Source organism: Corvus hawaiiensis, chromosome 3 (genome assembly GCF_020740725.1).
Source record: "Corvus hawaiiensis isolate bCorHaw1 chromosome 3, bCorHaw1.pri.cur, whole genome shotgun sequence".
Classification (NCBI taxonomy): domain Eukaryota; kingdom Metazoa; phylum Chordata; class Aves; order Passeriformes; family Corvidae; genus Corvus; species Corvus hawaiiensis.
The window spans coordinates 34,539,113-34,683,291 of record NC_063215.1 but is presented as its reverse complement, the minus strand read 5'-3'; the positions used below and the strand labels follow the sequence as shown (position 1 = coordinate 34,683,291).

At 38.4% G+C, this 144,179-nt stretch overlaps 1 protein-coding gene across 3 annotated transcripts; it reads right to left on the bottom strand.

Moving 5' to 3' along the window:
* Positions 1-24,758: 24,758 nt before the first annotated feature.
* Positions 24,759-141,326, bottom strand: BCKDHB (branched chain keto acid dehydrogenase E1 subunit beta). 3 transcript variants are annotated; one of them, XM_048297815.1, is made up of 11 exons: positions 141,219-141,326; positions 138,628-138,705; positions 136,022-136,090; positions 118,221-118,354; positions 117,381-117,536; positions 113,465-113,573; positions 104,132-104,229; positions 100,798-100,908; positions 72,489-72,575; positions 30,115-30,267; positions 24,759-25,095 (listed from the first exon to the last, which is right to left on the bottom strand). In XM_048297815.1, the coding sequence occupies exons 2-10, from the start codon at positions 138,689-138,691 to the stop codon at positions 30,127-30,129; spliced, it is 969 nt and encodes a 322-aa protein (XP_048153772.1). In that variant the 5' UTR covers positions 138,692-138,705; positions 141,219-141,326; the 3' UTR covers positions 24,759-25,095; positions 30,115-30,126. The 3 variants fall into 3 exon arrangements, with proteins under 3 accessions (XP_048153772.1, XP_048153771.1, XP_048153770.1); XM_048297813.1 differs by having other exon boundaries at positions 25,058-26,067; positions 141,219-141,301; XM_048297814.1 differs by lacking the exon at positions 72,489-72,575 and having other exon boundaries at positions 141,219-141,301.
* Positions 141,327-144,179: the final 2,853 nt, after the last annotated feature.

Genomic DNA, 144,179 nt, shown 5'->3' with positions numbered 1-144,179 from the left:
AATCTAAAAATATTTAACTCAAAATTAATTAATTAAAGCACTTAATATGCAAAGACCAAGCACAAATAGGGATTTCATGTATGACAGGTAGGATTAGAAAAATCAGTGTGAAAATTACTAAGATGGCAGATTTTCCTGACGGCAATGACAGCACTAAGATATCAAGGGAGCTGCTATGATTCTGTGCAGCACATACTGAAATCCCAGCAAACTTCCCTAAACCATCAAGCACCCAGGCTCTGCTGCTGTCGAGCTTCCTGTTAATGCAGAAGTTATAGATCTCTCTTGCTGCCTGTAGTAACTGTAACTTTATCTTTTAAACACACAGAAAAGAGTCGCAACTCATTTTTTTGGAATCATCTAAGTTACAATGCTTACAATGCCACTACAACCTTTAACATAATTTGTGTAACATCATCAAGAAGTCTGATGGAGAGACGGTGGACAGCTTAGGAAAAGAATATGATAAGAGGGTTCAAATCATGTTCAAAACATATTCTTGATATTTCTTCAACAATTTGAACCTGGAGCTAAAAATCATAAATGTGTCAGTATTATTTTCTGGTGACATCTCCAAATGGAATATAAAGTATCTTTTATTACCATGTAAGTACAACCTTCTAAATTGCCACAACTCAATAATAAATTACATGAATATATATAAATGTCAGGGAAAGTTGTTTCCAGAATAAATAATGTTTTTCAACTCTTCATTTAGCTATGCCATGCTTTCCAATTTTTTTTTAATAAAATTAATTTCTAAACTATATATTTAGACAATACCAGTTACACAGTGCATTTCTATGGAATTAATTATAAAATGTAGATTTTAGTGATTTGAAAAAATACATGCCTTCTTTTAGATAGGCTTTCTTAATTAGGCTCTTGTCCTGCTGGGGAACTTCAACCACCCCATCATCTGTTGGATGTTAGCACAGTGAGCTGTAGGCAATCCAGAAGAATCCTGGAATGCATGGAGGATAACTCCTTGAGCCAGGTAATAGACAGCCCTACCAGAGTGGGTGAGGAAGGTCAAGGCAAGGCTGGAGCTGAACCTGGCAAGGGACAGAACGAATAACAGAAAGGGTTTCTACAGTTAAGCAGTTCTACCTGTTAACCAGAAAAGGAAGGTCAAAGGAAGTGTGTTGCTCGATAAACATGGCTGGAAAACTGGCAGCCACGGATGAGGAGAAGGCTGAGGTACTCAATGCCTTTTTTGCCTCAATGTTCACTGTCAGCCTCTCTTCCCACACCTCTCAAGTTGGTGGAATGCAAGATGGGGACTGAGGGAGCAAAGTCCTTCCCACTGTAGGAGAAGGTCAGGTTTGTGACCACATAAGGAACCCGAACATACATAAGTCTATGGGACCTAATAAGATTCAGCCCAGAGTCCCAAGGGAATAGGCTGATGTAATTGCCAAGCCACTGTTCAATATATTCAAAAATTCATGGCAGGCAGATGAACCCCCTGGTGACTGGAGAAAGGGAAACATTGCACCCATATTTCAAAAGGTAGAAAGGAGAACGTCGGGAACTACCAGCCTGTCAGCCTCACCCCTCTGCCTGGGAAGGTCATGGAACAGATAGATCCTCCTAGAAGCTGTGCTAAGGCACACAAAAGACAAGGATATAATCTGTGACAATCAGCAGAGTTTCACCAAGGGCAAGTCCTGCCTGGCCAAGTCGGTGGCCTTCTACGATGGAGTGACAAGGGAAGAGCTATGGGTTTCATCTATCTAGACTTCTGTAAGGCCTTTGGCACAGTTCCCCACCACATCCTTCTCACTAAGTTGGAGAAAGATGGATTGGATGGGTGGATGGTTTGGTGGATAAGAAATTGATTGGACAGTCACATCCAGAGGGTCATGATCAATGGCTCAATGCCCAGATGGAAATCAGTGGCAGGTGGTGTCCCTTAGGGGTCTGTACTGAGACCAGCGTTATTTAATATCTTCATTAATGATGCAGACAAAGGTATCAAGAGCACCCTCAGCACAATTGTAGATGATACCAAGCTGAGCGGTGTGGTTGAAACACCTGAAGGATGGGATCTCATCCAGAGAAACCTGGACAAGCTTGAGCAGTGGGCCCATGTGAATCTCATGAGGTTCAACAAAGCCAACTGCAAGGTGCTGCACCTGGGTCAGGTCAACCCCCAGTAACAATACAGGCTGGGGAATGAAGGGATTGAGAGCAGCTCTGCTGAGAAGGATTTTGGGTTGCTGGTGGATTAAAGCTGGACACGACTCAACAATGTGCACTTGTGACCCCAGTTCATTAGAGAGCAGGAGTGGATTGACAAGTCCTTCCACATACGAAATAATTTAGTAATGTGTAATATCCCTTAAATCATAAGGGTCACATGAAATATGGTGAGGCCATGCTTATGACCTCAGCACACCTCACAGAACAGGATTTTTCAGCAGCTCCATTTCCACTGTAGGGTAGGTAGGAACTGGCAGTGCACAAGAAATGTGGGTGGCCATGGAGAGGGTAAGGGCTGGGAAATGCTCTTCGTTTTTCAGCAGAGCTAATTGGGCCTCATGACTCACTTAAGGACTATTTTACAGCTTGATGCTCTTCCACATTTCTTAAGTATATTCTATATTAAACATGAACTAAAATAGACAGAGAAGCAACTTACCATAGAAATGTTGAGGGCTGCAAGCTGAAAGTAGAAGAAAAGTATTATGTTCAACCATGCCAAATCCTGCCTACACCTCTGGAGTTTACCTGAGGTCAAGCTAAAATGAGGCTTACAAACTATCACTAAGAAATAAAAAACCCTGCAGAAAAAAAGCCTTCCATATTGGCTTTTTGACATGTCCACATGGACCAGCTTCTCAGGTGTTATTTCAGGGCCTGGGAAGGGGCCAGAGCAGTAGCCTCTTACAAATGGAACTGTGGGAAGTGTTTATCTAAGCACCAGAAGCTCTGGGGAGAGATATGAGAAGGCAGAGATAGGAACCTTGGGTAAGGAGATATCAATGGGTACAGGAATGTTTTGGGCAACCAAGAGCTGGAGAGGGTGGAGGTGCACACAGAACTCTTCACCTGGGCTGGATGCATGGTGAGGGCACTCTGGACTGCCATGTAAGACTGAGATTCAATGAGACTTAATTAACAGTTCCTTGCTGTTGAACAGAACACAGCTGCCCTACGAAGCCAAAGCTTCATTCAACTGTGCATCAAAAGGTGGGATTAATGCTTCTTACAGCTAAAATCAGTGCTCTTGCTTTCCTGTTAGTTTTCCTTGTTTGTTTTCACACAGCTTAGGAAAAACAAAATGGTATCCAGAAATGAGATTGAAGATGGACTGTGAAGAACTAGCTCTTTAAACTTGTTTTATATCTTCTTGTATTTTTACAAATTCATTAAGCATTTCTTCGCCACACTGATCAATGTGTTACAGCAGAGTCCTTATTGGTTAGAAAAATCATTCCCACCAATATGACAATGACACAATAAGCAAGACAACGAGATACATCATACAGTTAGTCTTGAGTCTCACAACTAATTAAAAATAATTAGTGAGGCATTACAGATATTCTGACTTGAAAAAAAATTTTGTTATTCTTGCCATCCAGTTCAGAGGGTCCCAGAAGCTGATGAAGTGAATAAAGTAGAGCCGATTAGCTCTTTCCTCCAGAAATTAGTCCAAAGTGTCCTCAAATGGAATCAAAAAGATCTTGTGCTGTCAAATGCCCTGGGGGGGAAAGAAGCCCGAGGTGCCTGAGAGCAGCTTGTATCTTCTTCAGCCCATTTGTTGCAGCTCCATGTGATTTGCTCTCTGGGTACTCATAAACCTCTCATTTTATGGAGTTTTATTGAAATAAGTCTGCAGCTCCTTTAGGAAACCCATTATTTTGCTGTTTCTGAAGCTCTGTCAGGAATAAAATCTGTCCACTGGTCTCTGTCACTCCAGACTGCATGTCTGTGTTATATCTGACACAATGGCAATAAAATAGTGCAGCAGAGTTGTGGGGTCCAAGTTAAGGCTTTAGAAGGAGTGTGTGTCATTTCAGGAGGAATGAGAGGGGCTCTTGTATTTCCCAGAAGATAACTGAGTTTCATGGGGAAAGAGAGCAACTTGTTCTTGCATTTGAAAGCCCTTAGGTAGGATTAATGACATCTGGTTGATGTCTGTGCAAATAAAGACACACTTCATGTTGCTGCTGCTATCCCAGGAAATGAGGGAAAGGTGAGTTTTTTGCTTATGTCCAGTAAAAACTAAATGGGAATTTAATCTACAGGTACTTCTCTCCGAAGTGATCAAAGAAGTAATTGAATTAAGCAGACAAACTGCAGTGACAAACCCCAGACCCAAAGGCGTCTTGATCAAAAAGCAGGTGCTGATAACGCGTGAGCTGTGATAAAACTGATTAGGCCACTGACTGGAGGAAATTGGTCTTTTTGTTGTTGTTGTTGTTATATTGACCAGATCCTCTAAGTCTATTAATTCCTTAGACTTGTGCTTGGGTAACATTTAGAGCACTGCAGAACCTATTCTTTGAGAAATAATCAGTAAAGCCACAGATGCAACATGCAGAGATAAATGAGGCAGGAATCAAAGCCACACAAGTTGGCTATCTTTCTTCTATCAGAAGTGAGGCAAAAATCATTAACTAGCTCTTAGAGGGAAACTTCAGCAGAAAGCCCAAGGGGGTGGGTAGGAGAAGAGGTGCTGCAGTGTAGTGCTACCTATTTCAGCTAACTGAAAATCCATTTCAGCATGTTTGCTCTGGTTTTCATTCAGAAATGATTTAGCTTTGATCTTTTGCTTTCCTTTCCTGATATATACTAACCACCACCAAAAATGAGTTGTGATCTCACATAGAAGTTTGGCAGAACATGTGGTATCCTGAAGACCATCACCAGGCTGAAGTAATTGCCATCCCACTCCTGCCCGTCTGTGATTCTTGCAGGAGTCTTGCAAACAATATCCAAACTACACAAACATCTTGTCACTTTTTCTTCCTGTTTACATGAAAGTATAAATTTGTACAGATAAACTTAGACCAGCTGATTACTGTGGAACTGACCACCAGAGGGAGGAAACAGCTGGAGGATAATAATTTTAGCTCCAGCTGCTTTTGATGGGAATGGGAAGAGGCTTTAACACGCTCTCCAAAAAGGCAGGAGACAGAAACTAGTGTTTGGGGCTTTTTTAAGAGGCATCAGATTTCTGAGTGGCATGCGCCACAAGTAACTCTGCAAGACCATGGGTGAATGAAGATCCAAGCAGAAGTGATTGGATGCTAAAGGGCAGAGTGAGGGTCTGTAATATACAACAGGAGACTACAGAAATGGGGGAGAACTCCTCGGTGCATGCCAACCACAGGCCCGGTAGTGTATCCCCTACTCCCTTCTTCCCACTAAAATTTCAGAGGAGCAGCTGCAAATAAATGTGTTTTCTTTGCCATCAGAGTGAAGTATTTTCAGAAGTTCCGCAGGGATACAGGAATAAAGGTGTCACTGGCTTTCAGCAGAGTTTCCTCCATGCTTTTGAAATCCCAGCCTGCTTGCCTCACGTACTCACACGACCTTCATGACTGCAGCATCCAAGCACCTCACCATCTTTCAGACATTAATCTTCCCAGCATTCCGCCGAGCAGCCTGGCTGTACCAGCTCTGCTTTACAGCAAGTGATAAATGGCAGTACAGAAATCAAGGGCTGGAGACACAAAAAGACTCAGGCATTCTGATGCCCAGCATGATGAAATGTGTGCTGGGGGACGTTTAGGTTGGACCTTAGGAACAATTTCTTTACATAAAGGGTGATAAGATAATGAAATAGGCTGCCCACGGAGGTGGTGTAGTGACCATCCCTGGAGATGTTTTAGGAAAGACTGGACATGGAACTCAGTGCCATGGTCTAGTGGACAAGGTGGTGTTTGGTCATAGGTTGGACTTGATGATCTCGAGGTCTTTTCTGACCTAATTGGTTCTGTGATTCTGTGAAATGTAACATGGATCCAGCAGCATGTACAGCCTGGTGCTTTTACAATCCATGGGGAGGCTCAGGGATGTATAAGCAACTTCCCTTCCAGTGCCCCACATGGACTGCACTACATGGGCAGCAGGAGGCACATTACTGCACCAGAAGGGCTCAAGGGCATCTGAGGGATGTGAAGACTCATCCTCAATGTCACCTAAACATTTCTATACACATAGTAAGGTCCTCCTGAACCCATCCCAACTCCTTGACACTTTCTTTTGTTAGAAAGCTCCTGCCAGGTGCCATTTCTTAGGTAAGCAGACAGTTTCTAATTTCTGACGTAATTTTCTTCATCACCATTTCTTTTTTCTACTATTAACACTGCCATTTAACCTAAATAGTTATTTTCTCTCACTGTAATTTCAACACATGATTTTTTCATAAAGGTCCTATTTTCTTTGTATCATTAGGCCAAACAAGCCACTCTCAGTCTCCACGTGGAAGATAGACATCCCATTGCCTTGATCACCCTTAGAGCCTTTCATCACATCTGTTTCAGTTTATCTTTTATTAAAACACAGCTGATCAGAGCTGGAACCAGTTTTCTAAACAAAATCGTGCACAAAGCCTTGCAAAGCACTGCTAATGCTTCCCATCTCTGCAGGGAAGATGTTGTCTGTCTCATCTTAAAACTTGAGTAGATCTTTTTAGCTCACATTTTGTCTGCAGCTGTAGCATGCCTGCAGCTGGCTCTGCTGCTCTGACTGCTCGAGAAGCACAAGATTCTGGCCTGCCTCACACCTCCCTGCTTGTTGCATGTTTAGCAGCTCTGGGATCAACACACTTAACTTCATCCCTACTTTGTACTTAACTCTGGGCTTTACCCACTGGGGTCTTTTGTGAAAAGTGCCCATGGACACCATGGGAAGGAAAGGGAAAGCCACCCCCTCTCTTTTGGCTATCTTGCCTATCAGTAGGAGCCCAAAACAGTGAAAAGGCTCCAACCTGACTCCCCCAAGTCTGAGGCTTTCACTTGCAGGTGCTGGTGTCTCTGTATTTCTGGGCAGGTTTCACTGAAGACGACAAGACAGTCAAGACAGTCAGTCCCACTTGCTTTAGTTTTTTTCCTTAGCCAGTGTTATCAGAGCCTTCTGACTAATTAGCAAATAGCAAAGGACAGTCTTGTGCTTCTGAAGTGCATATGGCCTGGCACTCAGATCAATTTCTAGAACATAGGGGCAATTAATCCAAGGAATACAAATGCAATAGGAAACAGTTCCCTGGAGCTCCCCACACCTGCTGCATCCACCTGGCTGGGCAATTAGTCTTTTTTTAATTAACATCATTTTCTATGGCGGCCCATAGAAGGTCCAATTTTAAATACCTGTTACAACCTTCTAGAATATGTACTCAAGCACTTCATGAAGCTTTAAAAACAAAAGTAAGAAAAGGGCTGTATAGCAACAGGTGCTGTTGTGTCCAATGGCAGCTTTCCTGTGCTTCTGGGGTTAAAAGAAAACAAAAAAACCCAGCAGAGCACAAAGTAAAAAGTAATGAACATACCGAGGTACCCTTTGATAGAGGTATCAAGCAAGCATGCTGTAATTGTTCAGCCTAGTACTTCATGTAAGAAACTTCTAACACTGAGAAGTGTCTTTGATCTGAACAAGGGAAAAAGTATCTTTGATATGGAAAAAAATAAGGGTTCTTAGAGAGATACATATCCTGTGCCTCTTGTATAATTATAGAAATGTAACCAAAACAGAGTTCTTTGGTGAGCTACAGGCATCTTTGATGGGATTTGCACAAGGAAGTGACTGGACAGACTCCGGGAAGATGTGGGCCGGAAGCTTACTGCATTTGTGAAGAGATGTATTGTGGTCTCCAAACTGCCATCAGCATTTTGGTAATAAGATGTCTACCTCTATACAGAGGTGATTATGCAGAAAACAAATTTAGAACTTATTTTGAAGTCAGTCCAAGTTTCATGTCATAGCATTTTTTGCCCACATTCCTAGTATTGCTTTGGAATGACAATTGAAAAGGAAACTACCTCATCTGGTGAGCAGCCACACTTTGCTTCAGATGAACTGCTTGAAATGCTCTGGGAAGGAACCATGTGCCTTATATTTCTGGAAATGCAGTAAACAAGAACATTTCATGACTGACTCCATCAAAGTTTCATTTAGGAAAAAAACAGATCTGATCTCTCTCTCTCTAGGTAAAAGAAGTTTTGGCAAGACTTTCTGTTCTGTCCACTGGGTGAAATCCTGAATTTTTCTACTAGAGCTATAGAAACAGAACCCAGATAGATCACCAGTACAACTTTTTCCACTGGTCTTCCCAAGTGGACTCCAGGCTTACCATGGTTGTTGCTGTTATTAGAAATTTCAATCACAGGATGTGATATGCCACTACCTACACAAACAGTAGGAAAAAACTAGCACATCAGGGACCTTCCCCTGCAAGTCAATGAGCATCAAGAGCAATGGAAAACATCAGATCCACCAGTCATGCTGGCGTCCCAATCCACAAGGCTATTAGTGACTGAGAAAAACTTAGTGTCACATACTTGCATTACTGTGCCATGGTGGCCTTCAGTAACACCCTGTAAAAGGTCCTCAGAAGCCTTTCCCCAAACTCTCAGGAATGTGACAGAAAAAGTTTGTCCTCAGCCAGGCTCCAAGCAAACACAGCATATTGTAAAAAACCACAGTCCGTAACTTGCTGCATCCCATTTGGTTACAGATGGAAATGAAGCCATGTGCACACATCTGGCCATGAGTGCATGACAGCTGTCACCTCTCCAGCTGTTGCTCTGGGACATTAAGTTCTGCATGCAGTAGTGAGTGGCTTCATGGGAAAGGAAAGTAGCTGGAGCTGAAAGCAGTGGGATCCAGCAAAAACAACCAGGTTTTGCAATGCTCATCACCACTTCCAGTGTCCCACTGTAAGTGTAGTAAATAGATGAAATGAAAGCAAGGGAACAGCCCAAGGTTCCCACGTACACTTAAATTGATGGCCACCAGATTCACGGAAGCAGTGATGCAAGTGGTATGAATTAAACTCACAAGTGTTACTCATTTTTCTGGGTGCAAAAGCCCCTATTTTTTACTTCAAATATGGAGGGAATCAGCAATACAGTACATGCAAAATAAATTAGTGGTTCATTCCCAGACCCAGCAGGCCATAACTCTGCCTGCCCAGTTCTTGTTTCTATCTGGTTTTGGTCTCCGTGACTCATAAACCCAGCAGATGATTTCTCCAAAACCGCAGACGTTGGTCCTTTCATCTACTTCTCCCCAGCTGATCTTCAGCTCATTTAGGTTCTTTGCTAATGTTTTGTTGATACAATGCTCTTAGTCACCCCTGACTTGTCTTCCCAAATGTTTTCTGGACCCCTGTTGGCCACAGGGCCCTGCCAGCTTTTCACTTCAATATCTTCCTGATCTAATGAGCTTTCCTACCATAGCTTACTGGCTGTGGTCCAGCTCTCAGACATTTCCAGACCCATAACCCTGCATGTTCTCTCAACTCTTATTCCCTGTCAATCTCATGAGAATATGTGAATGACTTTAACTCTTACCACCCATATTTGTTTTTCACCAGGAAGAATGATATGTCACTGCTTTACTGTTTTACCTGTTGAAGGGTTTTTGCCAGCTTCTCTCCTTGATTTTTCCTCTGGCGTTTCCATTGTTGCTATACCAGTACAGGCTCACCAAGGAAACAAATTTCCCCAGCACTACTGGCCTTTACTGTTTCCTGTTGAGCAGCGCCTGTTGTTTTCCTCCAGTGAAAAGCAAACAAGAATTATCCAGGCCTTCCTGCCATGTCAGATGCTGCTTGCCTGCCTGCCGGAGTAGGTGCTGCGAGGTGTCTACTTACCCACACCCCCAGCACTCCTGCCAAAAGCTGGCACCACCCCAGTGCTGCTGTTCCAGCCATGCCTTTCGCCTACAAAAAAAGAGGAAGTGATCGCTATCACCTTTGTCCAATTCCAGATGTTACCTTAAAACAGCTGGCTGGTTTGGGGATGGTGTTTTATGCCATGTTCGCAGTTGACGTAGAGCTGCAGTTTTGCTTCTCCTGTTTCTTCTAACATCTCCCAGGTGCTATGATCTTCCCTGGGCTCTCTGCAAACCACTGCTACTGTGAGGAGACCATTGACAAGGCTTTATGGCTCATGGTTGGCCCAGGCCCTCCAGTGCAATTTTTTGAGTCTCTGTCACCATCTGTGTTTAGGTCATATACAATGTCCCATCTCTGATGCCTTCTCATTTACCCCCATCAGCAGCCACTGTCCCTTCCTATAGAGCCAAGCTTTTCTTGCTGGTTGAAGATCAAACAGCAATTAATCATAGAATGGTTTGGTTTGGAAGGAACCTTGAAGATCACCTAGTTCTAATTTCCCTGCCACAGCCACTGACACCTTCACCTAGAGCAGGTTGCTCAGGGCCCCAGCCAACCTGGTCTTGAACACTTCCAGGGATGAGGCATCTACCACCTACCTGGGCATCCTGTTGTAGTGCTTCACCACCCTCACAATAAAGAATTTCTTCCCAATATCTAATCTAAACTCACCCTTTCTTAGTTTAAAGCCATTCTCTCGTCTTATCGCTACATGCCATTGAAAAAAGTCCCTCTCCAGCTCTCCTGCAGGCCCCCTTTAGGTACAGAAAGACTGCTATAAAGATGCTCCACAGAGCTTTCTCTTCTCCAGGCTATACAATCCCAGATCTCTCAGACTGTTTTCATAGGAGAGGTGCTCCAGTCCTGTGAGCATCTTCATGGCCCTCCTCTGGACTCATTCCAACAAATCCATATCCTTCTTATGTTGAGACCCCAGAGCTGGATGCAGGACTCCAGGTGGGGCCTCACCAGAGAGGAGCAGAGGGGCAGAGTCACCTCCCTCATCCTGATGGCCACATTGCTTTTTATACAGCCCAGGATACAGTTGGCATTTAGAGCTGCAACTGCACATTGGTGTCTCATGTTGAGCTTCAGTGTGCTCAGGTGGCCAAGAAGGCCAATAGCATCCAGCCCTGTATCAGCAATGGCCAGCAGGACCAGGGCACTGATTGTCCTCCTGTACTCAGCAGTGGTGGGGCCACACCTCAAATCCTGTGTTTAGTTTTGGGCCCCTCACTACAAGAACAATATCGAGGTGCTGGAGCGTGTCCAGAGGAGGGCAATGGAGTTGGGGAAGGGTCTGGTACACATCTTGTAAGGAATGGCTGAGGGAGCTGGGGATGTTTAGTCTAGAGAAAAAGAGGCTCGGGGTGACCTTCTCACTCTCTACAACTCCCTGAAAGGAGGTTGTAGCCAGGTGAGGGTCAGTCTCCTCTCCCAAATGACACGCAATAGGACAAGAGGAAATGGCCTCAAGTTGTGCCAGGGGAGATTTAAGTTGGACATTAGGAAAAATTTGTTCACCAAAAAGGTGGCCAGACATGGGAACAAGTTTCCAGGGAAGTGATGGAATCACCATCACTAAAAGTGTTCAAAAAATGTGTGGATGTGGCACCTGGAGACATGGTTTAGAGCTAGCATGTTGGTGTTGGGTTAATGGTTGGACTCAATGATCTTAGAGGTCTTTCCCAACATTAACAATTCTAAGATTCTTGTCAAGCAACACCCCCAAGTCCTTTTTCTCAGAGCTGTTCCAAATCCATTCTCTGCCCAGCCTGTATTTGTGGCCTTACACATGTGCAGGACCTTGCACGTGGTCTTGTTGAACTTCATGAGGCTGACATGGGCCCACCTTTCAGGCCTGTCAAGGTCCCTCTGGATGACATCCCTTCCCTCCAGCAAGTCGACATCACCACAGAGCTTGCTGTTGTTGGCAGACTTGCTGAGGCTACACGCAATCCCAGTGTCCACGCTGCCAGCAGTGATGTGAAACAGTGCTGATCCCAACACTGATTGCTCAGGAACACCATTCATTGTAGGTGTCCACAAATCAAGCAGGTAACCAAGGCATTCCCAGTTATTATTGCAGTCAGCACAGGTGCCTCTGGCCTGGCCAAGCCACGGCCTCTCCACTGCAGAAGATGTCCCTCTGGGACCGACCATGGTGTTGTTTACTCGTACCACACTCCCATATTCACGATTTTTGCCCAAAGGAGGACTGAAGAACAAAACTGGTATGTTTTGTATAGGACAGCTCACCCCAGCAAACATTTGCAAGTAAGGATTATGCCTGGAAAACCAGTTTTACCTTTCATCTATTGGTGTTCTCAGTTTGTATCAAAACACAAAGTGGGATTGTGGGAGAACACAGTGAAAAATAATGCTTCAAAAACTTTCAGCATGAAAAGGTTGCTACATGTTTCTGGCACTGGGGTCTGAATTAGAAAACTTCAAATATGTAAACACACCCAAAACGCTACAGAAGATCAGGCCAATCATATCTGCCACATGACTGACTTTATTATAACTGGAAGCCAGACAGGTACTGAACAAGGATTTTTTTAATACTTTCAGATATTTTGTGAGCTTCAGAAGGGAATTCTTGGCATAAATACTGCTTGAAAAAGGGCTTTTCAGCAAATGTATTAACCTTACAGGATATGCCAAAATGAAAAATCCATCTATCCATGGCTTTCCTGTAACTTTGGGCATGTTCCTACAATAGAAGAAATTTTGGGGGGTTTTATTATGATTATTATTTTGGAAGCTCAGTAGTGCACTCGAGACTTTAATCCTGGTAGCTGAATTGTGCAGTCAAACCACTGACCTGTGTACTACTTGCAAAATAGAAAACTTGTAAAGGGCTTGACAAAGGTTATTTCTCTCTGCAAAGCCACAAAGGTGCCAGGAGGTTTGGGTCCAGGAGCCAGCCTACGGCTTTCCCTTGAGGACATGGAAAACAAGGAACCAGCTCTGATTTCCACCCTGGAACCCTTCCTGCTCCAGGAATGGCAGCCGGGGCAGGAGCAGGCTGAGGCTCCCTTGGGGCTGAGCAATGAGCAAGCTCCCCTGGGTTGAGCATCCTCATCACATCCCATCCCATCCCCACCACTGCTTCCAGAGCTGACAAGCTGCAAACCCCCCTGGCTGGGCTGGTGGCACTGGTTTCCTCTGGTGTGTGAGAGGCGATGCCCAATGTTTCATTTCTCAGCAGGCCCTGCTCAGTTCAGTGGTAATAACATGTTTGCTGCAGGATGTAAAAATAGAAATGTATGGCTGTGGTAATCCCACCCTGAAGGCCTGGCCAGTGTTGCTTAGGGAATGGCTAAACAGGCAATCTAACCCACATCCCACTTTCTTGCATGTTTTTCATCATCTGTAGCTGTACCTGTGCTGCAGACTGAAGGTGGCCAAGTCTGAGAGGTGGGGTTGAGAAAAAAATAAATCAAGAACTTTGTTTGAACGGGTTTTTCTGTAAAAGAAATTGTGTCAATTCAGAAATCTTACATCTTCGTGGAAGTATTTTTAGCTACCATTGCTACAAGCCCTGCCTTAAACCTCTGGAGCTAAAACCAGATCTTTGCAAACAAACTAAAGCATAATCCCTCTTTTTCAAGACATTTACCTAGGTGAATTTCTGGCATGTAGCACACTGGCAGAAAATCAGCACTTTTCACTCAGATGTTTTTTGTTGGGCTTTTTTTTTCACACAAGTAAAAGGAAGAGAACAAAAAAAAGTTTGGAAAAGAAAAAAAAGTAGGGGAAAAAAAAGGGGGGGGGGATTGTTGTGTGTTCAGGTATATACAACAGAAATTAAGAAATTCTCCTTCTTTTAATTAGAGATCTGTTCATCAAGTCCACGTTAGAGAACTGATTTAGTACATTGCTGGCCAGAGCAATGTTCTCCACAAGAAACATCAGAGATGCCTCCTGGTCATTTTTTCCTTTCCAACAGTGCAGGCAAGGAAAACAACAATGGCAAAGATAGGTGAAGCAAAGGAATTAAGCTGAACTTTGGTAATACATGCAGATTCCATCCCAGCAAAAAATATAGTCAGTCTAATGGCATAAACTAGGCTGAGTATATATAATATAGGCATATAGCAGTATAGAATGTTTATTATTATTTGACAATACACAGTAAACTTCAACTAGAAATGCAAGTGATGAGGTAGTTTTTAAGGTGATGATGTTGACAGTGCTGAGGGAGAAGCTCCTGAGCTGTTCCCTGGTGTTCCTGTGCTTTCGCCTGAGAGGACTGCTGGCTGAGGGAGTAGGTCAGGATCTCATCTTGCTCACTGCATGTGTCACAACATTCCAGTGGAATTGCACCCATAACAGCAGGGACTGCAGTTTGGACTGGACAATAGTCTTTTGTTCCCAGGTCTGTGGCAGAGCAGAGCTGCTCCTGCTCCCAGCACCATGGCATGGTGTTGCCTTCCTGCTCAGTGCAAGGCTGTAGTGGGTAGAACCATGACCTGTTAGCCACACAAACAAGAGATGCTGCAGGCACAGGCACATCTGTGTTACTGCCCATGAAAGATATTCCTGATTTGACAGCAATGCTCTGGGCAAGCTGACAGCACTCCGGTCACAGCCTTTCAAATCCCTGAGCACTCCACCTTTGTGGAGGTTTGCATTCCTTCATGGCCTGGAAGCGCTTCCCAGGTGTGGGACAGAGCTGGGGCCCCTGTACTCCTGTGGCATTTTCACTGTCCTGTTTATTTCCATGTGGGCTTGCAACCCAGAAAGCCAACTGTATCCTGAGCTGCATCCAAAGCAGCGTGACCAGCGGTTGAGGGAGGTGATTCTGCCCCTCTGCTCCGCTCTTGTGAGACCCCACCTGGAGCACTGCATCTGGGGTCCCCAGCACAGGAAACGCATGGACCCATTGGAGTGAGTCCAGAGAGGGGCCACAAAGATGATGAAAGGGCTGGAGCACATCTATGAAAACAGGTTGAGAGAGTTGGAGTTGCTCAGCCTGAAGATAAGACTCCAGGGAGACGTTATAGCAGTCCTCTATGACCTAAAGTGGACAACAAGAAAGCTGGAGAGGGACTTTTTACAAGATCATGTAGTGATAGGACAAGGGGAATGACTTTAAACTGAAAGAGGGAAAATTTAGATTAGATAATAGGAAGAAATTCTCTACCCTAAGGGTGATGAGACAATGGAAAAGGTTTCCAGAGAGGTGGTAGATGCCCCAGCCCTGGAAGTGTTCAAGGCTAGGGTGGCTGGGGCCCTAAACAACCTGGCTTAGTGGAAGGTGTCCCTGCCCATGGTAGGAGGGTTGGACTAATGACCTTTAGAGGTCCCTTCCAGCCCAAACTATTCTCTGATTCTATAATTCATGCTTAACCTCCCAGCCCTGTGAGGTCCTGCATCAAACCCCAACAGTTTTCAAGTCTAGGAGAAACAAGACCTGGTCCCATGGTCCATATGTCCACCTCACAGCCATCATCATTGGGCTCTCAGTGGTTTGAAGTTAACAGGACAAAAAGGTTTCCAGGACTGTCTCCTCCTGTTTATATTGCCTGAAACAATGTTTTTCTCCAGACATCCCCAGATCTCAGCAGCCAAAAGGCAGAGCTGCATTTACCCTGGGACTAAGAGGAGCAAAACAAGGCAGAAAACAGAGCAGTCTTGCAGACAGGAGTCCAGAAGGAAGACATGGGAAAGGGGTGAGCCACAGCTTGCTCAGGGATCTGCCTGCAGCTGCTGCACTGAGAATGCCTCTCTGCCTGGTGCTGGCTCTGACGGCTCTCAGACAGGCAACAGAGGAACCGTGACTGGTGCTTTGGAGTAGGATAATTATAATCTGGGCTCTGCAAGTGTGGGTTAGCTCTCACTGAAATAAACTGCTCGAATCTATGATGAATATCAACATTGTAGGCACAAGGGGCAAGGCAGTAAATTGCAGTAGGATGAAATACCTACATTTAATTATGTGAAATTATATAGAATTTGAGAGTTTTTCTGATGCATGCTATTTAAAGCTACGCCTAAGTGCACTTCCTTGTCTGAATAAAGCAGCTTTTGTTGCAAGATGTGGGCTTACTTTGTAGTTTACAATTTATAGTCTTCACCACATTTTGTCACTTACTTACTTCTTAACTGAGATGTTTCTGAACATCTCTTTTCAAATAATGGAACACAGCTCAAGTGCTGCACTATATACAGCCTCTTAAAAATGCATGAGCAGTTCTGTTGATTTTTTTTCCTCCAAGATACTCATACTTGAGTATGTTCTTCACCAAAGTGTATATGTAACACATGCACACACAGACAGTAGTCATTGCTCCACCAGCCTAAAATCCATGCACTTGTGCACCAGGTGGATGGGGCCAACCCCACTGATTTTCATTGCAAATAATTTTTGATCAAACCAATCCAGGAGCATTTAAATAGCACCAGACCGGCCCAACTGATCTCCTCTTAGTCTCCGTGGTTGAGTCCTGCTTTGGGACACTGCCTCAGCAGCTCTGTGCCGCACTCTCGTCATGGTGGGGCTCACAAATTACAAAGTAAGGACCATCCATCTCGAGGCAGAGGGACACACTAATCGTTTCCAGTGTGGGCAGAAGAAACAACCGGCTGGGGAAGCTGAAAGTGTTGTCACCCACACAGTTCAGCAGCCCTGGAAATAAAAGAGGGCTTATGTGCAAATAAGAGCCTGGAATATTTCTGCCTGATGGGCTTGGCATGCAGGATTGTGCAGAGAGTGAGTTTACAGCCGCAGGCCAGTAAGGATGCACAGCATGTCAACAGAGACACTGAAATTTTGTTCAGCCTCAGTGAGCACAACATTTAGCTGGTGGTGGTGACCCAGACCTGAACCACTTATTCACATGCAAAGACACATGGGAACATTTCTGGTGCGGTGTTCCTGCCAGCACACAGCCCTCAGCACCATCCCTGAGCTGCAGGGTTGTCCTGAGGGGTGGTCAGTCCTGCACAAACACTGTCGCTGCTGCATGGGCTGGCAGAGCCAGGGCCTGGTGATGAGGCAGCAAGCACTGATGTTCTCCAGGTGTACAGGACACAGGACAGCATAGTCATGGCTTTATTTCTCAGTGTTGTGGTTTAAATCCAGCCAGCAACTAAGAACCACACAGCCACTCACTCACTCCTCCCCTCCCACCTCCCCAGTGGAGAGGAGATAAGGGAAGAAAAAAGGTAAAGCTTGTAGATTAAGAAGAGTTTAATAATTGAAACAACAACAACAACAACAATAATAATAATAATAATACAATAGTATTGGAAAGGAGAGAAAGAGATAAAACCCAAGAGGAACAAGTGAGGCACAACACACTTGGTCACCAGCTGCTGACTGATGACTAGTCCATCCCCAAGCAGCAATCCTCCCGGCCAACTGCCCCCAGTTTATACACTGGGCATGGCGTTCTATGGTATGGAATATCCCTTTGGCCAGTTTGGGTCAGCTGTCCTGGCCCTGCTCCCCACCAGCTTCTCATTTGTCTCCTCACTGGCAGAGCATAACAAACTGGAAAGTCCTTGAACTAAGGCAAGCACCACTGAGCAAAACCCAAAACATCAGGGTGTTACCAACATTACTTTTTTACTAAATTCAGAACACAGCACTGTACCAGCTACTGAGTAAAGAAAATTAACTCCATCCCAGCCAAAACCAGGACACTCAGATACAGCATCAGGTCTCTATGTTCCCTGGCAGTGGAGCGTTCACAGACATAACTCACCTAATTGCAAGGGACTACAACAACACTTTGTTCTAGCAGATTTTTTCAGCATAGCATCAGAATTAATGAAAGGATTAAAGAGCTTCATAAATAATAAAAGAACAAATCTCACTTGAATTTAACTATTTCCCTGGCTGAAAAACAAGCAAATAAATCCAAAGAACCTGCTTAGAAGATGGCCCCATCTTTAATACTTAGTTGAAGGATCTTAAGATTTCATCTATGCATATAGACATATGTTACCAGCACAGTAGAAGAAAATGACTGTAACCTAAGGATTGCTTGTCCTTAAAAATAAAATGAATCAAATTCATTTAGAAAGACACTTTAAATTTCAATCTCATGGAGTCAGATTCATTCAAGAGCAGTCTCACTAATTTCAGTGTGTATATAGACACAGATACAGCAAACATCAGTTTGCTTTTGCAGCTATGCTCCACCAAGATAATTTTAACTGTATTAATAACTTGAACATCCTCCTTCCCAAAACAACAGGATGAGTGCAGACAGTTGCTGTGCTGCCACAAAATGACTTTGCAAGAGCAGATGCAGATGAAGCTCAGGGGAGTGAGATGGTGCAGCAACAACAGAAACCCAGACAAATTTGCATGGGGCCTCCCTTGAACCACAGTACTACAGAAGCCAAAGGTTCGGTTAGCAATCCTGACAGCAAAATGCTCAGCGATTTCACTGCTTGTAACACAAGAGGAATCACACATTCTTAGTCAAAAGCTAATTAGATAAAGTGTCATCTCCCAAAGGCTCAAGCTGTGCATATGACAATACCCGGATCACTGCCTGTGTGGGTGTTTCACAGCCCAAGCAGTGAGTCGCTGTAAGTCACCAAAACTGCCTCCATCTGGGGGAGAAGGAACAAGAATCAATGCTGAGGGGTGGGACACGATGGCTGCAGACACCACAGGCAGGTAGAGATGCACAGTCTGTGATGTCCAGGCTGGCTCCCCCTCCCAAAGGACTGAGGCTGGGACTGACGGTGGAGTTGGAAGCCTTGGGAGGCTGGGATCACTGGTTGAGGGCAGGCAGGGCTATGACCCTGCTACAAAATGCTAATGCCCATCTCACACCTCTTCTCCCTCTCACTCTTCATCACCTGGCAGCAGCAGCCGCCACTGCTGTGGTACTCACTCTGTGACCTCCCCGGCCCAGACCCCTTCCTGGGGCAGCAAAGTCTCCCCACACCCAGGAAAGTTGTGGGTTGGTTGTGGCACGAGGCCAAGCCAGGAAGGGAAGGACCAAGGAGGAGGCCAGGGCTTCAGACCAGCTCTGCTTGGCAAGGCTGTTCAACTCCCACTTGCCTCTGCTTCAGTGACCTCTAACTCAAGTGTAACACACCAAATGAGGAACAATGGTTTGGTTTTATTACAATATAGGGTGACAAAAATCACTGCAAAAATTTGAGTGTTGTAGTTGAAGGAGTAACTAGGTTGTTGGCAAAAAGGGAGGGGGAAACTTTACTGAAGAGATGGGTTGGGGTAACTGACAAAAAATCATTTGAGAGGACTAAGTTACAATTATTCTAACCTTGTTCTTAGTCCTTTTTGTTCTCCATGTATTGACATTTGAATGCCAACCTGCTCACACCTTCCTTCCCAAGCTAAATTCTGTTTTGTGAATAAACCACAGGACCAGCTGGTTACAACATGAGATGCCATGAAACCATCAGAGCTGGACTTGAACAAGGCCGCACTTTGTTTCTCCACTGCCTCACCGCTCTCTTGAGAGGCATCTTTGAAAATCCCTGAGGCCAGGCCAGTAGGCATTAGAACATTATCATCACAGCAGACATGATCTTTCTGGGTTTTACGGGATAAAAAAATTTCCCCAACCCACTCTAATACGTGACACACACCTCTCAAGCATCTTCTGCTTTGACTTGAGGCACTACCCTGCAGCAGGCTGGATGACAGAGAAAAGCATGCAGCACTATGTTACAGCCATGGGTCCTGCTGGAGGCACCTTCTCTGCATCTCTTGCACAAACCATCCAAAAATTTTAAACGTATCTAGGTTTTCCCCTTCCTGCAAACCCCTAGACTAGCAAACAAAGGGTGTGAGACAGCCGAACTGCATGCGGAACACTGTGCACTGCAAATGCAGGCAGGCTTGGAGTCACACAGCGCCTGTCAGGTCCCAGGTCGTCACTGAAAGACCATGTCTAATACCTCCCCTGTGCAGCTGCCACTGAGACCTGCCTGATGTGCTGCTCCAGACCAGCCAGAGCCCGTCCCCAGCTCACAGACACGAGCGGTGCCGCTGTCGCAGCTCTCACAGGGGCGGGGTTCTGCAACCTCTCCTGCCCTGCCCCCAGCCAGACCAAAGGTACCCGGGATCCCGGCACAGCTCCGCACACCCACAGCGTCCTTTGGCAGCCGGACCCTTGGCAGCGGCTGCCTCGAGGCCCTCGGCACAGCTGAGGAGAAGGGGCTGCATCAGCTTTACTCCCCGTCGAGCCCTGGGAAGCCAAGCAAACCACATCTGTGCACAGGGGCCTCTCTCTGACCCACAGGTGCATGGATGGAGACGGCAGTGCAGACTGCTCTGCCCACCTCCCCCCGCCCCCGCACCTCCACTAGCTCCTTCATCCTCTAGGTTTCCCCCTGGAAACGGCAGGATAAGTCTGGGTCAAGCATAAACAGCCTAATTCATAGTGGGAGCTAACCAGAAAGGCTTTGCCTGGAGGGAGAACAAGTGTGCTTGTCTGCACTGCTCCATCACCCAGGCTAAGGGAGGGGGCCAACAAAGGCTGTCACTATACATAATCGCCGTACTATGAGCACTGTTGTCAGCACAAATCCAAAACACAGCTCCATACTAGCCACTGTGAAGGAAATTAAAGGTACCCCAGCCAAAACCAGCACAGGTGGAAAGGCTGGAAGGAAAGCATCTGCCTGCAGCCCGGGTCGCTTACCTCAGAACTGCCTGAGACTGCTCAAGTGTGGAACTAGCAGTGGCTCAAGCAGGGCTGAGCTCACCAGCGCTGCAAGAAGAGAGCAACCACAGGCATCACAAATTCAGGCAATTTCTCTTTTCAGCAAGTACTCAGCTGCAAGCAGAGTGCAAGTAAACAGGAATGATTTAATTACCATATAAAAGTAATTAATTACACACACAGGAATCAAGAGGGACGCCTTGAGACACTGGTGGCACATTACTGTCAGTTGTAGAACAGTTAGCCACAGATCTACATGAGCAAGACCAGACACTCTCTTCTGCTCTTAGAGTAGCAGAATTATTTTGGCAGACAGAAATAGGGTTTTAAAACATCACCGAAGACTATAAAACAATTTCAAAGCAAGTAACATAAAACCAAGACTGGGGTTGCTTCGGTGTTGCCCTTGAAATATGAAAATAGGCAACTGATCAAATTAATTGGTGTTGTTCCTCAGGAGGCTTAGTTCTTTGTGTGAGGGGGCTGGGGATGACTAACATGATCTTGAGTACAGATTAGGCCAATGCTGCTTGTAGCAGCTGGACTGAGGGCCAGACCATCTTCTTCCAGCTTCTTACACCACTTAGCGCATGGCCCCAGCATCCACAAACACTTCATGAGCTTCCTCTCCGCTCTCTCCCTTCTGCCAAAAGCATGGAATGGGTAATTTCATCTGAAGTTAAGCATCTAATGTCTGTGTTTGGGCTGTGATCCCATGAGAGCCACAGCCCCTGGAGAACTAGATCCTGCTGCCTGCACATTTAGCAATGATGCCCCAGATGACTTCATGCACGGTGAAAGATGTACCTGAGTAGCAGGTGTGACTGAGGACTGATGGGAGACCTGAACCTTTCCACACAAGCAGCTGAGGGCCAGGCAGGACACCTTAACAGCACCTGATGTGGCACCATGCAGACAACCGAGGCAGTCAGTGCAGTCAGTTCAGCCTGCAGAATGAGTCAAGATTACCTTAAAGGAACTTAGTACCAGCTCAACTATTATGCTCAGCCATACACACCAAGATCTTGACACATTTAGGTGGCTTAATCCTCAGCTGAATCCCACACAGAGCCTACAGAAAGCAAGGGGACTCATCTCTCATTAACTCACTGCTGTTGCTCATGGCTTTGCTGAAATTGAACCAGGTCCTGCCCACATGTTATCTTCAGATATTCATCAGAAACCTTGTGACTTATGGCAACTAACTCCAGCCAGGTAACACTGCCAAGGCTGGGGTTTTGCTCTAAATTATTCACCTTGAGGAACTAACAGTCCAGTGCAGCATCAGCCCATCACCTAGGAAACGATTCTTTCACATACAACATCATGTATCCCACCTTATGTACTTACTGAGGATTTGAGCAATTTATTTGGAAAATCAAGGAATGCATCAGTCTCAGTGCTGGCATTTTATGCAAGCTCACAGAAAAATAGTCAGACATCAGCTATCCAAAGCTCCAGAAAACAACAGGCTCCATTTAGATGCCTGAACGCCAGCACCTATGCTATTTGAGATGCCCTAAGGCACCCAAGATACACATGGGGTTGGCAGATACAACATAGGATGTATGGAAGCAGCAGCTGGAGACATGGAAACCATGCAGGATACCCTAGGGTGTCTCAAATGGTATTTGATGCCAAAGCATAAGCAACCAAACTAAGTTCTAAAAGTCTTGTTTATACTGAAGTCAGCTGTAGCTCTCCCATATTTAATCAACATGTATCTTTCAGAGCAGCTAAGCTGAAAAAGAGCTACAAAAGAATTGCATCCTTATTTCGGGTCTGCTGAAATCTGGCAGAGCTTACAGACTGTGTCAGCTCATTTTGTTATGAACATATAATGCTCACTGAACCCCATGAGCTGCTGTGATAACAATCTCTGCCAGCTTGCTGAATGGATTCCTTTCAGTTGCTGCCTCTGAAGTTATGTGGCTAGAACAGAGCTTCTGCAGTATACCAGTGCACTGGGAACACCAGGTTTTAGCTATGGGAGCAAGAAAGCTGTCTGGAAAGATTAATGGGCTCAGAATTGATTATTAGACCATAGGAGCAGAAGGTCATTGTGTCAAGGTTCCTGGCTACTGCAGGGAGAATGTACTACTGGCTAATCCTCTTATAAGCACATGCACTTCCACGAGAAAGAATACCTTTAATGATTTAAATCCAATTTTTATATAATCAGTGCACTGTTTATTACAGTGAAGTTGTTATGGCACTACAGTCTTAACTGAGCTAGATGACAGAAGAGGATACAAGTCTTTCATCTGCAGTTAATAAATCTGGGGTCCCATGAAGGTTGTGTATGCCTTTCATAGAATCACAGAATAACTTAGGCTGGAAAAGACCTCTAAGATCATCCGAGTTCAACCATTAACCTGGCACTACCAAGTGCACCACTAAACCATGTCCCTAATGTCAAATCTACACATCTTTTACAAACCTCCAGGGATGGTGACTCCCCTACTTCCCTGGGCAGCCTGTTCCAATACTTGACAACCCCTTTGGTGAAGATCTCAGGACCCAACACTCAGCTTTGTACCGTAAGTATTTCCCACAATCAGTGTTAAATGAGCATGACTAGATAGATTACTAATTTTCTGGACTATCAGCAGGAGTAGTGACACGGTTTTTCCCTTAGGAGTTACTTAGAGTGAAATAATCATTGCTCAGGTTAAATCTGAGAATATCTAATTAAGAGACCTAAGTAGTTAAAAACCAGAAAATATGACTTGTCTTTGGATTTTATTATTAAGAAACTTAATAAGAAACAGTTATTTGTATGTACCAGCATACATCTTCCTGTCCAATTTAGCACTGTAAGGCATTTTTCCATAACACACACTTGAAACAGCCTCCATCCTTGAGCACAGGTTATGTGAGTGAATACTGCCATCTAGGCAGGCTTTTGGGAGCAGCACCGATTTTAGAACATCATCCATCTCTGCCAGGGAAAAATACTCTATTACCCAAAACAGAGGAGAAAGGAACAATTTTTTATACTATTAAAACTGATACAACACCAGTCACCGAAAATATAAAACCTGCCCCTCAACCAGATTGTAGCAGTCCACATTAAGAGCAAATATTTTCTACATGTTTATTAAGAAACATATTATTCCAATTTTCAATACAGGCAACTTGAACTTAAGCTTTGCACTAAATTAGAAACCATTTTATCTATGAAAACTGCAAATACAAAGTACATTTTATTAAGGCTATTAATTACCAAAGTACATTTTACTAAGGCAGTACTGTAATTGCATCTATTTTATATGCTTTGGAATACAGTAACAGTACATTTTTAGGAGACAGTTACTAAAATATCTGTTGATGTTCTACAAAGACAGAAATAATTTTTAAAACCAGTTTTCTTCATATGACCAAAATAGCTTCTATCCAGCGCAAAAAAATATAAAATATGTAATGCATCTATCTTATTTCAAACAATTAACAAGTTCTATACATCACATTTACAGGAGACTTACAAGAGTTGACAACAACCTCATTTTGAGGACACATTAAGAACTACCTTCATTATCAGTTGTGGGATTCTTTAGGGAATGCACAAACTATGAACACAGAATCTTACACAAAATGGTAGGACCTGAAAAGATAACAATTTAGCACTTTCCATAGATCCACTGATATTCACAGTGAAGTTATCCTCCTCAGCTTCCTCCCTGGTGTGTTTCAGCTGTCACTTTGAGGATTGTCCTGAGCAGGTTTGTGTACAAAGGTATTCTTCTTTCTCTCGGAAAGACCCCCCTGAATAATCACAGAAATGTGATTATCTGGCATCCATCTCCTCAACCCCCCCACTCCTTCCCCCATATGAAAAGAAGCAATGCAGCATGAGACTGATTTGTACCAAGAAAAGCAGGCAAAAAGATGAGGAACTGCTTTTTGCATAACTGCTTAGTAGCAGACGCATTCCATTTCTAAAGGGAAGGATATCACAGGAAAGATGTACCAATTAAGCCTCTCACTTACAGTAACAAAGCAAAAAAAGGCCTCCTCCCTTCTCAAGAAAAATGGACTTCCTTTTGCAGAAAATGAAATCAGTATTGGGCACTATTTTGCATGAAGCCATTCAAGTGAAACACTAATGCCACCACAGTTAAAGCAGGTCTCTATCACACAAGTTGGTCTGGCTGTCTAAGGTTTATTTTGTTGAAAATACAGTCACATTCAAATAACTTCTTTGTGCTTTTCCAAAACAATAGAAAAACTAAGAGACAACATGAGCATAATATGTTTTATTGAATAAAATTCTGCTTCTAATATATACACAGCAAAGTCTAGATGTAACTCAGTGAAGCATGGCAATGTGCAATATTCATACAACATCTGGAATATTTTTAAATACATCTGAAACTACTTACTGTAACAATCACCTGCCCATCACTGATTTCATACTTAAGGAAAATTTGAACTTGCTGAAGAACAGCCAAGATGAATATTAAGGATAGCTGAGTTAAAAGAAAAGTCTGCTATGTAAATTCCAAACCCAAAAGATCTGATTAAAGCGTCAAGAGTTTTGAAGGCAGCTTCTGTATTTCCCTGTTGTTCTTCTCTTCTCTGCAGAAAAAGATGACAAAATAAATTAAAAATCTGAACACCAAAACTAATATCTGCACATTAAACAGACAGCACACTCCAGGGTAACCTTATTTCTTAAATTCATAATGTTTTAACTTCAAGATGTATGAACTAAAACAAATTACCACCAATTACTTGCTCATTTTGTATCAAATACTATATTACGTCTTTAAAGCTGCCAGGGTAGACACACAGAAAATAGAAATGCTGCAAATGATACCTAGAGTCAACACACCACTAATTGTTGCCATTTATGCAAAAAAATTTTTTGATGAACTATCTTCCCTCCTACTCTAGAATGTTAAGCAAATGTTTTGTATTTTTTCTACTAGATATACTATCATTCTAGTATTACAGAGAAGAGGGGTCTTGTAAAGAAACTACAGTCAACACCTTTCCTGTTTAGAGGGATTTTTTTTAAAGATAATTTCATTATTGATCTTGCATGAATTCTCAGCAAGATCTGAATCCAAGTGTAGACTTGCAGCAGCCATACTAACAGCATAACTCATTGCTCTAGTAGAGTGGTATCTTATATGTGGGCTACTCACTGGTTGTAAATAAGACATGATTCACTGGCCACTTGCATGATTTTAGTCATCCAGCAGGAAAAGATTATAAACCAGGAATGTTGTGTCCTACTCAAGCCTCTGGAGGTTGTTTGTTCTAGTGGGTTACAGTGAGCACATTATTAAGCAGGCAGTCTAGCCTGCCACATTTGTGATTTATGTCTTGAAAAAAACTGGTTGTTAGTCTCAGGTTAAAAAGATCTTGCACGGTCTCTCATATCTTACTTACTAAACAGGGAGAGGAATTACAGTTTTCCTGTGCTCAAGTTAACCTGTATGAAGCCATGCCAAATAGCCAGGAGTGCAAGGAAGACACAATTACTAACTAAAGTACCTACCAGGTCCCTTCCTGTTTCTCAGCACAACCAATTCCAAATGCATGCTTGGAAAGAAAAATAAGCTTTAATCAACCCCTCAAGATCCCCTAACATCACCAAACCTTTAAGCACCAAGATTAAACCTCTCATAAAATAGTTCCACAATGAAGTTCAGTGTGATAACTTTGCATTTTTAGAGACTAAGTTTGTAACAGTAGCAATGGCTCTCCATAAACACACACACTCACACAGAGGTAAACTGTAACCTAGCAAGGAACAGCTTTAAAATTCAGAATTTGAAAGAAAACCAAATAAGCAAATGTGGTAGTAAAAGTTGCAAAAGATAACAGAAAAGCACTTAACTATATCCCACTTCTATGCTACAGTCAGCCCTCAACGTATTTGTGAATAACAGTATATTTTATAAAATTTTCTTTGGTTTTCTTTGTTTTCTTTGGTTTCGTGGCTAGCTTCTGTTTCTTCTTTTAGGGTTTTTTTCCCCTCCCAAAACAAACAGCCAGACACTGTTCCATTTACCCAGGAAATGTATATCCATCCTAATCTCACTGCTTTTTTTATCTTTATCTGTTTTCCAACTACAGAGAGTTATCTGGAACACAGCTGCCTACCTGGAAGCTATTTCTCTTATAGCTAACATGGCTAAAAATTTTAATAACTGAGAAGCTGCTGAAAGATTAAGACTTTGCTCTTGCCTGTCTCATTGGTGAGGTATACAGGACACATTAACAAACACTGTCTTTGAGCAGGAAATCCATCTGTACTGACAATCTCAAGATAAGCAACTACCTGTGTGTGAGATGCTGTCAACACAGGTTGAATAAAACTAAATGTACATTAAGATAATATTGCTAAGCTTTAGAAATTATTAACCACAGCATCCAGGCTTTTTTTACTCTTCCAGTTCTCTCTCTCATGTCCCACTGGGGGGAAATGAGAGTGGCTGTGTGCGGCTGAGTTGCCAGCTGGGGTTAAACCACGACACCAGCTTGACCATTTCTGTAACTCAAAAGCCAACCCTACATCCCTCTTCACTACGGGGAACTCCTACCTCCTCTGTCTCTCCAGCAGTAGGACAAGAAGGGGCCCAACTTCTCTAACACCCAGAAGGACTGACTGTGCTCAAATCCACATGAACTGTAAACCACTTCTTAGAACTACACATGAGATGATTTGGAACACATAACCTCATCACTCCGTACCAATGGCAAGTAATAATTGTTACAATGAGTACAAAAAGAAGCAAATGTAAAGCAATCCTTACATTTCTCAGAAACAAAAGCGGGCTACCTTACAGGCCAACTCTGTGGAGTTGACAGGAGAATGGAGATCTATTGCAACTGACTGCAGCTGCAATATGTAAGTACTGCAACTCAAGTATGTAAGACCAATGTGTAGCACACAGAAAAATAAGGGAATACTCCCCTGAAATGTGCCTTACAAGGCACATTAATGTTCTCTCGTAGAAAAACACAGAAAAACTTTGAGCAGCTTATTTTGTGACACTAATATCTAGTCACACCAACTGAAAGATGTGGTGCTATGGGCCCAAACATCTGGACGTTTTGTTAGACAAAGCAGAAAGCAGAGTTTTCTGTGTCTTGACACTGTTTTTCAGACAAGCCCTAACAAACCTGCTCCTTGACATGCTAAATCCACATTTTCAGCTGACCAATAACTTCCTCTGATATTTGTGTGTGTTCCAGACCACAACAGAAATATAAATGCAGATGACTTTTCCATGTTTTAGACCAGGTTTAGTGTGGACTTCCAGTGTGGAAACCAGATTATGCACAAATTCGATGCAATCTCAGAACCCATTTTTTCAGCTTGTATCTCCCTCAGTTTACCATCCTCTAGAGGAACAGAGGGTTAACTAAGTCTCTGAACCACCAAATGTCCTCAGTTTGTATCCCTTTTCTTACAGAGGTAACAATATTTGGTCCTTTGGTTTCCTTTGAAAAGTAACAGATCAGAAGGTACCTAGCATGACCCAGTAACTTGCCTCAAGGAACAGATACAACCAAGTCATTCTCTTTAGGAAAGATTCTATGATTTTGTTACAGAGGTGCCAAACAAAAAAAGAAAATAAGTCTTTAATGAGTTTACTTCAACCCAGATAAAAGAAAACTGTAATAAAAAAGAGAGCACTGACTATATACCCTACAAAAAAAGAAAACAGGTCAGAAAACAGCTTTAGTTTTAATTCCAAGGAAATGAGGTGCATTAAGAACTGCATCACCAGCCAGTCAAGGGAGAGAATTGTCCCGCTCTGCCTGGACTGGTGAGGCCTTGTCTTGAGTGCTGGGGGCAGTTTTGGGCACCACAGTGTAAGAAAGACATTAAACTATTAGAAAGTGTCCAAAGGACGGCAAAAAAGATGGTGAAGGGCCTTGAGGGGAAGCGTATGAGGAGTGGCTGAGGGCACTTGGTCTGTTCAGCCTGGAGGAGACTGAGGGGAGATCTCACTGCAGTTACAACTTCCTCATGAGGGGAAGAGGAGGGACAGGCACTGATCTCTTCACTCTCATGATAAGGCAGGACTCAAGAAAACAGCATGAAGCTGAGTCAGGGGAGGCTTAGGTTGGATATCAGGGAAAGATTTTTCACCCAGAGGGTGGCTGGGCACTGGAACAGGCTCCTTAGAGAAGTGATCACTGCAGCAAGCCTGACAGAGTTCAAGAGGCATTTGGACAACACTCTCAGGCATATGATGTGATCCTTGGGTTGTCTTCCACAGGGCCAGGAGCTGGACTCAATGATCCTGACGGCTCCCTTCCAATTCAGCATATTCTATGATTCTATGAAATGCTCTGATATGTCAGTAACAAGTGATTTTTGAGCAAAGTAGAATTACATTGTATTTTGGAGACACTGCCTCACTGGTAGCAATCCCATGTCTCATAAAGGCGCTCCACTATCAGCTATTGAGGGAAACAGAGTGCCAAAAAGTCTCCTGAAAGTAACTATGCATATAAAGGAAATTAACACTATGGTATTGGCAACCTTCTATCCATGGCTCTAAAATAAATTCACAGTTTAATGAAGAGGTAAAATGGACAGAAGATAGTGCCCCTAATATAGGGCCCACCTTGGCCCTCCCGTCTTTGGTGTCAACAGCTAAAAATCCCCTGCCTGCCCACAGAATCTCCCAGTTCCAAAGGAAAACAGGCCTGTTGTTTCCTTCTTTTCTTTTTATTTCCCACGTACAAGATCCATCAAGACTGTATCTCAAAAACTAGGTTACTTTGTTCAATTAAAGGAAGCAAGAGAATACATTGTGTTAACACATTTTCTAAACTGTTAAACTTTGGTCATTAAACACCAGAACTTCTCCCACAGCCATGCACAATCCTAAATCCTGGTCAGCCACCCTGCAGTCAAATGCCACTTAGTACAATATTATAATGAAACAAAAGATATTACAGACTGTGAAAAACAGACACAGAAATATATATTACTTCACAGTCTTGGTACTCTGCAAACAGAAATCTTCAAGCATGATCAAATTACACTGAACACCAAAAAGAAAGATTATTTTTAGAATTAATATATTGAATATTAGTACTTCAACAGGACTGTAAGACACTGCAGATGCTTCACGTATTTTCAATGATTTGTGTATGGTTACAATACAGAGCAAATATTCAGGGTAAATTGGGTGTTATTAGTACCTTGCAGGACTACAGGCCACCCTGAGGAGTGAAAAATTATAAAATTTAACACTGTGGTTTGCCTATGAAGTAACTCTTGAGTATTCTAATAGAGATGAAAATATATTCTCTGCATGAGTATTCCTTTCACCCTTCACTTTATACTCTTTTCACTTCTCAGGATTCAAGACATTTAATTTTCAGATTGATTAAGCAAGGTAATTAATTTTAAACACTGACTTCGATTGCAGTACTCAAAAATATTCAGATGCCTTTAAGACTGAAGGCCCAAAGCCATAAGAAGCAATTCTTATTATAAATAACTAAATAAACTAGTTGTAAATAAACTAAATAAATGAGTAGTACTATAGCCCCAAACCTCGCAGTCATCCTGTCAGAATCCTTACAGGTAATCTGTCAGTGTAAGATGCTATTTCTCACCTGTACTACTGCTCAGTAGTTAATCATTTTTCTAAGAGCATCGTAGCATTTCCATTTGTCTGGGATGTAGAAAGGCTCAAAGATGTGAGGGAAGGGAGTGTCATAGCCACATACTCTTGAAATAGGAGCTTCTAAATTCAAAAAGCATTCCTCCTGTTAACAGAAATACAGAATAAATGTTAGGGAGGACATTATTTTCAGGAGCCTTGCATCACAAATTGAAGTCAAATGACCTCTGCCAGACTCACAGTCCTGGAAACTCAAAACTTCTATTTATATCACTGAATAAGTAGTCATAACCAGAATAGTGCTTCCTTTTGTCCAAAGGTCCTTATTAAAATAACAACTTTTATTAATGTTATTTTCATTCTCTACATGTGTGCTGCATTAAATCATAGGCAGGTTATATTTAGTACATCTGCTGTACATCCAGACAACTGCTGCCAAGAAACAAATATTTTAGGAACAAAGGAGTAAGAGTCTTTTTCCTGTACCACTTTTAAACATATAGAAAAATTATATCATCGAAGAGTGCATATGGTTTTTTGGATACAAGAACATCATATTCAAACTTCTTTGAACTCTTAGATTATTAAGGCTCTGTCTAAGCATTAAGCAGCTATGACAATTAAGTGGATTTGCATATCTCCAACCTTTGAGTCAAATCCATGTTCTACCCAAAACCCCACAACTTGTGTTCTACTTGGAGATCAGATTTGGTAACGACTGTGAGAGTTTCATTACTTGACCTAAAATGGCACAAAATATTACACATACCACATTAATTTGAAAGTAACCTGTAAATATGTAGCACTACCAGCCTTAATAACCAAATAAATAGTGGAGTTTCAATGTTCTTACTCTCAAGCACCAGAATGATGGCATGGACCACAAAAATCTGCAAGAAGTAGATGTAGAAATAACAGCCAGACCAAACTGATGTTGATGCTAATTATCAGCTCCCTTTCTCCACATATTTTTAGCATAGGTATTTGCTTTCCAAAGCAGACAAATGAAGTGATAAAATGTGTCTCCTCCTGGTCTCTCCTTTATGGAGTGCAGCAACTGAGACATCCTGGCCAAGTTCCCCTGTACTTGGCTCAGCAAAATGGAAGATGAAGTATTATCTACTGGTCCTTTTCTGCCAGGCCCATGAGGAAAATAGTTAAAAAGCTATGCTTCTCTACAAAAGAGGATTAAATATTTTCTCAGACTGATGAACTGTTCTGAATGCACGTTGCCTTGCAGTCCATGTCAGCCTAACTCTACTTACTGTGTTTTCTACACATCACAATATTTGGCAGTATAGAAGGTACTGGAAACACACAGAGATCACAACCTTTCACTCCAGCATTGTGAAGTGTTTTTTTCTGGACAATGAATGGAAGTAAAAAGTCCAAGAAGTTGTGTGATTGCACACGGTATCAATTACACTTAATAGTGAATTAATTAACTTAGAAAACTTCACAGTCTGAGTAGGTCTAAGGTAAAATATATATGCAAACAATACAAATATTTTTGAGATCCATTTCCAGGCACTCTTTTCTTTGTAAAGCAAAAGTTTCACATTAGTACAAAATCCTGGGAAGTAGAGTGTAATAAATCCTTTATATGTCCAGGAGGTAGATCACGATGTCCTGCTCCAACCTGCTGGCAAGGGTAATTTTGATACTGAAGAGACCTTGATTCCCATGTTGTAACTGACCAGTAACACAAGGCAATAGTTTTTGGACCATCCCAAAACTGACCGCCCAATCCACCTGTCAGGTTGCATTACACGAAAACAGGCAAGTACATTCTAGACCCACAGGTTCCCAGTCCTGCACTGCTGTTTACAAGTACCCAACACAGACCACTATCTAGGAGACAGACCATTTAAACAAACTGATTATCTTTCAAGGAAAGACCTTAGAAAAAAACTTTAAAGGTAAATGGTTTTGGAAGTAAAGTAGTAGGCATGGAATTTCTGATTCAGTATAAAGTGTTTTAGACTCAGTTTTGAAAATCTGTATGAAAAAGTCACTCATTTAGCAGGATATCCATGACTTCCAAAACTTGATTAAAGTAAAAAATTATTGTTTTGTTAGAAAAATAAGTGTTTACAAAAGCAACAGATATAGTTACTAGTTTAATATATCTAAGTTTTTCTTAATGTAAAAAAATCAAACAAAACATTAAATTGCTGTTCTTCTTGCTCTGCTTCCTAACTGCAGAGGCCAAATTCTGGCCTCAGTTATTCAATATGACCTTTGCCAATTTTCCTTCATGTGCCTGATTTTCACTTAAAGCTTCCTGGAAAATACATTATTATATTAGTATATAAAGGCATTATAATTGATCACATAATTCTATCTCAACATGTGATGCTTAATACACACTAAGATTTTTCAAAACAAGAGCACAGATCCCAGTAAAAATCTGTTCTTGAAATTCACAGCAATCAGTCAAAAGCATCACACACACAACACTTGAAAACAGTCACATGCCTTGATTTTTAGAATAGGAGCTAAAACCAAGGACTTGCTGGATGTTGCATAATTGTATGAGAAATGGATCCCCCAGTACTTGGAACAGTCAGTGTATTTTCCCAGATTACAATATCTTAATATGCTAATACAGAAAACTTTCCAAGTTTATTTTACCTTTATTTAAAAGTATATTTTACTTTTATCAGAGATTCAGGTACGCATTGCTAAATAAGGGTTCTGATTGAAAAACTCTTAGAAGTTTGAGTGAGAACTGCAGACATTTATAGAGATATTCAGTTGTACAAAAACGATAAAATAAGAAAACAAGTCCATTATTGGACATTACTGAAAGAAAACATTACTCATCCATCTGGAATGTATGGAAAAATAAAGCAATCTCATCAGCCATTTGGAGGAAGTGCTTTTAGGCATCTGGACAAGAACAAAATAGTTAAAAGAGCTTTTTGCTCCAGCCTGTCCTTCCTCTGAAGGGAATCTCTACAATTCCACAGTCATAGTAAACAAACCTTCAAATGCAAACACTTTGGTAAGCATGATCAGGTAATTAAATGAGACTATTTATGCATAGCTAGCAAATCGGACAAATTCAAACTCAGTCTTTCCCCCTATTATAGTCTTTCTTTACTTTCATATTTTTTTGATCTATTTCATTTTTCCCCTCTAGCTGGCATGGATTAAAATCACTAAACAGGATTTTTTTTCTTTTTTTTTTTCTTTTTTTTTTTTTAGTTTTCATTTCTACTGGTGTGTAGAATACTTCCTAAGTGAGAAAGCTTTCCTTTAAAAATAAATTATTTCTGGAACATCCTCGGGGTCTCTCCCACACTATTTTTATTTTGCAGTAGTATATAAAGGTATTATAATTGATCACATTTTGCAGTACCCCAAAATATCAACAGCTCCTAAAATGTCAGATGACTACTATATGAGACCACTGATTTTACAACTCCTTTTTCAGTATAGGAATTTAATTTCTGAAGGATAATAAACAAAAAGTCTATATTAAAGACTAATAAAAAAACGAAGAGTTGGACAGAAATTTTGATACTTATTTTGGTATTATAGCTATTCTAATAAAAAGAAGACTAAACATAAAGTCCGTTACACAAGACAAACCGTAGGAACATTCTTCATGCAAGAGTACTCATATTTTTGCTGACAATAACTACAAAATTTAGACTCAGGAATTCATGTGACAGGTTGCAAAAGTTTAATTAAATTGTGGTCAGCTCTGCTGACTAGAACTCTGAATTTTGCCATCTCATTTACAGATTATAAAATTTTAAAAACCACATACATAATTGAAGAACTTTCAGAGGGAAAACTTATTGCATCAGTTTCACTTTCTATTCTGGATTTTTATTCAGATTTATTTATGTTGTTGCCATAAACTAAAATATGGGGTTTAAACAGTTAAGAAAATTTATTTCAGATCACTTTGTTGATGATTGTTACATGTATATTATCTATTACTTCCCCACATGGATTTGCAACTGTAAATTACCTATTGTAAAAATAAAATGAAACCTACTATAGGTTAATAATGAACACGACAATCTCATTTACAATAAAACATATTTTTTAACTCTTAGCTTAGATGGATTTTCAAAAGAAGCTTTCCAAAGAGGTTGTCAATCAAGCCCCATTTTAGAAAACGTGGATTTCATGCAATAAAGCTGACACTAAATAAAGATTAAAGGTCTTTTTCTTTGGTTTCTGCTCAAAAATAATGTCTAATTTGAAAAATTTACTTGCAATAACAGAAAAGTCAAGCATCTGCAGTTTTCATATGATTCTCAATTATAGTACAGTACTTTCCTTTACAGCTGCAAGCACCAAATGCTACACATTTTAAACATAATTTGCTTTGACAACATATATATGTCACATTCCTAAGAACAGTCGCTTCTATGTGCTACATAAGTACTATACAATACACCCACAAGATATTTTCAAGTTGAGATATGTGTAAAGAGAGATATATATTTTCTTTATTTAGAGGAACTTTTTTTTTTTCCAAAAGCTTAGCCATTCTTGTCTTAAAATATTTTTATAAATCTTTTCCTGATAGTTACAACAGTGACACAATTTTTCCTCAGAGACCTCTGCAGTTATATGTTGTAAACTTTTAACTCCTATCAAAGGTTTTTCTCCTTTCCAAATCACTTTATCTATTTATAACTTAGCACAGACTAGTAATGATCCATTCTGTCACCAATTCTTTGAATTTATGTAATTAATACCTTGTCAAATACAGAAAAATAGTTCACTGCTAAAATTATTTATCTTACGATTGCAAAGAGAGATCATATTTTTACTTACAAAATACTTCTGTAATTATAAAATAAAGAAGAATTTGGGGGGGTGGAGAAGTCTGTTCTGTGGAATTCATTGCGTTGTTACCATTAAAAAGCAATTAATTGCAAATATTGTCTTTGCTGTAATAAATCACCTGAAACAGTACTTACAGAATAAGTCAAATTTACTATAGAAAAGGTAAAGTATTATAACATAAAATGAACAATTCATACACAGGCTTGAAGAATGCCTTCAAATTTCATTTCAGCCAGCTTCGAAAATGAATAGAACAATCTTTAATAACCCAATACATGACTGCTATGGTCTGCCAAATTTTCCCTATCAAGTTAACAACAGAACCACTCCAACAAACATACACAGCAAGAGCATTAACTTGAAGCTGTTGGAATTAGAGCCTTGGTCAGTGGCTTAATTGTCTTGGTGGCAGAACTGCACGAAGAAATCAGCACCACATTCCCAAGGTATTTACAATACAAAACAAAAAAAAACCCACTAACCAAACAAACCCAAAACTTTATTTATGTCAGATAGATTATCTTTTCAACAAGGAGGAAAATTAATAAAAAGTAATTTTTATTTCTTCACAACCTATCCTACATTTTATGCAAAAAGGCAAAGACTTTGTATAAAAACTTTACACCATTTAAACTGCCTCTGGTAGAATCTAGGAAATATAGTCAATTCAGAAGAACACAGACAGGAACTAAGTTCTTCCCAGTAAATGCATAATTTGCATTGTCTGTGGTATGAGCAGCCAGCACAGTTCTTCTCCATAAAATAAATGGCACAAGACAGATACACTCAACAGGATGTAGCATGAATTTTCAGGTTATGGAATAGGCTAATTTAAGTGAACAAAAAAAATGTCTTTTGGCGAGTCAGGTTTTTGATAATTAATTGCAATCCACTAGATGATCACTTCTCACCTTTATGCTACAAATACTAGAAATACTATTTTTCCTAGGCAATTACTGCTACATCACAGCTGAAACAATCTAAGGTCTTTCCTAAATTGCATATGCTATATGTTAGAAGTTGTTCTTCTGTACAGCAGCAAACCACCTTACAGCAAATTCACTACACGTTATGTTATTCTCTGGGATATTCCAAGTTTCCTGTGCACTTTCTTAAGTGGCAATTACAAACATTTGCACTGGGACCCACATATTTTCTAAAACCATGCCCAAAGCCCCAGAGCTAGAATGATTTCCCAGGCCCATGAGTATTTGAACTTGCTTTATTTAGCTGCTTGGCATTACTGACTCATCTGTTCAGTAAATGATCCTACAAACTGCTACATGTATGATAACATGGCTGAATAATCCAAGGGAAATCAATGGAGCTAAAGTGCCTGCATAAAATTATTCTTACGTGAAAATGTTTGCAGATCACAGGTCATTTTTCTGCATGAATGAGCAGTTGTGCTGCACAAAAAAACACTTGTTAAGCTTTTCAGTAAAGATTAACCTACTTCTAATTACTTCCTCCCTTTTATTAACAAAGTTAGAAATATGCTACCAGTATAATCAGACTTTATACTTTTCAATCATCATTTATCACCTACCATTCTAATTACTTATTTAAGTATTTTGTAAAAACATCTTCTGGTTAAGCATGACAAAAGTGACTGGAAGGATTTGCTGCTAAGAGTTTTAAGAGTCAGTGAGTGGTATTTTTATTTTTACAGCTGTTGAGGCAGCTGAGAGATTCTTGCAAAGACAGCCTTGTCAGTCTACATATCCGGCACAGTAAAATTCGCATAGAAGTACTTTGCTCAACACACACACACACTAATGAACTTCAAAGGAAATGCAATTTCAGCTGCTGTTACAAAACAATTTAAACCAGCACATTTCCCTTCTTATGTCAAAGCATTTGCATTTTGGGACAGCACAGTGAGAATGATGCTGTCACTGTGACTGTCACCAAATCCTTCTCCAGGGCAAACCCACAGCTTGGCCAGGCAGCCAGGGAGAGACAAGTACAAAGGAACTACCCTGTCCTCTCATGAAAAGGCTGGGACTTACCTAATATCTTTCCAGAAATTTTTACATGGTCACCTTTGCAAAACAGGCTCAGAGTAGACGGGATTATTAGATTACTTGACACAAAGATATAAGGAATTTTATAGTGCATTCTTTAAACCAAGACATCATTTTACTTATAAATTTTATTTTATCAGAAGCTGCTTGATGGTTCAAGCCCTCAGGTAGAAGAATTTAGTGAAAGGCTTCAAGTGAATAATAAATATTCTCTCATATAAAGGCAAAATTAACAGTTAAGAAAGCTGACTGGTGAGAATACAGAGGTAATTTTTATTCTTCAGAAAAAGTGTAAAAAGTTGGAGAAAAATGTAATGAGGTTTTAACATAAAGGTTTATGCAAAAAAATACTCAGAAACATTAAATTAATTATATTGGAGACTGTGCTTTGGGGTACAGGCTAACCTAAAAAGCATGAAATAATTATTTTACCAAATTTCTTACAGTAATTAGATTTTCTTCTTTCCTAGAGAGGCGCAATTTTTTATAGTTTTGATCATTCTACACTTCATTTCCTAAATTACTATTCAAGCAGGGTACATTGATATTCCAGTGTAATGAAAAATTGCTAAAAAAAAATGAAAACAAGACCTCTAAGAAAGTAAGAAATTAATACTTCATTAATTTTTGCAGCTATAAATAGTCAATGCAACTCTGTTACAAGAGACCAAGAAATGGGCTGCAAATGAAACACTTTTATTTTAAAATGTTTAATAAGACCATAAATAGTTAGAATTACATCTCTTAATTTAAAAATTGGTCCAAAAATGAAGACATATTTCAGAGGCTATTAAATTTTGAGTTTCTTTTATGCCAGAACAAACAGTTCAAAATTATTGCCCTGATTTTGAAGAGTCAATGAAATGCACGTATAAAAACAAATGCGTGGGATCTGTGACATATCCAGCAATATTACACACAGAAACACAGATAACAGAATTAATTATTTTTACACAAGAGAGAAACATAACAGTAGATGTCAAATGTATATTTTAGGAGTCTCACTGAAGTTTTCACTGGATTAAGCCCAAGTATTTAACTTGGTCTATATTTTAGAACTGATTGTTTAGATAAATTTCATACTTAAAATGGTTATGTGAACTTTACTTTTATACTAAAGCATTTACACAATTTTAATTTTCACTCTACTAATGAACTTACTGCTTTAAAGTAAAAACTATAAATCTTTTACATAACCTAAACTGTCTTCCACCAATGTTATCAATTGTACAGTGAAATTTCTTAATGAAGAAACAAAGTAGAATACCTACACAGCTGCCTTAGTTACTGTGAAGCGCCTCTCATAATTTTCTTTCAGTTTGTTAGCACTCAACATACAATTGCCATGAGTGAAATGTAAAAATACCTCCAAAAATAAAACTGCAATGCAGTTTAAACTGAGATTTTCTTTTCCCCCTGTGTCTACTAAACAGTATATAAAAAAAAATGCTAACCTCATGTAAATATTTGAGAGAAATTCTCAGTTTATTCACTAACTAAAATTTTTGCAGATCTCAATCCATCAAGACTCTACAGGACTAGATATCTCTAAGAAATGGCATTCAATAGGATAATATATAAAACCACAATATCATAAATATAAAATAGAACTATAGTACAAATGGACATTGATTTACTATTTACAAGGATTGATTTTATGAAGCTAATTATTAAACAACGATCCTACTTTACATCTGCCCTGAAAAAAAAAACCCCACCAGTATTATATTAAGGCAGGATTGTTTGAGAATTAGTGTTCCCTATATCAGATTCTTTTTTTCAATATTTAGCATAATTCTTGAAGCACATTGGGCTTCTTATTTTATCCAGTATCCAGTACTGTAATTGTACAGCAGCATAAACTCTAGCCTCTTGCAATCACAGAGACTGTGATACATGACATGCAACAGGAAGCATAAAGGGAGAAACCAAAATGTAGAATTCTGTGAAAGTCTGAGCTTTTATTTAGGTCCATTTCCTTTGCTAGTGGCCAAACTCACCATTGCTTGAATCAGATTTCCTGTTACCTAAAGCCACTACTGATGTCAGAAGTCAGGGTTTAGGTGCACTGACACTGATGTTCTCTTCCAGCTGGACAACCACAAAATCAAAACATTTTTAAATAACAATTATCCAGTCATGGAATTTCCTGTACCCACCAGCCCATACATCTGATTTCCTCTTAATAAATGAGACCACCAGGCCATGCACAGCTAAAGTTGGGGCTTTTTCTCCAAACTTCTGAGAAAGTGTAAGAATACAACACTTGGCAAGGTCTCAGAACTGAAGTCGTGTCTCTGCCATCACAGAGGGCCTCAGTTTCTATCACAAATTGATCATATTTAACTGTATTGTACTCTACTGTGGTGATAATGCTGTAATGCGGTTATTGGCTTTTTTTATCCACACTCCTTCTCTATGACAGGTCATCTTGAAACTCTTTTTCTAATTTCAAGCTATTGATTTCAGATTCCTTCATATATGATTTTTCCCCAGTATTACTTTAGCAAACACTTTTCTGTTGGTTACCTTTGCTTATTTTTCCAGTAAATTTATAAACAGGACTTACATTCATTTAGTCTTCCTTTTGACAGTGGGAAGAAGGCAGGCACCATTAAGCTATTTTCATAGAGCAGGCTCTCCACAGCTTCTGATGACCCTAGAAGCTCCCGACTCACATCATTTGGTTTCAATACTTTTTTAAAAAAACTAGTTCACCATACCACTATTTTCTACAACAAAGTCAGTCCTTACTATTTCTACCATAAGGGCTTCTCCAAACTCACCTCTCTTTTTATCCAACTACATGACACACAATTGAGCCAAAGGTAACTGATAACACCAGCTTTTCCTCTTCTGCCCAACTAATCATTTATAAGCTTATGCTAAAAAAAAGTTAGTAGTTCCTAGCCATGTAGAAACTCTGCTTCTGAGACCCTCAGTATCAGGCAGGTTCATTATAGGATTCTAATTTTTACTATATCAATAATAGATGGACTTTGTGACTTAAAAATTCTGGGGTTTGTAACTAAGAAACTACAACAGTGTTAAGATCCAACCAAGTCTTAAAAAATGCTACTCTTTACAACTTGGTAATATTTTTGAGAGCCCACCATACTACAATCCCCAAATCAAATACCTTGCAGTTCTTGTACTGACAAGATTTTGTAAGGTCAGGATCTAATCTGTTAGGTTAGTCTGGCACAATCTACACTCACTGTATAAAGCCCAGCAAATTCACTGACAAATTAAGTTTTGAAAACATCAGGCTGACAACATTTTTATCAGAGCACAATAACAGAAGAAAATTAGTACTTCATGCTTTTAGGAGGGAATTCATAGCTATGAAGACAGAAAAACAATATTCACAAAAATCCAGATGGTACAGAAGTTACTATGGGGCTTTTCTCACTGTTTTTGGTGAGATTTTTCACTTGTCAGATGCTAGAAACACAGTCAACCAATCCTGCTAACAACTGTAAGAACAAAACCTGCAGACACTGCTGACATGGGTTCAGATTGCTAAAGAGCCAGTTTAAGTGTTTGACACTGTACTTTTTCTTGATCAAGACAAGAAACATGCTCTCAAATGTCTTCTTTTGTGGTTGACTTAAAAAAAGTCATGAAATAAAGTTCACATGTAACATTATTTCCATGGTTTGTATCTCTATGAATTCAAGGATACTCCAGAAATTATGGGGTTTGTTGGCTGCATAGTTTCCTATCCATTGTAAAATCAATATTTGAATGCTCTACAAAAATAGAGGTTTAAGCATCTTTCTCTGAACAGTATATAATTTTTTAAGGCATTTCCACTTATTTCAGTGATCACCACAAATTATATGGAGAAAGAAAAGCTTAGCTTGTAGTGGTTAATAAACAACTTCAGCCTAGAAGACCCAGTGACCAAACAAATCAATGGCTGAGATTTTCTGTAGCACAGTGACCACAGCAGGCTGAAATTCAAGTTGCTGCTTTGCAGTTTTTTTTATTGACTACAATGGTTTCCTTTATTCAAACATCTTTTGAAAGTCTTCTTAATTATTTGATATAACTTTTCTAAATTATAACAGCTGTTTTCAAGACTTCTTTCTTTCTTATTTCCCCCCAACTAAAGACTCACTTAGGGGTAAAACAGTCAGTTCTGTGTAATTCATTGGTTTGTTACCATTAAAAATCAAGTAATGCTATTTATGTTCTTGAAAGGGAGACAATTTTAGGAGACAATCAACAGAATCTCTAGTTCTCAGGCACTGCTAAAAAGTTTCAAATCTCTTCATAGGAAGATTTACTCTAAAATGAAATGCACCATCCTTTGATGATTTTAATCCTTATTGACTATAAACAAGGCTTGTACTGCATAGATTAGAGATGCAACTTTTAGATCACTCCCAACTGAGTAATTATGAAGAAAAACTCAAATCTATGCCACCTCATTGCAGTGTCCTTACATAGGTAGTTGCAGAGATGCGACAAATATTCACAATTAAATGGAGTTCTTGCAGAAGCTAGACCACTACAAAATCTGTAGTACCCCGTAAGAGTGTCCATCAAAAACAGTGAAAGAGACAATGATACTTGAAAAATTGATCCATATTTCCCTCTCTTTTCAGTCCTTATCCACTGTCAAAGGTGGTAAAATCTTTATGGACATAAAATACAGGACAACATATATTGTCAGTACACAGATGGTGAAATGCTTTCAGATCTTTCAAGTTTCTCAACTACCTGGAATTCAAAGTTGGTATAATATTCAGCTTTACATGTGAATGAAGACTGCAGGTAATCAAACATTAAAGAAAAAAAAGCCATTCATTAGGCAACTTCTGAAGTTGTTCCTATAATTTGGGTAAACCCGTTGGCTTCTCAAAACATTGAAATCCAGATATAATGTTACATATGGTATTTAGAACCAAATGTTTCCCCCCAGTAGCTCAAAACTCCATATGAAAATGGGCTAAGTTCAGATCTTCCTACTCAAAGTTAAATCAGAACTTCTAGCTTAAAGAACAGTAAAAGTTTCTTTATAACTTGTGTGAAGATGGTAACATCCACATTTATTCACATAATCCCATCATGCTTACTTATATAAGAAATCCTTTTCTTAGTATTCTGAATATAGACAGTGATTAAATACACAACAATTAGAGGATTTTGCCTCAGAGGAAAGTAGATTTCTCAATTTTAGTTTAACCAAGTAGGATTCCTCTCAAAGAAAAGTTGTTAAAATTGTTTTGGTAATGCAACATTGATGACAGAATTTGCTTTTTGAGTAACAGTGGGTTGTCTCCTCTGTATTACTTACAGGTTCCTTGTGCATCTGAAACCTTCTCAATACATTTTGGAGATAAATTGCTTACCTGAGGCATTCTGAATAAATGGGAACAATTTTCTGACTCAACATATAGCAATATACGGTGTTATAACTCATATTTCAGAGACATTTTGTCTCACTTCTGCCCTTCAGGACTGAACAGAGCATAAGTCCATTAATATATTTATTAGCATATAATCACATTAATTCCATCAATATCAATATATATTGTGGTTGACTCAGATATAGGCATACACAGACTTGAACTTGACACCTACAATACTCAGAATATTCAATGTTAGCTTTTTATAATCAGTATTTCTTATTCTCAGCCAAACAGTATTCTTAATGTAAGCTGGTGGCCAGGCCAGCAAAAATCTGATGTTTGGAACATAATCCCCAAGTAAGATAGCTACAACAAGCAAATAAAAAATAAACAAACAACGAAGTCTAATTTTTTAAGTACTCAAATGAATAATAAATAGCCACAGAGAGGGGTAAAATTGGAAAGAGGGGCATTCACTTTGCAGCACCCCAAAAGTCACAGCAAAGAAGGGAGCCCAAGTATGGCACTTGTGCCCATGGCCAGGGTGCTGATCTCAGGGATGGCAGCTCTCACCTCCCGTGCCTCTCCACATAAGCACTTTATCCAATGGACGCGAATGCAATACAGAAAACAGTCCAGGGAAGAAACTCAAACTTTCAACCAAGAACACCAAGTCTGTCAGAAATTCCACCTGGAAAGGCAGAACTACTGCTCCCTGAAAAACCTCCTGCTAAAACTGGCAAAAAGATTTGACATTGGCATTTTCTGACAGTACAGTATTTTGACTAAAAAAACATGGTCGGTCTTAAAATAGAAGCGCTTTATCTTTTTTTTTGCTAAAGAATCAAAGTGTTGCATGTAATTAGCTTCCTGCTTGATTGAAACAACAGATTGGCAGGGACTAAATATTAGCAGCCCCAGTGGAATTGGTTATTCCTCCTCCAGATCCTCAGCAACTTTCTTCTGTCTTCTTTTTCTCCTATCATTAATATCTTGGATCTAGCCATGACTTGCAGACATATTCAAATATAGGAGTCTGAACATCTTTTATAGTTCATCTTGAAGAAAAATATTGAAACTATGTTAGGCAAAGGGACAGATAAATTAATTGCAATGCTTGTTTCTCTGTAATAACACCAGTCAATGCTAGCCACCCAAGGGGCCTTCCAGGTTTTAATTGCCGAAACTCGGGCCTGCAGATAACTTTTTTTCTGTGGCAACACTGAACAGTATAAGTTTGACTGTATTTGAAGCAGCAGCCAATCTTAAAATACAATTCATCCATCTCAGCTGTCCAACAAAAGCATGGAGCTTTCACATTATAATGCAGGATTTAAGGAGTGGGGTTTTCTGCCTTTTTTTTTTTCCCCTTCAAGTTTTTGCAGGAACACCACGTGAGTTGTCTTTGGCCTCATCAACTGTTTCTTGTATGCTTTTTGGATATCACTGTTACCAGTATTTCTGCCTTCCTGATGGAACATCTTAGGTCTGAGGTTTCATGATTCAGAGCAATTGTATCATAAAAATTATATGTTAAAACAATTCATTTACACATATGTTTATACTGCTCCAAAGATTTTGTACACTGAGATCAGATTATAAAGCACTTGGAACTAAACTTGTGTTTCAACTTCAGCTAACAAACTATTCACATACAGTAAAATGTTTTAAATGAAGATGCCTGCACTTAATTTTAAAGTTTGTGTATTTTTACAAATTATATTATAAAATAATGTATTTTGCAATGAATTAATTACATTATTTGGCAAAAACACAAATGTAGCCTCATTAAGTTTCTATTGAATTACTTAAAACTGGCTTTGATTGTAAAACCTATGAACAGCTGTAGAAAGAATAATTTTTCCTTTAGTCATAAGTTATAAGAAAGAGTTAAAATGTAAAAAAGTTACACATACAGAGTTCCACATATCATAAAATAATTATCATATTTTTAAGGTATGGAAAACTAATTTTTAAGGTTTACAGTGTATCAATCAGTGGGTTTTTTAAATCAAAAAGTTATGAGTGTTTTGCTGAAGGATGATTACTAATATGCTCAACATTTTTCTGATCTTTAGAATTAAATGTAATAATTTGTTAAAAAGTAATAAATGATAAACATATTAATTTAGCACAGAAAGAAATTATTTAAAATGAAAGTTCTGTATTTAAGTACTGAATGTGTGTTCCATAATTCAGTGTTACATTTCATGCTATGAAATAGCATGAGAATGGCTTTCAGATTTTAAAGCTGTAGTGCTACTACAAACCAGAGCACATGGAAGCAATTAACTCAGATTGCAATCATCTTATGCTGTGTTTATAGAAAATTGAGCTTTAAAAATACTTCTTTAAAATTGTGATAATTTGCAAATATGCTTGGGGTATGCATCAAGAGAATTAGAGGTAATTTATTATTTTTTAGTATCAAAGTATGCAAAGAAATATACTGTATTACTGAGGTAATAATAAGCCCATATATTTTCTCTGGAATATATTTCATAATTGTTACTAATATTTATATAGATAAGCACACTAAATTCTTTCATTACTTCCACTAATCACCATTCTGAATTCTTTCTACAATGTAAACAAAATAACTGGCTCAGAATTGTCAAAAAAAATATAAGGTTGCATAAACATTAATGACTCCAGCCCTGTGAGTTGTGAAATGCTTTCCCATGTTTACTTAAAACTCTCAGATTTCAGTCAGAGGTGACAGCAATAAATAACCCGAAGGGTTAGGTCTGAATTTTTTGTGAAAGAAACAGTACAAAACATGCTAATGCACTAAACTCTCTTACTTTTATTTCTTTTACTCCTTGAACATGTTACAGCCCACTAAACTGTGGACTAAAAGCAAGAAACATTTCATTTTTAAAACAACTCCTCAGTCTGGTTTGTGCCCTCATGCAAGGACTCCAGCTCAGTTCCCTGGGTATTTTGGCTGTACAGGAAGATAGGCCTCCATGCCACCAAATATTCACATTTCTGCAATATCTGGTCAAAAACTGTAAGAGCTAAAACAACTGATTTTGCTCTATATTTATTGTAATTCAATTCACTCAAAGACAGCAACCAGTCTGCGTCAACCGCTGCTCTGGAAGCGGGCCCTGAGAAAAGCCATCTGTTCCACTCAATAAAATCAATTTTGTGGGCCCTCTTCCACTTTTATGTCTGAATTCAAGTGCGAACACCTGCAAATTCTCCAGGCAACTTCCAGACCCAAAACTTCCACTTCCCTCAGGACGCATTTCAAGACGTAAGTGCATCACTGCAGTGACTGGCAAAGCTCCTCAGGGTGGAGCCCCCACAGTGGAGGGGGCATCTCCCAGAGGGGACAGAGCCCTCCCCTCCACTGAGCAGGCAGGGATGGCATAATGACCACTCTCCAACCTTGGGCCATATAATTCAGTCCCTCAGGTCACAAAACAAGCACCAAATACCCACATTTGGCAGGTTCAAGACACCTAAAAGCAGATTTTGTTACTCAGAAGCCACTGAATAAATTTGTATTACTGTACTACCCAGAGGAAAATGGCAGCAACCACAGCTGAGTATTATCTGAAAGAACTTCCAAGATGCATTTTGGACAGCAAAATATTTAATTTAAAACTGTTTTGTCAACAAAATGTCTGAAACTGGTCCAACAGAGTGGCAGTTTCTAACCTCGACTGGCTATTTTAGAGCCAGCATCTGGTTTAAGCCAGTTGTCAAACCTCCTCACAGTTTGAAGGAGAAGAGACGCCCCCCGCGAGGCATGGCAGACCCTGGGCACTCTGTATGACCAAGACTTCTGCTTTGTGACTGCAGAGGGAGCTTATGGCACCAAAACTTCCCAGTCCCTTCACTTACCCCAGCCCAGGCAATTGTCCAGTCAAGCAACAATCCAATCAAAAATTAAGCTCCCTTTTTTTAAAAAGTTATCACTACTAAATATAAGTTATTTGAGCCATAAAGAATATACGAAACTGCATACAGAGCATACACAATTACTGTGAGCCCTGGTCATCCTGACGGTTGCCTACATAGTGAGGTGAACCTTTATTTTTCATACAGTGCAATAAATCGTGCTGGTAGATGTCACCATAGAGCATGTCTAAATCAAAAGAGAGCCACTGAGGAATACCTAAAAACTATCCAGCTGAAGAACTGTAAAGAACCAGCAGCACTAAAATCTCCCTCATGCCAAAAAGTGCTACAGGATTAAAAGGAAAGTATAAAAATACTTTGTGGTGGGGAAATGCTTAACAGCTTTTAACACTGTAACACACTTGCCTATCAGCATGGTTATCTCCCTGCCAGCATCTTTAATCTATTTGTCTTATATCAAAGATTAAATCTTTTCTCTGGCTCCAGGACTTCACCATTTTATGGCATCGCTCATTGCCTAGATGAAAGAAGTGCATATATCTGGGATTAATGACTCTTGCCTTCCTCAGTTTAAAACAGATACCTGCGTTTTGCAGTTGAAAATCCTAATTTTCAACTCTCTTGCTATAAATACTAAGCACTTCTGAGCTGAGAAGGAATTTTCTCTCCTTAATACTCAAGGGTGAAGACTCACAGGAGAAAAATGAGTAATGGGTCACTCACCATGTCCCAGATACAGAAATTAAACCATCAGTGGTTCCAACTGGATCAAACGCTTTGCTCTGCTAAGTCTGAATCAGCTTTTCCAACCAACTGAGTAGTTAGAGGTTACAGCACATGATAAAATCAAAACACCAACGGCATTTCAGAGCAAATTATTGCAAACATCAGGATTTTCAGAAATTCAAATGCAGAAGATCATTCTTGAGTCTTCTGAATAGTAAAATATGCTAACTTGTAAAATCTGGCAAGCACATAGCAATGTGGATCTTATGAACCTGAGCAAGAAACTAAGAACAGCCTTTAAAGTTTCTATTAAGTATGTTTTATTCTTCATCTTATTCTCATCCTCTAGAAATTGTGTTTGCAGTGAAGAAAAAAAATAACTGGAAGTCCAGATAAGTGTCAACATAATTACAACCATACACAACAAATCTCCATAACAAAATATTTGTGGAAAAGCCTGAGTGACATGGAAGAATATCTCTCAACAACAGAATACATTTTCCTGATATAGTCCTCTTGCATTTTTAAATGCAACCTGTGAATATTTTTATGTATGCAATCCTCACAGTCTGTACAATTACTAAGGATAGTAAGTCAAGGGTAATGCCAATTTTGTATCAGAGCTTCCATCACGCTTAGTTATTTTGTTGTGCTTCATATGCTTGTCCTCTAGAATTAATGTCATCTGTCATTTTCAAGACTATCATCTGGATTGTGTATCCCCTCCATTTTATGAACTATGAACTTTGCAGACTCTTCTGAAATCCCCTGAACTCAGTTCTCCTTTTGGACTCTATTCTGAACTCCAACACTATTTCTTTCCAGTACTATTAGTGAGAGAATTAGAGCACTTGCTTTGCACAGAAATTCAAATTTCTGTCACTGTTTCAGGATATTTGAAAACTCAGGCATTGAGCAAACACACCACAGTGATAAAGCTCATGTTGTTAGTATATTTCTTGCTAATACTTAAACATTTCAAGGACTATCTGCTTCCTTTCACTTTGTAAAGTGTCATTTTGTCTATAGCACTACACTACACAAGTCAGACTTTTGACAGACCTATTTCAGCTTCTTGTATTTTAGTATCTGAGAGAATTATTATTTAAGTCATTTTAAAAACCTTTTAATCCTCACATTTCTCAGCTGCATTGTGGACTACTGCTTACTCTTTATGTATGTAGTAATGTTTCAAAGGGTACACTACCCCTTTTTTGAGAATAATTTAAGGTTGGGATTTGAAAACTTAGTTTGATGTCCCTTACAAACTTCCCATTGAGTATTTGCTATTATAGGGTAAGAGGCTGTTTTTTCAGTCATCTTCAGAAAATGAAATGTATCTTTAGCCTTTAATTTTTCCTTTTCCTGGACACCATGACAAGGCACTCCTACAATCTGCTGAGCTTTAGACATTTAAAACTGAGGCTTCTGGATACTTGGGAAACTGTATCTTGCTATATCATGCAGGATCTTTTATGCTATGGCAGCTTAAATAGTAATTTTCATTGGGTTATGGTACCATAAATACTTATTCACAGATTTCCCTCACTGAGATTTGTGAGTCCTTATTTTATAGCAATCTAGAAGTATGCAGATATATTCAAAGGTATTTAAAGGGTAGCTAGTTCTTCTGCTTCACTTATATTTTATTAATAGGCTCACAGAATCACCGAATTTACAAGGTTGGAAAAGACCTCTAAGATCATTGAGTACAGTCATTAAAGTAGCATTGCCAGGGGCCCCTCTACACCATGTCCCAATTTGCCACATCTACACATCTTTTAAATACCTCCAGGGATGGTCATTTCACCAGTTTCCTGGACAGACTGTTCCAATGCTTGACAATCCTTCCATGAAAAAATGCTTCCTAACATCCAACTTAAACCTTCCCTGGTGCAACTTGGGGTCATTTCCTCTTGTCCTACCTCTTGTTACATGGGAGATGAGACCAACCCTCACAGGGCTATAACCTCCTTACAGGTAGTTGCAAAGAGCAACAAGGTCTCAGAGAGTTCAGTGATCACTTCCATCAGCTCCCTCAATACCCTTGGGTGGATCCCATCCAGACCCATAAACCTGTATGTGTCTACGTGGTGTAGGATGTCACTGACCATTTCCCTTGGATTACGGGATCTGCGTTCTGCTCCCTCTCCCTGCCTTCCAGCTCAGAGGGCTGGGTACACAGCTATTAGATTTTGCCCTCAGTGTGAAATTCTTAATCGCCTCTGCATTTTAAACCTAATCTCCTCCACACCACATCTTCAGCGATAAGAACATTAATCTCAGTTCTAAATGCATTATTTATCTTATTAGAAATACTGAGTTATCCTAAATAAATAACTGTTCCTTGAAATAGCACAATAGTCCTCCTTTACTTGGTAATGAATCATTTATCTGGAGATAAATTTTTTGATTCTGAATAGACAAACCTGAGTGTCTTCAAGTGCTAATCACAATACTTTATTAACACGTCTCCTTTAAACAATAAAACTGAACAATTACTCCTGAAAACAATGTGCTTCCTTATGAATGTTTATGAATTGTCTGAAGAGATGACATTAGCACTCCTTACTCAAAATCAGGGATATTCAGCATGTAATTCTTACCAGACATGGAATTCATAAATCCTCTGTTGTAAATTATGCGGTTTGTTCTATTTAGTTCAGCTGTCTGTTATTATTCCCTCTAAGAGTGGAACTTCTCCCTAACTTCAGCTTAAGTCAGGCATCCTAATCTAGCACCGAACTTCAGATACAGCAGAGATTAAACACACACTGCATATGTCAATCAGTTTTAGAAAAGGGTCAGGTCTTCCATGTAAAATCCTGTTTCATCTGCTATTAGAAAAATTAGGTAAGAAAAATCTGACCTTAATAAATTAAAACTATGTCTGACAAAGTTGTTTGCAATTAGAAACTATCTATCCACAATACAGTGTAAACTATTGGCTAATATTCAATTACAGAAGCAGCACATTTGCCTTTGGAGAACATTCCCAGTCAAGCACAGATATATGCAGCGTAAGAATATAAAATAGTCACAAATAAAATAAATTCAACATTTGCTTCAACTGTTATTAAACAATTTTTAAGTAATGCAAAATAAACAGATACCAATCAACACATTTCTGAGTTACAAAGATCATATGTCGCTATCATTTGTAAATGTAGCTAGCAAGCTTTATATAACAACTCAAAGTTTAAAGAACTTATTTTCGGTTGTTGACATTTTTATTGATTGCACTGATGCCAAGTGGAGGTAAATTACATGAGCAGTGGAGCTCAGTTAAGCAGTAATTTAATACAACTACACAATAATCGTTGATGAGCACCCACCTCGAGCAGAAGTCTCAGCAAGATCAATTAGCTACTTGCCAATACTGCCAAGGTTTAGGGGATGTCCTCTGAATTCTAAGTCACTGCACCTCTGCAACTTCTGGAAAGACTTTGTGCTGCATTCTGCAAAATCCCTTACGGAGTGTCCTTGCTTACTCTGCAATGCATCTTAAGACAGTAACAGGTTTACTTGCAACTTCAAAATGCTTCTTGAATTATTTCTATGGCCTGAGTTAAAAATGAATCAGTTTATCATTACAAGTTTTCCTTAGATCATTTAAAAATATTTTCTTGTAAATGAGACCATATGATTGCTTCCTTTCCAAGAATATTTGAAAGAGCTGCTAAAATAATTGAACAGTGCTGAATATGAGAAAAGGCAAAGATGAAAATAAGAAAGGTACATTAAAAATAGAGAATAAGAAAAAAAATATAAAAACTAATCTTTAATTATGCAACAGGGTCATATAACTTGATAGAGTGGAGATCTGAAGTGTTCTCCAGATCATCTAGTCCACTGCCCCATACAGAACCATTCTGTTTCACACAGATCACCTCCAGTAATCCCAAACATAAAATTGATTCATACACTAAAACTTTATAGAAACCATTTAACACCAAAAAGTAAGAGATAAAGTAAAAGCCATTTGTCAACAGCAGCCAAGGTTTATCCAGTGTCAAGGATCAGGAGAAATATATTCAAAAAATTTTCCAGATTTCCTTCTGAGCACTGTTCCATTTGTCTACTTTCTGAGTCCAATTCCAGTTGTTGCAAAGGAATGCAACGCAAAAAAAAAACCTTCAGAGAAATCTGATTCTGAAAACCATGCATCCCTGCAGGATATGAAGCCTACCAGACTTCCAAAATAAATACTTTCCTTCCTTCAAAAATAATAAAATATTAATCCAGCTTATCTCTTCCGAATATATCAAAATGTCACTGTTTGAACCTTAAAGATAAGTATGTCAAGAGAATGTTCAAAGAAACCCCATATTGACCTGTTTGATGATGACTGGGCTTGACAGACCAGATGAGAGGTAATTTAGGCAGCGAAAGATGTTAACACAATACATAGCAAAAATATTCCCATCTCATATGGTCACTGCAGCTTTTCATATTGATACAATAACTGCCAGGCACTGAGTTGCTTTGAGTTTTTTTCAGAAATGCTATCATTAGTTTTCTTTCCACCATAATATTCTAAATTAATTAGGAAAATAAGTTATGTAAGAATAGACTAGCCCATGCAATTCTGCCAATCTATTCCGTCCAGGCCACTGGGTACCTTATAAACAAAACCCAGCACGACCTTTCCATTAAATCAGGTGGTTGACACAGGGCTGGTTTCTTTGCTTAGAGGGACTCCCTGGTACCACAGAAAGATTTATAAAAGCTTATTTCTTCCTCAAATCCTGTATGATTGTAGGAATCAGATACAGTAGGGACGCGATCTGCAAAGCAATATAATTAATTCACATTTTTAGGCAGGGCAAGAAGGATCTACAGAAATGTGAAGCTACAGCTGTAAGCCAGTCAGCCTAATAGCAAGTTTCTAGAAGGATAGAGCAAATCATTCTCAATGCCATGTCCAAGAACACCAAGGGGCCTCAGTGCCATGCCCAACAGCAAAAGTTGTTTAGGAATGGTCAACATGAATTTAACAAGGGCAAATCTTGCCTGATCAACATGACTGCCCTCTGAGATGTCACAGTTAATGGACCAGGGGAGAAGAGTAGATACTGTTCTACCAGGACCTCAGCAAGGCTATCAACAGCCTTCCTTTAGTCAAGCTGGTGAAACACAAGTTGAAAAAATGAGCATTGGTGGAAAACTGTCTGGATCAGTCAGGTTCCAAGTCTGGCGATCAGCAGAACAAAATCCAATAGCCAGGTGATTAGGAGACATGTTCCTCATGGATCAGTGTTCACCATAGCTTTATGACCAATCTTCATGATGGGATGGAGAACACACAGCAAGATTACAGGTGACAACAAACATGGGGGATACGGATTGATAAACTGGGACATGGAGCAGCCATTCAGAGGCACCTCATCACACGGAAAAATTGAATGACAAGCACCTCATGGAGTACAAGTCCTGCACCCAGTACTCAAGCACCCTGAGTGCCACTGCAAGCTGAGGGCAGCTTGCTGGAAAGCAGCTCTGTGGAAAAGATGTTGGAAATCCTGTCAGGCAATGAGCTGCACAAGAGGTACAGTGCATCAGGCACTTCCAGCAAGGGCAAGGAATGGTGTTCTGGGCTGTGTTAGCAAGTCCAAGATCAGACTGGTTTTAAAGACTTTGCTTTCAATGTCTTTTGTTTCGTGGTTTTGAAAATCATATTCCTTACATGACATAAATGTAATCCTCGTGGGTTAATACTACAACTGGGAGTAGTTTTCAGCTAATGACTTCTTCCTCAGCTCTCGGTGTCTTTTCTTTCACATATTTTGACTTTTCATGGATTTTCATTTAAAAAATAATTTTAAAAGTTAGGAAAAGAAAACAGATAGGCCGAAGTCTGACAGATACATTTTTGTCTGGGTTTTTTTTTTCACTTTAAATGAACACTCTTGTGCTAATGAATCATAACACATAACCCCTGTTCATACTGTTAGTTCAAAAGAATAAAAGCCAAAAATAATTGGCATCAGCAAAGATTTCAGATTTAAAGAGAGTGAGCACAATACATGCCTTGTGTTATTCCTCTGTACTGTACTAGAAACTCTGTAATATTCCATCATTACAAAATGTGCTTGTGAAAGAATATAAAAATAGGCAAACAAAATAAAGACCAAAACACTCAAGCTCAGAACACACAGTGCACAAAGTACATTCCCATTATATTTACCCAGTCATTAGCTATCTGTTTGCATTGTATATGGGGAAGTGCAAAGTAAACCAGAAAGCCTGCTTGCGTAGGCACTGCCATCAGGACCGTAAGGTTATTAGACACTGGACAACCTTTTGCAAAAAGCTTTTATGATTTGAAAACGTTCTAAAATAACAGATATGGATTTACTGTGAGAACTGAGAAAATTCTAAGCCCTCATTGCTCTGCTTTCTCTAATTAACACTCTTTGCTATGGCGGACACAGTCCCAGGCATTGCATGACAGAGGTATCATGCCTTCTGTTGACGTAACACTCTTGAATTTCAGCATATTATAATTTAAAATCCATAAATACAGAGCACAAGATTATGCATTTCTCTGTTAATCAAAAGCCATTATTTCTCTCCCATGCCATCACCAAGGCACACAAAAGTGGAAGGAAGAGTGGCCATGGCTGTGAAAAAATCCCTAAGATCTGTTAACAATCTTAATGGTCTTCTAGAGAGCTGCAGCTCACGTTTGCCAAGTACAAATGAGAAAGCAGGGAAAACAGCCCAGAAGAACAGTAGCACAAACACATCCTTTTCAGCCCCAAAGAAACTATGGAGCAATTATTCAATTCATATTCATCTTTAGGACAAAACACAGACATGACTCTTTAGCCGAATGGCTACTGCAAACCTGTGGGTGTTGTAAGCATGATAATAAGAGAAGAGTATAAAAGCAGCATGCTGGCACATATCTCCCAAAAATTACTTTTTCCTATTATTTCTTGTTATCTAAAAAAAAAATGTTTTGTCAAAATGGACAGGAAAACAAAATCACCCATATAGGAAGCTTAATGTGATGACTGGTTTGATTTGTCATGATTGATGTATACCAGCAATTCAGCATCATTTGTATAACTTAGTCCAAATGAAATCGTGGGAACAAAACCTTCCCCCCCAAAAAGGAAAAAAATTTACCATTTAAAAAATCTAAGAGTTATTCTTCCATTTTGGAAGGACATCAAAACAATATTTATTTCACTATTTTCAAACTTTGAAATTGCCAGTAAAACCTGCAGCCATATTTCTCCATTATTTTTCCTTCTGATTTGTGTACCCTAAGGCTTCAGGAAGCACAAGCACTGCCACTTCATTCAGGGGAGATACAAAGGCATGTTACAATATGATTGCTTTTAATCACTTCAGCTGCCAAGCCAAACTTAGGAGTAATTTGAAACCCTTATCTCAGCCATCTTCCTCATCTGCTTCATGTTTTATTAAAACTGCTAGTATATCTACTGCTAGTAAATTACAACAAAATTAAAAGCAAACACAGATTAGAGTATTTTGCAACTGACTGAAGAAAGGTATGATGAACACGTAGGACTCATAAACAGTGAAGCTGCCTGGAATACAGCCAGAAACTTGTCTCTACGCCTTTGCAGAAACTGTCAGTTACAAAGAATAAAGAGCTATTGCACAGTGCAGCTATTTCCAAGCAAATTGTTTAGGTTCCAGCAATTGAAGCAGGTGTAAATTACAATCTTAAAGAGAAACAGGGGGTTTCCTTCTAGCCCTCAGCAGAAATCACAGGGGAGAGGGAGAAGATGCCACCTTCTGGTTTTGTTGAAAATAATGCTGTTTGCTCTATTCAAGTAAACACATTTGTGATATCCAGTGAGACTCCATTGAAGCCAATATCAGAGGCGACTTTAGTTCTGACAGAAGGCGGCTTTGGGGTGTTTTGATACTACTCAGGTTGTAATTTTCCTCTCAGGGACAACATGCTTCATATTATTCCCTATGGATGGAATTGAAGAGACTTTCCTCCCTATGCTTGTGACAAAGAGGAAAGTAAAGAAAATGTACATGTGTTTAACTCAGTCACAATTGAATGGCTTGTCAGATTTGTATATCCAGTAAATCATGAAGCACAGCCTTTCCTAATGTTATCCCACACTTTTACAGATCTTTCTTCCTGATGTTTTCAATCAGCATTTTAAGTATATACTTTCACTGCAATCCTGGTTGTGATATTAATATTGTCACATTCAGTCAAGAGTAGAAGTAACCTATATATTGGCCTTTACATATCTCATAATTTATTTCAGCCTTGTTTTGTAACACTGCAATCGCTGGCTCTATTTTTCTGCCTCTCACTGCTACTCAACCTTAACTATTGCAAACCAGGACTCTATTAAGATGCATGTTACACAAGGGCTGATAATTGGCCCTCACACCTCTCATGCTCGAAGTGCCAGGTAACTCACAAGGCAGTGAGTGCTGGGCTCCTGAGTGAAGCCGGCACAATACCTGTTAGCACACAAATAAAGGACTGGGATCTCACTCTTGCAATGAATTTTAAATATTGCAAAGGGCTTTTCAAGTCAAATAAATATGATTTACTTCCACAGGTGTAAGTGATCTTCATCATATTTTTAGCAGCACTCCGAGCTCGTGACTCAGAGCAGGACTAACTTAAGCAGAACTACATCCCACAGTAAAGCACTAAAGCACTGGAACATATGCAAACAAGCAGCTATTTTTTTTTCCAGAAAATACTTTACAATGTCAGTGAGGAGAACCTGGTTTTAATAATGTAAAATATACCTAACCTAATAAATATTTTAAGGGCTGATTAAAGAAAAACTGCCCATGTAATTATAAAAATGTGTAGTCTATAGAACTTCAATAACTAATGAAAACTGTATTTTATTTAACACTGTAAAACTGTTTTATTTAAGATACTCAGCGATTTTATTTAACTACCGGCTGCAGTCAGATTAGGGAAGATATTTTCTTTGGCAATGCATGTTTGTATGCTTAGAAATACATTTTATTCTGGTCATAGCTTACTTTACTAACACTGGAATGCAAGTTTCAGTAGCAGATTTTTCTTTCATCTTTAATTCGAGTAGTAGTGTGTACTACCACAACTCAGACCAGAAATTCACTGTTGCAATATGAAGTCACTTGGCTGCAAGCATTTCAACAGTTTTCATAGTACAACTCTAGTATGTATCACAATAATTACGTATTTAAAACTGATATGTGGTATTTTTTTTACATTCATAGCAGCTAATTTTATTATGTCATCTAGAGTGTATTTAGCTGTGATGTTCCCAAGAAGCGATAATGATTAATCGCCTCACCATGGCATCAATTATTATTCAATTATTTCTGCTTACTTTCTGTTAGACTGTTTGCACACATTAAATACAAAATATATGATCAGTGTAACAGGAAAAACCCCTATTATTTTACCACAGTGGATATTACTCCGTTCAACAAATGTTACGTGCATGGTACAGATTATTACATCTGCATCTTTTAACGGAATCAGTTCCTGGGAAAGCCATGTTTTTAACCACAGAAGGCTCAAATTATGTACTCACATCATCACAGAAGTCACACAACTTTCTAAAAGTTACATGATTAAAAGGTTCTCATCTCTGACATGAAAACTCTGAATTCAGTACAGAAAGATGTCTGAAACATAGTCTGCAATAATTTTCAGCCATCCTTTTTTGCAAGCCATCCCACCTATTAATAATGCTTGCAGGGGCAAGTCCAAGCCCACGGGTAAGGAAATAAATCAAAGGGAAGGACAGGAAAAGTAATTTTTATTCCACATGTTAATTTTATCCTTATTTCAAAATAAATTCTCATTAAATTAGCATAGTAGATTTCTGTATCTATGTGCAAGCCAAGTGTCAATCTCCGTCCATGGGAAGATGAATTTCATCATTTAAATTTGCACACCATAAAACACATCACTGTTAACCATGAAAGTGCTGCTGCCTCAAGAAATAAGATACTCCAAAATCTATAATCCATTTTAAGAGAACCTTTTAAACCACACAACTTCATATTTTCTTATTTCTAAATCACTCTAAATTTAAAGTTCTGAAACCAGTAAATAAATGAGCAGATATGGACAGAAAACCCAACACTTTTCAGTCACAGAATCAGGAGTGCAAAATTGCTGTGTAAAAGTGAGATCTCTCTCAAAAGGCAGAAAAGCTTCTTTACAAAAAAGTTTTGAAATCCTAGCTCTGCCGAAGTTAACTAATGACTTGTTGATCTCAGTGGTTCATTACCTTTGAACAGAAAACTTAGCTACAGATTCCTTTTTTCTTTCAGTATTTTCTTTTGAAAAAGTCACAGTCACATAATCATTGTGATTATGACATTTTTCTCTCATTTCTTAAGCAGATGATTTATGGACTATCAACTTTAAAAGGAAGAACTAGGAGATTAGATTAGATTTACCTTTTTGCAATCACTCAGTTTTTCTTGAATGAGAAGTTCTAAGAGGAAGAAGTCAGCAGGAATATTTCAGTAAGCTTCAGGACAGATGTGGATTTTTAATTTATTTTTTTTTTTTTTTTTTTTTTTTTTTTTTTTTTTTTTTTTTTTTTGGTCAGGCCATATATTTAGGTAACCAAATACAGACTTCTTAGTCTAAATACATGTATCTTTTAAAGGAAAAAAAACCAGACACCTTTAAAAAGAAAACTTATAAGAGAAGAACTGAAAAACAGAAGACTGCGGAATCCCACAAATGGCTTTTAAAAACAAAGGCTAAAAAAATAAAATTTCCTTTTCTGATTCTCCATGACAGACCCACCATAACTGTGGTATATTTTTCAGATGGTTGTGTGATGCCCATAAATGTACTGCATTGCCTTTTAAAACTTCCAGCAAGGCAAGACACACTGGATAATGAAGATTTCTCTTTACTGCTGCTTTTACCATTTTACGTGGCATGGGTGCAATTTTGAACTGAACCATTGTGTTGAGGAACATTGAGTCCTCTCAAAAAATGCACTTCATTTTGACTAATAGAGCTTAAAATAAGTGTGTCAAAGTTACAAGTTTAATTTTACAGCTGGCTGCTAAACAGCTTCATTTAGGTCTCCTAATATACAATAAGCGCTGGATATTCATGCAATATAAAGTACAAAGCCATACAGGATTCTGATATAATATTGCTGAAATCAACAAAATTAGAGAGAGCAAAACCATGAAACATTTCCTCTTAAGAACATGCAGTGGCATTCTTTTTTTGTATATCTATCAATAATATTATTCCTAACGCTGTAATATTAGAATACAGTCTTGGCATATTCTTTCTTGGCACTTTTCAGCTATTCACTTATTGCAAGGTTATTTATCAGTGTGCAGGAGAACTAACCTTGTTGGCTGAGCAAAAGAAGATACAAAAAAGCAAAGCACTTAAACTACTTAGTTTTCACTTTAAAAACTAGAGCTTTCCAATTGTACACATGTGCAATCTGTTAAAGAAAAAAACAGGTGACTCTTAGGGCAAACCATCCTCTCCATGACATGTAAAAGGAGTGGAATACTAAAAAAGAGGTATTCAGAATGATATCTTAATTTCACAGACTTCATCACCAGGGTCTATGTTTTCACTGTGGGCAACTGAGAGCCAAGCTGATAATGCCAGAGGCATGTGAGGATTGAGAAGATACGGTATCCAGATAACGACTGAAATCTGTACAGCTTGTGTTTCCTACCACCTCCTGGGCAAAGAGTTAGGTATTTTTTTAATATGACTTTGAGTAGAAAGTCACATTTTATCCATATTCCTTCCTAATCTTTGTAACTCCAAATGTAGGACAGCAGTTTCTTTAAAATGTACAGGAGAAATGGTATGTTTTCACTAGATAATGGGAAAAAGTGAAACACTTTTGAAGTGCCCACTTCAAGCATCCATTCAAGAAGACATTTGCACTCCTTAGACATCTAAGTTAACTCTTAGTCGTTTGTGCATGCTTAGTTCTTCAGCAAAATACAGCTGGGTGATGAGCATGCCACTTGCTGGAACATGGACAAAAGGCACTTCTTCAGTGATGACAGGAAAAAAAAAATTATTTCCAAGCCAATGTATCTGAGGAACAATTCCAGCTACAGCTACACAGATCAGCCTTTCCAGAAATTTCAGAAACTTCTGTATGTAGATTAATAAAAGATGGATTTGGATTTTTGTAGAGAAACTTTTTCAGTTTTGAATGTTGTTTTACAAAATTATCACTTCAGTGTTTGCTACAGAGGAAGCAGCCCCTCCTTCCTTCCTCGGTCACAACCTGCATTAAATCCTCACCAGCTTTCTCTCCTGGTCAGATAAGTGTCATTAGATGGATTTGTGCTCTGTGTGCATGGAACTTTGTCTCCGGCTCACCATGTTCACTGTTAAGCGTGGTAAGAGTAACAAGGATTTCCAACAGGATGCAGACAGATGCCAGTATTGCTACAGCTCTTTCAATAAAGCTGCCTTTCAAAATCCCACTGTGGTAGAAAACAGCACAACTACAAAAAGCATCACAGGCACTGCTGATTTATAGCATATGAATTATATGCACAACTAGGAGTACCTTAGCTCATTCTCTTTTGCTGGTGTTACACTACAGAATAGAGCTTTCTCTTGCACAGATCTCATCACAGATACGATCACAGGAAGAGAGAGACACACAAGGTTCTCTCCCAGTGTTGTTATTTTTCTCCTGTAACTGACTGCAACTTTTTTTTTCCTTAGGAACTAGTTCCAGGCTTACATCTGCTATTCGGGCATTTTTAACTGGCTTTAATCACTTTTGTTGCTTTTTAATTGCATCACTTTAACTGCTAGATCCCTATATGATAGCAATGAACATTTGCATTCAAAAGGACTATTGGACAAATAAGACTATTCAAAAATGTCTTCCTCTGTGCCTACCTATAACATGGAAACCTCAGCACTGTCATAACTTATCCTACCATTGTAGATGCACATTTGAGGCTTTAAGCCCGGTTTGACATCTGGGCACTGAGAAGCTGTATCTGCCCCAGGGAGAACAGGCAGTTCCCTTCTCAACGAAGCAGCAGAAGCTCCTAGACTAGTTTTTTTAGGTAGTAAAACTGCAGCCTCCATTTTCTCTCTATATTAAAGATCTTAATGTAGCCAACAACAACAGTATAAAATTCACAGTACTCTGGAAGAGCACAGAAGCTCAGAAGAGCTCAAGAGGCTCCTTTCAAATCCTCTTCTACAAATACATTCACCACAGAACTAACTTGATCTTGTGTGCATATATAAAACATCAATAAATACACACTGTTTTACAGGCCTTTTATGTATTAATTAAATTAAAACTGCCAGAAAAATAAAAAGGCAAAGTTCCTTACATACAGTATTTTTAAAACTTCACAGAGCCATTAACATGGAAGGGTAGATTTTTCTGTTTTGTTCTATAGTTTTCCCCCATTCTGCACAGATTTTTATATGCCACAGACCACTCTTCTCTAATCATGCTATTTGTCTGTTGCTCTAAACTAATAGTCTAGCCAGACCATTTCTAATAGCCATATCAAAATATAAAAGGCCAGGAAAAAAATAGAATATACTTGCATGAATCAGCACTTTACAAGCCCAAACCAACCCACTAAAGTAATTTTTTCAGTAAATAAGACAAGCTACTGATTGTATGGTCCAAAGAAGTAAACCTGACATATAGTACAATTAAAAAACTCCACATTTTTCTGTAGCCTGGCTTGCCAGCGTGCCTTAGTACATATTAAGTTGCTATACCTGTGTCTAGTAAAAGATTCTAGCATCCCACTGAGGCATTTGGAGAAATGATGCCAAAGGCTGAGTGACTTCAACCACCCAAGAAGTTTTTTATAGCTCCAAAGCACTGGAAATTGGAAGAAAGGTCATTATTACACTTTTACAGGGGACTCCTGGGCTCGCTATCATAAACTGCTGTTCAAAGCACTTACTTGTAGTTCTAAAGCAACCCATAATTTATTGGGAAGAAAAGATAATGCCAAACAAAATAAAGCAAGTTACACACAGTATTGTTCAGTTTTCAGGCAGAAGAGAAGTTGAATATCTTTGAATTAATAGTTGCTTTGCTGAGTTGCCTTATTCTAGAGCCTTGTCACAGATCGTCTGTTATCAGACTAGAGTCAGAATTACAAAAAACTTTATTGATAGTAAATTTCATTAAGCAATGAGTCAGTGATTTGACATGGTATAATATGCTGAGTAACAGGCTTAACAGAGACCCAAAATTGCTAAAGGGAAGTTCATAGTTTTGTTGTCCCTCTAAATCATCATTAGATATGTTTACATATCAGTTAGAAATGCTGATGCCACTGAACTCTAATACGGTATTAGAGGGGAAAAAAAAAAAAAAAAGGAAAAATATCACTGGATCATAGGGCAGAAAACATAGGATGTGCAGTTCAGAGAAGGTTTTTTTGTCCTCCTCACAATGTGGATTAAAACCATTTCATTTCTATCAACTCCATAGCCTATCAGAAATGTAAATCTTAGTATCACAACATTATTCTAATCAAAGCAGTTTGAATTAAAACCGTAAATGTAAACTCTACCTTAGAGTAAGTAAAAACACAAAAAAGTTCCTTCCATTAGAAGAATTCCTGATAGCTAGAAAGATGAAAATGCAAATGGCAAAGAGAAAATTTTAATTCTGCCTCAGTGCCCATGTTTTTGGTCTTTTTCAGAATCAGCATATGGAAGAACAAACACATTGTTCAAAGTTATAAATTACAATGAATGAACATGGGTGTATCAGCAGGACAACGATGCTGGAGCTCAGCCTCAGGCATATGAACATTTGCATGCCAAATTATGTATCAGAACATGGAAAAAATGTCCTCATTGGATACACTAAGAGCATACTTTATAGTAGACTGATTAAGGTGAATCAAACACTGAACTTGTTCAGTAGTTAGAACTTTTGATTTCACTGAGCCACAATGACTTTCAGCATATTCTGCCACTTTATGACTTTGTATTGCCCAGGGATAAACTTGTGCCTCTTCAGGAATTTGCATTTAAAAAAAAAGTACTTGGCTGCACACTTGTGTGCCCCACCAATGCAAGGAAAACCAGTTCTGACAGCAGACAAACAGATTTTGATGCATTTGGAAGAAATGCTGCTCTCTGCCTAACAAACAATTCAGCTGAAAGTGGGACAGGAAAGGGTTATTTTGTTTCAGTGCCAAAACCCTTTGTTCAATACATTACTTGAAAATAAGTAACTCCATAGAATGCATTCAAGTTAACCCTAAGTTTTAAAAATGTTCTTTTCTCAGTTGAATGCTTTTGTTGAAAGTGCCTACCTTGCAGAGCCTTGCCTACCATAAATTTCTGCCTGGAAAAGCAAGCAGTCTCAAGCTGATCACTGTCTTGAGCTTTCCCTACGCCATCCATGGCAAGGTGCTCATGGGCACACACCTGTCCTGCAATCCTTCCTTTCCATCTGTGAACTCTGGTCCCACAGCAGCAAAGCTGGTACATGCAGCACGCTCAAAAAGAGCAGGCATTTATCCACATACACTGGGAACAGTCCTGCAAAACCTTTCTGCTGGAGTTGTCCTCTCACTTATCCAAGACTTTTAATGAGGCGGTGCTTACTGTTTTCCTCTCCTTTCAGTGCCTACGGAAACTGCCAAGCTCTTGTCTCATTTTTGCCTCTGCCTCTTGAAGAACAAAATAAAAAGAAACAGCTTTAGCCCCATAGCATATGGGAAAAGCTTACTCCAAACCGCAATTTTTAGACACAACAGACCCAAAGCCAAGTAGACAGGGCACACTGACACAGTGTAGAAATCCATGTCCAAATCAGTGCCAGTGGGATTCAAATGCGGTTTAATCATTTGCTATCAGAAGGATGTGCCACAAATGGCTGACTGAAACATCACCTGAAGGCAAAGCATTGGTTAGTGTCCTCTCTCACATGGGGAATGAGACTGTGCCCAAAGCCAAGAGGAGCGAGTGTGCACAAGCAACCTCTTGGCTGGGACTACTCTTAAGCCCACGTGCCCACTCTTGCGTGGACCTCTTCATGAAGTGTTTCACAGAAGCTGAAGAGACTTCAAGCTGAGCTGCAGATGAATAAGGCATTTTGATATTTGTTATGTCTAGAGACTGGACTAATTGGACATGTAAACACTCAGTGTTTACACCTCTAGAGAGTGTATTCTGGGGATGATTTTATGAAAATCCCCCATAATTTTTGAGCACTTCATTTTCCAATGTTGAATGTTGTTTTAGGATTTGGCGGTTGTTTGTTTGTTTTAAGAAACATATTTGGGAGGTTTGCACAGTACAAAATACTGCGTGTCCTGTTCAATATTTGGCTATATTGAATTCATTAAATCATTTTTCTCTGCTCAGTACTGAATTTATTCCAGCCTAGAGAGAACATAACACTCCCTTGCAGCTGAACTGATAACATATGCCCCTATTATAATCATTTGCTGTTTTCATTGTAGAGGAATTTGTTCTTCCTTATGTTCACTAAAATTAAATAAGTATGCATAAAGTCTCATGGGTAAATTGGACTTTATGACATGATAACATCAAACAAAATGCCTTAGAAGTCCATTTCATCCTGTGCTGCATTTCTCACATCTTGTACTGCATTTCTTAGTTATTAACCAAGACGTCTCTATGGGTATAGGTATCAGAACATAAGACAAATGAAAATTAAGATACTTCCTTGCAGTGAGCCAAACTGTAATAAGAGACTTTTGTGTAACATCCAAAACAATTTGGGCCTCAAAGATTCAGTGTGAAGAAAGTCCAGGCACCACCTTGTGAACAGGCATTGCTTGTTAGATTCTAGTTCTCTTTTAAATGTGATATAGGTTTAGAAAAATGCCATCTCTGCCAGACAAACGCAACCACCAAATCCCTACAGTTGGGCTCAGAAGCCCAGGACTGTGCAGGCACTGTAGCAGTGAGAGGCAATGGTCTAGGAGTGGGCACACAGTAGAGCACTTGGCACAAAATTTGTTCTTTCTTATTTACAAAAGAAAACAAAAAAAATCCTAAACGTTTACTGCTGCATCCAAACTCTCTGGAAAGCTCTATAAGATAAACAATAACTCTTAGCTTGATAATTAATATAGAGGATTCACATTAAATTATTAAGTCAAATTCCTAATCTGAAAGATGATTATTTTAATATAGATTTTACTGAACTTTTCAGAATCACTGGTGAATTTTACTCTTCAAACATTTTTTGTAGTGCATAATTTTTTTTTATAGATGAATAACAAAACTTCCTTTCCTTTGAGGAACCCTGGGTTTGTAACATTTTGTCTATTCACCTTTATTTTCTACATTGCGTAACAAAATATGCTGACATTCAGTGCTATTATGCAAGGCTTCAGACTTGCATAGCAAAAATTGCTTCTAGTTCATCCTGCATCATAAATTGGGAGTTTGCTGAACTGCTTATAGTCACATTAAATAAACACAAGCAACATTTTCAAGTACCTTGGTCTCCAGTCACCAAATGGCAACTTTGTTGATATTTCCTTTACTGCTCCCAATCCCTAACTTAAGAAATAACCTTATTGGTTTTAATCATTATGGCTTATTTCTGTATACTTTGATTTTCTTTTCCTTCAAATCCCTGTTCTTTTTTGTATTGCTAAACAATTTATGCCCACCTTGAATTTATTTCCCTGTATTTATTCTAGGTTTTCTTTATATTCTATAACAATATTTTCTAGATCACACTCCTACTGACAGAAACTGATGGTGTGATCTATAAAACCAGACTTTTATATTGTAGTTTGTGATTGCTGCTAGATGTGCCAAAAGAGTGATAGTAACAAATGAAGGACCACATTGTGTCAATATTTCATCTCTTCCAATTTTACTGCCTATTGTAATTGTGTCAAAGAAAAGTTAAAAAACATCAATTCAGATTTAATAATTTTCTTACATCAGCTGAACAACCACACTGCTGTACCTGCATGTTTTACTGTGCCTTTTCCTTGGATATCTATGTTACATTTAGTCCAGAGCCTCTTTCTTTAGCCATTCCATGAAACGGTACTCAGTGAAAAAACTCTATGTCCTATGAAGAGTTGTCCAGGCTGGCCTCAATTATCTTTCTAATCAACTTGGTGAAATATATTTGAGTCTTCATTTATTATTTCACCAGCTGAATAGAGAACAATTAAAATTTCCTTCATTTCCATAATTATGCAGTTCTAACAATTTGTACCTCAAGCTCCTCCAGCTTCTTAACACATACACATTCCACTTTGTCTCAGAGGTCAGTTCAAAAGGCAATTTGCTTCAACACATCTTGTCAGAATGAAAACATTTAACTATAAATGAATAACAATGACACCAGAAGCATTGCTTTCAATAAAGTCAGACTTTAATACCAGTTTACAGCCTGTTCATTAAAATAAGATTTTAAGTGGCACCAGCACAAAATCTGATGCTATCCACCAGAATTTCAAAGTAAATCCCACAGATGAAGTTATTCATTAGTTCTTTTTGCATGAAGTATGGACACAGGTGCATAATTGGAAACTCAAACCTGGTCCCATGGATATTTTTACATACCGCAGTGCATTCACTTTCTCAAAGCACCACAGAGAGCCACAGAGCACTGTTACAGCTTCCTTGGGAAATCCCACCTTAACTTCTACTCACGGGAAAACTAAAATAATGGAACTGTTTGGAATATCTCAACATCCCAAATTCTAAAGACAGATAATGCAATGGTATGAAGAAGTATTCAGGACAAACATTCTGAAAGCATTTTGTTGGAAAGGTGAAATTTTTTCTTTAGGACTCTGTAAAATAATAGTTACTTAAGACAGTTCCTGTTCAATATCAGTCAATACCGGTTCATTTTATTTTACATGTTCATACTGCTGAAAACATTACATTTCTTTTTCTTGTTGTTTAACTTTTCTGGGCACGTTTTTTCCTATGGTAACATGCTTTAGGATAAAACTGATGTGAAACTCTTACGTCTTTGAAAGGTATTCCATGATATACCCATTTTTCCTTCTCCTGAAATGTTTCTCACAAAACCAGCTCATCTAATAGTTTCCCCTAATGCCACACTCTAGCAGGAAATTACACCACTTACTGGAGATTAGGCCTTATTTTGCTGCAGGAAGAAGAAATCTAAAGCACCACTGATCAAAGAGTCAAATACTGTTGTATCCAATTTGTAGATACAGAATGCAAGATTTGAAAAAAGATCATGTAACTCAACTCTCAGAAACAGGTTACTTCACTGAATTTTCTGAGTCCTATCCTCTGATTAATACCAGTCTTCTGGAAGACTGATACCTCTGTGTAATTCTGAGAAACACACCAAGTCCTCCAGAAGGGCTCCCTAGGACTGAGCTGTGTTCATCTCTGCATTCCTTTGGTAGGTGACGCAACATCCCCTGTGCAGACAGATGCCCAAGGACAAAGTACTTACCAGGCAGTAAGAAAAGAAACTGTGCTACAAAGACAGGAACCCACAATTAAATCAGAATTGCTCTGTTCCTGCAAGAATGACGCATCTGTGCAACCCTCCACAAAAAACAATGTGCTGACTTGTTATTTTATAGACAGCAATGACCTTTACCAGGCCAGCTAACAAATTTCTTTACTCATATGTATGCCTTTTATTTTAATAACAGCATATATTTTCATGGTGTATCCTGCTACAATGTCATCAATGTACACAAAAATCAAAATTCCTAAATGAAATTTTTAATTCCTTAAATGAAACATTAAAAATTATTAGGGTCATTTTCTATTTCTAAAAATTTTAGCCAATACTTGCAGAGAATGGGTAGAAAACCACCAAGATCTTCCTGAGATGTACATTTCCTGTATTTGCAAGATCAGTGCCAGAGGGTATATGCTAAATCCCTACATTTATTTCAGCCCTATCAGAAAATAGGAAGCACCGTATTATTGAAGCCATAATACAAGCTTCCTTTTTATCCCTTTCTCTCTCAGTTTTCCCATATCTATGTCTCCCCAAACCACCTTAGCCCCTACATCTCTCCAGTTTTGGTTCCTCCTCTAAACATCCCACAAGACTTGCATGATTCCAAAATGCTTCCTCCTACATCTCAAAACAAGTCCCAATTGCTGGCAGACAGCAACCCTGTGGAGTAATCTAAAGTGTAATCTAAATAGTCCCTTACTCCTTGTGCTGGCTGTCTCCATCCTCCCTGGTGTTACAGTGGGGATTCTGTAACATGATGTATCAAACAACGAGGCCCGTGGAAAAGAAGTATCTATGGACCGATTCTTGATAGCTGTTTCAGAGAGATGTTTATTTCTCCAGCCGCATGGCCGGGCTCTGCTGAGGAACTGCTCAATCACGGGACCCGAGGGTCCTTGCCCGCGCAGGGGAACACAAAACAACCAACGGGGAATGAGGCTGACCAGGGGCTCGGGAAATCCCGTGTCTGTCCCCTCAGGGCCCCTCTCCCAGGACCACATGGCAGGGGGGAGGGACCCCGACATTTCACCCGTTTATTTTTAACAAAAAGAGATTTAAAACTTAACATTGAAAACAACTGGATAAACATAACAAGAACAGTTTCAAAACAAAACAAGCCACCCTCCTGAGTCTTTAAATGTCCAAACAGATTCTCTGGAATATCTTAAGGTTGACAGAAGGGAGACAGAACTCTCTGAGCATGCTTTGTGGGGAAACTGAGGCAAGAGAGGGTTTAATTTCTTTCCCTCCCCCTCTCCCCCTTTTCATCCCCCACTCGGCATTGGAAAGGGATTTTTGGGGAAACAATTGGCAAAGGCATGGTTTTGTGAGGGAAACCATGGGTGAAAAAAAGGATTGGGAATACACTGGGGGTAATAGGACATAGGGTAAAAGGGAAAGGTGGGATTACGAAAGGGAGACTGTAGGGGGTGCTTATAATGGAGATATTGTCTAACATGACTATGATTTTTTGCATATATACTGCCTTTTACAGGAACACCATCAGACCCAGTGACCTCTGCTGCTTGTAACCCTTTTCTACCTTGTACAATTTTGAATTCCACCACCTCTCCATCTCCCAAGCTTGGGATGCATTTTTCAGGGTTATTCTTTTTAATAGCAGTTCTGTGAACGGGTATGTCTTGCTGGTGGTCACATCTCATTATAAAACCATAATTTTGTTTAACATTATACCATTTTACTATTCCTAAAACCTTAGCTACGGTGATCTTTCCCTTTTTCTGAGTGGCTGCTGTTTTCTGTCTCGCTGTGTTTTTGCTTTCTCTTTCACTTTCAGTCGTTCCCATGTTGGAATTGTCAGGGCTGCTCATGCCTGCGTGCTCTTCCTGGGGTTGCATTCGGGGCCGCACCGGGCCACACCGCTCAGCTCTCTGCGCTCTGCCGCTTCTGCTCTCAGCTGCGCTGCCACTCCTCTCGGTCGGGCATTCACGGGGCTCGCTCCACCACGCGCTGTGCGGGGCTGGGCGGGCACCACCGGGTCGCGCCGCTCCCGCCACGCCTCACTCTGCTGCCGACACTGCGGCTCGCGCCACTCCGCCCGCGCACGGGAACTGCCTCGCTGCTGCTCAGAGAGAGCTCAGTCCACATGGCCTGGGTCGCACGGACTCTGAGGCTGGCTTCTCTTTGCCAGGACACAGCTGACATTGCTCAACAGTCTCAGTAATTAAATAATATTCACGAAAATATTCTTCCATCGGCATATACTTTGACTCAAAAATTAACTGTGTCCAAACCGTGTTCCAAAAGTCTTTGGTAAGAATTAAATCCCAAGAAACATAGAAAAAGTTCTTAAACAACCATGCCAGGAAGTGTTTCAGTTCCTTTTGAGCTTGAATTAAGCTAAGCTTTACAAATAGTTGTTCAAGAATCTTTTCAAGTTTAAGATAAATGTCCATATGCGGCTCTGAGAGCCAAGAGTCTTTCCAGGGTTCCTCCATAGTTTAGATATGGAATACCAAACCAAAAACAAGAAGAGGAATCCAAAGTTACTCACACATCAGTCGCTTAGGGATCGGGGATCGTTCTGCTCACAATTCCCCACCATTTGTTACAGTGGGGATTCTGTAACACGATGTATCAAACAACGAGGCCCGTGGAAAAGAAGTATCTATGGACCGATTCTTGATAGCTGTTTCAGAGAGATGTTTATTTCTCCAGCCGCATGGCCGGGGCTCTGCTGAGGAACTGCTCAATCACGGGACCCGAGGGTCCTTGCCCGTGCAGGGGAACACAAAACAACCAACGCAGAACGAAGCTGACCAGGGGCTAGGGAGATCCTATGCCTCCCCCCAGGGCCCCCCTCCCAGGACTACGTGGAAGGGGGGAGGGACCCCGACACCCTGGTTTTCTCTTTTTTTTCCCTTTTTTTTTATTTTTATATTTAAATAGGGACACAGTTATTGAATTTATGTTTCTGTGTATTACAAATGATTAATGTACTGATGATTTCCACACACAATTCTTCATTATTTTGGAAGTGACATCTCAGTGGGCCTTTCTCCCAAGGCTTCTCAAACTGTGCTCCAACCATATGCTTTATGCAAGTTTAACACTTTCTCTGCGGAACATGACAGTTTTGCAAGCTTTTCTACCAAATATAACCTATTTGGACTTTTAACTGTACCTGTACTGAATTTGTCCTAGCATCTGTTGCTCACTTCAGAACACCTGTTGAGATCACATATGAAACATAATTTTTTTTGCAAAGGACAAAGTCATATAATGTAGACTTTTAAGTACACCACCTCTTCTTGTTTTTAGTTTTATATGTCTGAGCAGAGTAAATGACCACTTAGTGCAATAATGTGCCCCTTTAATATATTCTGTACTCGACACACAACCAATCTGATTTAACATGCTCTCCAAATGCTGCTTTTAATCTCTCGTATGCAAAAAGGAAAGTATTCAATGTATTTTCTTCCTATAGTCCATGAGTGAAAGCCATCACTTCCATTTGTACTCTTTTCCTTGAAGTGTATATCACCATGAAGTGTATGTGACCACTAATTTTTAAAATAACCTATGTACTTTTAGTCACCTTATTTCTATGAGGAGACCTCACAGCAAGGATGGAATAACAATATGGAAACTAATCATCTAATCCAACTGGACACATTTTATTGAAGTCTTATTACTTCCATGTGTAAGAAGAAACTAAAGCCAACTGCAATCCCCAATTTTTGGCATTCTCAGTATGCATTGTATCCAGGAAAAGAGAATTTCAATTTTTGTTTCCATTTTTACAGCACAGTGATATTGGACATATGGACTTAACTTGATCATTTAGAGATCAAGATTTTTAACTGAATAAGAAAAACAAGGTCTTTATTATGCCTAAAGCAATACTATTCTTTAAAATGTTGTAATGCTTTTTATTTTAATCTCTTTTGCAGTATAATCTTTAAAGTACTCATATCAAAATTTTAGTATGGATGATAGAATCTTCAAGAATGGATATACAGAGTGATGAAAATATGGTTATAACACAGAGTTAAGTTGGTCAATTTATATGAAAGAAACTTGTCATGGATAAACGCAATGGCAAAGAGTTATATTCTAATTCATTCTGATGGAGCATATGTAATAGACCAATATTTCTTAAGATATAAAGCCTAGTTTCCTAAGAAATATGAATATAAAATTATGAGCAACTATAATAAAACAAATATTTTCTTTCAATATTGACAGAGATAAATGGCCCTTTACTAAAGTGTTTTCGACTTTGTTTCCTAAACAAGTGATATTTGTCAGATATATCTCTGATAGGAAAAACACCACCTCAAGAAGGATCAATCATGTAAGCAGCTTTCTCAGTGGAGGTCTGAGGAGATTAAAAACTCATGTAATTTTAGCAATATATTGGGCATCCCATGTTCTTCCTATGATATTTACTGATAAGATTTTTTTTTCAGACCACTTTTTTATTCAACACATATGTTTTCCTTTGTTATACACTAGATTTTGACTTTGCTGATCACCTTAGAATAGTTTTCTCCTTAAGTGCCGATAATAACACTAGACGCTAGAAGACAGGCTCTTTTGCTTGAGTCTGTTTCACACTTCTGTGAGAATTTATACAGAAAATTAATTTCCTACACTCACAGCTGGCAGTACCTTATGATTTTATTATTCCTAGTTTAATCAGAGACTATCTACAAAAGAAAGGAGGTCAAATGCTGATGATTTAGAAGGATGAAAAATCATGGAATCATAGAATGGTTTGGGTTGGAAGGGACCTTCATCTAGTTCCAAACCTCTGCCATGGGCAGGGACATCTTCAACTAGACCAGGTTGCTCGGAGCTCCTCCATTCAACATGGCCTTGAACATGAACCAGGGATGGGGCATCCACAGTTTCTCTGGGCAACCTGTTAGAGTGCCTCACCACCTTCACGGTAAAGAATTTCTTCCATACATTTAACCTAAATTTCCCTTCTTTCAGTTTGAATCCATGACTCTGTTTCTTATCACTACAGTTCCTGACGAAGAGTCATTTTCCAGCTTCCTTGTAAGCTCCCTTCAGATACTGGAGGGCTGCTATGAGATCTCCATGAAATCAAATATTTGGTTCTTAACAGAGAAAAAATTTTGATAGAAAAAAATAAGTTTACCTTAATATAATTGCATTAAAATTAGTACAACTACTCTTTAAAAGAAACTGTACCACAAAGATAAAGAAACATACTATTCTGATTCCTTCGCATATTTTATTCAGAATTACACTTCCAGGACTAGTAACTCTATTCCTTCCTATAAAAAGGCTAATTACCAAGCTTTAATTACAGCCTACATGGCTCATACTTTGTGAATTTTACAATCCCATTTCTCTCTGGTCCTATAATTTAACTATCCTAGAATAACCAAGAAAGAGTAATCAGATAGTGATGGACACGCTTAATTTAGGTGTTTCTACAAACCAGTACCACTGATGCACAATGGAAAGAAATCAAGTTAAGGGGAAAATTTCCATGCAGGTACAGGTATAAAACACAACAGAAAGCTCAAAAGGACTTCCAAAACCTAATGCTCAAGACGTAACTGATACTGATGTACATCTCAGCCTTTCCAACCTGTTCTGTGCATACAAGCTCAACACGTGCATGAGCATCACTACAAACATATGTGAACAACTTCTGCAGACTCCTTTTCTAATGAGGTCTCTGAACACTGTGTGTCACACTGTGTTATACCATACTGGACCTGAGTGCTTTTTCTGTGTCTGATTTCAACATTCCTAGAATGTATTTTTAAGAAGCTCAAGGGATAAGCATATGAGAAAAATAAAACAGAACATTAAAACCAGACTATACATGAAGCTTTTTCCCCTGCATCTGACAGTGCCCATTCTCCCTGCTTTGCAGTGAAAGTTAAATTTCTAGCTTAGCAGACACTATGCATAGTGCCTAGTAGGTAACATGATTTCTCAGCTGTTCAGATAAATTAAGGCAAACATCCACAAAACTGCAAAAGAGAATAACTTTTAAAAAAATATAAAAACTCAACTTTTAATGTAGTGTTAAGTATTTCTTCTACAGGCAACCATATTCAGTCATGCAGAACATTTAAAAACAAATAACCCATGTACCTGAACTGTGGAACTGATTTCAGATGCAAATCCTCCTGTCAAGGGAGCCTCATGGCTAATCAGCAACCGCCCAGTCTTTGCCACCGACTAAAAAGGAAAAACAAATGCCCAAAATGTCATCAAATTACAGCTCTTGTGATTTCTTACTTGTACTAGTTGTGGAATATATGAAATATATTACTTTGTTAGCAATGTTAGAATGTACCTGCTTTTCCCCTCTTGCATTTCCAGTGAACGATAAATTATCCTAAAATACTAAATGAGTCATTGATAGGATGTTTTTATACTTACTATAAAAGTATTCACATTTTCCACTCTATTTTAAGCAAGTATCAAGAATAAATTTGAACCCATTTTATATGAATTTACTCTATCAATGCAAACTGTAACATTTCTGAAATAGAATAAGGATTTTAACAAGCAGCCAGTAAAAATTTGAATCCTCAAAATACTAAAAGACACATAAAGAAATACTTCACTCGTATCTCTGTACAAACAGATCCTATGTAAAGTCATGGATCATTGCTATTCACAAAGTAGAATTGCTAAACAAAAACTTCAGCAAGAAAACGTGGACTAGTGCTGCATATTTAAATTTTACACGGCAGTTAGAAGCACCATTTTCTAATTTTAGATTTCAATGTTTGTGCAGTTTTATGTGATCTACTTCACAGATAAATAAATAGCATAATATATATAGATGATCTAAGCATCTTTGATCAAAAAAACAAAACTGTGTTCATTGTGAAACATAACAATGAAAGCAAAATATTTTTAATCTGATGGGAAATATAAAGCTTCACCGCAACAAATACATAGACGTTTACTGCAACTATGCTAAATTGCCCAAATCGAACCTATCAAAAGCATTAGTCAGAAATATGGCAGCAAAGCGTCAGCTTCCATAATACACATTTAAAAACTATTATAATAAAAAGGCTCATTAAAAAAAAGTCTCATAAACTTCTAGACATGCACATCAGAGAAAAAAAATAATCAGATTATTGTCTATGTTAATCTTTCAAGAACAGCTACAGTCTGACATTTAAGATAAGTACAGAGTGTACTGCTGATCTACCATTAGTCAAGTGGAAGAGCCCAAGACAGCGCTTGCTATCAGATCAGACCTTCTGAACACTGTGATCTTCAATTTAATGTCTATACCAGCACGTTCCCCACTCAGATAACTCCATGTAATCTACATAATAGGATACATAAAGGCAATGCCCCAATTATGCAGCTTTCTCTCTGATTCAAGTATTTTTCTAACTCTTCTGCTTTTCTAGCAATGATTCAATCAGTGGTTCTAAACAGCTCATCCACAGATGTACTGGCAAGTCGCAGGCTACAAACATGTTCCATATATTGTACTATGAAGTGAGTTGAAAACAAAACAGAAAAAGTAATTTCAGCAGCTGGAAAGTAATTCAGTTACATAGGCTGATTTCCTGGGGTTTTTTTTCCAGCACTGGAAACCTGTATCTAAAGAAACAGAGATATTAACTGCACTATAAATCTGTCCAGTACATCAAAACAACAGTTCAATGAACAAAATGTATGCTTCAGTTTTAAGCTGATATGATAAAACTGATATAATCGGGTACAAGTTGCTATAGTAAAACTGATACAACTAATCAGTGTTAAAGTTCAGTTTGGTTGTTTGGGTTTTTTAAAATCCTCTTTATTTTAAAAAAAGATTCTTTTGCATATACTTGTTCTGAGAGGTTCACATTTTGATACATTACAAGCTAGCATTGAAGTTACAGATCCCATTTCTCAGAATATAACAGAGTATAATCAAACACTGTTAAAAAGCATATAGGCAAATTCACATGGGGTCGGACCATGAATCTGCCAGTCCAGTAAATTATCTCCCCAAAGAGATAATTTAATGTTTAGGGAAGAATAAGAAAAGGACCTTTAATGCATTCCTTCACTATGTCTCAGCCTCCAATTATTTTCACATTACCGGTTTCCTGAATCCAATATGGTCTTTTGTACTAAATAATTAATAACTTTATTTCATCTGTTCACAAACTGAATCCATGTAAATAATACAGAAAAGGGGGGGAGGGGGAGGGAGAGGGAAGGGAAGATAATCTCTTTTTGGTAACCTGCTTCTACTGTATGAGTAACCTGCTTCTACTGTATGAGTAATCCTTGTTTTTACATATGATTCCCAGGGGCTTCAAGGACCCCATGTCTGTGGGAGCTTGTTAAGAGCGAACAAGCAGCTGTCACCAAGCACTGCATACAAATATCTCAGCTCTAGTATAACATACTATATATATATCACTCCTGGTACAAAACCATGCAGAGCTTTGGTGCTTTTAGTACCCAACCTAGCCTACAGTGAGTTTTTCAGGAACACATGCAATCTTAAGTATTTCTAGTGTGTGTAAATGCATCACACCTATTGGTAAATTGTTCCAGGTTTTAACTCCCTTCCTAGTTACAATTTTGCACCTTATTTCCAAATAATTTGGCTTACTTAACTTCAAAGCTGCTGTTTCTTGTTTGCTAGAAGGAGACACTATCTATTATCATATTTCAGCTCCCAAATGAATATATTAAGACTGTGATCAAATGGTCTCTTAACCACAATTTTGCTAAATTAAGCAAACTGAGTTCTAAATCTTTCAGCAAACAGCCCATTTCCAATTTCTTCATCATTCTTACAACCCTAGCCTGAATCATCTCCAGTTTTCTATGTCCTTCTTGAAGCACACCCATCTGGAACCAGCATTCCAGATTTTTTCAGAGCAACATCAAATACAGAGATAATGCAGCCTCAGTACTGTGGCTCTTGGATGTATGAGGCCTGTTGGCCAAAGCATAACAGGACAAGTCCAGATTTTTCTGATAACTGCAACTCCTTGCTTGTGGGAAAGAAGGTTAAAGGATAATGGCTTCCTGGAATAAAGATGAAAATATAGTGTGCCTTTATTTCAAGACACAAAATTGTATTTAGATATGCTGAAAAATATCTTATGTTCCTTAGCTTAGCTCAGTTAATGATCTTATCTTCTCTTTATCAGTAACAGTCTATTTCATCTGTTTCTTAGCTATTTCTTACCTCTTTTTACCAGTAATGGTTATAATGTCTTCCAGATATTTGATAGAAATATTAAAAAAACAGGTTGAAAATCCAACTTTGCAGGACCTTGAGACTTTACGATTTCCATTAACTAACACTGCCTTTCTATGCCATACAGTTAGAGTCAGGTCAGTACTAATGTCTTACTTTTCAAACTGTGGCAATTTATTTTGTGAGCACCTATTAAATGTTCTCAAACAAGGCTGAACTGTTGATCATGTATTTCTAATTATTTTTGAATAGCTGCTTCTTTCTTGATAATGTCTTCCATGTTTATGGATCATTCTCCCTAATTGATTTGGTACAGATTTTCTGTAGAAAAATTGCTCCTTAAGGTATCAGACTTGTAAATTCCTGATCAAGAGACTTTTTTCAGCAAACATTGGGTCTTTGTATACCCTCTTAATTTTAATTATGATACTGTTTTTTCTATCTTACATATGACAGCACTATACAGTAAAAACAGCAGACAATAGCAACAGATGTGATTCTTCTAAACACAATTTTTAAATATATATTACAATATAAAAATGTTTCAGTCTGTATAGCTTAGAAAAAAACCCGCCAAAAACCCCCAACATTTTCATACATTGGTTGTGTCCTAGAATGTTCTGTATCTTCAAATGAAAATTTAACCTTATTTCCTGGAAGCAAAATAGTTAATCAGTTAAAAGTGCAAATTTCAAAACTAGCTGCTCTACTATCTATAGGGCACAGCAGACATGGTCAATGATTACTTGCAGGTATCAATGCTCGTCTATAAGACATTAATTTCACTTTTTAAATCTGTGGCAAAACATTAGTCCCTGTTAATTCAAATAAGGTGATCATTCAACCTCCAGGATAACCAAAGCCCAATATTCAGAAGAGCATTTACACAACAAATAAATGCAGCTCAGTAACATCAAGTAATACAGTCCTCAACCTTCAAACTTAACAGGAAATACACTGCAAAAAACTGGAGAAAACAGTGGCTAAATCAGCAAAGTGTAGCAAATTGTCCAGTATAGAATCAATTACCCTCATCTTACCACCTTTTTAAAAGGTGGACAGATGGAGTGGCTTTTTTAAACTGGAGTAGCTAGAGAAAAGGCTGGCTTTTCAAAGAATGATGTGTTTTGTCCCCTCACAACCAGACACTTGTATTTCTGTAAAGGCTTGATTCTCCCCTATTTCCTCAACACCCCCATTCTGTCTTCCAAAACCCCAGGATTTACACTTTTGCTTACCTAAGTAAAAAAATAAAATTTCGAAATTCATGCACATTCTGCAGCTCATGGAGAGTATTTTTGAAAATATGTCTTCAAAGAACATGGTATGGCTTAAGAGATTGGCACTGACAAAAATGTTCCTTCTTTACAACTAGAAGTTGTTGCTTGCTGATCTCTAAGTCCAGATATACTTCAGAGGGCACCAAGAGATTCTGTATGTATACCACATCTCAAATTAAATGAAAATTGAATTTTTTTTTTTTGCCATCTTTAGTAACAGACCATAAAGGGAAGTCAGAGGCAACATTCAGGCACTTAGAGAGTACGGCTTCTCTTTGTATGGTCACTCTGTGCTGTCACAGACCAGTTCAGATGATACAACCCTGGGGTCCAAAAGAGAGAGGTCCTACCCTGCCCAGAACTCCTTTTTCCCAGCCCATCCCTGACATATCAACACTGAGAGGGCTACAGGGAAAGCCAGCTGGAGGGGATAATCTGATTTGTCCTGTACAGTTAGCAAACACCACTTCAGAGACAGATTTAGAGATGAAAGGCATATCAGGATTTGCACACAAAAAGCTTCAGCAGTGCTCTCTCCCTCTGGAAGGCAGCAGAGACCCAGGTTACAGCACACCAATGTCACCTCTGCTATATCCAGTCATCAGAGAAGAGACTCTAGGGCTTCACACTATTAAATTAACACCAAAACAAAATCAGAAACCAGGACTGACTATACTTTTTCACTTCAATTTCATTGTCATGACTGTTTTAGCTTGGTGTCATTCACAAGGACAACAACTGACGCTGCATCAGAGCAAAAGGCTAAGGGCATGATCACTGATAAGGAAACGTAAAAAAACCCAATGCCTTTGCAAAACAAATGCTTTCAAGGTGCACTCTGAAGGTTTTCTGAACTGCAGCCCAGTGTTTTCACAGTGAAGCAGTTGTGCGAATTGTTTTCAACCTCCCTGACCACACTCTCTATCCAAGAGTTTTTATAATCATTTTTCTGTTCAACTCTCAATTCATTATGTGGGATGTTTTCTCCTCTCCTACAGGCACCGATGACAGAAGAAAACAATGCAAGCCTGGCACTTCCAAGCACTTTGAAATCCAAATGCTGACACTACCAGTAACATATTCCACCCTTACTTAGGAGAAAGCAGTTTTAAACCAAAATGAGTTTGACGCTAAACTACATTTAACACTACTGCTCTCCACACATAGCAACACCACTACTTCCAGTAAACAGCTGCTTCAGTAACACAGACACTGCCTGTAAAGAAATTATCAAAGTAAAACTTTTCTTATAAAGTTGTTATTTTGTCACGATGGTAAGCTGGTGACTTTCTTTAAAAAGAAAATCCTGTTTTCAGAAAAATCGATTTTCCATCTCTTACAGAAAAGGAATTTTTTTAATGTTCATTTTCCCCTTTATATTTTTGCATACTTTTGATTGTGTTCTTTAGAGACTATAAAAACTTCCTGCATCATCGAAAAACTAGCTTTCCACAATAATTTTTAAAAAGCTGGTAAAAGTACTGAAATTATATTTTTATTGTATCCCATTTTGTACTAAGCATGTATGAAGCAATTATAAAACTGTATAAAAATGAACATTAATTGGTATGTGCTTTTACCAAAAACAAATCAGAATACGGGAGATTTAAAAAAAAAAATTACTTGGTAAAGTTTCAATAAATGTCTTGAAAAACATTTCCCTTTTTCATTTTTAGACCAGCTTTAATGAATTTGTGCTTGGAAAATGTAAAACCTGAGGGAGGCTACTTTCCCCAGCCCATTAGTTCTACTTTCCCTTTAATGTTTCAATAACAAATTGCATAGCAGCATTCTTGGTACTGAACACCACGAGCATAGAGATAGAAATAAGATCCCAGATTTCTATTCAGCACTTCCCACAGAGAAATATGTAACATAATCTGCCAGATAAATCACTGAGGATTACATTCACTCAGCACATGCAGATCCACAGAATGACACATCCTAACTACAGTTTGTGCATGTGATACACTGACAGTCCTAGCAAATGCAGTTATTCCACCCCCAATTTCCAGATATCCCAGCAGATGAATCTCACTGGATTTGTGGGATCTCTGGAAAACCGAATAGATCCTCAAGCACCATTTTTTTCTCCTAAGGTCCTAAGAGAAGGAATAGAAGGGAAGGGGAACTGGTTGTGTCCTAGTACCCTGGACACAAGAAAGCCCTGCAGCTTCCGAACAATCATGTTCTAGTTTGCAAATTATAGCCATCAGTTGCCCAAGAGTGCCTTCTTCTAGAAGAAGGAAAAGATAGGAAAAGTATGCCCTCTTTAAAGCTCCTACCAACAAAAATAATTCTTAACATTGAAGAAAAAATGGAAGAAGAAACAAAACAACATCATTTGCTGTGGGTTTCAACAGAACTAAATTTCCAGAGAAGGAAAATGAGAGATGTACTCTATCACAGTGTCTACACTACACTTCCAAAAGTGAACTGAAATTCATTGAGACATTTTTCAATAAAATCAAGACAATTATGAGATAAACAAATGACATGAAAAAACATTATTTCATCAGCTCAACAGCCCAAAGCATGAATGAGATTTCTCAACTACTGGTAAGGAGACAGTCAACCTTCCCCTCCTTCTGTTAAGATTCTGTTAAGTATAACAAACATTATCACAGTATTGCAATTGTATAGCAAAGAATCCTAGCCTAACACTGGCAACAATCTAGGAAGATCAAAGATAAAATTACTTGGAAAGAAAAAGAAGTCGTTTTTATTACATCACTTGGGAAGGCCATTGGACAAAAATCTTTAACCAAAATTTCTCAAACAATAAAATGAAAAAAACATAGGCACTTCTGTAATAGATGAGCATGCTGATTAACAGCAGGGAGTGGAAAACAAGTCCATCACCTTTCTAGCTTGAGAGAAACAGCTAAACAATTTGAACTGATCCACATCAGCAGAGCACAAATCTTAATCTTCCTGTTACTACTTAACCGAAACAGAGGCTTCTAATCCACTCCTGTCTGCTTTTTCAGCTGATGCAACCGAGGTTTGTGCTCTCTGACCTACAAGTCTGGAATTCATTGACTGCAGATGGCACAGCCAGGGCTGCTGGGCCAGGCTCAGACCTACTGCCAGCTTTGGAAGTGCAGAATGAGTTTCCCCAAACCAAAAGAATCTGTGATAACTAATTTACATGTCAAGAATGACGATGAGGAGATCCTTTAGGGTTCCCAGACTGCAAAGAGCACAAAGATGAAGACACTTTGAGTCTGGTTTCTATCAAGGAGAAGCAAAACACAGGAGGAGACAACACTAACAGGAAACAGTGACAACAACAGAGAGTAGGAAAATTAAGAGAAGTATTAGAAATGTATGACATTTACCTCAAACCAAATGATTAATGCTTCATCAAATAAATTACCAAACCATGCACTAAAATGTAACATTTTGTAGACAGCTGCCATACTGTTCACTCAGCTCTTTGAAAATTAATACTATGCCTTTGAATATTGATTTCTAATAAGGAGCAAAGCTCCAAAAAATAAACTTAAGTTCATTTTACATGGCCCCTTTAAATCTGTTCTCTCCAAAACGATCAGTCCAACTGTGCTTCTACCTGGCTTCTTCTTTTACCAACTCCTTAGTACTAGCAATATATAGCTGGAAGAAAATCCTAATGAGAGCTCAAAGGAAGGGGAAGCAACACGCATATAATCTGGAGCACAGAGAAAATCTGGGATGCAAAGGCAGAATGCAAAGAGAATGCAAAGGCAGAAGCAGAAGAGGATGCTAACAGTAGCATGGGTGAAGGAAGAGAGGGAAGACAGGCCCTAGTACAGACCCCTGCAGTCCTTGCTTGTCACTGGCTTGAATGTAGAATATTGTACTCTACCCACTAACCATGACCATGCAAGCACACAAACAGCATTTTGCCTATCCAGCTGTCCACTGCACCAGAGCTGTTCATTGGATACAGGAGTATTCTGAGAGTAACAAAAGCTTTTTTGCAGTCAAGGTGTCATTCATTGCTTATCCTTTGTCCACAGATCCAGACACTTATCACAGATTAAGCCTTAGCAAGGCCATGCTTACTTTTCCTCATCTCTTTAATACATTCAGAAATCACACGAAACTTTCAGTTTGGGTGAAGAACACTAGTTTTACTAAAAACAGCTTCGAAGTATTTACTGATAGTTCTTTCATGCAATACTTAACATTCTCTTAAATCTGATCACAAAAAGGCAACCAAGTGCTCACTGAAGCAGAAGACATGCACCTGTGAGCAGTCTTGAGTGGTATCAGTGAGATGACCCACAGCTGGGAGCACTCCAGCAATCTCAACACACATTTTCAGCACTGCACTCTACATCATTATTTAGAAAATGTTATTGGTGTTTTCTTCTTGGGCAAATCTGCAGTTGCATCTGAATGATGGGGTGGACAGTACACCCTCAGCAGAGGTGCAGATGACGCCAGACTGGGAGGAGCAGCTGATAGGCTGAAGGAGCTGTGCTGCCATTTGGAGAGACCTGGACAGGCTGACAGGAACCTCATGCAGTTCAAAAAAGGGAAGCACCAAGTCCTGCCCTTGGGGAGGAACAACTCCATGTACCTGTGCACACTGTGGGCTGCACAGTTGGAAAGCAGCCTGGCAGGAAAGGGACATCACACTGACCATGAGCCAGAAATGTGCCCCTGCAGCAAAGAAGGCACATGGTGTCCTGGACTGCATTAGGAGGAGTGCTGGCAGCCAGACAAAGGAGGTGATGCTGCCCCTCTGCTCAGCACTGGTGAGGCCACACCTGGAATGCTGGATCTGGTTCTGTGCTCCTCAGTAAGAAAGACGTGGACATACTGGAGAGTCCAACAACAGGCCACAGGGATGATTAAGGAACTGGGATGAAGGGACCTCATCTATGTATCTACATACCCAAAGGGAGGGTGCAAACAAGACTGAGCCAGGCTCTTTTCAGTGGTGCCCAGAGGCAGAATTTCTGTTGTTATGCTGATGCTGCATACTGAAATCCACATCAGGACGGATCTTTTCCCCCATTGTATGTATGGCAGGAACAGTTCATAAAGAACTAATGTGACCACAGCAGGGATGCACATATGAAACAACTTGCAGAGAAATGTTAACACTACCATAAAACTTACTGACTCAACATACTAGTATTTAATATTCCAGTATGTATCATTTTACACTATCAATGCCAAAAATAATTCTAAAGTACTAATGTGGGTTTTTCCTGCATAGCACCAAAAACTGTTGTAGTATGAAGACGGTGGTGCAGAGATAAGGAAGAATGAAAACAAGCACAGGAATAATGCAAAGTAACATAGAAAATTTTAAAAATTGCAGTCAAAACCAAAAGGGGTTGCTCCAGGGCTAGGTAGAACATCCTAAGAAGCAATGAAGAGGTGATAGTAAAACAGTTATGGCCTTTATACCCTACACAACATTGTCAGGGTATGGCTGAGATGATCAACATAGAGATTTATAAGCTTCCTGCAAAGTCAAGAACCAAAGACAGATCGCCAATGTGTAGAGTAGCCTATAAAGAGTAGCAGAGAATTCCTCTCCAAAGAACTTGCAATTTAAAGAGCTGAGACTGTGAAGAGAGAAATGAGGTATGACACACAGCAGGGTGCATCTCAATACAGTCTGGGCTGCTTGATATAATTTTTAATAGGAGAGGGTTAAAGCAGACTAAAAGGACTAACATTCTATCAAGTAGTGACTAAGTCTCCAATGCCTTTCAGTAAACTTACTCTTGTAATACAACTGTGCTACAAACCCTCTTCTAATACTTTTATATCATCATTCTACATACCCTAAAACAGAAAATTGCTGAGAAAACAATAGGTGATAATAATAGTCATGGATTGTGGGGACAATTTATGTTTTGTGCAGATGGGTACTCCCGTTTAACTTAAAAGTATGTAACAACACAGCAATCAACTTCATTAAGAGATAGGCAAAGAAAAAGTATTTCTGGAATTCCACAGCATGGCTTTTTGATATCCTTAAGACAAATTGCTACATACAAACTACAATGAATTGGTTTGGGAAGAAAACTGATTCAGAATTCAAAAGTAAATTTAAAAATAAAACCCATCTGGCTCATTCTTATAACTTTATATACACTGCACTGACTTTATTGCATTCTTTTCCTCCACCTCTTCACATCTCATTTACTTTCTGGCACTGAAATCTCCCCTTAATAGTGACAATTAATAATTTTAATAAACATTTGGTGCAAGAGTATGTTTACTTCTGAGATATCCACATACAATCTGCTACACTACTGAAATAAGTAGCATGAATATTAAAAAATACTTCTTTTAACCAAATGCCTCTAGATCTCCCAGTCACTGTGTTCTAGCAATAACTATGAGCAGATTCCTTAAATAGACATTTAAAGTATAATGGCAACTAAACTTAAGGAAAATATTCATGAATCCATTGGACTGGCAACTCGTGATTCCTCAATACTTTGAAATATATTTGCCTACTTGACCACAATTAAATACATCTGTTCAAATAATCCTTCTCTGTGTATAGCCTCAAACATAAAATTTAACAGCAAAGGTTTCAGAAAACAAGAACTTTTGCAGCAGCTTCCAACCTTCACCAGTGTGACCAGTAATTAATAAAACACCATGGACAGATCTATCCTCCCTTCATCCTCTATACTTTTTAATTCCCTGTTTATGGGAGCAAAATTAGGAAGTCTCAGAAAATACAGATGAACAATACTGCACCAAAGAGATCCTTTGCACTAAAGAGATCCTTCTCATCCCAAAAATCTTCATTAACACATTATAAGACACCCGTCAGGTTTGTGTGGCATCACCACATTCATCTGACATTCCATGGAGAGAAGTACTTTTCAGAGTTTTAATTAATTGTTCAACATTACAAATTAGTGTCTTCATAAATTAACTTGCTTCTTCAGTTTTCTATATTCATGTTCAAATTCAGCACTTATTTTAGGCCTTAAATGTTGTAAGTCTATTAATAAATTAAAATTTAAGATTAGTTAGCCCTCCTCTTGCTTTTCAGAAATTACATGCATCTTGTTTATTAATATGTTCAGGTTTTGAAAATTTCATCTGTCCCTCAAATTCCTGGAATAATCAGGCTGTAACAGTACATCTCCTTTTCACTATAATACTTCGTCATAAAAGAATAAAATCCAAGCTTTTAAGTCTGAGTGTTTTTTGAGGTTCCTCCAAGACAACCTTTAAGGAAAGACTGCAGTCTTCCACAGCCAAAAAGGCAGAGAAAACACCCACATTCCATAAGATGAAAGTCCCAAAATCTTAGAGGGATCTATCTCTATAAAGGTACCTGAAATACTAAGAGCATCTAGATAGCTTTATTTATCCCCCTTCCTCACAGCCACCACCATTCTCTCTGTTCAGTACCCTTGCTCTTCCAGGTGCTCTGATTCTCTGGAGTCACATCAAAAAGTCAGACAGAAAAGCTGAGTTATAAAACACGAGGATGAACAGTGCCTCAGCTATTCTTTTATTCTTGAAAAACAGATGGGATCCTGGACAATTCTTAAAGGGCTCCCATGGACAATCCAGTTATTTGTAAGATTCATACATCTTTTACTAACACAACTACTGTACTATACTTTCTGTGAAAAACACCAGATAGACAACTTCCCCAGCTATTCTGGAGGATCTAAGGACAGGCCAGCTAATTCACTGCCATACTCACACCCCAACACACACACAAAAACACTGGAACAAATCTTGGCAGTATTCATCCAGAAGCAAAACACTACGCTGCCAGATACGACCCACATAACTGGTCTCTTCAGAATAATTTTATTGAAGCTAACTATATAGGTTTGGAGAGCTTGAAAAAAGCCAGCAACTGCTCTTAAAAGAAAGGAGAAAAATAGCATCAGGTCACCAATAAAATAAGTAAAACAGACTGGAATTTTATTGCTGAAGACAATAATACTTCATTTTTCCCCACTGAATTGCTCAGTAGCTTCTAACACAATTCAAATAACCATGAGGACAAACAATAGTTAGAGTGTCCCAGCAAAAAACATGCTTTGATCCAAAGAGAAAGATTAAAATAGAAGTGCTGTTCCTTAAAGTTGTAGATGAAGAGGAAGACTGTGAGAATACAAGAACTTGCAGGCAGAACAGACAGAAGAAAAACATGAATTCTGGAAAATGAAAAGTGCAGGAATGTTGACAAAGAACTGTGGATACAATATTGCTGCTAGCAAGAATTTTCTTGTATCCACAAAGAACAGCAAGAAAAAAGAAAAGGCCATGGCAAGAGACATGCCAAGTTCTGGAAAGAAAATACCTGGATTCTGTAAGGTATGGAGAAAGGAACTGAGAAAAGTGCTGGCAATACCACTAGTGGCATACCCCTTGTTTGTTTTTCACTCTGGTTCATACCGGGAATTGTAGCATGAGCAGGACAGCAGTGAGGCTTTGTTTCACTAAAGCTCCCAAAGAAGCAGGAGCTTCAGCATCTGTGCATCCAGCATCTGTTTCATTCCTATATCCTAAATTACTTCCAATTCTGATCCATAAATTCATTAATTTCATCATAGACAGCGGAATTCATTTCACTGAAGATGTTGAACCCACTTAGGCTTTACTGGACTTAGTATCTGAATTACTAACATGGACTATATGGGAAAGCACGAGACAATAGAAGGGAAAGATCTGAGCAAAATAAATAATTAAACAAAAATATTAAGTAGACAAGGATGATCAAGTAGGTGTCTGAAAATGAGAGCTGTGCCATCTCTGGCCCTTCCAAAAAGAAGCATTAGTAGGTGAAGTGATAGATGTGACAACTATTTGAATAACAGATTGTTTACAGAATTTTGTGCCAAGTATCTTGCAAACCTATGCTTTAAAAATTACAGTATCCCTTGTTTATGTTCTTCTTAATATATTTTTTTTGTATTACTTCCCATTTATTCTAAAGCAACAACCAACTCGTCTTCTCTTTTCATTCTTTCAGTGTCATATTTTGTCCTATTCTCCCTTCTATCTTTTGTGCTCTCTTCATCCAAACCATCTCAGCAATCCTCATGTCATTTCTTCTACAATCTCCATTTCTTTTCTATCAGTTACACTCTCTCCCTATCTGACCTAGAAGAAGGAATAGTCATTTTCTAGGCATATATTAATTTTCAGCCTGTCAGCCAAGATAATGAGGGTCCTGCAACCTGATCTCATTTTTCTGTCCATTTTTCAGTGTCCTGATAGACATTTTGCAGCCAAATGCAAGTCTTAAAAATATTAAGTTCCTAAAAGCTTGGTAAAAATCAGTCCCTATGAGGTAGATTAGTACTCCTACTAACTTTGTAACCTCAAAAAAGACAAGCTGCACTTAGCACTAGCTCTCCCACACCTCTTCCAGCAGCAGCCAGTAAGCACCAACAAATTGTCCCTGTCGCTTTTTATCTAGCCATCCATTTTAGAAAGGAGCTGAGCATCTTAACGTAGGTAAATGGAGGACATAGAATGGTGGAAGGTAGAAACTATGGGACACAAATTCATAGAAAAACAAGCTTAACTCCTCATGCAATTTTTTACTTTTTAAAAGTAATTATTTTTCATTCTTTATCATAATGTTTTCCAAAGTAAAGAAATAAATTCATTTCTGTTCCTTCACAACATTGCATGGGAAGGGAAAAGATGGTAAGTCCAAATCCAAAACCCATGGAACAGATATCTGAGAGTTCTCTGGGGGTTTTTTCAGGCTTCTGTTTCATGGAACACTCCTACTATGCTGTTACGATTTTTAAATCATTAACACAGAGTTAGCACTCAGTAATTTGCCCATAATTTATAAAAATACCATGAAACAATAGTTGTTTTCCATTTAAGTAATAACTCTGTTGCCCTTACAACAATTAATTTGATCTTTTTGATGTCTATCACTCAAACCAATAATTTGGATAAAACTTCTTTTTCCCCAGAAGAGGGACTAAAGCTGCAGTGCTCAGGATAAAGGTAAAACATTACTTCTCTATATCAGCTGAGCAAGATCACATGATGACTCAAGTCTATACAAATGTGCAGGTTTTATTATTCCTGTTTTCTGGACCAATTGTATGCAACAAAAAGTCTGAAGTTGTATCATATTAACAAAGGTTAATATTCAGCAATCTTTCCTTTAATAGATAGACTTGAGTTTCAGAAACTATGATTCTATTTTCTGGAAAATGCCACTATTATAATCTTCCAGCATGTTCCATATGTCTTCCATATCCAAGCTAAAACTAATAAAAAGGTTAGACTACACTAAAATAAGAACTTCTTCCAGTGCTTAAAAACATTACTAAGGTGAATCATATGCCTTCTAGTGCTATTTGTTCTCAACCAAAGTCATTCCACAATTACTCATTTCCATAAAGCTTCATCGTCTTTCAGCTACTGAGAGCTACAGCAAGCCAATGACATTTGATGGGTTAGGGCAGGACAAGGAAGCATTAGCATACACAGAAACTTGTCACAAAATATATGCATTTGCCACTGATCTCAATGGAATTCTCTTCAATGACAAACACCAAACCAAGCCTCATCTTTGAGACAGATATTTCTTGACACACAATAGAGCTATATTTAATTGCTGCATTGAACCTTTTAATACGTTAGCCCAAGAATCACTAATTATAGAAATTTTTAAATGTACACAAAAGAAAGTCTACCTACAGACCAAGAAATACATTTCATTTTTAAATAGCCTCTCCTGGTAAGCTGAAAAAATTGTGAAAATAATCTGGGAAAAACAGCATGTTATAAATTTTTTTCATTGATCACTGATCACCATTATGAGTGATGCATGAAAAAATAGCATTACAAGTCAGCAGCATGAAAAAAACAGCAATAAGAGTTTGTAAGTATTCCTTATCTATTTGGTGTATACTCCTCAAAGAATTAACTATTTGGCTTCTTCTGTTTAACATGATACACAGGCATTTGCATTTTTCACTTAGATCAGCAGCTTAAAAGATGTTGAACTCTTTACATGCTTATCAACTAAAAGACAGCAGTCATCTTTGTACATGACAAAATAAATAATCAAAGCCTATAATTCATTCACTGCAGAGCTCTGAATATTGCTGAGTAATAGTCTTTGTTCCCTCCTTTCTGCTTATTTCATACTATTTGCATCTCTCAGACAGTCTTTCCTCTAAACAGTTTGAAATGTCATAGTCTTGAACTATGTGTCACATAATATTTTTCTCCCAAATCACTAAGGCAGATGGCAGATAGGATAGAGACAGAAAAGTCATGAAGTTGCTGTAAGAACCATACAAGGCACAAATGAGACCTTCCTGTCTTGAAGCCGTAATTTCCAAATGCAATACCATTGAGTAACACTCATTCCCAGTCTGGAATTAATACTGCATCACTGTAATCACTGAAATGCCTGTAGAGATCTCCTCATTTACATCCTCTAAATATGCAGGAACCAGAGAGAGAAAACATTAAACACATATCCATGGAAATTACCAAGAAGCTCTGTACATCTCAGAGCATGATGATGAAAGAAGCATAACTAAGCTTGTCAACGGAGCAAAACCGTATTTGACCAAAATGTCAATCCATTTCTGGAAAGCAGTAATTAGCAGAGCTGTAGTTCTGTTAAGGATCTCTAAAAATCTTTTTTTGCTAGGGGAAGGGCCAGAGGGAAGACCAATTACCCAGCACTGTAGGTGGCAAACAAAATGAGGTTGTTTACTAGTTTTCTCCATTTTTTCACTCTGAGCAACATCTGCTTACAGAAAAGCACTTGCTGCACACCACCTCTCACAGAAGCTCAGCACCTTACTGCCCTGTAACAAATTCTGTGTTCTCTGATATTCTTTAGAGCTCTGTTTGCAAAAAGCTTTTCAGAAGCAAGTTTATCACAGTTTCTAGATTTCTCAGGTAACATTTTCTTGAGTGGAATGTTATCATTTTAGAGAAAGACTGTTGCTTAGTCTTTGTTGTCATTTGTTTTCCTCAAAGGGGAATTGGTTAAGCAAAAATTAAACAGCATGCTAAATTCAGAAAATTGGAAAGGGGGACTAAAGCTCTGTATTGCAGTGCCTTGAAGAAAATGAGACAAAAGACCCATAGCTTTAAAAGTTACTGGAAGCCCCAAATAATTAATGTATTTACCTAAGGCAACACTGGAAAAATGGAAGATTAATACAAATTTTATAAAAGGCAAGACCATGGCATAAAGAAATTGAATAATCTGACAATTATTTTAAAGGACCTGTAAGGCACTTGAATAATGCAAATCACAATTTCTTCCTTTATGCTTTCACATTTCTAATGATGTTTACTTATAAAAGCATTGAGCCTCTAAATTACATAATTTTAGATTGCTCAGAGTTTCTTATTTATTTAAAGATAGCATTTCTGTGTTACCAAGAAATATTTTATTTCTTTAGAACACAGATGGTGAAAGCTCAAAACTTCATCACATCAGTAATTTCCTTTGTACTTCGCTGAATCATCGGTTGCTCAATCGTGTCGGTTCTGATACAATGGTGATAATTAAATAAATACTAAATTAATGAAGAATACAGGAGAGAGGGGGATTGTGAGTCTTCTACACTCCTTTATTTTGACCTTTTCCCAATACTGGAAAAAAAAAAAAAAATGGTATTTTATTCTAGTGTGGACCAGGTCAGAAAATTAACACTGATGACTTGAGCAAAACAAGTTACGATTTTACTAAATATTTGAGAACTACTGAAGTTACAGAGAAAAAAATATATAGCTAAATTCATCTTTTCTATTAAGCAAATTCCATTGTGTTACTAAGTCATTTCTGAAACAAGAAAGGTTCCATATATTAGCTTTTCAATTATCCCAAGTAATTGCCCTAGAAAATCTCTACATTTTGCAACATTTGTACCTATGAAATCAGATATAACAACCAAGATCTTTCAGGTTTAACTTCAAAATGTATACACCAATCCTGATGATACTTAAATGTCTAGATGATCAAGATGATAATTTAAATCTAACACGTAGATACACAGTAACATATACATTAATTACTTTAAATACATTTTGATTGTCCAGTAGAAAGGACAATTTTTTACTGTGTAGAGAGATTACTCTGAAAGATTTATTTTCTTTCACTGGAAAATAAAACTATATTAACACAAACGGCTGACAGTGTGTTAAGATCTAAAAATCACGTTTTCCCCTAGTCAATCCATTATTTAAAACATCATTAAGCTCTTAGCCAAAAAAATGACAGTATCAAGAGGGTTCTCTAATGTCAGCAAAACACCACAGCTGGTAATCAGAAATTAATTGTTTCCATGGGCTTGTAAAAGTGCAACTTTTTTTTGCCATCATATTGCAAATAGTTCAATACTAACACATGAAAAACTAAATCCCACTGCCAAGCTTAGTAACCCAAATTTATTTTTTTCTCCTCAACTACATTTTCCCTGTAAGAAGCACAAAGAAAACACACACCTTCTAAATTTTATTTAGACATCAAAATTTTTAAGAGAAACCTTTTAAACTTTGAAAAAGTTTTAATAAATCAACTTTTGCCTTCAGTACTAAAATAACATACCAGTTTAATGGCAAACGAAAAATAGATGTCACATGCTCTTTAAACTCAAAACTGAGTCCCCTTTTGCAGCAACCATTCAAGCCCTTCTTCCTTAAGAAATCTGTAACCTTCCAAGCACAGCACTACTGAGAATTTCAAAGTCTAGGTAGCGTGTCAGTAAATGCACCGCAAGTGCCAGCTGTGATAATATAGTATAGATTAGTACTTATTGGTAATGTTTGACCACATGCCAAAAGAGTGATTTTACAGTTTTGTCATGTGCAGATCAAGGAACTTATTAAAACTGGCAATATGGGGGTTTTTAGCTGGACAGAGAAACAGAATGCACATTTACAGCACGAGCATTATACAGTAACCAAGCGGTATTAAGTTACCACTTTTTTCTCATCTGGAAAGTTTGATTAGCATTCTCTGTAAACAATTGCATGTCTTAAGCCACAAGACACAAATCAAAGCACAATTACAACTTACAGCACACTTCACTGCTGATCCAAGTAATGTGACTACAGTTTAAACAGAATACTGCTCAGGCAAGTGAATAAATACCTCACACATGAATTGAATGGAAAAAACAAATGAATTGTGTAATCTTAAAATTGTATCATGGCAAGCATTCATTATGCTGGCAGCTTCTTCAGTAGGCTGAATGAACAATTCCCCTCACAACACACTATTTTAAAAAATAGTAAAAATTATTCTTATGTTTAACATAGTTATTTTAGATTGCTTCAGATTAAGACCTTCCAGTACTTTATTAATTTAATTTCTGTTTTTCTTATATGTTATCCTTCATATTCTCTCATCAATGAGATGAAAAATCAGTTTGAACTAATTCCCCCTAAAGACTTTTTATAATTTTATGAATAAAAATCTTTCCTATTTTAAATAAATTGGCAAAATATCTATATCTCACCATCTCACAAGCTATAAGGTTGAATAGCAAAACCATTTGCAGAATAATCACACAAGTAGAAAAGTAGGAGAGGAAGAACAGTGTCAAGATAGTACAGGAAATTTATTTTGTACTAATATTCAAAAAGCAGAGAATACCCAATTTCCCTGCAGATTTACCACTGTAGTGAGATTCATTACACAGTAAGTAAAATCACACCACTTCCAGAATGATACAGATGTGTAGTTCCTAGTCAAGTCATGGGCAGAAGAATAGGACATGAATCAAGCATATGACAACATTCTAGCACTGCCAATGGAATCTCCTGCTTTTTCTCAGATGTCACTGGTCCATCCTGCATTTCCTACCACTAAGGCCCAATTTTTTGCATTCTTCTCGAAGTAATGGCGACACATGCCATAGCTCAAAGTACTTCCTTTCATTTGGCTCCTCATTTTAACTAGTGGTACTTAAAGTACAAAGGCTAGAAATTATTTTAACACATCTCTGTGTACCAAATGGGTACCTGAAAGAAGAGATCAACAAGAGCAGTAGCAAATGTTGCAACAGTCATTCCTCCTGCTCTTTGTGTCTGGGAGAGACAAAGCCAACCTCTGTAATCAGATACTTCCTTTTTCTTTTTTTTTTCCTTTGTGCCTAGAAGAATCAAGTTGAATAACAGCAAAGCTTTACTCTTTTTCAGCACAGAAAACAGAATATGCTCAGATGCCAGTACTGAACAGGTACAAAGACCTCCAGAGATATTAATGGGCTGATATTAAAGGTAAATTAGATGAGCATCTTCCAAGAGATGAAGCTACATGGTGTCACAGCATCACTAATCACTTGCTGTATCCAGCATACAAACACCCAAAATCTAAATGTAATTTAGCCAGAAGAAAAATTTCAAGCAGAACAGACTAAAAGTTAGGATCTGTCCCTTGAAATTTTGTCATGTGTTATATGAAAAAGAATACTCTGTACAACAGGCAGCTTCTCGGTTCTGTAGGGTTAGTTCCATATAACAACTGAAAGGAAATCACAAATAAAGGGGAAAAATTGCTAAAGTACACTGCTGAAATGTAGTATCATAGAAAAATATAATTAATTTTTTTGGTTTATAATTTCCTTTTACATTAAAGTCCTCAGGAACTTTGAAATATACAAAGTTTAGGATTCTCAAAAATGCTCATCAAATGAAAATTTCTGCAGTAGCAGCTTTACATCTCAAAAGCATATTTTGCAAACAAAAAAGCTAGGAAAACAAAATTAGTCTAATTTGTTTCTGGAGAGAAAGAGAAATGCAGACCTGTTTTTTCCATGTTAAACCACTATATAATCATGCAATAATGCAATACATGCATCTCATTCTATGACATTTTTTGTGATATTACAAAACAGCAATTTTTTGGTTTTCTATATCCACATGCAAAAGTAGTATGTCCACCAAGCCCAGGCAAATTCTGTCCTATTCTATCACACTATTCAGTAAAATATTATAAATTCCAGGACAGTGCAAATTACGTACATAGAACAAGTAAGCAAACTGCAAGGGTTTCAGATTAGTTCAACCTCCTTATGACAAAAATAGTAGCAGAGGACTCATTAACATATACTCAGAATTTCAAACATTTCAATATGGTAAAGGTCTTAATGCGTCTCAGAGCTGTCAAAAATTGTGTAACAAGAAGTTATAATATGTATAACAAGAAAATAACTGTTTCTATCTTAATGAGTCAATAAGGTAAACAGATATTCAGGATTTTACGCACTAAATCAGCCCACCAGATTGCAGGGAGCAGTCAAACAGACTAAAAGAATTTCAAGAGGCTTGGGGGACTTTAGGAGTAGTCCATATTAGCTTGACAGAAGAAGCAATTATAGAATAGACTGAGTCTATTTAGAAGAAAACCATTGCTTGTGCAGAATACTGTTGTGTTGCACACAGAAATTAAAGCAATCCATAAGTACAGACTCTTGAACACAAAACGAAGATGGGAGGGATGGGAAATGGTATCCTGTTCCACATTAGTAGTATCAGAGAAGGTAGCAGCATAATGAAAACTAAGTCTAATACCAGGTATAGCTCTAAGCTCTTTGGAAAAGATCTCAGTGAGTATGTATATCCTAAAGAAAAACAAAGCCTTACTATAAAAAAAATTCCAACAATATTTATGACAATTTGGAAATCTCTGCAGTCTATTCTTTTATTACAAGCATTTCAGACTGCCATCACTGTGAATAGAAAAATACTTACAAGAAGCTAAATATAATGCATTGTGCTATTAATAAATGCATATTGTTAGACAATAATTCAGTAAAAAGCACATTAAATCTTGGCATGACAAATTTCAACATTATCTTTAGAAGTACAAAATTATTGTAGAAATACTTAAAACTACATTCTCATGGGGTAAAGGTTAATAAAGCACAAATAATAAGAATCTGCAGCATATGAATAATAAAAAAAGTTTAAAAGAGCAGCTGGCTCAACTGAGTGATAGTGGCAGGATAAATAGCTATGGACATTTAAAAAAAGGCAATACTGTAGGGAAGCAATAATTACGTCTATGGAAGAGTGATTCATATATGATTACCATCATGGAACTTCATCCCAACTTCCATTAGAATTCAATCAGCACCACTTGCAAGGAAAAAAATAAATGCACATATTGGAACCATAAAATAGCTTCTAACTATAGACTACGTACCACTGCTCATTTATTTGCCTAAGTGCCTTTAAATCTGAAGGTTGTAATATATAACATGAGCAAAAGGGAAAAGGTCTGATGAAGAATTGATGGACAGTATCATCAGCACTATACTCTATGTTAACAGAAACTAAATGCAAATGCCTTTTCTCTGTCTATGGTTTTCTCTAATCAGATTGTTTCTCAAGTATCCCCTGTCAATACATAGGCAAAAAGACTGAGAACTATTTTTATATTGGGAGGGAGAAAGGAGAAAACAGAACTATATATACACAAACACCTTGCCACTGAGGTACGTCCCTGAAAAAACAAGATACACGGGAACAAAAAACAAGGCTTCCATTCAAAGCTTTCTTAAAACACAGAAGAGGAAAGATATGAATAATTAGCTTCTAAAATGGTTACATATATATTCTCATAACTCTAAAATGTCTGCCTCCAAGTATGGCTCCAGCATTCTGCTTCTGGAAGCCAAGCAACAGTCCACAGCACTCTCTAGCAACCTGAAACTACAAGACCAAAAGACACAAGTTTCTTATGGAAACAGCGACAAAGTTAACTGTCATCATGCAAGCAGTACAATTTTAATCACATTTTATAGGTACAAGATCCATTCAATAAGAAATCCAAAGAGCAACATGTAAAATGGCAAAAGATCAAGAACAGATAGCCAAGAAACATAAATCTGATCCCAGGATACCTGTGATACAATTGTACAGTTCAATGCCTGGTGAGTGTAGTTAATGCATAAAAAACCCACATCAGGCCTGCTGATCTTGATTTTCCTTTTATTCACAGTCCAAGTCGATGAAGTAAACTTAAAGGAATGGAACAAGCTGGTAGACCCATAGGTCTGCTAGGACATGCTGCCTTTTAAGTATAGGACATGAAAGATCTACTACTGAAAATTATTCACTGATCATATCTGACAAAAATGCCACTTGTGCATTAAGGATAATGCTCCAGTACATGCTGGAAAAAAGGCTCCCATCAAAGAGCCTCGATGGAAGACAAGCACAGTGTTTGCCCCAATCTGTATTACCCCCTGGTTCCCTCTGTGGAACTCTGCTTTTCTTTTGCTCAGATTTGCTCTTTCCAATGAGCAGCCTATGTGTTTGCAGCCTGACAAGCATTTATGCTGACCTCCATGAGGGCGTCTGCAGAACCCTTCCTGAGAGGAGCAAAGCAACACTGAGTGCCCAGAACTACAAACACCCCTTCACTTGACTGCAGCATAGTGCCCCAAGGAAGCAACTTCAGAATGACTTTTTCTCAGCACTTCTTTGCACTAAGGTAGCAACCATTCACAGACAGTTAAGATGACTAATTAGGTATCATTTTGTGTGGCAAATACTTGCCTTCTAAATAATACAAAAGTATAAGAATGTTATTTGCAAATTTTCACTTTCGAAATTAAAATGGCAGAGTGATACTAATCAGTTCAATATTTAAATAACATTCTTGGCTGAATTCAGGGTGAAAAAACTACAGTAACTTGCACAATCCCTTAAGAGTACTAAATCCTGAGCTAGATTTCCTACCTCCAGTAACACATGCATATTTTTCAATATAAAACCCACTACAACTTATCCTGAATGTGACCAGTGAAGCACTGGGAAGTGTGCCATTGGCTTTTTAATCAATACCACATCACCCAGCAGTTCTTACACAAGAAAGTCCACACAGCCTAATCTATTCGGAATGTCCAAGCAAATCTGTTAAGTATAGTGAAGAAAATAAAACTTTTATTTGAAAACTTCATTCTGGAAGGGAGAAAAAATGCTTTTAAACAGTTTTGCGGTGTATAAAGAAACCATTTTTATAGATATTTCATATATAATTCATGTTTCAGTTTTTTGAGCAGCATCCTTCATGGCCGCTTGTTCTTTCAATAGCACAGGTAAACAATCAAGTAGTGGGGAAGTGTTACCTGTCTGGATTAGGAACTGACATCTTTGCTGTGCCTGTGCTAAAAGCAGATGTCTGCATGCACATGCAACAGTCAGCAGAGCATTCAAGGCAGAGGTTTTTCTGTCAGCAGGGTTGTTGAGAAACACATTAATTTCATGCATTCCTGTTTACAGGTGAAGGTATAATGGCAAAAAATCACTCCTGATCCCAGTCCACTCATACATGAAAAAAAAACACAGATGGAGGATGCTGATGTTAGAATAAGCACAGGGAATGCATTCTCTCCCTCACAAAAAAAAAAAATATCAACTCTATGGACAGCTAGCTCATCTCTCTTTGAATTATAACTGCTGTACCACTCATATACCAGTCCTAGTGAATAAAACAAGAGTTTTAGTCAGAAATCAGTGAAGATTGTCAAAGTAAACAAGAGACCTAGCAAATTTCTCACTGACTACAATGACACTGAAAATGTATACACAGACAAGACGCTCAGCAATCTAAGGATGGCCTTTGCTATTACACTTCCTAAGGAAGCAGCAAAGGCAGCACATACTCTTTAAACAAGCTTGTGTCACTCTTCCAACACATAAAAACAAAACTTTTGAAGCTGATTTATACAGCTACATATTGGGAGTTGATGTTGGGTTTACTTTCAACCCTCTAGGGAAAAAGCATGTTTGCTTTTGCTTCATGTCTCATTCAGAAGCAATACACTGGAGCTCTGTGCATGTACAACTGGTACAATCTACTCAATTTTTCTTGTGAAAGACCTTAGAAAGACTACAGATCAGCATGCATTTTAATGTATAGAAATGTACATAAAACACATACACTCATAGATTCTTTGCTTTTATCCTAGTAAAAATATGTCAGATATGTTTTTTAAACAGGCCAACTACTTAAGTCAGCAGCAGGTGTCATCTCACAGCTACAAAATTAAGAGTTCAATTTGTCTTACCTAACTTTACTCTAGGAAAACTAGGGTTTCCCTAACTTACTTTTAAAAAGACCAAACTTTTAAACCATGGTATTTCCAGAGGCCAATTTATCTCATAAAAAAACACACTGCTGAAGCAATTCTGATGAATGACCCTTAGGAAATATCCTTTCTCTAGAATGAGCTCTCTCTATGAGCTCCTGTAACTAGGTCAAACTTCATTTCTCCTTCTTAGACATCTGAAGATTGACAAAAGAAAAATCCAGCCCCCGTTTGCATGTTGACCCACGTTTCCACAAATTGTACCAAAAAAAGTTTCAATTACTGCTGGGATCCATTTGAAGTCCATGGTAGTCTGCTCCAGGCAGGTGCAACCTCATCTCCACATGCAGATGGCAAATGCTAACGTATTTCAAAACCAAGCATAATCTCAAAATCTTCAAAATGCAAAGAAAATACCAGTAAAATTAGACAACAATTTTTTTTCATGCTCACTATATTTATTCTTTATATTTATATTTCCCTCAAAGCTATATATTCATAAACATGCTCATAGGAGCAATGCAAAGTCAGAACAGATGCTTAACTTGACTAGAAGAGGCCTCTGGCGGCAGTTGTGAAGTACAACTTCTCATAGTTCTAGGAAATATGCCTTTTGATGACATAATTTCCTCTATAGAAAAAGCTACAAAAAGCAGACTAAGGAGTTAGATTTGCAGTGAAAATTTTGACATATTATTGCTCATCTCCAAAGCACTAACAATTTCAGCCCATCCCTCTTCATGCCTACACCACAGCTGTCAAATTAAAGTCAAATATCTTTCCAGCTAAGAAAGACTAAAATGACAGCCTTTACTGATCACAAAGGACAACACTTCTAGCAGTAAAACTGAGGGATGTGTTTTTACAGCAAAACCCAAAGTCCTGGTCTCCAACACCACACAGACTCCCCTCAGCCAAGGACCATGCATCCCAGCACCAGCAGAAGAGCAGTAAGGTTATGATGTATTACATGCACCATCACCTGCATCCAACAGGACAAAGAGACAATGGACACATTTCAAACACACATGTGAGACAAGGAAAAACAAAAAGCTGGCCTGATGTTTATGAGTGCTGACACAAGTAATAGTCTGAGGCAAAGGGCAGCCTCCGAGAGCTGATAACTTGCTTATTGGTTGGACTGGAGTAAAAGCAATTCCATTATCATTTAAGAGCCCACAGAGAGAACATAAGCAGACCAATGACCAGCTGAGGACTTTCTCTGGAATGGCCAACTTACCTACTGCTCTTTTGGACCTTGACACTGGCATCTCAGGAAGGGAATAATAAGTCCCATCACCCAAAGTGATGCTGTAAGCCACTACCAACTGCAACAGTTGCCACAAGCAGTTCCTCTTGAGATAAAGCTACAGCAAGCAGCTAGAAGTGTAGTTTCCATCCTTCTGTTTACATTGGCAATTACCTTAAAAGCTGTACAGGATGCAAATTAAATTTAAAAAGTTTCAGGGTTACATAATGCAACCACCTAATGCACAAATGCAAACCACTAATTATTTTCAGCTGAGCAAAACAGACAAGATCTACAGAAGAAGAGAATTTAACTTTTCTCCCATTAGACCAGCCAGAATACAGCCAAATTAACATAACAGCAATGCTAACTAAAAACATTCATTATTTGGTATTTATTATAATAAATAGCTGAACTGCCTAGCCAACAGGCACTATACTTTTTTTGAAATTACTCTCTTAATTCTTAATAGTAAACTTATTAACAGATTTAAAGCAACAGATCGATCTGTTCCATCTTTTAGAGAGGTGGAGAACCTCTCCTACAAGGAAACACTAGGAATTGGGATTGTTCAGTCTGGAAAAGAGAAGGATTTAGCATGACCTAATTGCAGCCTTCCTGTACCTGAAAGGAGCCTACAATAAAGATGGAAAGAGACTTTTTACAAGAGCATGTAGTGATTGGACAAGGGGGTATAGTTTCAAACTGAGAGTAGGTTTAGATCAGATATTAGAAAAAAAAAAAATCTTCACTGTAAGGGCAGTGAGGCAGAGAAAAAGTTGCCCAGAGAAGTTGTGGATGACCCATCTCTGGAAGTGTTCAAGGCCAGCTTGGATGGGACTCTGAGCAACCTGATCTAATGGAAGATGTCCTTGTCTACGGCAGGGGAGTTGAAACTATATGATCTTTAAAGTCCTTTAGGACCCAAACCATTCTATGATATTCTTATTTATGCCACAATACTTTAAAAGACGTTCAGGACAGAACATGATCTGAAAATCTTCACAGAGTATCCAAATTTAAAGAACATATTTGCAAAATATTGTACAACTAAAGCTCTGCACTTCCTATGCACAGCTACATTTTTTCCTGATGGCATTTCAGTGCAGGTCCAACCCAAAAAAATAGACTTAACTGCTCTTTCAAAGACATATTTTGTTTTCAAAGAATGACAGATCAAATCTTCAAAAGAGGGGGGAAAATTAACTAAAAAAAAAGAATCATTTTGCTTGTTCAGAAGAGATTGTAAAGGATTTATTATGGCCAAAGTTTCATTTCATATCGATGACAGTTACTCAACACATTTCATTTTTTACAGCTAGAAAGTACAGCCAAGTCACAAGAAATACACTTCAAACAAAGAATGAAAACACTTCAACCAAGAAGATCAAATTTATGAGGCAACTCATAGCTACACATATAAGTACACAATTTGTAACACATCCACAACCAGACAGCAGAACACTGCCAACAGCAGATGCGCAACATGGCTCTTTCCTCCCATAATCTATTCCATCCCATCCCACTGGCAGTCCCTCCGATAAATAAAACTGAGGAGAAATACAAGCTTTGCCATAGCGTAGCAGATCAATGGTGCATCTTTCCCTTTATCATACTTAATGTGTTTATATGTTACCTGACCAGAAGCAAGGCCCTTATTGAGCAAACACTGAATGACAAAACCCTTGTCTACACAGCTAAGATATTCCAAGCATATAGAGAGTCAGGTATGCGCCTGTTCTGCCCTATTTAAACATCTGTACCATCTGAGTTAGCTGTAGATATACACCATATTGCTCTAAACTAGAAACTGCAAGCAGAGGAAGTATTGCATGGAATCACATACCTTTTTGCAAGCCTGTGGCTGTTCTCATCCCTGTGGTTAACTCAGTGCACTACAGTTACCAGGACTGAGCTAAGAAAGCTGCAGACATCTTCCAGTCTTCTGAGCGATTTGTTCAGCAACATGAGTGAGTGTACCTAGCTTGAATTAGGACCCAAGGAGTTGTTAGCCATGGTCCTGCAGGACTGTAGATTTGCCAGCTTAAGGAAACTCTCAGCTCTAGCAGAAGCAGCAAGTGTTCTGTTAGCAACATCAAAGACTTCCACAAAGAAGAAAAGGACTTTCCAGTACCCATGAATTTCAAACTAGGTAGTCTGAGTAAATGCTGCTTTTTCTACCCAACCCAAAAATTCAATATACCTTAAATCAAAACATTTATTTCTAAAAATACAGATAAACAACACTTAGGCACATTACTGCAGACCTAAAACTAGATGAAGATCTTAACCTAAAACAGCAAGAAAAAAAGATAAAAAGATCACCGGATCTTTTCAGACCCAAAGACAACAAAGATGAGACGAAAAGTCAGAAATCATGGAAAAGCAATTTTCAGGCAGAAGTCTGATTAAATTGTGTCCTCTGCTTCAAAGTAAAGAACATGTATTCTGACAGTATTTTGAACCCTGAAACAGAATTCCCTTTTAATGCTAAAGCGAATGTTTGGTCCATGCAGGGTGCATGTACTCTGAATTTATGATATGAAACAAAACATACAGAACAATATATACAAAAGAAAGCAAAAAATCTAGGTCTTTAAAAAAACTGGGGTTGTTTTTAAATTAATATGCATCATTTCCTTACCTTACACACAGTCTCTGTATCCCAAGGTAAGATGGTCCTCAGATCAATAACTTCACAGGACACACCAAGCTTTTCTTGAGCCATTGTTGCCACCTCTTTGATCACATGTACCTGAAAAAGCAATGTATCATCACCAAATCATCTAAATTACGTAAATTGTTCTAAATGACACATATAGAATACAATCAGTGATTTAACATATCACCTGCATGTTGAACACAGACCTTTCTATTCAGTAATAACCATTTAGTATTCAGTTCATTCTTCTTATTTACTACCTAATTATTCCTAGTATTTTAACTCCACTCCAAAAACTAAACTCACTGGAGAATCACTGAGAACAAAATTTTCTTTCTAGAGAAGTGACTTTCAGTTAACGGTATCGGTCCTCACTATTTGTAATCAGTCTGAATGTGTTTTACAAGTTTTTTGTTAAGACTGTAACTAAGCTAATACCCAAATACATCACAGTCAAGTACTTTGATGTAGCAGTCCCACACAATTCTGCAAAGAAGCATTACGTACATTCAGAAATACTACACTGCACTGCATCTGATCTTAGCCAAAAAGCCAAGAAACAGTTCTAGTAGTCCCAGTAACTACACTTGCTACAACTTACTGAAAGTGAAACATAACCAAGCGATCATCTCCAAAGCATTATCTTATGAACAGCTAGGAAAGTAAGCATCACATAAAAAGTTACCTGTAAATATCCATTCCTGACCCCCACAATCAAAGCATATAGAAGTAGCACAATATTCTAGCCATTTACTGGTCTTCCAATATACAGTTTAACACCAACATTACAAATGTTGCATTAGCTGGTTACTACAATTAACATTTTATTAAAACAAAAAAGTATTCCCCTCTAGCAAGTGGCCATCACTGAACTGGAATACAGATTATTCCCTATCCATCAGTTAAGGAATCTATTTAGTAGTATATGTAACTGCATCACAGTAGATATAAAACAATCCACATCTATTACCATCCTTTCCATAAGGTATATTATGCTAAGAACAGAAAATAAAGCAATACTATATACATTCAAAACTGTATCTTGACATTTGGTTATAAAACACTTCTCAGCAAAATGTATTTCAAGCATTGGCTTCCCTAAAACAAGCATTTGCTAGCAAATGCTCCAACATGGAAAATAACGACTGTTACAACTCAGATTATCCTCCACAAATATCTCAGCAAGAAGCATCTGCTCATGAGATATGAGGGTAAAAAAATTTCTCGATATGATGTTGCCAATAAACTCTGGTGCTCTCTTGATTGTTAGAACATTTCACAATACAGGTTTGGACTGTGGCAGATGACCTCCATCAAGCAACTTCTAGGCATAGGTAAGGGTTGAAGCCAAGGACCATCCCAAATAATCAGCTTGGATGAGGTCATCTTCATCTTGAAGGCAACAGAATTTAGTAATATGGACATGGTCAGGCAGCGTCACTTGCCTGAAGGTTAGAGGGCATTAATAAATCCTAGACAGGCATAAATTCTATACTGAAATAAGATGATTAAGGATTTAAACACAAACTACATCATACCTATATGAACAGCTAAATGCAAAAGGACTATTTTACAAGTGATATCAATAGAAGTATTGCAATAACAGAAAGAAAACACAGCTTGCAGTGTTTTTGTTTAAACTTCTAATACATCTGTGGCTGTAATAAGAATGTTTGAGAATTTTCAACATGGCACATAGAACGGATGTTTTTGCTGTTTCTCTGTACAAATGAAAACATTTACCTAGCTCACAGGGGATATGGATTAGTTAATGACAATAAACAGATTAGTTAATGACAATAAAAGACTGAGCACAACTGGAGAGGAGCTAAAAGCCTTTGCTGCCCTTCATGAGCACCACCCAGGACAATTAGCATCAGGGAACCCCACCAGAGCAGCAGCTGCCAAGCAACTACCTCATGTCCAAAACCATACGACAAGTTACCAGTGAGTCTGTGCAAGCCCTCTGCCTATTGACAGTAAATTCTGGATTGGTAGCACAATTAGCACTCAAACTCCAAGTTTATGTACTTCACCTGAATACACCCTCAGCACAAACTCACTGAACCTATTTGATCTGCAGAACCCTGTCACCTCCAGTGACAATCCAACACACTGGATTTACTGCATATCTGTGAAACATCTGTCCCCATGCTGTATGGCACAGCCACACCCATGGTTTGGTCAGATCCTAAATCTGGATTAGGTCTGCACATCTGTCCTATTTTTAGTCACACCAAAAGAAAAGTCTGTCTTAAATTTTTCCAAGCACCAGAACACATCATTTTTTTGAAGCATGTCACTCCAAGTCCTCTCTGCACTACTGCCTACTGAGTAAATTCAGGATATTGTATCATAGACAGCTTCTAAGCCATTATTTTTCAAGTCAAATTACTTTACCAACATCTGCTGGAGAAAAACATGTACAAGTAAAGATATTTAAGAAGTCCATCATTAAACACCAGGGCAAAGTATCAGAAACTACTAGGAATAACTAGAGATATGAAGGAGATCAAGTAGTCTGAAAACAAGGAAACTACCACAGACAAGCACAGAAGATTAGAAATTTCAAACGAAACAAAACAAACAAACCCAACAACAATAACGACAAAAAGGCACAAACCCAGAGATCAGTTCAATACTCTTTGTCATGAAAGTTGTAACACTCTCTCCTCTAAAAGCTTCTCAGATTCAACTAGCCCAAGGAAATAGTAACTTCTGACAAGTCCAAACTAGACTCAAATCTCTTTTCTATAATTCTGGACAATGAAGATGTATTTTCTTAACAACTTTTTCAATATTTGCAGATCTTAATTTGGCAGTGGGGGGAAAGTTGCCAATTATGTTCTTGAACAGCTTAGAATGTAACTGTTAGAACAAACCTGTATCAATCCCTACTTGTATTAAATGTTCAGTGGATTTTTAACTTTCTGTATAAAGGGAACCCCAGATTACACTTCCTTAAATCATGCAGTGAAGATGTATACTTTTCTTTCAGTACACTATTTTGAACTTTTCTTTCCCACTGCCTTCCTCAGAGTTAAATCTCACTGTCCCATTCTTAAACCTATCATTTCCATAACCATAGAAAAATCATTAACCTGCTGCACAGGTACCTCTTCTACATTTCCAGAGTCATCTTCAATCAAAAATGAGTAAAAACTTCCACAATAAAAAGCAGGTTTCACAGAAATATAAACACTGGCAAACATTCATTCAAGCATATAGTGATGGAAGACACATTTTAATGCCTGCACTTGAGCTTGAATGCTAGGCTTTGATGGGTGAGAAATAGCTTGTTAAGAGAGTTACTGACCTGAGTGCCCCAAGCAACCATTGTCACATCACTGCCTGTCTGCAGCACCTCGGCTTGAGACAGTGGAATGTTGTAGGGCTCTACAGGAACTTGTTCCACTGAATAAAGAGAAAAGAGGCGAAAATAAGCATTAGATTCCTTTATTAGTCAGTATTATCCTATAAAAACATACACTAAAATATTTCTTTAATGTTAAAGCCATCTAAAATAACAGACCAAAATTACACTGAGTATGTTACTGGTGCCCAGCGACAGGATGACCATAAACTAAAACACAAGAAGCTTCACCTCAATATAAGGAAGAACTTCCTTACGTTGAGGGTGGCAGGCCACTGGAACAGCCTGCCCAGCGAGGTTGTAGGGTCTCCCTCTCGAGAGAAATTCAAAACCCACCTGGACACATTCCTGCATAACCTGCTCTAGGTGACCCTGCCTTGGCAGGGGAGTGGGACTGGATGATCTCCAGAGGTTTCTTCCAACCCTAACAACTGTGTGACCCTATTAGCATTAGGCCAAAATAACTGAGTATTATCATTCATTTCAAATGTTTAGCTGCAATTCAAATTATTTTTAACTACACTGTTTAAAATATGTTCAGTGTAGATTTTAATTTATGTTATATGCAACACAACAAGATCATGCATATATGCACATGCAAAAGATAGTAATAAGTTCCAGTGTACATCAAGACAAAATATCAGCATCAGATTTGGAGATGGACACTGCTACACAGTTGATAAAAAAATCTCAAGTAACCACTAATTGATTAGAATTTTTGATTATTCTAGTAATCATCAGAGGAGTCTTGAAATTATACTTTAGTATTCAGACATGAAGGAACAGCTGTGCCAGCATCCTCCTGACACTCCAAGTGTGATGCTCTACAGTTTTATGTTTAAATTGAGGTTAAAAGTTTTCAGAACCTACACTGGAAGTGTCAGGAAGAACTTCTGATTATAGCATTTTTAAATAAATCTAAATATTTTTCCTTTTAAAAAATGTTATCTATTCACCAAAAATACACCACAATTCGAGAGAGTAGGCAAGAATTAGTCACCTTGTCTTGTCCTAAGACATCTAAGGTAATTCCATTCAAGGCTCATTTACTAGTTTTCAGACGGAAAAATGTTAGGTCAGTTATGCTAGTTTTGAATCAGTGCTCCCATGCACTATACATTGGTTTAACGACTAAATCAATGACAAAAGACATCCATATATCATATTTTAAAAGAAATACTGTTTTTGATCTAAAGATGAACTTGTCTATGCACCAGCAAGTCAAATAATTCTTCTTAAAAGATATTCTAGTGATAGTAGGAAAAAAAAAATCTTATTCTTTCTAAATACACAGAAACAATTTATAACGAAAACACTCTGCCTTTTTTTGTTAACTTATTTCATAGCTCATAAAATACTTATTGAGTTCCTGCTGAACAAAATTGCTTCTTGAAGTTACAATACAGAATCTCCGTGAGTGGTACCAGTGGTAAAGTGGTTTGTATTTTTCCCTCATTGTTACGGTAGATCCAAAACAAGTAGAATGACCTAGGTTTTTTCCTGGCTTACAAGTTCCAAACATAACCTCAATAAATGAAGTAGCAAGTAATTTTCAATTAAAGCAGATAATTTTTTTTTCCTTGTTGCTAACGATATATAAATACCACATATATCACAGAATCACAGAATGGCTGAGGTAGGAAGTGACCTCTGGAGATCACCTCATCCAAGCCCCCAGCTCAGAGCCGGTCATTCAAGGCCTTGTCCAGTCAAGTTCTGAGCACTTCCATGGTCAGAGACTCCACATCTCTCTTGGCAACCTATGCCTATGTTTGATCACCCTCACAGTAAAGAATGTTTTTGCCTGTGCTTAGATTAGAGATCTCTCACTTCACCTGAACAGGCACAGAAGAGACATACATATTAACTAAATCATTCATTCTTCCTAAAAACATAACAACAAATTCTTTTTCAGCATAATTCAACAACACATATCCATTTAATCAAGGAAATGTTTAAAATGTATTTTAAACACGAGGTGCTTTTAAACATAGCACAAAGTCAGATCTCTTTGCAAACAATTTTTAATGTACTAAAATATCAGTGTTTTTCTGTAATGATTTCTTTTAATAACAAGTGGCTAGAAAAATATAGGGCTGGAAAGGAAAGGGAAGAAAGGCACATTCAGCCTTTGCTCACTGCACATTAGTGGCAGACCAGGTTTCTATGGATTCTGCACATTGTACAACTCTCAGGCAACAGAAAGAGATTCTGAGAGATAATGAAACCCAGAACTACACTAATTGGCATTGCATAAGTGTCTTTGTCATAAAATGGTCACCTACATGAAACCTGGAGAACAAGAAACTTAAAAAGATACCACAGGACCTTCTAGTGGAAACCCAGGGTACTGACATGAATGAGAAGGTTTTGAAAGGAGTGGGATGAGCCAGAGGAAGAACTGGAAGGTGTACATGACAGAAATAAATGCCTTTTCTCTATGCCATGGTTTTATCCACTTAGGGAAGTGAAATATAAGACACAATTACACAAATTAACTAATTACTTACTATAGCTAAACAATTCTGCAACAAAACGCCCATTAAATGAGCTCATCTATAATACCTGCCAATTTTAAATGGAAAATTCAGCTTGTCAAAAATTTATAGGAAAGTCCAATTTGGAAGGATTTTTCTCAATTGCCTTTGCAAAAACTCCTCTCCCAACTAATAAAGATGAAAAATAGCATATGAAATTATTCTGTTAATATTCTTTCATAATATTTATCTAATTCAGGATAACAGTGTTTATATACAAAAGCAGACTATTTGTCTATTACTGAAGAAATAAAGTATTTTAAATCAAATGTTTCAAATACAGATTTCAAATACAGCAATTAGCAAAAAATTGTAATTATCAGTGAAAAAGGGCCATGACAAGTTAATTTTAAGAGGTTACAACATCTGCTGCATTTTCTAAAAGAGCAGTCTGAACAGCAGAAAGAAAACACATGTTTTCTCATCTTACCTGCCTTGTCTCTATAACAACCATTGATGCAAGCAGTATTTATTGCTACACCACCAGTGTCATATATAGTACAATTAAATGAAACTGAAAAGGTCAAAAAACATCAGAGTAGGTTCTCCACAAGATGTCTAAACCCAATAATGTCAAAGTGACTCATCTTCTCCTTTGATTCATAACCATTATGTGCCCTTGACACTGCACAGGCTGTTAATACTTTTTATAAATCAAAGCCTCCTTTTCCTTTTTAATTCAGATATTTTCTTAGTATCTCTGACATTTAGGGGGATGTCACTACGGCACTTGCAATAACATTATGATCTCATAAGTTAAATAGCAACAGAATTCTTCTTTGTACGTGTACTTGTATATTTAACTCTGGATTTTTACTCAGAAAGGCTTACATTTCTTTGCTCCTTCCTAATATTATTGAAGGAAAATTAACATACACTAAAATATCAGTGTCCTTCTGTAATGATTTCTTTAAATAACAAGTGGCTAGAAAAATACAGGGCTGGAAAGGAAAGGGAAAACTTCTGATAAACACTTGTATGGTTATGTGAAAGAAGACAGCATCTGCTCCTTGAAGGGTGTCTAGACAAGAATCTTTACAATGCAAAATGGGATAATAGAAAGAGGGAAAAGCCACAAAGAAGAACACACAGGGACACAAACGTTACCACGAAGGTTGAGGGTGGCAGTTACAAGAACCAAACATGCTCAGTCCCACTTATTGATAAGGGTATGGGAAATATGGGAGTATTCCTTTCAGTAAAATTATCTGATGGGATGATAAAGAAAAAGGAGAAGCTATGACCAAAATATGGAGACACAAACCTGAAGACAAACATAACTAAGAAAAGAAACAAACCTTGTCAGGAACACTCAGGGAAGGGCGATAAGAAATGATGGGCATATCCAGGAATTTGCAACTGGTAAACACACAAACCCAAGGGCCCAGGGTGCTGGAGCAGGGTGCCTGGAACTACACCAGCTGATGAGGGCACACAAAGGTGAAGGGGGTTGGTGAGGAGCAAAGCAGGAAAGAAACAGAAAGGGTTACAATAGGAGGAGCCTATCAGGGCTGGTCAGCATGTTTGTCTGACTGAGCCTAGTGCCTCATTGTGGTATTCAGTCCCAGCTTCCTTGGAAATCCTGTCCAGTGCAAGGGCTGTGTGCTGCAAAGACTAAGTACCAGCTGCTGGTTACACAAGTATGAAAGGACAAGACACGGGGCCAGCAAGTGGAGACAAACCAGTGTGCAGACACCCTGGGCTTGTGGTGTGAACAACAGGAGCAAGCAGGGGTCTTGGAACCAGCTGCTGGTGTGGGAATAATATGTGGCCTGAACACCACCTACCAGGAGAGACTGCAGGGTCATAAAAAGCTGTTCTATGTCCAGTGGGAAACACACAGAGCTCCTAGACTGTGTGTTTCCCACTGGACAAGATCCTCCACTCAAAAGTTTTGAAAGGTAAAGAGCCATCCGGGGGGAGAATCACTGTAATTCCCACTCCACATATGTACAGCCAAGTTCGTGGTGGCACTGCCATAACAGTTCAAGGAAGTAAACAAAGATTAAGGATGAGCACTTCAAAGAGCCCAGGTACAGCAAGGAACAGCAAGTCCTCTGCTAAACAAACTGCTAGCAAAGTGGGTGACTAGGTAGAGAAACAGGCCTGTGGGCTGAGCCACAGATGCAAAAACATTATCCTGCTTCACAGTGAGGGAAGTACAAATCTGCAATTACTAGCTACAACTATGCATGGCAAGTATACTTCTTTTCTCTTCCCATCTAGCTACTGCTTTCTGATATATGTCTTACATACATATGTATCTACAAATATATTCACATAGATAACATATATACCTATACGTGAAATCATGTATCTGTATACGGGAACTAGCTCAAATTGTTTGCACACCGAGCTAATGCAGAAAATGAAACTTACCAATTCAACTTCATTCAAAGAAAACAGTTCTCTTCTGTAACTTCTAAAATCTACTATTAACAGATACCCAGGCAAACTTTAAGATCCAGCTCTGTGGTTGTCTACACAGGAAAGACATGGAGCTAGTGGTGTGGGTCCAGAGGAGAGCCATGAAGATCATCAGAGGGGTGAAACATCTCTCCTATTACGACAGACTGAGAGAGCTGGGATTTTTCAGCCTGGAGAAGAGAAAGCCCTAGGGAGGACTTACTATGGCCTTTCAGTATTAAAAAGGGGCTTATAAGGTCAGTTTAGATTAGATATAAGAGTTTTTTACTATGATGGTGGTGAAACACTGGAACAGGTTGCCAACAAAAGCTATGGATGCTCTATCCCTGGAAACATTCAAGGTCAGGTTGGATGAGGTTCCAAACAACCTGATTTAGCTGAAGATGTCCCTGCTCATTGCAGGGGGCTTGGACCACGTGGCCTTTAAAGGTCACCTCCAACCCAAACTATTTTATGATTCTGTGATCTTAGCTTGAAGACCACTCCCTCCTTTTGGTGTTACTAGGGCTCTTGGATATTTAAGGTGTGCATTATTTTTTGAATGAACTGGAAAACATTTCCAAAAAGTTCCTGCAGATTTGTTCTTCACTTCAGAATTTGCTTTTTCTTCTTGGTTCATCACAGTGTGAATGTGGTGAACTTAAGGCAATGCTACTTAAATATCCACCTGGGATCCACAGGGATGACTAAAGCAAAGACTTAAGGCCTAATTTTACTCTTGTATCTTGTGTGGGCAAAGGCATGTTTGGGTAGCAAATATTCCTATAGGAATTAATGTTAATTAAATAGTGTGGTTAGTTTTACCCCATTTCTGAATAAGCACACAACATATTTGAATAGGAAAATCTGTGTTCATTTGGGAAGAAATTGAGCTAAACACATTATTTTTAAAAAATAGCAATCTCACACTTTCCCTGTGATAGCTACACTGAAATACTTTATGCTACAGCTCTGATTTACCTTGGAGACCAGACCTACATTTGAAAACACTTATGAAGGTTCTTCTTATTTTTGTACAGTTTCTTTACTGTTATGAAATCTATGCTTGAATGTTGCAGAACCACCCTGTCATCAAAGCAAGCAAAATAAACAAGCAAACAAAAACAACTTCCTGAACAAAAACAACCAATAAACTTGAAAGCAGTTAGTGGGCCTATATAGCTCCTTGGAGGTATGTATCAGATGCAAAATCACGAGGTTGGTTCTGCACAAAAGCTTCCACAAAAAACCAATGACCTGGCATCCTACTTAACGTTCTCAAGAAGCAACTTCAGGTTATACATTCTAAGCTAGATATATATTACCTTCCATCACTGGCATCCAACATCTAATTCCAACAATAATAGCAACACTTTGCAGCAGAAGCAATGGGCATAAATTTTTGGTGGGTGCAGTGGAGTGAGTGTGGGATTTTTGTCATTATTTTAGTTTGATTTTTTGCTTGTTTTAAACAACGCATTATTAGCTTCAGGCCACCCAAATAAGGACAGATACCCTGTGTTTTAAAGACCATCCAACCCACAGTTTCTTTTCAGGCATAATTTCAACTCCGTTAACAACACTGAACAAAGTATCATGGAAAAATATTTCGAGATCTCATAGGAAGAAAGCAAGCTCCATTAGAGGAAAATTATAAGGCTCAGAAGTCTACATTAATTTTACAGATAGAAAAATCTTCCTTCCCATTAACATCCTTACCACCTTAATTTTTCAACTAAGTCCCTACACACCCACTGTAACATCAGTCACAAAGCTCTCTGAACAAATATGTCTACTCACATGAAGCTACAGCAAAAAAAAAAAAAAAAGCTATGGTAGGGGCAATATAATTTTATTGCTCAATGACTGAGGCATCATCATGGAAATAAAGAAAACTATTTTTGTCTGGAACAATGAGATCCCAAATCTTAGGTGAAGTTTTATACCATGGTAAAAAGGAACAAAAAAGATAAATTAAGTAATAGAGGGAAACTGATACCATTTTGTGTTCTTGTTTTGGAAAGCATGCATGTTCCCAGCCTTCAGAAGACCCTGTACTGTTTCGAGACACTAGTGGAAAGAAACAGTAAATACAGACATAGTTCAAGCTTACTGTCTAAGTCAATTTCTGAATCTGTACGATTTTCTTTCTCCTGCTAGAATCAACACACTCACATGGGGTATTGTAAAAATTTTCTCTATGAAACACATGTCAGTCACATTTTTAAAACCCTTCTTTCCACCATTTATCTTATTCTTTACCAGGCTTGTGTCTTATTGCTGCTGCCTCTTGATCTTATCAATCATGATGACCCTGGTCCATTTCTGAATTCACCAGGCCACTTGGTTTCTATGGCAGAATTACCAGAAACACTGACTATGGTCAGGAGAATAAGAATGAACTCTAAGAGAGATCAATTTTATAGGAGAAACTCCCAGACAACAGTAATCCTCCAATCCAAGGTGACCCAACCCCCAAAGGACAGCTTAATAGTGAAGATGACAAAGTAACAATGATACAAAGAAAGGTTTACAATGAAAATAAAAGGAACATAAAAACTATTCCATATAGTAAAACATTCCTACTTTACATTGTAGAAGTAATAAAATATCCACGTAGATAAAGGAAATTACCTGTTACAATCATTCCTGTCACATGTTGACACAAATCAGCATGTACTATAAATTTCAACCTACACAGCTAAACTGATGCTCTTAGAAATTTTAAAATAAAAAATAAAAGTAAAGTCTCTGAAAATCAGCCATGAGCATACAGGAGGAAATCACAGTCTTTCAGAAATTACCAACAACAGCAACACTGTATCTGGTTACTGACCAGCACATGTATCACATTAACCATTATTTCAGCACATCTTTACTCAAGATTTTGATCACAAGCCTGATTTACGTTCACTAAATGATCTAGCAATTGCTTTGCAAGTCATTTCCTCAAGCACAAAAGCCTCCCTATATTCTCAAAAGCTGTGTGATACTGATGCGCAGCCTTTCATGCCAGTGCGAAAGCAAGTAGTTTACTAACTCTACAGTCTGTACTTGTGACTTGTAAATACTGGGGGGAAGGAGGAGGAATAAAGGCCTGTTTTAAAGACACTTCATCTTTTCTTCTTTGTTTAACAGGACTCAGATTCAAGCTCATTTTTCAAACTACTTGCTCTAAATGAATGGACGGAGCTGAATTTTATTAAGTTCTCAAAACACACTGAACTTAAGGAATGCAATACCTTATGGATACATCACACCCCACCACACTAAATATAGCCGCACTTTTAAATTTACATTGCTAATGGGACTTCTGGGTCTTTTTTGAAAATGTAAAAGCAAATAAGCAGTTTTACCAGTAAATACCCTATGTGTTCCTGAGTTATATTACCATTTTTTGTAGTTTTGATGTCTGCTTTCTAATTTTTCCCTTATTATTGTCTCTCTAGGAAGACGATAAATTTACTGACAAAATGGATGCACTGATGGAAAAGTATTCTTAAAAGGCCCAAAGCAAAATAGAAACATTTTGTCTGTCACTCAAATTCAGTCCACACAGTCAACTTATAAACTGGATTGATGGATCAAGCATAGTTCACATACATAAAGCCACAGGACAGGGAAATGCTACAGGTAAGTCGTGGCTTCAGTTCTATTTTATCAGTTGCTCATCCAATTTCTCTGCCTATCTCCACTGTTCTGTCAAGTTTCTCTATTCCAAACAAGTAGCAAGCTAATTTTTAGAACCAACTCAAGCACCATCATTGTCAATTTTCACTGTTCCAATACATTACACATAATGAGAGTTGTTAAAACTACTTTGAACCAGAAAGTTCACTATGACTAAAACAAAGTAATGGCAATCACAGTTCTTTTCAAATAAGGTTAAAATCTAAGTGGGCAGATTTTGAAGATTTTTAGAAATTAAGCATTTCAAAGAAATTTTAACTTTGGGAAAACGGTGATGGCGGGGCTCAGTTCTTTTGGAAAAATAAAAACTGATCTGGAAACTTATTTTAGTATATAAGTCACCACAAGAAAGTAGTTCAAGTTCTGCCAATTTTTTATCAGAATTTGATACAGAATAATACCTCTTACTTCTACTTATTTTTTTAACCTGAGACTGTAAATGTTCACTTATCTTTGCAGTCAAACTTCAAGAATTTATTCAGTTTACACAATTCCTCTAAAAACCCAGCCCACAACAGAGCTAGAGACCAAACAAGTCAAGATTTCTACTAAAGTATTGTTTTAGCTGTGACTATCAACATATATGTACAAAAAACCCCAAACATTGTTACTTTATTGGAAAATACAACGTACAAATCTTTACCTGCAGCTCTGTAAAGTATTTTAGGTTCAAAGAATATGCATGGATTTTTGTCCTCTATGCATGACAGCAGCAATCCTTTGGCCTGCAGAGGACTCCTTGGAATAACAACCTGTAAAAATATTTTTTAAATAGTTTATTTAAAATTGCAATTCTGCTAGAAACTTCCTCAATAATACTCAACACTAAGCAATTATTTGCTTTAAATAAATCTATGTACAGATTGAGCTGTTCTTAAAAAGTGAATTAACATCAGTGCCACATTATTAAAACACACTCCAAATTTTGAATTTTACTTTGTTCATTGATGAGGCTTTAACAGTTCCCCTCTATACAGTGATTTAAATACTAAGGTACTCTGCCCAGGTAAGGTAGAACTAACATCTTAACAGTAACAGTTGAAGTAAAAGGAACAGAAAAATGTCAGTCAGATTTACAGATACATACATATAAAGTATATATAAGTCATACATATGTAAGTATATATATATATATATATATATATATATATATATGAACTTAGTAAAATTAATGTAGATGTATAACAAAAAAATTCAGCTGAGTGATCCTCATTTGCTTGGGTAAAGATTCATCAGAACAGACCTTGAAGGTATTCAGACTTAGTCCAGTAAGTTTTGAAGGCTACAAAAGGAAAAAGCTATTTAAAGCTGACTTTCTTTGCTTACAGTGAAAGACTGAAATCTGTTCATTTTGGAAATAAATAACCAATAAATACCTTAAACTATTATCAAGCAAAGAAAATTAAGCAAGGCCTCCAAATGTAATCCAAATACTTGGAAGGAAACAGTATAATTCATTTGCCAACAGAAGAGTTAACTTTGGACGATCTACGAGAATTTCTATTACGAGAAGAAAGTTACCCAATTATGGCAGTTATAAAGAAAATAGAATGCAAGAGCCGAATTCCCTCAAATCAGAAGAACTGACTAATTTACATCCCAGAGACCTCAAAGAGCTGGAACACACAGCATGAAGTCTACCAGCAAACACTTCTATAGCTGTGAAGTTAGAAGTCACTGAAAACATTAGTTCTAGGACTTGTTTGAAAAAAAAAATCCATGTTAACTACAGCCATGGCTTCAAAATATATTTTGAGAATAATATCATTTATTTATATAAAAGTAATATAAAAGAGTGAAAACACAACCTAAATCTCCTATTACATGAAATTAACTCGATAAGTGATTTTTCTAAACAAGGGAAAAGCAGTTTATTAATATTTCACCAAAGCATTTGGTAACAGACACATGGGAAATTACCCATGAATGTCACTAGTACAGATCCTTAGGAACCATTTTTAGGACAGATTTTATTTACCTTATTCATTTACAATATTAAGTCAGAGCATGGTAATGAAAACTATTCCAAAGTTGGGAGTCACTACCACTACAGAGGATGATACCAAAAAGACCCAGTTCATATTGAGGACATGACGGACAAAAACAAACTAAAAAACAGATACTGAAAGTCACATGTTTAAGGATTACATTTTTGTTATAAATTTAGAACTCAGCAGTAGAAATTCAGATCGGAATTTATTATCTACTCAAAGGATGACTAGCATACTATGCAGTATAGTTCTACAAGAAAACCGTAACATAACCAAGGAACTGTTAGTGCTATTGCAAAAATCACTGCTAGAAACTCAGCTGGATACTTAATTATTCTTTCAACCCTTTGAAAAGAAAACAAATTGAACAGATGTCCAAAGAGCTCCAGATATTAATATTTCTTTGATACTTTGTTTAGTCTAATGAAACAAAGACTAAAGAGAGTACAAGTGGTACTCTTAGGATACAAAGGGCATGGAGAAGGACAGATAAATATACAAGTTAGTCAGGGACAAATTTAGGCTGGAAATGAAAAAGAAAGCTTCTAAACATGAGAGCAGATATTCTTACAATGGAATGCAGAGAATCAATATTAACATCTTCCATGTATATCCTCACAATAGTGGACAAAAGCTGCAACCATCCAGTAGTGTCCTCAAACCCCAACAAGCTTTGTCTAAGTACCAATGACCACAGTTCTTCCCCTGAATAACCAAAGTTGTACAAACTCCCTTTGGCTTGGGAAATCCAAACCTTACCTGCCACTTAAGAAAAATACAAAGTAAAAAGCCAAAAACCTTTCACAAAGTTTAATAGGAGGATTGTTTTGAAAACCGCTCTTCCCAAACATCAAACCCTACCCTTCTCAGCTTGTAAGACATTGCCTTTCCTCCTGTAATATGGAGAAAATATACTTAAATAGATATGGGACATTTGAAAATGCACCTGAACCACAAGCTCATTTTAACTTCTTGATTTCTACGTTAAGAGCCAGGTTTAATAAAAAATACCTGCAATCTTGAAACATTATGAACTGCATTAACAAACAGCTTTGCAAAAAATATTAAAGGAACAACACTTTTCAAAAAGCAACAATATTCAAAAGATAGAGTCTAAAACACTTCCCTGTGCACAAAAAACTAGTAGGTTGTTCCATCAGTTCCACAGAATCAATGTGCCTTTACCTTTAACTGAGATGACAGCTCTTAGTGGTAGCAACTTATTTTAGCATTTTACCCAAAGGAAAGTGAAAGAAAGTGAAAAACTAACCCAAAGAGCAGCAGAAATTAGCTAGACCTGGCATCAGTATTTGAATCATCTAAATTATCTTTCGCTTTCATATGATAATAAACTACTTTAGTGTTTAAATAAGCTCCAGAAAATATTTAATAACCTGGCAAAAGATTTTGTAGATTGCTTTTGTCTATAATCAGGAAATACTTTCAAGTTCAGAAGAGAACCTCAAATACCATAAAGAATACCCAAAACCAAAAATGTATCCCATTCCTCAAAACATAATGAAATAAAATGTGAATAATACAAGGTTTTATATAAGTAAAGAGAAAAACAAGTAGGAGAAATGGCTATGGCCTCCCTGTAGATGAGTAATATCTGAAGTTTTAGGACACCAAAATCATACATAGACAACAGTTTAAACAGCAGATAAACAATGAACGCGCCTTTAGAACACTAATACTGGTTCTGCTTAAATCTTCCACATTAATCTGCCATGAGCCATTGCTCAGTGGACTGGTGCCAGCTAACAAGTTCACAGACAAAAACTTACTCAGAAAAAAAAATTGGGAGCCTGGCAAACAGTGCTATCTTAATGTGAGATTACTAGATCCTGCCCCTCCCTCTTCTCTAGGAAAGCTATCCACCTAAGCACTCAGCATCTTCATTTCAAGGGATGCCACCGTCTCAGGCAGAAAGCTTGCATAAAGTTCTCACTCAGAGAATTACCAAGCAGTTGAGGTTGGCAGGGACCTCCCAAGGGTCATCTGGGCCAATGCCCTTGACCAAGCAGAGCCATCCAGATCCAGTTGCCCGGAACCACATGCAGACAAACTCTGACTACCTCCAAGAATAGAGACTCTGCAAATTCTCTGGGCAATCTGTGCCAAGTGCTTTCTCATGTTCAGACAGAACCTCTGGTGTTTCAGTTTGTGAAATTAATTTAATTTCATATAAATTAATTCAATAATGCACTTAAGACATATGCAGAAAGAAAAAAAACAGAAAGGAAAGTACTACCTATCAAGTGTTAGTTTTTAGGTTCTGTACTATACCGGACAAAAAACTATGTAAAATGTATGGCTGTAGTGCAAAAACAGACAAATACGAAATGCTATGTCTACTAAAGATTGCTTCAATAATGGCTATAAATTCTCAAACACTTAGCACAGTTTAAGTTTTCTAATAGTTTTTAATTAACATAGTCAGATATTTTGTTATGGGCTGACATCTACTCTTCTTCCCCTGTCTGCATCCAGACTCACTGCTAGTCAGGTCCATTACAAAACAAACAAACAAAATAATTAATCTTCATAAAGTAAGAGTTACTATACCTTTATTCCTGGACAGTGAGCAAAAAAGGCTTCTGGACTTTGAGAGTGATATAGTGCACCATGGCCCACACAGCCCCAGGGTGCTCTAATGGTGAGGTTTCCACAGTTGAACAGATCCCCAGAGCGGTAACGGTATTTTGCTGCTTCATTAACAATCTGGGAAGATTTATATACAAAAGCAACATTCAGTTCAATACCTCTAGTTATGCATCAAGACACTTCAATACATGCAATGTAAATACATCATCTGTTCCAATGCATGGGATTCAGAGGATGAAATTAGAAGCAAAGGAATACTCTAAGTCAGTGCAAAGACAAACATTTTCCAAGGCAAATAAACCAATAATTTATTGTGTTCAAGTTAGATGCCTGAGCCTCAGGGGTAGCCTTATAACCCAGCTGTTTCCTCATTCCATACTGTCAATCAGCCCAGACCAGATCTGTACTTTGTCTTGCGGACACATGGCCAGCTGCAGCTGTATGCTGGAGAAATGAGAAACTGTGTTCGGAAGACACAGGCTGTTGAATTTAAGGCTGCTGAAGCCAACACAGCCACAAAACCAAAAATTAAAACAGACATTTGCCTCAAGCCACATCTTTAATTTCCATTATTCAATAAGCCTTCAAACTGGCTTTGGTACAGTTTACTGTTTACAGTACAGTACTAGTACTGTTTGCAGTTTATGCCTGTTTACTTAAAGCATGCACAAATATTAGTAATACAGCTGTGGTTATATTTGCAAAAATTACATATTCAAACCAAGTACTAATGCTAACAGAAGAGTGATTTAAACAGTTGTAAGATTTCTTTTAACCACTCTCAAATTTATTAGTACTAACCTGATCAAATGCTGGAAAAATGTAATCTGCAAATTGAATTTCTGCAATGGCTGTAGCACCAGTAACAGCAATTCCAATACCAAAACCAACAATTCCTTGTTCACATAAAGGGGTGTTGAAAACTCTGTCTTTACCTATATAGAAAAGAAACAACACCACACAATTCCTTCAATACACCAGCTCTAAGTGGAAAATATTGTCCCAGAAATATTTTACTTCTAAACAAGTCACATGCAATTAAGCATATGGCTGTTTAGATGGGCTTTTTTAGGTGTAGAAACAATAGCCATTCATTACAGGTACAGATACTTTAACTTGTAACAACTCAGAGGAAGAAAAGGAGAAACTAAACGAAAGATAAGAACAGTTTGTAACTTACAACATTCTTAATACTTGAAGGAAAATTTGTTCTGACCTATTCACACTGAAACGTGCATACCCCTCACGCTTATATGAGAGTACACAATACTTACAAGCATTTTAAAATGTTTACAATTAAGGTAAGTGTTGTTTCTTCCTTTTTTTTTTCAGGCACTGACAAGTAACTGTCCCTACTCAAAGGCAGACAGATGTACAGGAGCACCTGTACAAAAGCACACTGCCTCTCATCCACACTCCCCATCGGCAGTGCCCATTCTTACCAGTCTTCTCTCACAAGGTAAGGCCACATTTAAATAATTTGCTTTGTCTCCAAGGCAAGACAAAAAAATGCTGTTCCTGCTACAAACCCAAAACATTTCTTTTTATTTCTTCCCTATGGGAGTGCAAAAGGTTATTTTAGTCCTGCCACATTTCTGTGCCACAGTAATTTCAGAGCCCAAATATGCATCAGTCTAATAGATGGTTGCATACAAAATTGTTCAGTTCATGAAATTAAAAACAAGGAGTGGGACATGAAACACCACTACAATATCCTCTATAACACATATTTAAAATATTTGCCAGCACTACTTTTTTGTCAAGGGAGTACAGCAGAAAAATCTCAGTCTGCTATTAAATCTTCCCTTTAGAACATTGGGAAATAGACAGTAGGTTTCTATAGGAATCCATCATGCATGAAAATGCCAAGACTTCAAATTGGATGGAAAAAATGTGCACAGTGCACACCAGTGGCAATGAAATAAATGAAACAATAACAAAATAACCATGAAATAACTAACCAAAAAAAACAGACTAAACTAGTAAGTGGGAAAGCTGTTACTAGGAGAATTTCTAATTTCAATAGCTGTAAGTTCAACTAGAAAAAGGAAAGCTAACAGAAGTTTTCAGAAAGGGATGATTAGGGAAAAACTATTGTCCAAGGGTGCGTTTGCAATATACTAAAGGGAGGCATGTTTCACAGATCTTTAAGTACACATCTTTCATTCTCACACAGCACTCCAGTATCTCCTTGTATCCTGTCCATATGCATGTATGTATGTATAAGTATCAGTGAATATGTTTTTGGCTCTCCCTCTGCTTTCCTTTTTTTCTTCCCCCCCACCAGGAACATTCATTTAAAGCAAGTAAAAAAAAAATGCCATCAAATGACACTGTAATGTTGGTGGTGTCAGTGAGGCTACACAAGCCAACACCAAGTCCAAAGAGCTGCCACAATTGCAGGACACAGCACAATTTCTCATACAAGACACTGGAAACAAAGAGAATGCAAGATTCTTTTTTCCCCTAGAGGGACTGTTTACTGTGTAAATTGTTCTCATTACTGAAGGAGCTGTAATCTCAGTTCCTGTATTGCATCCTCTGGTGCACTCTCTCTGCTGACAGACAACATGGCCAAAGAAAAAGGAAAATAAACTTCCTATGCAAATGTGCAGTTGCCCCAGGCCTTACCCCTACAATTGTGAAGGTGCAGAAGCCCTGCTTCAGATAAAACCATGAGAGTTGTCCCTGTACCCATACCCATCGGTAACACCATAAACACTTGGCAAACATCTTCTTCCCTTCTTTTTACTTATATAGCATACCATGAATTAGCCATCTTGATTTCCTTCTCTTTCACTGACACATTTAAATTTTAATTTAAAACAAATCTTATTTTAATAAACTAAAAATACATTAACATTATGAAGACATATGGTAATGTTGGTAATTTTCCTTCCTACTTTCCTGCTTCCTACAAGTCCATTGGCAGAACACTATATTTCACTTCACTTGCTTACAGGATATTTTGATGTAAGACTTACAGCTTACCTAACCTTATCCTTTATTAACAGATTTTTCAGAGTACACTGAAATAGCCTAATACATAGGTTCCATAAGTAATTTTACACCCTCACACAAAACTTGAAATGTATTTGAACAATCCTGTAAAATGAGCTTTTAACTAATAATTGATACAAATTTGAAAATTAATTCTTTAATATCAATTTAGGGTGATGAATTAATTTAGAAGCATTTTAGCTCCACCACACTAGTATGTCACTCTATAATTCAAAATATAAAATACATCCTAATAAAACTGCTGAAATACTACTGAGATGTTAAATTAGAGGCCTCATGCTGCTATCAATGGAGCATGATAGAACAAATGAAGTGAAAATCAATAAAGCAAAAGTGAAATGTAACAAGACAGCTGTAATGTGAGGAGTGTGAAGTACCTAATTTGGACTTTCAGGACTAAAGGCACAATTCTGAAGTATCATGGCTTAAAACAGAAATGAGTGAGCTAGGGAATTCAATGAATGAGATTTATTACTCAGGAATGGTTTTGACTATAGCATTAAAACAATAATACTGACCTCTTAAAAGCAAATCCTAAAGCACTTTACTATTTATTAGATTGGAAAACAACCTTGGGTAGAGTATCAAGGGGTAGGGCTTTCTTTATAAAATCTAGTCCCTTATGACAAAAAGACATACACATTGTTAGGATAAAGCAAATTTATTCATTTCCCCAAACATTAAAAATTGTATGGCGTTGCTGTAACCAACTATTTTTATTGATACAGTATAAAAATCATTTCTAAAACTAACACAAAATATTTAAATATAATTCATTTAAATGAATTAAGCCTACATATTTTTATCTATTTTATTTCACATTTTCTTATTTTTCACTTTTTTTTCAAAATGTGAAAAGGGAGTCCATTCTGATAAACAGCCATTCACATCACTCTCTGCAAACCAGCTGAGTCAGATTTCAGCTGAAATCTGACTCATGCAAATAACCCAGAGATACTTTGTGTTTCCACATGTAATTTCCTTACCAACAAAGAAACATTTCCTAAAATGTGTTCTTCTCCTACGATTTGCATCAGCCTCGCAGCTCAAAACAAATTAACACCAACTCAACGGGCTGACTTGTCAGTCCAGGTGAAAGTAGCACCTCTACATTTTCTGAAGCCAGGTGCATCAGCCTCTGCAGGAGGACATCACGCTGATGTGCTTTTCAATTAACCTGCCTGGCTTTATAAACATCCCTGGTTTCAGCCATCTGAACAGGTCAGTGCCCTTTGCCAGGTACTGAGGGAAGCAATATGGCAAACAGGGTCATGCAAAAAAAAAGGACAATTCTTCTCATCTCTCCATCCCAGTAACTCAGTAGTAGGACTAGATGCATGTTAAGGAAGTGAAAACACACCCTAGAAGTCTTCCTTAATAAGGAAAATCCTATTATTAAGACTTCCTTAATAAGGAAATTATGAAGAACAAACATTAAGAAAAAAAGCAATACTTGGTTCAATTTTACTTAAACAAAAAAAAGAGTGATCTTTGTGACTTTCAGAACCCCACAAATTACCACTGACCCTTTGTGTAAGAGACAACAGCTTTAAGGCAGTCTCACAGTCATCTTCTCATTTGCCAGGAATAAAGAGTTTCATAGCAACCTAACAGAACATGTTTACAGACATTTGTAGTCGATTATTGCGCATTAATGTTTTGGCTGCTTCATCTTTATTTGTTCCAAGCCATCAGGAAAAAAGTATTTCAGATTTCAGTAACTGCAACAAGTCATGTTCCTATCTTAATTTAACTTCAGAAATGAGATATTCGGACAATATTAAATCTCCTATAATGTTAACACACCACCCAATGCTCCAATTCTGAGTAATTTCATATCACTCTGCTCAAGTCCACACTGAACTGTTTGGGTAGTTTAAGGAGTACTGCTGGTGATTTAGTCAAAGGAGAACAGTGCTTTGTTTTCATAATACTTCTACACCACTGGTGTTAAAAAAATGCATGTTAGGATGTCAGTACTGAACAGTATTAATCATAAATGTGGACAACCTTTTATTGTCCCCATGATCCCACTGACTTCCATTTAAAACATCCATTAGAAGTCAAATAGAAAAGTCTAAGAAGCTAAATATATTAAGTGTTCAACTGCAGCAGTCAGGCTGCACATGCAGAAAAGACTGGAAAGAAAAGGAAGCCCCAGCAGATTAGCTGTTTTGCTACTCACCAGGGACTTCCTGTAGAAAATTCAAATAGAAATTATTGATTTCCTATCAGTCCTGCCTTTAAAGACCTTTTTTAACCCTAGAACAGCTAGGATTTTTCATAGATGTACCTCTACATAAATCTACTAATTCTATTTCTCAACACAGTTAACATAATCTATCCAGCATTCAGGCTTTCTTGGTCCCACCATCCCTTTTAAGCCCCTTTCCACAACCAGTGACACTTGTAGTCTTTCATTTCTCTGATACTATACGAGAGGGCAAGCCAAACAGCAAGTAAATTTGGTGAATTTCTACTCAGCTGGTTTAGAGCTCTTGGGTTAACAAAAAATAGTTCTACTAACTTATTAATCATCTTGTTCTACCACTTTTTTCTACTGACAACCTAGTCACAGTTCTCCAGCTTTAAAAAAATGCAACAGGCCCTGTTACTCTAAAGGGAATACCACTAAATACACATTAACTTTACAGCTGAATATAGTAATTTCAAACCTACTTGTCCAAAGCAGGGCTTCAGGTTCACTGACACAGAGATGGTTTAACTCTCAGTCTTGAAACCTTGCACACTAACGTGCCATGTTGTTTAAAAAGCTGCTTTTCCCAGAGTTATCCATGTTAAAATACGTTATTTCACCTACCTAACTGATGAAAAGTGATTGTATGAAATGAAAAGGATTTCATACGCCAGTAGCTTTTATCTTCTGGAGATGACTTTTACCTATTGTGCACAGAATAACAACTTACAGAAATTACCTTACTCCTCTCCTGTTCCTCCCCAGCCCTGTATCCTGCAAAAGCCAACAGAATTCGTGCGTGTCCAAACATTCACAACAGGCTTCAAGGACCCAGCCACGCCTCTGGCATAACTCAGCCAACCACAGGGCTGAGTGGCCAGGTCTCAGCCCTCAGTCAAGTCAATGTAAAGTCTCAAGTCAAGTGCAGTGAGTTTGGTCAGTTATAGGAGAAACACATATATCCCATACACTGCCTATGCCTTCACAACAATTTCAACACTTAGTTTTGATTATTTAGCAACTAATTACATGGCATTCCCATTACATTTTCCATAAATATTCCAAAAAGTCACATTATGGCAGTAAGATACAAAAGTTAGTAAAAAAAACATACTGCTGAAATCTTTGAGCAACTGACAGCAGGGTCAGAAATGAGATTTGCATGCAGTAACCTAAATTAGCTTCTTCCTATTCTGCTGCTGCAAAATCCACGATTATGCTCTACTCTGCAACAAAGGAGCTGACTTCTTATTCTAGACAGAACTTTAAAGATCAAATGAAAGATAAGTCTTTCTTACATGGTTTCACTTGTTCACAGGAGTCTTAATTATGTTTCATTTGGGGGGAAAAAAGAAAATCACACAAAAAAATGCATCCTACTGAACCACTTGTCACCATTGTGTTGCCCAAAGTAAAGGACACCTGTTCTGCCTGGCAACTGGTAAGAACAGGAATTCTCCACAGGTTTATCATATATGCCACTGACATAACCAACACTTCAGAAAAGTACTTCAAGTAATTTGGAAATTAGGAACTGCTGACAGGTATATTTTCCTTTAAGTCTTCCCCAGTTACTAAATCATACATTTGAAGAAACATAAATGTTTGAACTAGTAGTTCTAGCCCAAAGTCTTCTCAACAAGTCACCCTCTGACTCAAGACGATGCATTTTCTTCCAAGAGCTTATCAGATCACAACTACACTTTCACCTCCTCTCCCCCAAGATTCCCTCAGGAGAAAAGCATATTTATTGCATTTAACCCTCACTCTCAAAGACCACATATAATATCAGGGTCAGGAGAAGTCTGCTGAAGCACAAAGAAAAGGTTACCATGGACTGGGAGTCCATTAATCTCCTCCATTACCTAGAAATTCTTACAATCTGCAGTTACCAAATTTCAGGTTTGGAAGGAAAACTTTCTAGTAAAACTTAGGAAATTCTAAAAGTTCACAGCGTGAATATAACGTTAAGAATGTTCTTGACAGGTGTACAGCCTTTTGGATTAGGGAGGACCCAGAAAAACTCTATAAACACCTCTGCCTTCCTAAAGCAAAGGTGAAGACTTGCTTTTTAGCCCTCTCCCCCAGTTCAGATTTCCTGTCATTTGTGACACACTAGCAGCCACCAAAAGCTAAAGAATAAACCAAAAATATTAAAATCTATCATGTAATTCTCTGCCTTTCTCAGGGAAGAAGTGCAAGGAGTTGGTGGAGGTTAATGCAAAGCTTTGCCTTAGCTTTGGATGCTGGTAACCTTGCAATTCATTTAATCCTTCCACAATGTAGGAGCAGCCAAGCAGTAGTATGAACAGGGGAAAGACCAGATTCTTTTCAGGTACACAGTGTCAGGTGAAAAAATGATGCAAAAAAGTAAACTAATTATATTAAAGGAAAAATCCTCACTATGACAGTAGTCACACGATGGAATAAGCTGTTCCAAGAGGTTGTAGAAGCTCCTGCCTTGGACATGTTCAAAACTCACCTGGACAAGACCACAGGCAACCTAAACTCAACTCTGTGCTGAGTACTGGTTTGAAAGAGATGACTTTCAAGGTCTTCTCCTTACAACCACTAATATTCCATGCTTTATTAACAGCCCCAAGCAGGGATACATGCTCACTGCCAAAACTTTTTATGCCTGTACCTGTCCTGTTAATGGAAGCCTTTAATGACATTGGTAAAATAGTACTGATTCAGATCCACACTCTTAGGAAAGCATTTTAAAAACGGCTCACATCTCAGTGGCAGATTTCCTCACCAGAATTTCTTTTTACTTCTCTAAGGGACTCTTGGAGGAAGAAGAGGTGAAAGAATAGCTGTGATCTAATGAGCTCTTAGAAAGAAAACACATCACCTTGAGTAAGAGAATGACTTGTTGAAAACACTTTGAATTGGAACTGCTGGTTCAAACATTCACGCAGGCTGCCCACTCCACACTGAACTCCTCCTCATCATCTGGCTCATATACCCAATTGCAGCCTAAATAAAAAAAGAGCAATGCCTAACTGGACAAGGCATTCAAATATTCCTCCAGCTATGATTAATAACATTCCTTTTTCAACTACAAAACAATTTTGCTGTGTGAGAAGCACACTTGCAGAAAAGCATAACTGACATACGGTTTGACATGAGAAGTTATGCCAGATGACAGAGTGCTTACTTGCAAAGATATGCCCCAAAATTGACATCTACCAAATACTTATATGTGGATAGAAGCAGAGGACAACATACCAGCTTAAATTACAAGGCTTAGGTCAGTTCTGTGCATTTTCACATTGTCTGCAACATCACATGACATGACAGAGATCCAACAGGAAACACAGAACAGTTATCAAAGCTAAGTATTGCAGCCTGTGAATGAAAATTCTGCTGTAATAAGCTGTGCACATTATCTGGATGACAAATCAAGGAGTAGGCAAAAATGCCAAATACAAGTTACCCTCTCTTGCATTCCTCAGTATCAGCAGTATAGACATATTTTACAGTGAACGTGAAAGCAATGTGGATCTACCCGGAATTGTGAAGCAAGTATTTTCAACACAAGAGCAAGGATTTCATGCTGCTGTAGAAGTACTCAGGAGCAAAGAGCTCAGTGACCAGTAACCTGCAATAATGGAAACCATCTTACAAATCTCACTGGTAACCATGCCTGTCCCTTCATAATGCAAAGCATGTGCGTGAGAAAAATGAATAAATTGGTCTATACTTGGTGCTTCCATGTAAGTATGAAAACCCCCTGCCAGGTTTTGAGGATTTAATGTTTCTGCAAATTAAAAAGAAAAGAGATCTTTTATAAAAAATGACTAGCAAGTTATGTCAACCTGGTCACTGGAAGATGGCTCTGAATCAAGTTAAAATGAAATTAACCTGCACCTCAAAGTGCTTCTGCTGCAAATCTGCTTAGACAATTCCCAGACTTGGATATTAGTCTTGACTTTTTTCACCCTTTTAGGCTTCAAGCAAACTACTTCCAAGAAAACTCTAGAGAGTTTTATTCCTTGTAATAAAGTCTGCAGCACTTTCTTAAATTGAAATTACCACCCTCTTACCACCAAACTCAGAATACAAGAAACAGCAAACAAATTGAAATAACCCCAGTTGATGAGTGGGATAAATAAACATACAAATGAAACAGAAAGAATCACAGGACTAACCCAAGAAATTGAGAATCGCTTAATTCCACCTATGGAATAGCAAAGACATAAAGAGAGACATCTAAAAGAAGGTACACAAAATGTGCTTGCAGACCTGGTATTAATACAGACTGCAAAGACTGGTTATGCTCATCAATTCCATCTTGGGTCTTAAATACATAAAGTTTCATCCTCCTTGACATGGTATTATCAAAATATTGTCTTTATATGTTTCACTGCAAGTATTTTCTAAAGTGGAAAATTCCATTTTTAGGAAGTTCAGCAACACATACTTTTTTGCCCAGCAATGTATCTTGAAATATCTTAAAAATGTGAGAACAGCTTTCTTAAGCTCTGTACTGAGTATCAAGTTCTACATTAAAAAATATATTCCTTATTGTTCCCTCAAAAAGGTTTACAACATATGAAAAGAAACATAATAAATATTAGTAAGTCACAAATAAATAAAATACTGTTTTCACACCAGGCACACTATCAGAACCATTAAAAAGAAAAGAAAAAACAAAAATAAAAGCTATTTAGCTCTGACAAGAGACTGATTTATATCATTATCCCACAGATACAAAAGGTGTAAAAGGATATACTACATTTTAGCAAGTTTTCAAATAACTTTTCTTCTTTTTCCAACTGTAAATCTTAAAAAAAGTATTGGCTATTTAAGATGAAAATGAACAAAATGTACTATTGTGTAATGAATCTGAAACACGTTCTCCAGATGTTACTGTTCAAAGACATTTATACAAATCAGAACAAATCCAGGTCTTGCCAAACTGTTCTGGAAGAACCAGGCAAGCAAGTTACAGAATTCTCCACTTAAATCCATCCACAAAGAAATGACAATAACCAAACCCCAGGCTATTTAGGTTTTACTCAATCTACACACAAGCAGTCATTTTGAACTCTGAATAAAATGTTCCACCCTTAGCATATGTCCATGATGTCAAAAATTCTGAACTCCTTCCTTCTACCACATACAATGTTTTAGGAAGGACCAGGACCTATGCCAAAGAAGCACCATGTTTCTTCAGCAAGCTTGCAGTCTGCTTCTGAAGCACTGAGATAACATTTTTCTATCTGCTTACACAGTAAAGCCCTAACACTTATGCTACTTTAGGCTGAGTTTTTCCTCCTCCTTATAATAGCATATGGTTATGTTCTAAAAGAATGTAAAAGACACCATGATTACTGATTAAAAATTCCACATAAAAACCTCAGAGTGTCTTCCCACCTGCTGATAAGACCCAACTACTAGTAGCTTCTGGGAGGCAGAACACTCTGCCTTAATATACTGCATTAAAGCCCATCCACATTGTGTTCTTGTACTTCTTACCTTTGCACTGTAACATTTGGGACCAGAACAACAACCGGGACAACCCAGAATGTCCATTGACAGATCTCTGCTCCCTTACCAGTAACATTAAGTGTAGTCTACACAATAAAAAATGTCCTGAAATCACTAACAAAAATATTTTGGATATAAACATTTTAAAGTATTTTATGTATTTTGAAGGCAAACTGTCAGAATTTTTTTAAAAAACAACCCTATACTAGATCTACTTCTGTTAGCTCAACTTCAAAAGGTTCTCCCATCATTTTATGCTACTAAAAGCCATTGGGACATCAAGCAGTTTTTGCAAGCACATCCAAACTTCAGCCAAAAACCTTCACCAAATACCATAACAACTCTATCCTCTCACCTGTGTTTTCCCCCATAAGCTTTTCACTTAAAACACAGAACTTGCTTTCAGGAGTTTTCTACAGCTAAAGCTCATAGAATAATATTGTGCTCAAGTAAATACTTATCTTCAAAGAATGACTACCATTTTTTTAGAAAGGCTGGTGTCCCTTGGGCATGGCTAGGTACAGCCATCTCCTGGCCAAATAAACGAAGACTCCTGAATTAGTCTACTGGACTATAAATAAATGATTCATTTACCAAGAATAAAGTGTTCCCTGAAAACTCACACAGGTGTTTACACCTTAGACACAAGGTCTACAGAATAACAACCAGGGATTATAGTGGATCAGGTGTTGTAAATAAACATTATTGCTGCAAGACAAGCTAGCATTATCATGAGATGTAACAACAGAGAGCTGTAAGCAACCAGGTTTTACTCAGTAAAACACAAGAGTAAAGTATTCAGTTTTGAATGCTCTATACCCTCCAGCTGCAGCAACCAGAGTTCAGAGAAAACCGATCAATAAAGAAAAGCTTCAAACCATAATAATAACCCTGCACTGGGACCCCGTGTGTAGGAAAGCTAGAGAAACTCCCACCACTGAAGGCTAAAAACAGCCTTTGCCAGCTGATCTGTCCCAAAACATTCCCTGTGCTTCAGAGAGAAAATTTTGTAAGGCAGACAGAAAGGAAAGGAAAACAAATATGGAAGTGATAAATAAAATCATTTTTAAAGCATCCAGCTGATGGCTAATGTGGCCCGGTCATCCTAACATAAGGAACATAAGGAACATAAGGATACTATTTTCTTGCTACAACTGTGGTTTCATATGTTGTTCAGTCACTTGCTTTTTGATGTGTTTGAAATTTTCCACAGGGGAAATTTCTGATTCAACTCCCCCTGTTCTCACAGGATTCAACACAAGTGTTACCTCTCCTGATGTTCCTTTTCTTCCTGTGATTTATCAATTTGCAAGAAAATATCCTGAACTGACTGAACAGACAGAAATTACTGTTTACAAGCTGCTCCCTGTCTATTTCACACTTTTTTTTTAAAGCTGGTTTGGAAGAAAATAATCCTACCAACTATATTTACACTTCTAGCTGCATCAAAATAATAATTAGGCACAGGAAGGATTATATACAAAACAATCCTATATGCTTGAAAATATTAGGGAAAAATGAGAATTACATTTGAAGTTACTTGGGCACACCCTTTCCACTCCACATGACAAAACTGAAAAACGAGTAAGGAGAAAAAAAATTAAGCTGCTTATTACACATTTACTACTGTCTGCATGTATTAATGTCTCTAGCCACATGTGTAACTCAGAATTACCTAAAAGGAAATGATCTGAGATTGATTTTGGTTTAGCCTACGTAGGTATAGGAGGGACACACAGCTGTTCTTGTTATCATCTGAGTTTCATGTTATCAAGTGTCTACCCACAAAAAAAGCAATTCATGGCTGCACAGCAGTAGATTAGAAAACTTGGGGACTAAATCAGGCCACAAACTGAAAGTCAACACTGCATTACTAACAAAGGCAGCAAACATCACTCTAGAACATTTTAGCAATATTACACAGAAACCTTGGGAAAGGCACTTTGTTCTAACTGACTGTGTTTGAGAGCACCGTAAGCTACTGTGGGCAGTACATCTCTGTGTGCGCCGACAAACAAAAGGAGGGGAACAGCAGTAACAGAGACCAAACAGAACAGATGAAAAATAAAAATCCATGAGTCAAAAACCCTCCCACCAGTGATGGGACATTAATCCAGAAAGGAAGAAACTTATCTTCCTCTTGCTCACTCTACTATCACACAGAGGATCCCAAACAGTGACAAATGAATCACATGAGCAAAAGACAAATTAATTCCAAAACATTTCAAAAGAACTGCTGACAAAACCATTTCTTCTGTATCACTATAAAGATCAGCTTCAGCATCTCAGTCAATTCTTTGTGGACTAAGTTCAGAACTCCGGAGGGACAGCACTAGGCCAAGTCTCTCTTGGCATTTGCCATCCTCCAGAGTGACATCCTCGAGGAACTGAGAGAATCTCTGAAATAAAAACTCCCATTCAAAGTAGTCACATTCTACCTGCATTTGCAAATAGTTGCAAGGGAATTAAAATGGCATTATTCAGGAATTCCCTATTGAAAATAAAAGACTCATTTACACTACTCTTTCAGTCAAAAATAATTTTCAATAGCTCAAAAACTTAGAAAACAATCTATTCAGGCCTGCAAATATTGGGAATCTAACTTACAGTTGCCTAAATTCCCTCGATGGCAAATAGAAGAACATTGCATGACAAGGAACTGCAGGCTGCTGTGCAATAAGGAATTGAGCAGAACCTCAAAAAATTTGCAAATTTCATCTGTAAAAGTGAACATATAAACCCAAAAAGAAGTCACCCTCTACCCAAGCACTGCTATGGGAAAGACCTGCCAAGCTCACCTTTTTTCTGTTGGACTCTCCAAGTTCTGAGCAAGGACTGATCCTATTCCACATTCTCAAAACATCGAGCTCTAAAATAGTCAGGAAGCTCCTGATCCTTACCCTCATGAAGGACAATCTCTTGACATGGCAGCAAGTGCACATTAGAGCCTCCCTTCAAGTGCAGGCCAGAACGGTGTGAAAGAAAAGGAAGCCCTGAAGCTGTAGGTGCTCAGAGAACAGCAGAAAGACCATTCAAGGAAAGGTATTTTATATATATACACCTCACTGCCCCTGTTTATGTAATTTTCCTTTCTTGGCCACAGTGGGACAGATAGATAGATTTTTTGGTATTTTTTTGAGTTACACAAAAAAACCTGCCCTAGCATTCTTCTGAGTGACATTCCTTGTCAATCACTATTTCTGCTATTCTTGTTTCTCAGTCTTCACTTCTGTCCACTTTCTCCATTTTTACCTTATTTTTGCCTCTGTTTTTCTTCTCCCATTTCTTTATCTCCTATGATCTAATTCCTACCTCTGATCTCCTCTATATATTCCGTAACATGGATGATACTGATCTTTACACATTGCAACTTTATTTCACACTTCAGGCAGAGCAATGGAATATGTATTCCCACTCCAAGATCATTGTTTCAAATGCATTTGCAGACTCAAGGACAAATAGATACCAAGGATTGAAATAATAATGTACTTCCCTTTAAAAAAAAAAAAATTAAAATGCTTGCACACATTACCTAGGCTATAAAAATACAGGAGGCAGTTTGCATCACACTGCTCTAAAGACAGGAAACACCTCCAGAGAGTAGGACTACAGAACAGCAGGCATGCCTTATTTCAATAAAGATACTCTAGAGGTTAGAGGATATAACTTCTGCAAAACGGTGACAATCAAAAACCTGTCAGAGGGTGATGGGGAAGGAGATAAGAAATAAAACATGAATATGCCTTCCAGTGTACCAGACCAGAGGGAGGGGACAAAGGAAAATAACTGTACAACACTTACTTCCCTTATCTGAAAGGAGCATTCTGCATAAATATTTCAGAAAGTCTACTCATTTTCAGAATGGAGGATTATACAGCGACAGATTTTTAAGCGTTCAATTCAATGCCAGAAAACCGGAATCACTATTTCAGATCTAGACATAAGATTTATAGGAACAAACACACTACCTTTAGTCATACTATCACGGAAATGAAACTTCCACACACTGACTTATTTACATACGATTTCTTAACTAAATATTTTTAAACAAAATTCCTGGTAGCATGTTAAAAATTCATCTGATCAAAAGGTTGGATTTATTTCCTTAAAAAGTCAATGAGCTTTCCTTCACTTACTAGTATAGGCCTCTGGCTGTGCTTATGCAACATAATACTGCACTGGAAAAAAAAAAAAAGGAAAGAGGCAGCTTTTATATTTAATGACAAATTTATTCTAAAAGCAAATTTCTTCTCTGTCTCTCCAGAGAGACTTCAGTAACATTCTGGACGGCAACCAACATCTCTATAATACTGCTACTGAATATTAATATATTAAATTCTTCCTACTGTAATATTAGATGATATTTATACCTTGACCTCTATAAAAGTGCTTACAAAGGAACTACCAATTTGTACCAAAATAACAACTTACAGGCATAGACTGCCACCTAGTGATTTTAATTATCTACAAGGAAAAGAAACTAAACAAATGAAAAAAAAAGTCAGCCTCCCTCTTCCAGGACAGGAGAAAAAAACCCCATTAAATCCTTCATATTTTATATCAACATATACAAACAACCTCATATTATATTACTTGTATCACTTATTATTAATTTGACAGTAAATTCAGGAGGGGAATGGGGAAAGAGTCAGTAAGTGTATGTAATCTTCCTCATAAGATTCATCAGGTTGGTTGGTTGTCACTTCCATCTGAAATTTCTCCTTATTTTACAAGGAATTTAGCCTTTTCATAAAACAAGCATTCCATCTAGAATTTATTTAATCTCTGAGACTACACTGATAGGCAGACACATCCTTCAAAACATTGTATTCTTTCAATTTTTGCACTTTCAGTCTTTTCTGTTTCTCCTCAGCATTGTAACTACATTTTCAGTACCACCTCCAATTCATCTTTGGCATTCCCTCTTCAGTCACTGCCTGTTTTCTACTGAATGAAGAAAGAAGCTGAGTTACACATGTCCTCTTACCTGCCTTACAAAGCTGAATTACCATTCAGTAAATGAGTCCTGAATCCAGGACCTTATCTTCAGACACTCTTTCTGTTCAAACTTCAGTTCAGATATTGTCTTCATTTACTTATGTGCACCTCAGCAGCATCATAAAGAACTTTTATTTTTCCTGCATATTGGGTTTGCATGGCCAGGTTTTGATAGAAGGGGAAGAGTGATGGGGTAGCTTCTGTGAGAAGCTGCCAGGAACTTCCCCAGTGTCCAAGAGGGCCAACGTCAGTCGGCTCCAGGACAGACCCACCTCTGGCCAAGGGCTATATAAGAAGGAAACAAAAAAAGTTATGGCACAGCCATGATTGTGCTCAGACAAGAGCAGAGTGAAAATACATGAGAGGAACAGCCCTGCAGGCCCCAAGGCCAGTGAAGCAGCAGGGGGAGGAGGTGCTCCAGACGCCAAAGCAGAGATTCACCTGCAGCCTGTGGTGGATACCATGGTGAGGTGGCTGTGCCCCTGCAGACCACGATGGGGGAAGAGACCCACCTGCAGCCCCCTCAAGGAACCCACATCGGAGCAGATGGATGCCAAAAAAAAAGGTTGTAAACCTGTGGGAAGCCTGCACTGGAGCAGCTCCTGGCAGAACCTGTGGCCCTGTGGAGAGAGGAGCTCATACTGGAGTAGCTTTGCTGGCAGGTTTGTGACCCTATGTGGGACCACGCTGGAGCAGCCTGTTCCTGAAGGACTGCACCTTGTGGAAAGGACCCACGCTGGAGCACTTAATGAAGAACTGCAGCCCAGGGGAAAGAGTCATGCTAGAGAAGTTCATGGAGAACTGTCTCCCATGGGAGGGACTCCATGTTGGAGCAGGGAAAGCACTTGTCTCCCTGAGGAAGAAGCAGTGGCAGAGACAACAAGTGATGAACTGACCATAACCCCAATTCTCTGTTTCCCTGTGCTGCAGTGGGGGAGGAGGAGGTAGAGAATCAGGAGTGAAGTTAAGCCCAGAAAGGAGGGAGGGGTAGAGGGAACATGTTTTTAAGATTTGTTTTATTTCTCATTATCCTATTCTGATTTTGATTGGTAATAAATTCAACCAATTTCTGTAAGTCTGTTTTGCCCATGGCAGTAATCAGTTTGTGACCTTTCCATATCCTTGTATCAACTCATGAGCCTTTTGCTATATTTTCTCTCCTATGTCCAGTTGAGGAGGGGAGTAATAGAGCAGCTTTGGTGGGTACTGGCCTCTAGCCAGGGTCAAACACCCACATCAAGCTCTGCCTTCTCCACCTCCCTCTCCCTCAATCACTATCAACATCTTCAGTTCACTTTTCACCTAGGCCAAACACCAGAATCTGCAAAATTTTTTATAAATGTAGGAAAACATCAAAAAGCTTTTCAAATTTTTCAAATTTCAATTTTTTTTCAAAATTTCAAATTTTCTCTTCTAGCTGACACACTTTTCCTCTAGCAAGTATGATCTTTGCAATAGTCTGAATGAATGTGAAGAGGCAGAGTCCTACCTTGTTAATCTGATCTGACCAAAACTTTATATACGTACCCATTTTACTTTACAATCCCATGAAACAAGAGTACTTCTTAGTTTTTCCTCATAAAATCTATCCTCTTATTCACCCTGAAGAGGTCAGTACCCTTTTTGTGCAAATGGCAATACCAGTGTCATTAGTCCTTGTTCGGTGTTCATATAAGTACTTCCCCAATTCTCATGTTCCCTCTCACACTTTAAAGGAGTTCTTTCCAAATATTCCCAAAGTCACATCATAGATTCCTCAAAAATCTAATTTAAAATCTTTGTCATTATACCCATGAAATAAACCTGATTCTAGCTAGGCTGCTGATGTGCTGTGACTGCTGGTTACCATCCTGATGAGCACAGTGTAAACAGTCCTTTGCACTCCCTCAACAGACCCCCTGTGCTCTCTCAGGGCTGTCACAGAGTCTTTGAACAGCACTGGCACTTTGGAATACACTATCAATAAAATGCTACAACAAAGATTAAATCATCTCTTTCCTTCATTCCAATATTATATGACTGTCTTACATCAAAAACCCCATCAAATGACCCTCAAAGCACCACCCTTACAAATAAAGTTTGTCCCTTCTGTCTTTTAAACTGGAGATGTTCACTAAGCCCCAAGAAGGTTGCTTATGCAACCATCTGTTCCTGCTGCTTATTTCCCAAACAATGTCTTCTGTTGCCTATGTTTCCAGCAACTGGTTCCTGTCTCAGAGGCCTGGTTTTCTTATGGAGTCTAGTACACAGAGACAACATATCACACCAGTTACAGAACTGTAACTCAATCTCAACAAGCAGCACTAAAGATCATTGCTAACAGAAGTTCTATCCAAATTATTTGAACATTAACGTGTAAACTAGAGAGCAAGAGAACATGCACATAATAATTGATGCAGAGAAGCAAGGCAACAAAAAATGGTTGTGTTTCTGAAACTTCTTATAAGTATAGTCTTTGTCCTCTCCCTTTCTTGGTTTGCTCAAAAAAAATGTGGATCTTTGCTCCCCTAGATGGCTGTAACATATCTTTATTATCATTAAACAGATTTAACCACTAGCTGCAAAACGTCCCAGTCATCTCTGTGCCTTGAAGAAAGTAAGCTGCTGAAACCTAATATTTTATAACCTCCTCTTTAACAGCCCAGTGGGGGAGTAGCATTTGCAGGGGGGGAGTAGCAATTGCCAAATTAAAAGCTGTATCATGTTACTGTATCCACAACCAGCTTCCAAGATCTGTAAAATGCTGTGCACTAAGTAGCCTGCCATACATGAAACATTGATTTTACGGTTTTTCAGCATTCCAGTAACAGTACTTGTCATAGCAAGATGGATAAAAAAAAGAGCAGAGATGTTAATATGAAACTGATGTCAGATTTATAAATTAACTTACCATATTTGTCTCTCAAGCCAACTGTACATCTGAAGACTCCACCAAAGGCCACGTCTTCACCAAATACAACTGAAAAGAAGAACAGCAGGGGAGGCTAATATTACTCCAACACATCTTACTTATAAATGATCATGTTCCAAAGGCTTTTTATATGAGACACTAAAAAAAGTAACACCTAAAATTTCATGTCACTTCAAGATTTATTTAGATCTAAGCACTTCTTATGCACAGCCTGACTATAACAAATGAAGAACCAAGTTTAATGAGAAATCAGAACACCAACACAGCTGTCTCAAAACAGAATTTACAAAACTGATTCTGTTAGGGTTTCATTAAACTAATTGTTTTTCTGAAATATCCTATAACAACACAGTGTCTAAATGAGTAAAATTCCAAAAAGCAATCACATTCAGTCACTACAGAGTCATTGAAATTAAGCCTTCTGCTTCAACTGGCAACCATTTACATTCTTCATCCACAGATTTCAGTAATATAGTGTTTTGAAAATCATCAAATTGAAGTTTTTTTCAAAATACCAATCCAATATGAAGTTTCAAACCTTCTCCAAATATACTTGCCAGATCCCTGAAGAATGACTTCTAAGAAACTCCTACAGAAACTATGACTATTTATCAACTAGGACAGTTCTCAGTATTTAACACTGCTATTCTTGTGGTCAATAAAGTTTTATCACGAAAAGTATTTGCCTTTAAAACTTAGCTTCATATCAACTAATCTGTTTGGGTTTTTTTCTTTGAATTTATGGAACGGTTATGTCTAATTTTTCTTAAAACAGTTTTATTATTTATTTCACAGAAACAAGTATTGCACATTTCAATTTTTTAAGCATGTAAGATGTGCAGCAGTATCACCAACAGCTGCTTGCATGAACTAGGGTCAGTTCTGATTATTCCCCAATTCCTCAATATTCTCCATATTCCAAAGGACACAAAATAATAAGTTAACCTTCTTGCCTTTCAAATACTATTCTTAATTAAATAAAATAAATTTCTGGTTGGAATCACTAAAAGGGATTAAGATTCTTGTGCTAATCACATCAATGACACCACTTAAAGAAAAATAACTTCTATAATGATATAAAATGAATGCACTCATGGGGTGTATGATTGAACTATGTCCCTAGATCACTTCTCTAATTAATTTTTAGCAATAATTTGTGAGGGATTTAATGTACTAAAACCTTTCTGTTACCATATGGCTCCTTACTTTTGAGCCAGCTGGCATCTACAAAAAATATTCCCATTTAATGCTGGTATCCACAAACTTGAATGGATTTACTCAGTTTAGCCACTGAAATATATTTTCCTGGAGAGATTCTAATTCTCATCGACACAAGTATGAGGATTTCCACACTTAAACAATTGCTCAATTCCCATACAACAAAAAACATATGAAGGATGTTTTCTATTGCGAAAAGTCCTAATTAATTCAGTAAGTGCAGCGATTCCGAGAACTCACGTCTGCACTGTAGAACTCCAACATGGTCTTGCAAAGGGCTTTACAAAGACTCAGCCCTGCAAAGCTGATGAGCAAGACTGGAACCTTAGAGCAACTGGTTCTCTAAAGGCTGAACATTATATATGAGTCTAGGTTCCTGCTGGACTAACATTCTACTTGCTTTTATATGGCAGATTCTATAGAAGTGGTACTAAAATCTGTTCTCGGCCCTAATTTACCCTCAGTTGTCTAAGTTTAATCTAATCGAGGTGCATATAACACAGCTGTAGATTGAGAGGGAATGTATACAGGCATAGTACTGGACAGACAACACGGAATTTGTCCCAACAGATTAGACAATTAGTCAGACTTTAGGTTGAGCAGTGGTTCAAGCAGTGCCAAAAAGCGTTACTAACATACTTAAAAGAAAACCCAAAATTACACAAGATGAGGCAGACTTTGCAGCTGTGTTCTGAAGCATCTCCTTCAGATATCTGGCCATCATCATGCCTTTGTTAGGACAACAGAAGCAAAAGACCTCCTGTTATAGATAAGAATTAAAAGTGGACTAAATAGTTTTGTGCAAGAGTTTAGGACAAGCCTTTTAAATCCCACTATAATGAAGCAGCATCTTCAAGTTTTGGGTTATCCAGACTGCAAAAGCCTAGCAAATCTTATACTGCCTATGCACAACAATGAACAGATATCTGTAAAGCTATAAATTAATTTTGGAGGGCAGAAGAAAGCAGAATGTATGGAGTGAGGAATATATGGTCTCAAAAAAAATACCGGTTTTAGAGAAAGTTTAAGAAATTTACAAGTAACGTTTACATTTTTAATACTCCTACTGGTGGGACTCAAGCTGCCCTTAAGTACAGTTCTCATCAATAATACTTATAAGCATGTTAAATAATGTATCTTCTGTCCTCACTTTCAAATGAAATACACAGAGCGAATACAGAAGATACAACTGCATCTTAGACCATACAATCCATTAGTAATCTGTTAATGCAACACATTTTTGAGATTTGAGATCGAAGTGTAGAAATAACTTACTAGAAAACTTTAAAGGCCGTGAGAAATATATTAAATATTGTACACAGGTAAACCAAAACACAGAGCAAAACACACTAACAAGTATAAGGTACCTGCAGTTGGATCTTTGGCTAAAGCATTGTCCAAGGCACTTGTTATGGACTGGAAGAGATTCATCTTCTGAGTTTGCCCTGTGTGAAAGTGATCATCAGCAATTCAATTTGGTTCAAAACACAAAGTACATTAGAAAACACTGGTGCAAGCATGTCTAAAAACTTTACCATTAAAAACAAGATCCCTGTTAGGAATACCCAAGATTCATTTGCTGAATAAACTTAAATTATAGGATAGATGGGATTGAGCATTGTATACCTTGCCTTCCCAGAGACTGTAATTCTACTACCCTGAATCCAATTTTCCTTTCAAAAAACTATGCTCTTGCCTAGAGCAAATGCAGCTTTGCAATGTTCAGCCAAACACTGGGAACAATGACTTCCTTTTCAAAGGAAGAAACCAACGTACTATTGTTTTGAGGTCTGGGATCCCCCCCTGCTAAAATTCACCGGATCTCATGAAGCTTATTTTATCATTCTTTAATCACAATTTTTAAAACTCCAGCCTTTCCCATTTACAGACACCTATTGTTATCAGAAGTTTTCTAGACCACTGGCCTGCTCTCTGCACTGCAGTTAGTAAGTGTCTGAAGCATCAAATCCATCGTTCAAAGAAAGAAACTTGGTTTACTTTGCTGAAGAAAAGCAAGCTGTCTTAAAATCTTTGAATTTTAATTCAAACCAAGAAAGGCTACCAGAGTGCCCCTCTTCATTCCAGCACCGCGGGGAAAAACAAGGAGGCCTGAAAGCAAAGATGGATCAAAACAACAGCCTGGTTCTCACTACTGTGACCAATTCAGATTCTCCAAGCAAATAAAATAATTCTTAAAAGAAAGCAAGAAATTGCTTGGCTGACATTTGGTAGCTCTTTAACTTGCAAAACCTCTAAGTCATTACTACAAGCCACAGACCAGGAGAATGCTACCTACCAACACTACAGTGTGTAAAATTAAATAAATAAATAAGATGGTTATGCGAAGATCCCACACAAACATAACAAGTGATAGAATTCAGGAAGGAGAACTACATTCTTTTTCCAGTAGTTACAGTACCTCTCAACAAATGTTCAGCGTCCCTTTCTTCTAAATTGTTAATTAATGTTAGTATTTTTTGTTAAAGACTCATGTCATGCCACACCTGAGTAGCCGCCTTCCTAGACATTCCTGTGCGTGGTAACTTCACTTGTTATACATTACAAGGCCCTTTAAGGAAAGGAAAATGTAAAAAAAAAAAAAGGTATGGGAACTGTTCAAGTTATACAAAATCCCTACTGAACAAAATTTACAAATTCACGAAAAGAAAAGCTGGGGAACAGCAGCTGTTTCTCTCTTTCCCAAGTCATCCACATTAGTACTTAGGTTATCTTTTCTACAAGATACCATCCTTCCAGTATTTGATATAAATGGCTATTACTTAAGCTACTGTGAGAAACTTCTCACCATGATAGTTCTAACCTGCTTCTCTTGCGTATAAAACAGGCCTTTGTAAAACAGCCCACACAGGAAAGGGGGATCTAATTGTGCCTTTCAGATTTGAACAGCGAAGTTGGAAAAGCATTATTATCTCAACAATATCAGGATCAGTATAGACAAAACTTTATTTCACTTCCACTACTTTTCACATAATTTCAAAGTGTATTTTAACTCACAGGGAATTAGTTTTCTATTAATAAATGGCAATAATTGGCATGCCACACCAGAGCTTCTTCACATGACTTCAAGCAGGAACCTGCCATACATGTGCTTCACCAGTGGCACCTTGGATGCCTGTACATCTTTATCACTACCAGAGAAAACTCTGTTTCTATTGGTCATGACCAAGATGCAACACCAAGGTATCCCACTAAGTAACAAGTTTTCTAGAGGATATTGAGGTTCATGTGATAGAAACAGATGTTCTGCAGCTGTCAGGCTTCTTCCAGGTGAACTCAGCACCAGCCATTTGCAGGGATGCATCTCAGAAATAAAAGTCAAAGGACCTGCGCTGTTCATTTCCAAGTCATCTGTGTTTACTCTCAACCATGTGACCACGAGGATGACCTCGAACCTTTCAACGGACAGCAGTCTTTATTCATCATAGATTTATTATCACACTCATGACCTAAGCACGCAGTACAAAAACCGGGATAGATGTCAAGTCAGTAAGTTACTGTTAGAAGCTTTTGGAACAGGACAGGAGCCGTGGATGGCCTTGCAGGTCTGAGCACACGATGGGCCCATCTACCGCAGCTTTGGCAGCCCGAAACACTTCACCACGCCCCGCGCCGAGGGGGCCTGCGGCACCCCCGGCCCCGCCAGCGGCCCACAGGGGCCTTCCCACCCACAGCCCAGGATTTCTGCGGGACACCCGAGCGTGGAAGCGCCGAGGACGCAGCGGGGTCACGCGGCCACGCGGATGCCTCCGCCGCCCGAGGCCCGACTCGCAGCGCCCCACCGGGCCCTCGGCGGGTTCTGCCTGCCTGCCTCCCTCCCATCCCAGACGAGGTTGTTGGCGGCCTCCCCCAAGAAGGCGGGGGCGACAGGGCGGACCCGGCAGCAGAGCGAGGTTGAGGCCGGCCCGCGGGGTGGACCCCGGCCCAGCCGCGCTCTCACCGTACTCGCTGGGCGCCGGGTCCGGCTGGAAAGCGAAGTGCGCAGCGCCCCGGCGGGGCGCGCCCGGCAGCGGGGCCAGGCGGCCCCAGAGCCCGCAGGGGAGCGCCGCGCGCAGCGCCCGCCCCGCCGCCGCCATCGCCGCTGTCCCCGGCCGCGCCGCCGCCAGGTTCTAAAGAGGCGGGGTCCCGGGCCGGCCTCCGATTGGCCAGCGCCGCCGGGACACGGGCCAATCAGAGGCGGCTCCGTGGTGGGTGGGGGAGTGGGAGGGAGGAAGGGGAGAGAAGGGCGCTCTGCTGCGCGGGGGGGGCGGGCTAGTGGGGCGCGCGCGGCACGCGCGGCACGCGCGGCAGCCGTGAGCGGGAGCGCGCCCTGAGGGCGGGAGCGCGCCCACGGGCACAGCTGTAGGGACAGCCACAGCCGCAGGTGTAGTAGTAGGTACGGCCACAAGCCATGGCCACAGGCACAGGCACAGCCATGGCCGCCGCAGGCATAGGCACGGCCAGAGGGGGCCTCGCCGCCCCTCGGTGCAGTCACAGTCGCAGCTGAAACCAAAGGCTGCACCTCTCCCCTTAAACTCTTCTCTTTTCTTCCACTGCAGGGGTTGTCGTGTCGCCACCCCAGAATCGACAAATCGTAGACTGGTTTGGGTTGGAAGGGACCTTAAAGATGATCTGGTTCCAACAATCTGCCAGGGGCAGGGCAAGGTTGCTCAGAGCCCCATCCAACCTGGCGGTGACCGCTTCTATGGATGGGACATCCGCAGCTTCTCTGGGCCACCTGTTACAGTGCTTCGCCATTCTTGCAGTAACGACTTTTTTTCCTGATATCCAATTTAAACCTATACTCTTCCAGTTTGGATCCATTCCCCCTTATCCTGTCTCTACATGCCCTTGGAAATCTCTCCATCTTTCTTCTAGGCTCCCTTCACCAATATCTGAAATCCTCAAATGCTATGCCAGCAGGTGCCCCAGAAGGGTAAAAAGAATTCACAGATCTGCAGATATTACACTCTGTCTCTCAAAACCCCTCTCAGCTGGCCATCCAACCTGGCTCTCAGTCTGTCTTATTTTTAATTAATTTTTTCCAAGTTCTTTTCTTCCAAACACTCTTGCTTGTACCTTCACTACAATATTTTATTGAAATTATGATCTTTCATATGCACTTATTTTCTTTGTAAGGTTTTATAAAAACATTCTTTCTAATGTTCTCCTTACCAAAGTGAACACCTCACATTCCTTCCATCATCCAGGTGAATCTTCTTGGTCTACTTCTGCAGCCTTCGTAGCTTCCTCTGTGCAGCCATCCTTGCTGCCTTTTAGTTGTCTCCACATCAATCCTTTCCCTTTTGTCAGTGCTTCACATCTTGTCCATGTGCATACCTCTTCATCAACCCCTTTCATGCAGCCTCCAACACGTGACAAGCTTTGAGTTGTTCTTCCCTGTCTGTTTTGATATTATCTGTAAGAGCAACCATACTGGTTAGCATTTTTACTTTGCTCCAAGAGCTCTAACTCAAAACCGTGCCTCAAAGGAAAAGGCTAGAAACTAGAATGATGTCTATATGGCATCACCTCTTCCAAATGAGAGGGCTCATATGTAACCCTGTATGAACAGGGCCTAGTTTAAATACTGGAATATGAGATGTCATGTCTAATTTAAAATATGTATAACTGTTATGATTAGATATTCTTTTTTTCTGAGTTCCAAGCCATTACTGAAAATCCCTGTAATGACCACAGTTCCATTTCAGTGAAGACTATTGTTTCATTATGTATTTTGTGAAATTTTTTTTCATGTTGACTTAGAATTTCTTAATCATTAGGATTTGTGCAAAATAAAAGGCTTAATCCTGCTGCTAACTAGGAAGACCATCCACTTGCTCTTTAATATGCCCTTTATCCTTAGAAACTGCTGACAATGCACTCAAATTTTGAGTGATTGATCATGGCATCAAACAAGTTTGAACATATTCCAGTACATCCCAGGGAAGCAAGTCACTATTTAAGTTTCTAAAGGGGTGAGAATTTTAATAAGTAATAGAAAATCCATCTTTGCAATGAACGAGGAGTATAAATGTCAAATATTGAGGTTGCTTTCAGCTTCACCTGAAGGCTACACATAGATGTTTGAAAAAGTTTAGTACCTGGAAAACATCATAACCATCAAGTGATATATAATCATGTAATATATATTGCTAATAGTGCAAGATATTACAAATATCCAAGTTCAGTATTCAAATAATTGTGTTTCTTTCAGAAAGCAGTGTATCTGAGTAGGAGGAATTTAGCTATATTTCACATCGTTGTGGCAAGATCTGCAAAACTTAAAAATGGAGAGCAATAGTATAGAAAGGAATTCCTTTACATGTGAGTCTGTCGTCTATTACTAATATTTCAGTTGTTGGATCTGTGAATTGCTAAACTCATATTATAAACTGTAAGATATATTCTCTTTCTGTACAGTTAGTATATGCCATGCTGTTATTTATAAAATGTGGTGATGACCTTGTAGGAGAGGCTTCAATTTTCAGCACAGGCAGATAAAGATATTCCTTCCTTAGTTCAGAGACTCTTGTCTCCTATACCTGGTGATACATGGAACTTGAAAAGGAAAAGAATGGTCATGTGGCCCAGTATCTTACAGAGGAAGCTACAGCATTTATGATGGAAGGGTGGAAAGAAGAAATATCTTCAGTAAGATGTGTTCACCTGCTAGTCAGATCTAGGTGAAAGAGAAAAAAGTATCTGTAGGTATACTAACACCTGAATTATTATTGTCTTTTGAGTACAAAAGATGGTTTGTCCACATGGCCTTGGATATTTGCACTGGTACTAAAAAAAAAAAAGGGGGCAATCAGAGAGGTTTATCCCAATGTACTTTGACTGACCAATATTTTAGTGGAGTTGAGTCCCAGCATTCATGTCTTTCCAGCTCTGATGGGGTAATAATTACATCCACGTT

Excerpts from the sequence above, each read along its gene's own strand:
- BCKDHB (XM_048297815.1), bottom strand. The coding sequence starts at position 138,691 with ATGAATCTCTTCCAGTCCATAACAAGTGCCTTGGACAATGCTTTAGCC. Across the intron at positions 113,574-117,380 it reads CTCACTGTCCAGGAATAAAG|GTTGTTATTCCAAGGAGTCC; the intron begins GTATAGTAACTC and ends ATATTTTTACAG. Across the intron at positions 100,909-104,131 it reads TGGTTGCTTGGGGCACTCAG|GTACATGTGATCAAAGAGGT; the intron begins GTCAGTAACTCT and ends TTGCTTTTTCAG.